At 36.1% G+C, this 144,179-nt stretch overlaps 1 protein-coding gene, 1 long non-coding RNA gene and 1 pseudogene across 2 annotated transcripts; 2 read left to right on the top strand and 1 right to left on the bottom strand.

The window, feature by feature from the left end:
* Window positions 1–21,803: 21,803 nt before the first annotated feature.
* Window positions 21,804–60,467, bottom strand: LOC142537716 (phosphoglycerate kinase, cytosolic-like; annotated as a pseudogene).
* An 11,175-nt stretch (window positions 60,468–71,642) lies between these two features.
* On the top strand, window positions 71,643–91,524 carry LOC142532392 (ATP-dependent zinc metalloprotease FTSH 12, chloroplastic). Its single transcript, XM_075638704.1, has 19 exons — window positions 71,643–72,167; window positions 72,280–72,464; window positions 73,301–73,527; window positions 74,613–74,890; window positions 75,252–75,329; window positions 75,404–75,646; window positions 75,722–75,862; window positions 75,988–76,155; window positions 77,427–77,539; window positions 86,636–86,852; window positions 87,067–87,138; window positions 88,273–88,392; window positions 88,479–88,595; window positions 88,674–88,850; window positions 88,975–89,094; window positions 89,203–89,277; window positions 89,961–90,068; window positions 90,312–90,392; window positions 91,123–91,524. Exons 1-19 carry the CDS (start codon window positions 71,754–71,756, stop codon window positions 91,198–91,200), a joined length of 3,012 nt encoding a protein of 1,003 aa, XP_075494819.1. The 5' UTR covers window positions 71,643–71,753; the 3' UTR covers window positions 91,201–91,524.
* Window positions 91,525–142,189: 50,665 nt separating this feature from the next.
* LOC142537938 (uncharacterized) lies at window positions 142,190–142,936 on the top strand. The gene is made up of 2 exons (XR_012818608.1): window positions 142,190–142,406; window positions 142,560–142,936. It is a non-coding gene; the product is annotated as an uncharacterized LOC142537938 (long non-coding RNA).
* The last annotated feature ends 1,243 nt before the right edge of the window (window positions 142,937–144,179 follow it).

Raw genomic sequence — 144,179 nt, forward strand, 5'->3', positions numbered from 1 at the left:
ATCTCATCGAAAAAGATCCCATGGCTCTGTGGAAAGGATTGAAAGAAATATTTGAACATATAAGGGAAGTTATACTTCCGACCGCCCGTGATGAATGGAATATGTTAAGATTCCTAGATTTTAAGAAAGTCAGTGATTATAATTCAGCGATGTATCAATAATCTCGCAGCTAAAATTTTGTGGACATGAGGTTACAGAATCGGAAATGATTGAAAAAACATTTTCCACGTTTCACGCATCAAATATAACTTTACAGCAACAATATAGAGTGCGTGGATTTGCGAGATATTCTGAACTCATCGCCTGTCTTCTTGTGGCGGAAAAGAACAACGAGCTATTAATGAGAAATCATCAGTCCCGACCCACTGGATCAACAGCATTTCCAGAAGTAAATGCTGTGAGTAAAAATGAATTTAAACCTGGAAACCAAAATCAAATCAAGAGACAAGGTTTTGGTCGAGGTCGAGGTCGAGGTCGTGGTCGTGGACGTGGACGTGGAAGTGGTCGTGGTCGTGGTCGTGGCCGTGGTTTTGAAAACAATCGAGATAGTTATTATTATAACTCATCTCAAAAGGACGTCACGAACCACCCACAGAAAAAGCATCATGAGAACATGAGTGTTAATGAAAATCACTCGAAAAGATTTGAAAGTTCTTGTTTCAGATGCGGCACTCCAGGACATTGGTCTCGTATTTGTCGAGCCCCTGAGCACCTTTGCAAGCTCTATAAAGAATCGATAAAGGGGAAAGAAAAAGAGACCAACTTCACTGAACGCAGTGACCGTTTGAGTTATTCAACTTATTTTGATGCTGCTGATTTTATGAATGATTTCTCTGGAAATGATCAATATGTTGGTGGGATAGAAATGAACAATATTGATGCTACAGATTTTCTCAATGATTTCTCTGAAAATGAACAATATAATGGTAGAATATAAATGTACAATAATTTTTTTTATGTATTCATATAATAATGTTTTATTGTACAATTATGATATGTGTTATATTTACATATGTATTGTCAGTAATTTTATTTCATTGCATATTTTTTTTGAAGTTCAAATATGGAAAATGCTATGAGAAAAGCTGAAGTTTGCATACCCGATAGTGGTACAACGCACACTATCCTCCGAGATAAAAGATATTTCTTGGAACTAAAACCAACAAAAACAACGGTGAATACAATATCAGGTCCTGTAGACTTGATTAAAGGATGTGGTAAAGCACAATTTTTGTTACCTAATGGTACAAAATTTTTGATCAATGATGCTTTATATTCACCACAATCGAAAAGAAATTTGTTGAGTTTTAATGATATATATTCCCATGGTTATGATACTCAAACAATGAATGAAGGGAATGGGAAGTATATGTGTCTTATCACATATAAATCAGGAAAGAAATATGTGATTGAAAAACTACCAAGGCTCCCTACTGGATTGCATTATACACATATAAGTCACATTGAATCAAACATGGTAGTTGATAATTCTTCAATATTAACCAATTGGCATGATCGATTAGGACATCCTGGTTCAACAATGATGCGAAGAATTATAGAAAATACACATGGTTATCCGATGAAAGACCAGAAGATCTTTCAGAATAATAAGTTTCAATGTCTTTGTTCTCTTGGAAAACTTATTATAAGATCATCACCAGCCAAAATCCAAACTGAATCACCAATGTTTCTTGAACGTATTCAGGGTGATATTTATGGACCAATCCATCCACCATGTGGACCATTCAGATACTTTATGGTATTGATTGATGCCTCCAGCAGATGGTCACATGTATGTTTATTGTCAACTCGAAATGTTGCATTTGCAAGATTACTTGCTCAAATAATAAAATTGAGGAATCAATTTCCCGATTATATAATCAAGAAAATTAGACTTGATAATGCTGGTGAATTTACTTCCCAAACTTTCAATAATTATTGTATGTCTATGGGAATCATTGTTGAGCATCATGTTGCTCATGTACATACACAGAATGGATTGGCTGAATCATTGATTAAACGTCTGCAAATGATTGCTAGACCAATGATTATGAAAACAAAGCTCCCTATTTCTATATGGGGACATGCTTCTTCATTAATTCGCATCAGACCAAGTGCATATCATAAATACTCCCCATTGCAGCTTGCATTTGGTAAAGAACCAGACATTTCTCATCTGAAAATTTTTGGATGTATGGTGTATGTGCCTATTGCACCACCGCAACGAAAGAAAATGGGACCTCAAAGAAAGGTTGGAATTTATATCGGTTATGATAGTACATCAATCATTCGATATCTTGAACCTCAGACAGGCGACGTGTTCACAGCACGTTTTGCTGATTGTCATTTTAATGAGAAAATCTTCCCAATGTTAGGGGGAGAACAGAAACATACCTAAAAAGAAATTACATGGTATGTATCATCATTGTTACATCTGGATCCAAGAACAAAACAATGTGAAAAAGATGTACAGCAAATTGTGCACTTGCAAAGAATAGCAAATCAAATACCAGATGTATTTGCAGACACAAAAGGGGTAACTAAATCATATATACATGCTGCAAATTCCCCTGCTTGAATTGAAATTCCGAATAAACAAATTGAAGATACTCATGATGTCATTAAACGCCTGAAGCGTGGAAGGCCAGTCGGTTCCAAGGATAAAAATCCTCGAAAAAGAAAATTCATAGAGAAACACGATGATCACAAAATAAAGAATGATGTTTCTGAAGAAACACATGATGATCACAAAATAGAGAATGGTGTTCCTGAAGAAACACATGATGATGAAAATGTTCTGTCAGAATCACAAACTGACGAGAATCATTAAATCTCTATCAATTATATTAATACTGGAAAAATGTGGAACCGAAAAGATATAGAAGAAATTGATGATATATTTTCTTATAATGTGGCAATCGACATCATAAATGATAATAAAGATCATGAACCAAAATCTTTTGATGAATGTAAAAATTGGCAGGATTGGATAAAATGGAAAGAAGCCATCCAGGTTGAATTGGATTCGCTAAATAAACGTAATGTTTTTTGGACCTATAGTCCTTACACCTGAAAGTGTAAAACCTGTTGGATACAAATGGGTTTTTATTCGAAAGCGAAATGAGAAAAATGAAATAGTGAGATATAAAGCTCGACTTGTTGCACAAGGTTTTTCTCAAAGGCCTGGAATTGATTATGAATAAACGTATTCTCCCGTGATGGATGCAATTACGTTTCGGTATTTGATTAGCTTGGCGGTATCTGAAAATTTAGAAATGCGTCTTATGGATGTTGTTACAGCTTACTTATATGGATCACTTGATAGTAATATATATATGAAAATTCCTGAAGGATTTAAGATGCCTGAAGCACAAAGTTCAAAACCCAGGGAATGTTATTCTGTGAAATTACAAAGATCATTATATGGGTTAAAGCAATCAGGTCGAATGTGGTATAATCGACTAAGTGATCACTTGATGAAAAAGGATATGTAAATAATTCAATATGCCCTTGTGTTTTCATTAAGAAAACAACATCCGGATGCGTAATTATTGCTGTATATGTTGATGATTTAAACATCATTGGAACGAATAAGGAAATTCAAGAAGTTGTGTCATACTTGAAGGAAGAATTTGAAATGAAGGATCTTGGAAAAACCAAGTATTGTCTGGGTTTACAAATTGAACAAAAAGAATGTGGAATGTTTGTTCACCAGACAAATTATACAGAAAAGATCCTTAAACGTTTTAATATGGATAAATCAAATCTTTTAAGTACTCCAATGGTTGTTAGATCATTAAACATAGAAAAGGATTCATTCCGTCCATGTGAAGATGATGAAAATATTCTTGGTCCAGAAGTACCATATCTAAGTGCTATCGGTGCCCTTATGTATCTTACAAATTGTACAAGGCCTGATATATCTTTTGTCGTAAATTTGTTGGCAAGATTTAGCACATATCCAACAAAGAGACACTGGAACGGAATAAACAGATATTCCGTTATCTACGAGGAACGACAGACTTGGGACTTTTGTATTCAAAAGATGCTAATCCAAGTATAATTGGTTATGCCGATGCTGGATACTTATCTGATCCACACAAGGCACGTTCCCAAACTGGATATGTATTTACTCATGGAGGCACTGCAATTTCTTGGCGTTCACAGAAACAAACACTTGTAACAACTTCATCAAATCATACCGAGATTATTGCACTACATGAAGCAAGCCGTGAATGTGTGTGGTTAAAATCAATGAGCCAACATATCCAAATCTCATGTGGATTATCATTCGACGAGAAGCCTGTGATACTATATGAAGATAATGCTGCATGTGTTGCTCAAATGAAATAGGGATACATAAAAAGCGACAGAACTAAACATATTCCTCCTAAGTTCTTCGCATTCACTAAGGAGCTAGAGAAGAATAAATGTATTGATGTTCGTCACATTCAATCGAGTGAAAACTCATCAGATCTCTTCACAAAGGCACTTCCTACGTCAATATTCAGAAAGCACATATATAATATTGGGATGCGCAATCTACGAAATTTGTGAAGAATTGTTCGTGTCAACATGAGGGGGAGTTTACGTGACTGCACTCTTTTCCCTTACTATGGTTTTTATCCCAATGAGTTTTTCCTAGTAAGGTTTTTAACGAGGCAGTACAAAATCACGTAATGAAGACATCATCGTATCATGATCATCATCACAAGAGGGAGTGTTGAAAATATGAAAAATATTTGTGTTGAAAATTATAATGTTGAATGTGGAAAATTAGGTAAAATTAGGTGTTGAATATTGAAAATTAGTGTGTGATGATGTATGTAATGATGAAATTATTTTTGGATTGTTTTCCAAAGAAATCCTATAAATAGGTCTTCATTTGTAAAGATCTGATACAATTGAGTAGAGAGAAAAATATTATAAAGTGTGTAGTTTGGTAAATTTTGAGAGTTTGAGATTTTTACTTTTTACCATAAATTTTTACTTTTTCACAACATTATTGATTTTTTTCCATTCTCCAAAACGTCTTTGTAGCATGAATATTAATTAATGTTTAATAACAACGAATCCATTGGATCTTATAGATCAGATATGAATCATGTGTATGGTTAACTTTTCTTTTCTACTTCCAAAAGTCTTTTTCTTGAACCTACAAGTTGAATTGGTGAATTTCTTCATGTCTTCGTGTACTTTAATAATCTAAATATCTGCATGCAATTAGTTTATTAACTATATCGAGTTGATTCTTTATCTCGTATGTTTACGACTCAAATTTTCTTTCGTTGGTTTCTTTAATTTTGATTGTTTTCAAGCAGTATTCATGGAAATATATACATTGTTTGACATGCATTATTTATTTATTTGTGAGAATTTTAGATTCGAATGACGCAGCATGATTCTTATTCTTTATGCAGGGAAAATGGGTCGGCGATCAGGTTTGGTTTGATTCGGTTTGGTTGACGTGAAGCCATTAAATTAAAATCCAGTAAATTGTATTATGATTCTTTTGTTGGCTTATTTACAAGAATAAATTATTAAACAGATTGTGTGCTTTGGATTGGATATATTAAAATGTTCTCTCGAGTTGTCCAATTTATTGTTTCTTTTTTTCTAAATCTTGATTATTTCAATTATAAAAGATCTGTTCGGTTTAACGAAACATCGATTCGGTAATAATCTTCAACTTCGATACAAACTTGATATCATTCACACTATTTATCAACTTCATTGCTAATTTGAGATGAATAAGTAGCTAGTGGTCAAAGATTTGAGAATTCAAAATTTACTCTCAGTGTAGCGTAGTCATAGCAGCTTCATTAAGCCTCGATAACTGAGAAATGACTTAATTTTCCAAATAATTGGAAAAAAAAAAAAAAGCACTCAACCCAAATAATTTTCCAATAAAATTTTATAGTTCCAGAAAAAAAGCACTCAACCCACTTGCCTATTTTATCTCAACCCTTCAAAAACAAAAAATTCATGACCTAAAAACCTTTATATTTAATTAAATTAACTTATCATGGCTACATAATTCGAATTGAAAGTTTGCAATACTAACAAGTTGGAAAACTATAAGTTTTGGTGATGTGATGCTAATTAAAAATATCTAAAATCAGCAAACAAGTAAAATTCAGAAGACCTTTCGCGATTATCTCAGAAGACGCCTTTATGGGTCTACCGATTTCAGTTTGGGGAGTCGTCATTGAATTTTGACTTAATATAAATTAGTCCTACTGAATCTTGATGTCAGTTAAACTTTGAGCCTTTTCATATATGGACAAAAATTTTCATCAGCAAATCATATGATTCAGATAATGTTTTGGTCATAAAGAACAAATTAATTATAATCGTTTTACATCATCATCTCAGACATCATCAGTATGACCAAATTAAAAGCGTTCAAGTCTGAACGTTGCAATCTCTCTCTATAAAGCCAATTCGAGACCCAAAATCTCCTCTACACATTCTATAAACTACAAACCTAATTTATTCGAGATTCACAAGAGATATCAAGCTCTATTCATATTTGAAAACACTCACATAAAGTTTATATCTGATCTATTTTGAGGATCATATGTGCTGAGCTTTCTCCTCACAAGTGTACCAAATCATTACTAATTTTAGTATGACTATTTGTAACTGAGAGAAAGAGTTTTTCTAGGCAGATTGTTTAAGTTGTGCTTTAATTGTATACTAAAAATGTCAGTAAAACAATTGATAACTCTTGTTGAGGTAGATAGTCATAATTTTTGTAATTATCAGTGAATTATTCTGAAAACAAAAATGAGACACATAGAAGGGTTTTGTCCTTCGAACTTCCATAAAAAATTCTTATGTGTTATTAATTTTCTTCATTTCAGTTATCTACGGGTCAAGTCTACTGATTTTGAGAAGTTTTGTTTCACCAAGTTCATTTGAAATTTTTTCGCACTGATTATTCAAGTTGTCTGTTGTACTTAGAATATCGTGATTGGATCTTAACTGCTAACACTAGTTTAGATCGGTTAAGCTCAACAAAAGAAAAACATTTGATATATTTATTCACCTTCTTTAAACATATCCACGGATAGTAACACAACACCACTTATGTCTCAATCCTCTAGAGAATATCAAATAACTACTTTTGTTTTTTAAGAAGTATTTAGAAGAAATAGCAAATGCATCACATAAAAATATCATTTTAAAAAATGATGCTCTGTCGCATTTTAGAAACTTTATTATGTGAAATAATATTTTGTTGTGCTTAAATGAACAGTGATTTTTAGAATGCACAAAATTCTATTGATATTTTCCCATTTGTATGTATAGACATATTAAACATCTGAAGTTTGTTGTATCAGATATGAATATGTTGTGGTGAAATAATTATCATTGTTATGAGTCAATCAAAATGTGGCGTTTGGAGTGTTATACGGTTTAAAATATTAGAGTTGTACCGTTATCACTAGCTATAACTTTTGGTAAAATGACAAGCATTCAGTCCTAAAATCGGTATCAAAACCAAGATCATTAATTTGTTCGTGGATTGAAACGAGTGCAATTACTGGAAATATGATTGTTATGGTGCAATAATTGTCCCTACTAGGAGAGTGATAGAACCATAACATTTGAGCTGTTGTACGATTTAAAAATATTGGAGTTACATTGATCGAACCGTCACTACAACAAAAATGACCTTTTGTAACATGCAAATAGTCTTTGTTGAAAGTCGTTGGTATTGACAGTGTGCAATGCACACAGTAGAAAAGCACATCTACAACCCGCATTGCACGTCACAGATGTAGCATCGAGGCACGCACTGAACACTATGGATAATAGCATCACAACGCCCAATGCGTCTTGTGGATAATAAAATCAGTAGCGTATGCTTGTAAGCCATTAAAAAATTATTAACAGCAAATTTTGCACGCCGCGGAAAAGATAATACAACACACAATATTCATCATAGATACCCTTGTATGATTCCAATGTAACAAAAATTTAATCAACTAAATAGATAAATTAAAATGAAGGAATAAACAAAAAATTTCCAATTTCATTAACGAAAACCAAAAAAATCAGATCTTTACAAAAAAATTTGAGTTGAATTTTAACATTAATCCACACGCAAAGTTAATAAAAATCGTTTTTTCATCACATCAACACAATATAAGGTCTCAAGTTCATATAGCATCGTTTACTATTGTTACCGCTACTGTTATCGTCTACTCTATCTAAAGTAACATTGTTTCATGAAGAAGCATCCGTGTTCGGTTGCTCTATTAGCTTGGTTTCCCAACGTTTTTCGATCATCCCACGTTCTATTCCGCTCCAACCCCAGCTATTTTTATCAAATTGGTTGTTTTTCATCCGACATTTAATGCTTTGGCTCAAATTCTGCTGCTGAAAAAAATAAATAAGATAATCAAAACGTAATACACTTCCATATAACTGAAAAAATTTCAATACGCATTGGTATTGGAACGATAATAAAAACAGAATCTCACAACGACATCCATAAAAAGTCTAAAACTCCCTTTGTACATCACATATTCATAGTAAAATACACAATAAATTATTTTAAACAATTATGATTGAAAGGTACCTCGCGATAAAACATGAATCAACATCAAGTCTTATTCAACGAGTCATATAAAAAAAATTAAAAAACTAACCGAACAAACAATAGCAATAGGAAGTTGCTGCCAAAAAAGAGAGAACTAAACAATCAAGATCACGAGCCATCCAATCAAAACCAATCAGACATTTCTTCTTCCACGAGGCATTGAATCATCAAAACAAATTACAAAACACCAACCAAACAAGTAAGAGCAGTAGAAAGCTACTGTAAAAAAATGAAAGAAAAGAAAACCGGACAACCAAGAACACGAGTCATCCTAGCAAGCTGCTATAAAAAAAATCAACAACCAAGAGGACGAGCCGTTCAATCAAAACGAATTAGAAAAGCATTAATCGAACAAGTAAACCCAACATTAAGTTGCGCTAAAAATAAAAAAATCGAGCAACAAAGACCAACATCAGGTGATGGAAAAAACCAATGGACACCAAAGAACACCAATCGAAGAAGCAAAAACAAATAGGAAGCCGTTGTCAGAGAAAGAAACCATGTAAAGCCAACTCTAGTTTACATTTTTACGGATCGTGGATTGTGATCAACTTTGTCACATCATGAAAAGTCCCCTCAACCTATATGTGCAATCACAAACTTTATCAAAATATAATTACTCGCAGGATAAATATTGTAGGACCGAGTGCTTGCCGGTTTACTAAAATGTATAGCTAGTGGTAATGGTGCGACTCAAATATTTTAAACTACATAACAACCTAAGAGTCATGGTTCGATCGCTCTACCCAACAGGAACTATAATTGTACATCAACAATCTCCATCTCAATAATTGCACTCCTTGTAACCAATATGAATCGAATTCATGACATTGTCTCTGATACCAATTATAGGACCGAGCGTTTGCTGTTTTACCAAAAATTATAGCTAGTGGTAATATAGCAACTCAAATCTTTTTAATTGCATACCATCTCAAGCGTCGTTTGATTATTCTACCCAGCTACAACAATCATTGTACCTCGACAAATATAATTGCAAAAGTCATCGGTATTGATTAATCTTCTTTGGTTTCTAAACTCTTTCAAGTTGAACATGGAAGCACGAACAAAAATGATCAATTTGAATAAAAAAAAGGTCTGGAAGATTGAACAAGATGTTAAATTTTTTTCTAGCCCAGAAATCATCGATAAAAACGGTCAAATTAGAAACATGATCATCTGGTGGGCAAAAGATCCCGTTTGTGAATTTCCTGCAACAACCAAAGGCATTAGGAGAGAGCCAAACTAGAAAATCATGAAGCCATGAAGTTGTAGGTTTAACCCTGAAAGAGAAAAAAATAATCATCAAGTTCAAATAAATTGACAAAATGATCATACTTGGGGAGAAAATATTCAGCCTCTAAGACCTAAAGATATGAGTCTCTAGATAGAACGATTTGCTGTTCTAAACCAGGTTCAATTCTCATAAATAACAAAAAACTAGTAAAACAAAAAACTAGTAAGGATTCATATTGTAGTTATCCCACATCGGTTGGATAAAATACCTGGCAGTTGTATATATGGTCTTGGACAATTCTCCCCCCTTGAGCTAGCTTTTGGGGTTGAGTTAGGTCCAAGTTCCAATCTTAACATGTGACTATTGTCACTGGAATGGTCACACCAAGGAATTCTGTTACAAACTTGTTGGATATCCTCCGGGTCACAAACTGTACAAAGCTAACAACAATAGGAGGGGGCAGAATGGAATAGCCTAAAAGGATATTCCTAGAAATTAGAAGCCGTATGCAAACTTGACTGATGTTGCACTAGTAGAGACTTCGCCCATGGCTAATACAGAAGTCACCAGTACTCCCACTGCTTCAATCTTCACATCAGCTCAGTATGCCGATATCTTAAAGATGCTGGAAACACACAAGGTTCAATCTCCGGCTGAACCAGCTGTGAACATGGCAGGTATACCTGCTAATTCGAATCTTCCATCCCAATGGATAATTGATAGTGGTGCAAATGCACATATGGTTGATGATTCTAGTTTATTGCGCAACTCTGAATCTATAGTGACTTCTCCTAGGTCTGTAAGATTGCCAAATGGTAGCAAGGCTTCTGTCAGTAGGATAGGATCTGTTTTACTCACTGATTCCATCACACTAGACCACGTATTGCACATGCCAGATTTCAATTTCAACCTACTTTCAATATCCAAGTTTACCAAGGACCACAATTGTTTTTGTTACACTTTACCCCCACTTTTGTTTGTTTCAGGACCTCAAGACTGGGAGATTAACGAGGATTGGTAAAGAATTCAATGGACTTTATCAACTTGATACAAGATTTTTTTCCGGCTCAAATCACAGCCTAGTACCTTTTATTCCATTTCTTGATTCTGTTTGTAATAATTCTGTTCGTAATAATGGTTCAATGGTCAATGTTTCTGGTGAAAATTTTCTTTGGCATAAACGCTTAGGACACATGTCTATCTCTAGAATGCAATTGCTGCCATTTATGCAGAAATCTGTAAGTCTGCCTTATTGTTCCATTTGTCCCATGTCTAAGCAAACGAGACTTAAATTTCCTTCAATGAGTTCATCTAAATCTTCTTGTTGTTTTGAGTTGATTCATGTTGATGTCTGGGGTCCCTTCCGTACTCCCACACATAACGGTGAGAAATACTTTCTTACAATAGTGGATGATTTTTCCAAAGCAACTTGGGTTTACCTCATGCATTTTAAAGTTGAAGTGCTGCAAAATCTTAAAGTTTTTTTTCAGATGGTCCATACTCAATTCTCTGCCACCATAAAAATCATCCGAACGGACAATGCAGGTGATTTCTTCAAAATTGAATGCACCTTGTTGTTCAAACTTTAGGCATGATACATCAAAGTTCATGTCCATACACTCCACAACAAAATGGAGTTGTTGAACGCAAACATAGGCACATACTTGATATAGCCCGAGCCCTGCGTTTTCAATCCTCATTACCATTGTGATTCTGGGGAGAGTGTGTCTTGACATCTTGTTATCTCATTAACCGTACCCCTAGTCCATTGATTCAGAATAAGACACCATATGAGATCTTGTGCCATAAAACTCCATCCTTTGATCATACTCGTGTCTTTGGTTGTCTATGTTATGCCACATCTTTAACTCTTTGAGATAAGTTCTCTGCTCGAGCAAATTGTTGCGTATTCTTGGGTTATTCTAGCACTCAAAAAGGGTAAAAGGTTATGAATCTTGATACTGGAAAGTTTTTTGTTTCAAGAGACGTTGTTTTCCATGAAAATATTTTTCTCTTCGCCACTCCATATCCATTCTTACCTATATTTCCTTCCGATGCTGCTTCTAAACCTTATTCAATTACATCAGATTTTGTTGGGGACACCTTTCCTGCTTATTCTGATCCTACTGTTCAACCAGCCCCAACTCTTGTTCCTCATACTGACCATACAATTTCCCAGCCACAAAGAAGGTCCTTGCGTGTCCCACACCTCCTATTTGGACCAAGGACTATTCTTGTCCTACATTATCTCACAGTAATTTAGCCACCTCTAAATATCCCCTCAACCGTTATCTTTCTTATTCTAAATTTTCCCAACCTTATCAGAAATTTTTGGCATGTGTTTCCTCTGACAGAGAGCCTAGTTCTTATCATGAGGCCATCTTGGACACTAGGTGGAAGGCAGCCATGGATTTAGAACTAGCAGCCTTAGAGTCAAATCACACTTGGGAATTGGTTCAGTTGCCGGTTGGGAAGAAGTCTATTGGTTGTAGGTGGGTGTATAAGATTAAGCGACATCCAGATGGAACTATTGATCGTTTTAAGGCTCGTCTTGTAACAAAGGGACTCAGTCGGGAACAACATTCTTATCTATTGTCCAGGATTGGTGTCTTAAACCTACACCAATCTTGAAGGGGAGTGTTGATAGAAATAAGGTACACAAAACACGCTTTTAGTAAAACACATTTTTCCCATTTTTAGTTTAGTATAAATAGTTCATTTTCTTCCTCTTAATACCGTAATTTTGTAGCTCATCTTCTTACTGTAAGCTGAGTAATGAAGCTTCCCCATTTTCTGAGTAAAGTTCTTGTGAGTCTTTACGTGGTATCAGAGCTCATGTTTCTTTGTTATGTGTTGGACTGCCCATAGTTGGGTCACTCGTTCTGTCCATAATTGGGTCATTTGTAAACTTCACGCTCCAGATGCTCATTCCTGGGCGTGAAGAGGGTGTGTAGTTATCCCCATCGGCTGGATAAAATACCTAGAAGTTGTATATATGGTTTTGGACAATTCTCCCCCCTTGAGCTAGCTTTAAGGGTTGAGTTAGGTCCAAGTTCCAATCTTAACACGTATAACCCAACTACTTTTTTAACAAATTAAAAATAGACACCGATAAGAAATTTGATTCTTCTTTAGAATTGGAAGGGGTTGAACAGAGTAACAAATTCGATCAAGTTTGAACTAAAGCGTCCCACATACCAATCTAGAAACTTCTGTCCTAACCAGTATAAGTCAATAGAAGATCCTTGTTTAATAAAATTTTCAAGCATACGCAAGCAAAATGTTAAATTATGAAGGAACCTACATTTTCTGGTGCTCTCAATCCCCATAACGAACTTGCTATTGATTTTCAAGGGACCCTGAACATGTTTGATAAAAAGAAGTTGATAACAATACAAAGCAAAATGAAATAAAAAGATACACACACTGTGAAGTATATTATTTCCAAGTGAATTAAGTTTATTCATGGAAAATAGACTAGCAAAAGATTGTTTACCATTGTTCTTAGTAGCTTTAGCCCGAGAACAAACATTCAAGTTCGAACCAACATCATTCTGGCCAAGCAATAGATCAGCGCCATTGTTCAAATCATTATCTTTCTGGCCCATTTCAGTAGAAATGTGCTCGCGAACTCCAAAACTAGACCCAGCAAATTTTCCACTCATTGCGGCAATTCAACAAACATCTGTCATGCGAGAAATAGACTGTGCACGTTTACACCTAATTCCGGACGAATCTCAGCCCCAGGATGAAATCTATACTGCCAAACAAACTCTAAAATTTGTAGTGACTCCGTTTTTATTTAATGAAGAAATGCAATGGTTTTGACAAAAATTTAAGGCCCGTGCTAAGATCGAATTTCTTTAATTTTTATTTCTAAAGTTTTTTTTATCAAAATGAATTTGTGAATTATTTATTTTTCCAAAAGTCATAAATTTAAGGAATATGTGTTATATTATTGGAACAATATTGATGAGTTTATGAGGATACATATCATTTTTTATATATAAATACCGATATTTTTTTTTAAAGACGAGAAGTATAATGTCACTACGAATGTAAACAAATAATTCTAAAAATACTCCACAATCAATAATAGGAGCCATTCGAGTAAAAAACGAGAATTTTCTCTTTCTTTTTTTGTATGTATATGCATGCGTATACGTATATGTATATGTATATGTGGTGGTGGTTATATAACAAATATAATAAAATATTAACAAAGCACATAAACAAAAATTTGTGTGAGACGCTCTTACGGGTCGTATTTTGTGAGACGGATATCTTATTTGGGTCATCCATGAAAAAGTATTACTTTTTATGCTAAGAATATTACTTTTTATTGTGAATATATCGGTAGGGCTGACCCGTCTCACAGATAAATATTCGTGAGATCGTCTCACAAGAGACATACTCAAGCACATATTGAAACGCTATAAAAAAAAAAAACAATATTTGTGCGCCATCATTTATACGAAGTTATTAATAGCGCATGCATAGACACATGCCGTAAAAAGTAATATGTGTAGTGTATTTTTAACATACATCGTCATTTCTCTAAGGCATAATAATATTAACTGTTTACATGGGTGCACACCATAAAAAGTAATATCTGCAACATGCTTTTAATTCGCGCTGCTGATTCCACGCTGCGAAGTCATTTATGTTGTAGTATGTTATGCTTTGGCCACTCTAAATTTTAAAAGATTGAAGTTTCACCGTTACAATTAAATTTAGATTTTGTTAAAATGACTAACGTTCAGTCATACACACACAGTTGCGAAATATATGATATGTAACCAAGATTTTTTTCTTAATTTTCCTAAATCCATAGCAAAGTTTGATTTTCATCTCAAAAAACCATTTTTATTCCCAAAAATAAAATAAATATCACTTCCTTAGGTTTACTTTTTCACCCAAAACCGAACTTCTATCAATTTCTACACTTTCAACACATAATTGTTATTCCAAAAATTTAAGATTTTGGTCAAAATGAGAGAGTTGATTCTTCAGGCCTTCCATCACTTGGGCCATCAAAGCAAGTCCCATCCCAATAGAGGACGCTTTTTGAGCCTATCCGAGGAAGATTTCATCCTACCTTATGGGGTATTGCCCCATGAAAAGATCAAAGACCCAGATTTATACACACATACATGGAATCCACCAATTTCTTTAAAACCAATTGCCCAAATCCTGTGGGGGCAGGTAGTGTCGAACCTTCCCTTATGGGATTGGAAAACTGAGGGAATCTGATGATGCTCCCCAATCATCAACTCACAATCAGTCATCCCCCACACTACTGCAAAATTGTATGCTACAATTAGGTGTGTTGGATTAGATTATAGATAAAAATTCAAATCAAATCATATTTTATAGATTTTATAAAATTTCAACTTAAACCGAACTATGAAATATTTATAACTAAACCAACTCAAATTATGAATTTAGGTTTGGTTCGTTTGAACTGATTTGGATGCATAATTTAAGTTTTAAGTTTCATAGTGAATTAGAGCATGAAATATTGTAATTTTGAAAAAATAACAGTTTAGTTTTACAATTTTGTTCAATTTCTGAATGTCCCTAAATATAAGGTCATTTAATAATCGTTTACACACTGATCTTCGACTTTATTTCGCAATATTAGTAAAAAAAAAAAAGTTTATTTCAATCTTAGTAGCATAATCTTTCATTCATGTCAATACAATTTTAAAAAAATAAAAAAATTATCAAATTTGCCAATTTTTTGGCATCAAATCGAGAAGATCGTGTCTTAAGGTCAAATCAAAACTCGCGACGTTTAATTTAGAAGTAAGACACTTGCATTTTGAGGTTTTTTTATAATTAATTTAATTTATAAAAAATATTTCAAAATTAATTTAAAAAAAAATTCAAAAATACTTCAATCCGTGCTTACCAAGCACGGACGCTCCAACGTGGAGCCAGTGAAACACAGACTCTGTATATTTTTTTACTTTCTCATTTTTCGATTATTAGTGGCCTTCCATTTCCTCAAGCTTTCACGTGAACTCTGGAGTTCTGAATTTTCACGTGAACGCTGAAGTTCTGAATTTTCACGTGAACTGAAGTTCTGAATTTTCACGTCAAGTAAAATAATTCAAATTTAAATAGTCTTCAACATTGTTGGTATATATAATTGATGATAACTTCGACGAATGAGATATCAATTTCATCTTAATTTTTCTCTCAAATTTCATTGGCAAAATGTCTAACATCGATGTATTCATATATTTTGGTGGTCATGTAGTTATCGATAATGGATCGGTTGAATATAGCATTCCATTTGTTAGACCAATACGAGTATTACGATCTATTAATTTGTTGGAGTTGGTTAAAGTTGTGCATAAAATGTTAGAAATCGATCCAACGAATTTTTCTATGAAGTTGTCAACAAAATATTCATTCATGGAGATATCATCTTGGCATGAAATTCGAGTCAATCTCGTTGATGATGATGTTTTATTTATAATGCAATGTGACAATATGCATGTGTAACATTTATACCTGAAAGCAAATTTAATTGAGCATCATGTTAGATTTGATGATCCTGAATCCTACGTTCCACATGCATCCGATTCATGTTTCAATAACCAACCTGGTATTTCTACATATGGTGGTTTCCAGGATCAATAATCTTATGATCCACAGGTTATTGAAGGACTCGGTACTATAAATTTCGATGATGTAAGTGGGTCTTGGGATCAATATATCAATGTCTCGTCGGAACAAAATCATGCTCCATATTGGCCGAATCCAACATTAGATATCAGTGCTCGTTGTCTGGATCTGGCCACTAATGATGATATTTGGAGGACTGATTCTGAACCCGATATGTCATATAGCTTGTCTGAAGAAGAAGAAGTGAATGATGATGATGAAGTGAATACTTTTACAAATCCTAATGAGAGGACATCATCTCGACAACAACCTCGTGCCACATTACAGAGGCAGACCGTACCATTTCTTTCAAACACTTCTGAATTGCCATCATTTTTCAATAATTTTTTTGGGGAAGAGCCTCTTGATTCTGTCGATGTACCTTCTGGAGTGCAAACAAGCTATTACAATCCGGATAGAGGTGAATTATGTGTTAATATGTTATTTAAAGATAAGAATGATTTTATTGCATCTGTGAAGGATTATCTAGTCAGAGTGGTCAGGCGTGAGTACCGTGTCGTGGATATCACACACATTTTGTGGAAGTTACGGTGCAAAAATAATTCTTCTACGGTCGTTTGTCGATGGGGACTTCGCGCTTTTTTGAAGGCCAAAACTGGTTATTGGAAAATAACAAAATATGACGAACCTCACACATGTATATCTACCTCTGTTGGTATAGACCATAAGAATTTGAACAGTGATATGATGGCACATACGCTATTGGGAGTTGTTCGTTGTGATCCTTCGTACGAGATTAAGTATATCATCGAAAATGTGAAAGATAAATATGGATATCAAATCTCGTACACGAATGTATGGCGAAGTTTGAAACGTGCTATGAAAATTTCTTATGGTACATGGGAGAGCTCCGTTCAGTTACTTCCAAAATATATGTGTGCTTTGTCCAAATATAATCCGGGCACAGTTGTGGAGTGGAAGTATCTCAGAGCCAACACTGAAATGAGTAAGATACTAAACTATGTTTTTTGGGCATTCAAGTCGTGTGTTGATTGGTTTCGGCATTGTCGGAAAATAATTAGTGTCAATGGTACACACTTGTATACCAAATACAAGCACAAAATATTGGTCGGTGTCACTCTGGATGAGAACAATCAGGTTCTACCGCTAGCATTTGCTATTGTGGATGAAGAAACAAAAGATTCTTGGAAATGGTTCTTGGAGAACCAAGGCAGACATGTTGTTCATGGTGAAAATGATGTGTGTCTTATTTCTGATAGGCATAAGGGCATCGTGCGCGCAACTGAAGATCTACTTTATTTTCAACCTCCTTACGGTGTGCATCGTTTTTGTTTGAGACATGTTTGTTCAAACTTTGACGCTAAATTCAAAGACGTGCATTTGAAAGCTTTATGCTGGGTGGCAGGCAGGCAGGTACACAAAATCAAATTTGTAAGTTTGAAGCAATAATGGAGACAATGAAACAAAAAAACATTTTGGCGCACCGATATTTGGCTGGAATTGCGAAAGAAAAATGTAGTTTGGCTCATGACGGTGGTTGGCGTCGTGGGGTGATGACAACCAATATGTCGGAGTGTTTAAATAGTGTGTTGAAGGGTGCTCGTAGACTTCCTATATCTGCCATAGTACACTTGACACTTCTGAGGTGCGTACAATATTTCATTGAACGTGTGACAAGAGGTAGTCGTATGGTTCAGGACAATCAGCTGTGGTCAGATTATGCATGTCGGAAGTATGAGAAATGAGCGAGAAAATCAAGTGAACATCGTGTTGCCAAATATGATGTACGTGAGCAAACTGCTTCGGTTGCAACTGTTGGAAGACCAAGTCGTGGCCAACATATGCAGGTGGTGAAGTTATCAACGAGTAATTGTTCATATGGTAAATGGACGATTTTTGGTATCCCATGTTTCCATGCTATTCGCACCGCTAAGTGGCACTCCTTAGATCCGACAACACTTGTGCAGTCATGGTATAACATAGCTGATATAACACTTGTGCAGTTATGGATTAATTGTTATTATTACCAACATGATTGTATCTCGTGTAGCAAACACCATATTATCAGCCCAAGACATGCACCACCCGCGGGTACTTAGTTTCTAAGTTTTATTTAATCTCGTCCACAAATTCAAAGCCTTTCCAGGTTTTATTCGGTATGGCTTGTTGTTTTGAAGATCGATTTACCATACCTGTCGGGAACATAGAGGCATCACAATCTTAAAAGTCAGCGGTGCAAAAATTAATTTTCAAGAAAGTCTGGAACATACAATAAGAAAAACACACCAAAAACTATATGGAACTAGTTTTTCTCCCTTTTTAAAAAATTATATAGTACCCAAATGAAGCAATGGTGGACGATTAACCTAAATAGGTGTGTTAGGAGATTTTCACATTCAACGAGTTTCTTCATCATATCCCATACAAGTTTCCCAACATCTCCACAATTGGCCCTGTAAAAATCGTACTCGATTTTGAGTTATGTACTAAATGTAGAGAACTCAAAAAATCCAGTTTCTTCTTAAAAATTATTATTTCAACCGCCAAGAAAATGAGAAATGGCAAAAAGATACTTCTTGGGTAATATTTTGAGCTTCTCGAAAATATGGTTGGGAGATATTACCAAAGATAAGTAAAATGAAAAAGGTTGAAATGCAAGGAAGGAGAAAGAAAGAGGCTATTTTGGCACCGCACCGATTTTAGACAACAATATATTTTGTACTTGTATAACACCACCTTTTATCTATGCTATATACAACTATTGTGGCATTTAGTTGTCTGACTTTGTGACATTGATTATTTTTTAAAAACATACCTTATTCATTTATATAAGTATATATTATGTTTCATATGATTTATTCATAACTGTAATATCTAATTTACTTTAAAATTTCAAATATTATCGGTACAAATCACATATTTAGTATAATTACATTATCATTATTCAAATAATAATTAAAAAATATTAAATTTTATGATTCATGATCATGATTTATATATATAGTAGTAATTATTTTACATGCGTGTAGATTGTTTGTTAGTATTCAATAGAAAATTTATAACTTAGATTATAATAAAATGTTTCAAAAAATGCACTCATGAACTTTTACTTGTTTTTCATATGTGATTCACTTTCATTGATCGAGTACCAATTTTTTAGTACGATTATATCCATTCGCATATGTATATCCACGACCATACCAATTTTTTTATTTCTAAATAAAAAAATGTTTCCAACTCTATAATTTTCATGCGAAACTTGAAATTTAAAATTATAGAAATTGATACTATCAAATACCATCAAGAAGTTCAAAGTTTGATTCATTTAATTAATTAACATTAGCATCCTTATTATATATAATGGTGATGCTGAAAATAATAAGTTTACCAAAAACAGGTGGATCCAAATGATCAGTCAATCTAGATAGACAACCAATCCGAGTAGACGATTGTCACTTCAACAACTCATAAGAAGCAATTTTTGTGGCTTGTGACGTATCACAAACCAATATTAGAGGTGCCGGATGTTACCTGACGAGAACCCTCCGATGATAGAGCTAGCGATCATCCGAAGAAGTTCTCCCACTAAAACAAGAGAACTTGGACTTATTTTTCAGATGTGCTTGCATGGGTCTATTAATAGAATTCTTAGTGAACAAGAAATTTGGAGCGTCTGTTTTGGGCCTAATGACTTAATCCACAAATAACTAAACGGAAAGAAGACCCAACTTAATTCATGAAGGGAATTAAAAATTCTCAATCGATTTATTTGATCCAACGTCGATTGTGCTGTAAAATACCATATCGAATGTAATCTGTTCAACTATTACTGAGAGCACTCACAACCAAAATGTTAAATAGACATTATAATGTCCATTTAACACCTCTCTCCATTGTGAGTGGACATTACAATTCTCACTCACAAACGCCCCTCTTTTTTTTTTGGTGGGAACGCGCCACAAAACGCGTGGGGCGGGCCCCATGCGTTTTTTATTAATGTTTTTTTATTTTTTTCACGCGGGCCCCACGCGTATTTGAAATATTTTTTAAAAATTATCTTTGGACAAATTCTGAGCTACGTGACACTCAAGTTCATCACCAACTTCGTGCAGACTTAGTTGAGCATATTTGAGGGCAATACAACAACAATCCGTGAATTAGTATTTCATATGTTATTTTTAATTTTATCAAAGTGTGATTTATTTCTAAGTTATTGTTTCATTTCCATTTCATAATTATATTGTAACCTTAAATAAATTGTGCTCACATCTTGTTTAAATTCTTCTTCGGTCGTGGTATTTCTTTCGAACATCTACTTTATTTAATAAATATATTTGAAAAACATTAATATTATTTTTTAAAATTAATAAAATTATTTTATTAAAAAGTAAGATTATTTTAAAAATTAAAATAATGATTTAAATATGTAAAATATATTTAAAACATGTTTATTTAATATGAAAAAATTTAAGATGATTGAATGGACTGTGAGACCCATAAATAATGAGTTGTAATGTTAAAAGGAATGTGGTTAAAATAAATATGTTGTTATAATGAGTATGTGACAGTGGATCTCACGATTTTTGATGGGTTGGTGAGTGTTATAACATCAACCCATTGCGGATGCTCTAATGGTGTTTCTTATAGAATATTTTAGCGGGTTTTCTTTTCTTTTTTTTAGTTGGTCTATTTACATCTAATTACTTTCATGAATATTTTATTGTTCAATATATATTATTTTTAAAGGAAAAACAATAACTCGTACAGACATATCCTGAGATTTCGGCCCAACTTAAACAGAATCCTGCAAAATCAAGACTTGTGCATGATCTACTGTAAATAGCCTTCCAGTAGTTAGTATAAAAGAAAGGCCTGTATTGCTTCTTGAACATTGCAGCATAATTCAGTCTCTGTTCCTCTCTAATTTTTCTTCTCTTCTTCGTCTACAATTTCTGGATCAGATCGGCCATCTCGAGTATGGAAGAATCGAGGATTGAAGACTCGTATCATCTTACAATTACGTTTGGGGACTTGGCTTAAAATCCTCGTTTCAAGATAATAATTATACTCTTTTTTTAGTATTGTTATTGTGGAGATATTAGGATTGATTTTTAGCCGTTCTCCGAACGTATTTGTGTCATGATATTTATATTCAAGAATGACGAAATACATCTGGTCTTATTTCATGTATCAGGTATGTGCGTGTGGTTTATTTTCTACTGATTCTGCAGTTTCTTGAGGGTGAAATTATGATTTTTGTGAGAAAAGCATTTCTTTTTTCCAATAAATCTTGTGTGACTTTTATTCAAACCGATCTTGGGAGATTTTTGAGGCTGGATTTACATATGGAATTCGGGAGTTTTTTGTACTTCTGTACCTAAGGACATCTCCAACCTCTGCGTCAAAATGGCGTGAACCCCCTGCACCAAAATGGCGTGGAAGTGCAAGCCATTTTGGCACAGAGGCCTTCTTCAATGGGAGCTGCGCCATTTTCAAAACAGCGCAGCTCCAATTCCCTCTGCGTCACATTTGACGCATAGGGAAGATCTACGCCAATTTGGCGCAAAATTGTTTTTTTTTTTAATTTTTTTTATAAATATGTATATTAAGAATTATAAATATTATTTATATAACAATATGATATTATTATTATATTAATTTAATAATTAGATATATTTAAATAATATTTATTTTATTATTTTAATAATTAGATATTTAAATAATTAAATTAATCATTTTTAATATTATCACAATTATTAAAAATATAATATTAAATATATCCAATATAAAATGTAATTATAATTATATCACTAAATTTATAACTTATAAAAAAATAATAAATAAAAAAAATATTCCGAGAATATTCTTTTTTAGAGTAAGATTTGATGTAGATGAGTTGGAGATGAATATTGAATTTGGTGCAGAAACTATACTATTTTAGAGTAAAGTTTTTTAAAAATAGAGTTTTGGGTTGGAGATGGCCTAAATATTTGTTTAACAATGATGTCCAATTTGTGATTTATTTTCTCCCCTCGAAATTTTATTTTCTTGAATTGAAGAAAAACAAACAAAAATTCTTGAGCATCGAATGATTTATTGTACAATCTCTCGGATTGAGTACTATAAATTATATGGTTGAAATTAATTCCATAATTTTACATGTTGATATTGGTCGAGTTGATCCCAGTCGACCAAGAATTTTGAGTTTTTCTTCTTTGTTTGTTTTTTTAAAATGATTTTTTTAAGCTTTCTTGATTTTGATATCATAGTTTTATTTATTTTTATTAATTAGTGAATTTCAGTTTGGATAACAATAAAAAAGTAATTTTTTAAAACGAGAATCGGATAGGAAAAACTGGGCAATGGCCCGGTTGGTTGGCGTGGAAACGATTAAAGTTGCGTGAAATATATTAGATTGCGATCCGATGCTTTTTCCTTGTCCGACTATTTCTTTTTTTTGCCCGATCGAATGCAAAAGGTGGAAATGAACTTATAGAAACCCGATGTTATGCAATTATTATACTAGAGCACTATTTGAATTACATAGAATCTTTCTTGGCCACTCACATAGATTGGTATTAATGCTCTAGGAAATACAAAATCAGAGTTTAGACTTTTCAGATGGTGGTTGATCCTGTATATGAAGAAAATAAAGCTTGAACAAAGACTTTCAAAATAATATTTTCATTAAGGGTGAGAAAAAATATCTAATTTTCGGTATACTGAGATTATCGTATCGAAAAAGTATTGAATTTATAGAATTTTTGGTATACCGACGATTTCAGTATGGTGCTATAATGATACCGAATTTTTCGATATGATAACGATATGAAATTTGAAATTTCGATATATACTGGAATACCGAAATACAGAAATAATATATAAAAATTAAAAATTATATAATATTTTTAAACAATAAATTTATAAACTTTTAAAAATATACAATAACTTAAGATTCTTGTCGGCACTATTAGTTATACATAGGGATCATGGGACGATACTGTTAGATGCTTTTATCATGATCTGATAGGTGGAACCAAACTTGAGTTCTGATGTTCTTTATAAAGTGGTTCATGAAAAAAATGAGCCTGAATAAGAACAAATGTCGTTCTGAATCACATGAAGTTATGAATCCATGGCTAGCAGTATCCATGAATCATTGTAAATAACACAAGTATTGGATTTTGTGTTCCTGTTGAGATAATCAAACTCAATGAGTTAAATTTGGCGGTTGTATTTTGATGGGGATCAAACAGAATGCTTATAAAAGAATTTATAAGTTGATTCTATCTAATGGAAGTTGTAAAAGTTATCTTAACTGCTATTTAAGTGAGAATAGTGAAAGTGCCTGTTTTAGTGAATGAGTTCACAAAACTGGCACAAAACTGGCAGCTGACAAAAATAGATCAGTGGAAAATTGACCTCGGAAATTTTCATTTGTCGTTATGTGAATGAGATTTGTACCCTCAATACATCGGCTCTGTCAGAGTTATAATATATTCACAATTATTCATTTAGTAAATTTAAAATATAATAATTAAATAACAAATTAGTAGTAATGACTACTAAATGCAAAATTCCGGAAGAGGCTAAAATGGAATAATTAAATAAAAGTTATTTAATATAAAGCATTGATATATTGTATTATTAAAAGTTGATAATAATTTAATGATGACTGATATTTTTAAATTGGAAAATACACATGATAGTTTATGAATAATGAAATTACAGTATCTTGACTCAAGAAAAGTCTTGATTAGATCATAAATTAAAATTTATAAACATTTTATTAAAGTTTATAGTGAAATAACATAATTTTCTACACTAGTGTTTTTTCACCAAAAATTATCTTCCTCTCTCATCTCATATGGTCGAACTTGTTCCTCCACAAGTGTCGCCACATTGCCGCCGGAATTTTGAAATTCTAACGATCAACTCTCGGCTCTAATTCATTTAGATCTTTAGTTTGATCTATGCGAGAAATTCAATTTCTGATTGTAGAACTGATTCAGGAGATTGAATAAGGTGGTTGATTTCAGTAGATCGCTCGTATGGATTTACAAGATGGACCAACTCTACTAATCCAGGACTAATTTGATGTTCAGCGTTCATAAAAACACAGGTAAATCAAATTTAAACAACATGTGAATGATTTAAATCATATGACATTCAAGAGAGTTTTGATTGTCAAAATATAAAATTTTAAACTTTCGCTGCTCTTTGAACGTGAGAAAACTGTACATCAATGCCAAGCTGGCACCTTCACCAGTGGTGATATGGCTCATCTTGTCTGCAAGACCAACCATCTCGATAACAACAACAAATTTGCCTCCTCCTATGATTGTGTCACCCATTTGCCACTAAGTTACGCCAATTTCTTAGCTGAAACCTGAAAGAGAATATCACAAATGCTCATTTTCAGCACCAACCTCATGTAATAAATGCAGCGAATATATGGAAAAATGAAGAGATAGACTATAATGTGATTAGTAATTCCAAAAATACCTCAGCTTCAGCTGCAAACTTCTCAAACTTGAACTCATCCATTGGTTCGTTCTCAATTATGGTCTTGGTAGTCTCTTATGCTTCGCCGAATGATTTGATGCTATCGGGTCCAATATCTAAACCCATCCATCAGGAATTTCATATTTGTAAGGAAATATTGTTCGACAGATATGTGTAAATACATCAACAACAGTATAAATTGTAAATTTGTGTTTTATAAGATTTAAGTGTTGTGTCAAGTGTTACCAAATTTAAGACAACATGCATGTGAATATTATATTTTATAACACAAATTGACTTTAAATAAATAGATGGACAAGATTAAATTTGCACAAGTATAAATACTTGTGTGCGGTGCCTCAGGGCAAAAATTAATCATTAGTAAACCAAATCGTTTACACAAAAACCAATAACTAGTGATTAAAACTAAAAACAATTTGCTCAACACATTGAGAAAATAAAAGCTTTCTAAAACAACCAACAATAATAAAACATAATTAAGAAAGCCAAACGTGATCCCGAAAAGCACGATCGACTAAATACGATCTTCAGCCAATATCATTACGGATGTTGTCTGTAGATGTTTGCAACATTCAAGGCAACACGGCGATCACCACTCTTCCGATCAGCAACGGCTTCGTGAATTTTTTGCTCTTGAAAACTCCACTACGTGTATGTATGTATGATTGAAAGGAAGAGCCACTTTCCAATGTCCTTGATCTCTTAGATATATCATTTATCTCCACAAAGAAACCTATTTCATAAGGAAAGTAAGAGTTTAATTAAAAATAAACTCTATTCAACCATTGATATCATATTTCATTAAATCATTATCATAAATATCATATCTAGAATATATTTGCACTATTATCTCTCTATCTAGTAAGGCAAAATCTCATAAGATATTATATAAAATCAAATCAACAAGTAAAAGATAATATTATGAGGAATTATTTAAAATAAAGAATTATATCAATTAAATTTAGAAATATTATTTCCCTTCAATCTCCCTTTTTTTGTCTTTCTGGACAAAATGAGATAAAACTCATTTATCCTTGTTTAGCTCAAGACATCTCCCCCTGAGTTAGAGAATTTTTCTCCCCCTGTATAAAGCAAAGTTAGCATGAGTGTTGTTAGTAGTGTTGGCAACACTTGGGATAACACCTCCATCGATTTCATTAACAGTGCATAAAGCAATTACATCAAAGCAGGAAACCTAAACAGAGACAGCAAAAACTTCAACATTAAAACAAGAAAACATAAAGTAAAAGCTTAATTTTCATCCCCTTCATATGTCTCCTCTTCTTCATCTGTTTCTTTGGTCCCAGATGGACCAGCAGCTGTTTGATCTGTTTGATCATCACCATCTCCCCTTTTTTGTCCTGAAAAGACTCCTACCTCCAAAAGTAGCCTGTTGTTGGCCACAAGATCCTCATAATTGCAATGTCTGCCTTAGCCTGAAGGATCTTGGCAAGGGCATGATCAATTTGGACTTGAATTTCAGCTACTGTGAACTTCACAAATCTATCTGCCAGTGGGAATGTGGTGAAGCCTTGGGGAATTCCAGAAACAGGAGGTGCTGTAGGAGGCTCAGACCAGGGAAGATCAACCTTTCGATTGCCTTTGAAAAGTGCAGGAGCAATCTTCAACAATTCATTGACATCAGAGAGTTGCTCGTCAATGTTCCGAATGAATCCCTGAGTGGTAATAAACCCATATATGAGCGAAGGAAAAGGGAGCTTGGAAGATTTCATTCCTCTTGCAGCATATTATAGGACTGTCTTGAAGACCAGTCTGAAGTTGAGTGTGCACGTTCCAATAACAAATAATGTCAGGGCTTGAAACTTAGTCACCACCGTGGAATTGGAAGATGGTGTCCAGTTTCTGATCGCAACTTTGTGGAGTACAAAGTAAAGAGAAGTCAATGTTGCAGCCGAAACTCGCTCATGATGTGTAGGAAAATGTTGAATTAGGCCTCCAGTCAACAGAGAGATGACTTCATTAAAATCTGGTAGTGGACCATCATCAATCTCGGGTGTGCCATAATAGGCATTTATACATGTGGGATTGAAGTCATACACTCTGTTGCGGACAAAAACGCGACCAAATTTGACAGATCGTTCATCACTTACTCTAGGAGAGAGGTTAGTGTAGAACTCAAGCACAGATTTTCGGCAAAATGGGAGGACGACTGACACAGTAGAGAACAGTACCTTTCGATTTCAGAAATTGCACCAGATTGTTTCGAAGGAATGCTTCCATGTCAACATTTCGCTCCTCAATAAAGTCTCAGTTGGTATAAAGGGCCACTGTGAGACAGCTTGATCGCTGTAGAAGATTGTAGTGAATGCCTTGTCGAGGTCATAATCACTAAGCTCTGTGTTGTCCGAAATGTCATCAACATCCGGCACAACACAAGTTATCATCAGATGAGGAGTCAGATTCTTCTTCTAGGACGTCATGTGTGGATCGTGCAGTGCCTTCAGTTTTCAGATTATGTCCTCATCGTAGGATCAGATTGGTCAGTAGTATTTGGAGCAACAGTGTCAGGATTACCATCAGATTCTTCGGAAGCAACAGAGAGACAGTAGGAATTTTGGCCTATTGGCTCTTCAAGTTGGCCATAAATTTGGCCAACGTGATTTCCTCCTCTGTAGATGGAGAGGGCTCGTGTGGAGGAATAGGGGATGCGTCCTTGTCAGATTCAGTGGCTTCACTAGAAGATGTATTACTGTTGGTAGGTGAAGAGGTCTTCTTGCGAGCTACGAACTCGTAATCAGCATCTTCAGAGGTATTTTTGGGGTCAGCTAGTGACGGAACATTTGATGGTTCCCCTTTATAGCGAAATCTTTTGTTTGGAGTGAGGTCCGAATTGTATCCCCTCATTCTATTGGATCGTCGAACTGGAGCAGAGGATGGAACCGCGCGTCTATAAGCATCCCAATCCCATGGGGGGTTTTCAACATCCCGAATATTTCCTGGTTCGCCTAGGTAGAATAGTCTCCGGTGGTTCAGGTTGCGCAATCACTGGTATCAACTCCATGGATGGTGCGACAGTAGGCGATTCCGTCGATGTTGTGCCAGATGTTACGGGAGTCGGTGTAGGATCAGCCTGATACCCCATTTCACTCCTTATATCGTGAGGATCATAACCACGCCTTGCCATTGAATCAAAGTAGATTGCAAGTGACGAGAGAAATCAGAAATATTGCAGAGCGATGAGAGAAATATCAAAGAAAGAAAATCATGAAATCTTGTTGGATAAGTTCTGCGAATGAGAAGTGAAACGTTGTGAAGCAAAGTGATAAGTATGACAGCATAGAGCAACGGTAAAAAAAATAATCACACTCGATTCGATCCAACAGTAAAAAGATAACGGACATATTTGAATCATAACTTCTTTCCAAAATTACTAAGATAATTTTGCCCAATATCTTTTCAAAATATGTTCCAAAATTAAAGCCCACATCGAAATTAACTCCACTAAAACATCAGAAACTTCACAGATTCGAGTTTTCGTAGAATTTTGATTTTCATCGAATTTTCTTTGTTGAAAAACTAACGTCCTCATGACACATCAATATCCACAATGTTATGTTTATGCATGACCTATTTATGCCTAATAACAGAATGTGACAGAATTAGAAACATAAAAGCAAATATGAGATATGTTTACAAACTGAAATGTTGTCACATATGTTGGCAACATCTTCTGACAGCACGCACAATTCCAGAGAACAATTTTAATTTTCTTCACACTCAATGACTTAACAACTTTTTGAACCTAGAGGTGGCAGCTTCCACACTAGAAGAACAGTCTTCATTGGACTCCTCTAGGTAGCTTTTTTTCATTTTCTTCTATTTCTGTGTTAATTATAGAAGGGGTAGCTCCCACACTAAAAACACAGCCTTCATTGGGCTACTTTAGGTAGATTTTTCCATCTTTGCTTCTAACACAGACCCAAAATTATTATTTTCAATGTTTCTTGGGTTATTTGTCACATTGGTTAGAGCCAAGTTACCATTCATCAAACCTTTTGCGACTAAGTTCACATGTTTAGGTGTGAGGAATTTAAAATATAACAAGGAATTGTAAGTGCATCAGAAAACTATGCTACACAGTTTCAACACAACATATCACAATATTAATATAATGCAGAATGCCTAAATCCTAAAAATGCACATGCATATTAGGTGTTGTCCTAGATGTCGTAACATCTGGGACAACATCAATGACTGATCAGGCAGAACACATGCTAAGAGATTTCCTAAGATTGGAAAATCTCTCAAAATCTAATGCTTTTGTGAATATGTCAGCCAGTTGATTATTTGTACCAACAAATTCAATTCGAACCAATCTTTTTTCTACTAGATCTCGAATAAAGTGATATATAATATCAATGTGTTTAGTTCGATAGTGTTGTACTGGATTTTTTGATATGTTGATTGCACTAGAATTATCATATTATACAACTAAAGCTTCACTCTTAAGACCATAATCTTCTATCATTTGGTTCATCCACACGAGTTGAGAACAACAACTTCCAGCTGCCACATATTCAGATTCAGCAGTTGAAAGTGAAACATAATTTTGCTTCCTACTATGCCACGAGATCAAATTATTTCCAAGATAAAAACAACCTCTAGATGTACTTTTTCTATCATCTAGGTCACCAGCACAATCAGCGTCAGAAAATCCTAACAAATTATAATCGGTTTCATGTGTGTACCATAATCCTAAGTCAGTGGTTTCGGAAACATATCGTAGGATTCGTTTTACGGGTTTTAAATGAGTAATCTTAGGATTGGCTTGATATCTAGCACACATGCATATACTAAACATTATGTCAGGGCAGCTAGCAGTCAAGTACAAAAGGCTTCCTATGATGCTGCGATATAAGGTGTTGTCAACATTTTCGGCAACATCATCTTTGGATAATTTTTCACTCGATCCCATAGGTGTCTTCATGTGCTTGGTGTTCTCATTAGCAGATTTCTTTACCAAATTTTTAGCATACTTACTTTGACACAAAAAGATGTCATCATGCATTTGTTTGATTTGCAAGTCAAGAAAAAAACTTAGCTCACCAACCATGCTCATTTCAAATGTAGATGACATGCACTCAACAAAATTATCAGCATGCTTTAGAGATGAGGAACCAAAGATTATATCATCAACATAGACTTGACAAATAAGGATATCACCTTCGGATTTCTGAATAAAAAGAGTGTTGTCTACCTCACCTCGTTCGAAGCCAATTTCAAGAAGATATTCTGTTAGTCTATCATACCACGCACGTGGTGCTTGCTTCAAACCATAAAGTGCCTTCTTCAATTTGTAGACATGACCCAAATGGTGTGGATCCTCAAAACCCTTAGGTTGTCTAACATACACTTCTTCATATAAAATTCCATTTAAAAATGCACTTTTTAACATCCATTTGACAAAGTTTGATTTTCATGTAGCAAGCAATGACAAGTAGTAGTCTGACTGACTCAATACGGGCAACCCCCTCAGGAGGTGGAACCAAGTGCCACACATCATTTCGAACAAATTGCTCAAGCTCCTCATGCATTGCATTAACCCAAAATTCATCTTTTAACGCCTCATCACCATTCTTAGGTTCGAAATTGGATAGAAAACATGAAAATCTAACATGTGAGTATGTAGAGCTCATGCATATAAGCCCAGCCATCATGCGATAATCTATTTTCTCCTTCTGTTGAGTTTGGACATCTTCGCGCATATTTTCAATTATTTGAGATGATTGATGGTCTTTTTGAATTTTACTTGGAATATTTTGTCCATCATCTACTGCGTCATCATCAATGTTCGTTTCGTCCTCAGATACAGTGACTTCAGTGTCACGTGTTGTGCTAGATGTTGCAACATCTGGGGCAACACCCGAAGATTCCAGTGAGTTTGGAATTTCTAGAAGCTCTTCCACATCATCTTTAGATGTTTTCTTTTTGAGATCTGCACAATAATAAAAAACAACATTAATGGATTCCATAATAGTCTTAGTTCTTAAATTAAACATGCGATAAGCTCGACTATTAGTAGCATATCCCAAAAACAAACACTTATCACTCTTTGAATTAAACTTTGCAAGTTGATCCATATCATTCAAAGTGTAACAAACACAACCAAAAATATGAAAGTATTTCAGATTAGGCTTCTTTCCCATGATTATTTCATAAGAAGTCATGGTTGAACCACTTCTCAAATACACCATATTCGAAATATGGCACGCTGTATTGAGGGCTTCAGCCAAAAAATGCTTTGAAATATTATTTGAAGCCAGCATCACCCTTGCCATTTCGTGCAAAGTCATGTTCTTACGTTCGGCAATGCCATTTTGTTGTGGGGTTTTTTGGTGCTGAATATTCATGTGAAATTCCTTTCCTGTCACAAAAAGATGAGAATGAAGAGTTTTCAAATTCCTTGCCATGATCAGTCCTGATCCTTCTCACCTTCAAATTATGGAAGATTGTGATTCTTGTGACTAACTGTTTAAACACATTGAACGTGTCTGATTTCTCTCTAATGAAACTAACCCATGAAAAACATGAGAAATCATCAACACATACAAAAGAATACTTCTTACCTCCAAAGCTTTCGACTTCCATAGGACCCATAAGATCCATGTGTAGTAAATCCAGACAACGTGTTGTCCCAGATGTTGGCAACAATGGGTGTGACACGCGAGTCTGTTTTTCTTTTTGACAATTTCAGCAGACATATGGTATTCCAGATGAAAGATTATGCATACATCGTACTGCATTGTACTTACTCAAATTTTTCAAGGTTTTGAAATTTGCATGACCGAGTTTTTTGATGCCAAAGGTGGAGTTCAGTGATTTTCGCATGTTTGCATGAAAGTTCTTCACCTATATGGTAGCAATTGTATGAAGATCTTGTTCCTGTCATAATGCACATGTTAGTTTCATCAAAAACTTCACAAGTATGTTTATCAAACTTGACAAGCAAATTATCATCACACAATTGGCTTATGCTTATCAAATTGAATTTAATCCTTCAACATGAAGCACATTGTGGAGCTTTGGTAGTCCTTCAACATTCAAAGTACCATTTCCAACAAGTTTTCCTTTAGCTCCCCTCCATAGGTTACTCTACCACATTTTTGTTAACATAATCGATGAGATATTCTCGTGATCCTGTCATATGGCATGATCTTCCACTATCAAAGTACCAATGACCTGCAGTGTTAGTTTTTAAAGAAGTATAGACAACATTACAGTGAGTTTTTACCTTTGGTATCCAAATTTGTCTTATTGTAGGTCGATGGTGGGAGTTGTTGAGGGAAGTGTTGGACAACATTCGGGGCAACATCCGACTCGTCATTTGATTCATGCGGTCATCCCTGAATTTAAAACAGTAGGGCCTGATAAGTTCAGGTTTAAAATAGTAATGGCATACATACCTGCGTTTTCTTTTCCTAGGAACGGGTGCAACAGGTTGTCTTTTTGGTGGCGTGCTTTTCATCGACTTGGATTTTGATTGTGAGGATGGATCTGCTTTTCCTTACACAAAGACTGGTTGATTTTGAAGATTCACCTATTTCGTACACACGGTCTTTGAAACCTAAGCCTTTCTTGTCATCTCTTCCCATCAAAAATATGGATTCAAGCTTGCATGTGCTTGAATTGTACTTGGATAAAGTCACAGTTGTCTTTTGAAGCTCATCATTGGTCTTGCCAAGTTCTAAGTCTTTTTTAGTTAAAATTACTTCAAGTTTGGCAACTACGGCTTTTAGATCGGCGTTCTTCTTCATAAGGGTTGAGTTCAGCTTTTTTCTTTTGGACCAATCTTCAAACAACTCCTCATAAAGCTTTTGCATACTCTCAAGAGTGATTTCTTTACTAACAGCTTCCACATCATCTTCACTGAAGTTTCCAGAAGACGTGGATTTTAAGCATATTGGTTTTGAGTACGTGTTGCGTCCAGGAGTCGCAACACCTAAAGGATTCACTTGTAGCCAGAGTTTTTCTGTCAATAGTGCAGTCAAGGAGGTGTGATTGTCGTCATCTTTGGATTTCTCATCCTCATCAGATTCATCATCGCTTAGAGAAGCATTGTAGCCTTTGTTTTTTCGTAACCTGTTAGCACATTCATTGGCATAATGACCAAAGCCATTGCATTCTCTACACTGCACCGAATTATACTTCTTTGAATTAAATTGTCCCTTGCCTTCATTCATTGGTTGAAATTGTTTCTTGGCAAGAAATCTTTGTGGCCATTCAGGCGCCGGAAGACTTGGAAATTTCGATGGTTGTCCAGCTTTCTTATCTCTGATTCTTTTCGAATAATCCCCAAATTTCTTTGTGATATAGGCGATGGAATCCTCAAAAAGATCAGATTCATTAACTTCTTGGGATATTTGAAGAAGATCATTATAAGAGTCATTTGAGACCTGGAATGCAATTGTCTTCCCCTTGTCCTTCTTCTGCATGTCCATGTTCATTTTGAAGGTGCGAAGTGAACTGACAAGATCTTCCAAAGCCATCTGAGTCGTGTCCTTAGCCTCATCTATTGCACAAATTTTTAGGTTGAATCTTTCGGGTAGAAAACGGAGGACTTTGCTATCTAGACGCTCATTGGAGATAGGGTCTCCAAAACTGAACGCCTCATTAGCAATTTCCCATAGGCGATGATCATAGTCCAGTATATTTTCAGATTCTTCCATCCTCATCATCTCAAATTTGGAATTGAGCATCGTCAATCTGGTTCGTCGCACACTTTCAGAACCTTCACTGTGTCTTTGGAGAGTATCACATGCACTCTTAGCAGAAGTACAGTTTGTGATCAAACTGAACATGTTCATGTCGATCGAAGTAAATATAGCATTTAGGGCCTTTGAGTTGTAGTTCGAATTTTGCACTTCATCAGCAGTCCAGTCAGTTTCAGGTTTTGGCCAGTTGTCACCATCTTGATCTATCATGATTGGTGAAGTCCATCCATAGATGACACGCTGCCATGCCCGTTCATCTATGGATTTTATGTAACATCTGATTTTGACTTTCCATAAACTGTAGTTGGTTCCATCTAGGACTGGTGGTCAAAGTGATGCATTTGCAAGTGATGTATCCATTTAAATATTTCTGTCAAACAAAACAAAAAAAAAAAAAACAGAATCAACACTTAGTATATCAAGAGTAGGCTTTGATACCACTTGTAAGGAAATATTTTTCGACAGATATGTGTAAATATATCAATAAAAATATAAATTGTAAATTTGTGTTTTATCAGATTTAAATGTTGTGTCAAACGTTATCACATTTAAGACAACATGCATCGGAATATTATATTTTGTAACACAAATTGATTTTAAATAAATAGATGGACAAGATTAAACTAATACTTGTGCGGTGCCTCAGGGCAAAAATTAATCACTAGAAAACCAAATCGTTTACACAAAAATCAATCACTAGTGATTAAGACTAAAAAAAATTTCCTCAACACGTTGAGAAAATCAAAGCTTTTTAAAACATACCAACAATAATAAAACATAAGTAAGAAAGCCAAACGTGATCCCGAAAAGCACGATCGACTAAATACGATTTTCAGCCAACATCGTTACGGATGTTGTCTGTAGATGTTTGATACATTCAAGGCAACACAGCGATCACCACTTTTCCGATCAGCAACGACTTCGTGAATTTTTTGCTCTTGAAAACTCCAGTACGTGTATGTATGTATGATCGAAAGGAAGAGTCGCTTTCCAATGTCCTTGATCTCTTTGATATATCATTTATCTCCACAAAGAAACCTATTTCATAAGAAAAGTAAGAGTTTAATTAGAAATAAACTCTATTTAATCATTAATACCATATCTCATTAAATCATTATCATAAATATCATATCTAGAATATATTTACATAATTATCTCTCTATCTAGAAAGGCAAAATCTCATAAAATATTATATAAAGTCAAATCAACAAGGAAAAGATCATATTAGGGAATTATTTAAAATAAGGAATTATATCAATTAAATTTAGAAATATTAATTCCCTTCAATATTCTTGAAAAAATAATGGAAAAAAATACAAATCAATCTGAGTATGTTGCAATAAAAATATTGATGAATCATAGCGACGAAATTGGAGTTTCAAATTTCAAGAATGCATAAAGCAAAAAATCAGGGTAACTCAAACAAGTTCTAAAGAAAAAATGGATGTCTACTACAACAGAGTGAAAAAATTGTGTACCTTGCTGTTAGAATCAGCATCAAACTTTTCAGCAACAACTACATCAGAAGGTAGCAAGAGAGAAATACCTTTCTCCATGAGTGAAATTGCGAGATCAAGCTAATCCTCCTCCACAAGTGAGGACCCTACAGCAAGACCTTGGGCTTTCTAGAATGTAAAGATCATTCCCCCACCAAGAAAGAGAAGGTTTACTTTCTCGAGGAGCGACTCTATAGCACCAATTTTAGTGGATACATTTTAGCCTCCGACAATAGCAGGAAATGGCTTCTTGGGGTTGGACACAACACCAACTAAATGGTCAAGCTCCTGAAAAATAAAGTTAAGTGGCAAAGGTTTTATGGGTGACCAACTTATTAAATAATGCAACTAGGAGTAAAACCAAAGTTTTGAGACAAGGAACCGAATCATGCAGTAATTTAATCTCCAAGAAAGGAAAATAATGGTTAAAGTTCATAAAAAATTATTTTAACAGGCATTCCATAGGTGCACATGTTTGTTATAACTTCTCCATCTGTTAATCAAGATGTGGTGAAATTACTTGTTCAGTTAATATACAAAATAATTTAGTGACGCAGACAAGCCAAAACTGAAATGATTACAAAACTTATGCATGAGGAATCATGCAACATAAAGCTTCAAGTACTTGGTGAAACGACCCTCACTTTTTAATTTTGAAATTCTACTAAATTTTTTTCCATTAATTCAAAAATCACCATTTATAAATAACTTAATATTTTCATAAATCAAAATAATTTAACAATTTAAATCTCAAGTGCATAAAATCCCTAAAAATCGTCAATTACCAAAATTTGACTTCTGCCTTTAACATGATCAAAATTAACTTTAAAATAAAGCATAAAATCTCTAATAAAATCCTTAACAAAATCTTTTAAGGATAACTTATGTTTCAGTACCCATTTCTTTTCAACTTTGGTTCCAGTACCCAGTTTTCCAAAATACCCCTCAATCCTATATTTTAATAATTGATTTTTCTTTTTAAATTTAAAGGCCCATCATGCTTCCGTAAAATAAATTAAATCTTTTACCTCTTTGACCAGAGTGCCACCGGGTTATATCCACCGTATTTTACGAACTGCTCCTCGCAGTCCAACCACACGATCGCAACCGATGGTTATTGACGCAGATTTTTCAGCAGCACTTGGCACAACCCTAATTCGTTTCCTACCTTAGGGTGTACAATAAAAGATAAAATTTTGAAAATAATACATGAGAGGGGCTAGAGCAAAGATTTTCTTTATTCAAACACAAACATTTATTATTACATTGAAACCTCCTGTAGAGGAGGAAAAACTTGTTTAGCTACTTATAGTATCCGAACTTGAAAAACACATAAACTAGAAAGAGAAAATATTACAACTTATTTTTGAAAGAAGTTGAGGAAATGTTCGATGATCCCAACTTCATTCTTCCTTCCTTATTTATAGAAGGCTTCTTCGGATTTGAAATTCGGATTTCAAATCTTGATAAGTCTTTACAGCTTGCCTCTAAACCTTTTAATGGTTGAGTGGTCCATTGAGATAGTCCCTCCACTTTCTTGAAATGTCTTTTTCTAAATTATTAGTCTAGAAATCAACTTCTCTTCTTCTTTTATCGCTCCGCATATCCAGTAGAGATGAGCCTGTAAGATATCTGCTGAAATCTTATTTCCTGAATTTTTAAAATGTTGAATAACCATCTAAGAGCTTCCAGCTGATCTCTGTTTTTCTTGATTCTTCTTTTCGAAACTTTTAAATATGTAAAATACATTTTTAAGTTTCGTTCTGGTGTGATTTACTGGTTCCCCTTCGTTCTTATTTATAGATATGATTGGATCCAGTTTTCCTTGTCCATTTATCAAATTTCCTTTATCTTTAAAGATAATAAATCTAATTGTCCCTTGTCTTTTTCCACCGATTATTGGTGCTCCATCTTTTTGTTAGTGGGCTGGTCACTTGTCCATCTTAGCTTTGTCGGTGAATCTTTATTTTTCTATGTCCCTGGGGAAAACGTGCCTGTGGTCTTTCCCCACTTGTACTGGTTTCGGTAAAGTGTTTCCAATCAGATCTCGGTTTGAATCCTTTACCAAACTCCGGCTCTTTCTGGTTCTGGAATTCTTGACAGATGTTCTCCGACCATCTTCCTACATGTGCCATATTACATAATTTTCGACGAGTTTCTTTACTTGCCGGCTGCTTTCTATTCCACAGAAGATTTATTTTCTTTTCGAACAGATCTTCTGCAAAGCTTTTTGTTTTTCCTGTCATTGTATTTAACAAGAAAGATCCATTTACAGAATTCTAATAGAATTTAAATGGATACTTGACTTTGTCCATGTCTGTTAGACAGAACCAAACTCCCCATGCTCTCCTGGTAGATATGTCATCTTCGTTGAATGAAGAGACCAGGGGTGTTTCATTTGTAGGAAGATCTTTGATGAATCTCTGGACACTCATGTTTGGTCTCCTTAGCTTGATAAAATGAAAGGCTTCGTGTGAGCCTTTCCCTGCTGGTTCTTGTGCTGTACTGAAAAAATATAGCTCCAAAATATCTCCTCTGGACAAATGATCATTGTTTGTCCAATTTTCATGTACTTGCTTCCTGTATCCATTTTGGTAAGGCTGAAATCTCTGGGAAGCTAGGTGAGGTAGTAGAAACTGAGGCAAGAGCCCCAAATTCATACTAGGTTTTAACCTCCTTGGGATATGAATTTTGTTTCATCCATACCGTAGGATATTTTCCTGCAACATCAACTCAAATCATGGCTGGGTTGATGCCAATTCTTGTATTTAATTTCTCTCAATTCTGTTGGTAAACCTGAAATGGAGAAATTGTAGTTTTATTAGTACCAACCTTTGTTTTGCCCCTGTCAGTATTGGGTCTAAGGTTGATCTCTCCCTCTTCAATCCCCGAGGTAAAGGGTTGACTTGAAGACTCGAGAATAAAATCTGGAGTTCCAATTTTTGTTTTGGACGACTCATCAGAAGATGATCCCGTCTTAACACTTGTGCTAGGGGTAATTGAATCCCCTGCTCCAGGTATAGAGTCATGTACTCGAAAACTCTCCATACGGGAAACCAATGGCTTCTCGATGCCTTGGAGGATAGGCCTTTGTGTTACAGACCATAACTGAGTATATGCCTGTAAACATCATGTAATTCGGTCAGAGACAATTCTCTTATCCGATTGTTGAAGCCTTCCCGCAATTTCTGCGTTCAGTGCTAACTTGTTGAACTCAGGTTTGAAGCATTTCAAGGTGTTCCCTCAAATGCCTCTGCATCTTGATGATAGCATCTATTTCAATGATGTCCATCTCTTGTTAAAAAATCTGCAAGAATATTTTCATGAGATTTAATAATAATTATATCAAAAATATAATTTTGACATAAAGCTTGCCATCTTAATAATCTTGCCTTCTCAGGTTTAGATTCAATTATATTCCTTAAGAAAGCTTTAACCTGTGTGTTATCAACTTTCAAAGTGAATTTTTTTGCAAGTAAAAATAATGGTCATTTTTCAAAAGCCCTTTTTACTGCATAAAATTCCTTCTCGTTGATATGCCATCTGATGGCTTCTGCATTTGAGAATAAACCACTACAATATCTGCATGGTTGTTCTCCGTCGGGTGTGAGCTTAGTAATAACTACTGTCCACCAATGATCACTGACATCTATGTATAATACCAGATCATCCTCATCTTGAGGAATCGACATTTTTGGAAGATTCTTACAAATCTCCTTTAAATAGACAAGTCCTTCTGTGTGTTCTTTTGTCCATATAAATCTTGCATCTTTCTTTAATAATGGACTAAACACCTTCCTGTGCTTTTGCTAGGGTTTTTATAAACATCCCAGCAAAATTAACAACTCCCAGAAAACTTTGAAGTTGTTTATTTTCTTTTAACTAGTTTAGAAAATTTTGCACTTTTTCTACAATATGATCTTGCAAAATTATTCCAGGCTCATCGATTTTTATTCCTAGAAATTCGATCCTTCTTGTGGTAATGACTGCTTTTCTTTTCAGATAAAACTAATCCTTTCTTTTTTGTAAACATTAGAGAAAATTTCTAAATGTTTGACATGTTCTTCCATATTTTTAGATGCTATTAAAACATCATCAATATAGACAAAAATAAATTTAAAATAATCTTTAAAAAGATTATTCATCTTTCTTTGGAATATCTGGGGTGAATTAGCCAATCTCATTGGTAATACCTCCCAAATATAATGTCCTTGGGGTGTGGAGAAAGTTGTGAATTTCTTGTTTTATTCCTGCATCCGAATTTGATAAAATCCAGATTTACAGTCGAACTTAGAGAATATCTTGGCGTTGCGTATGCAACTAATCAAGTGTTCTCTACTAGGTATAAAATACCCATCAAATTCCAGAATCTTATTAATTTCTTGATAATTAATAACCAATCTGGGTTTACCTCGTTTTATCTCACCATGATTTCTTACCAGAAAACCCTGGACTGCTATATGGTGACATTCCTGCTTTGATTAGACCAAGGTCCAAATGGTCCTTGATTATAATCTGCATATCCCTTTGATCAATGATATTCATTGGGATAGGTCTGCAACATACAAATTATACTCTTTGCCTTCCTTAATTTTAAGGCAAGCTTTGAGTTGATTTCTGTCCCACCATGCCAAGGCATCTTCATTGTAATTTTCTTTGATCCTCTTCTTAACATCTTCCAAAGATACCTTAGATTCAAAATCTACTTCATTCTTATGTAGAGTTATCTTAAGGCATTCTATATCTTCTGGTTGGAGTTCTTTATCTGCTCTTAACTAGAGCATTGTTTCTCCAAATCGTCTAGAATCCTTCATTTTTGGGTTCAGAAGTTTTTCGTCATCACCACGCTTGCTGCGAAACTGGATCGAAAATTTTCTGTAAAATGCCTCTCGTAGTCTCTGGACTATGATTTTTTTGTGATCACAGGATGTTGTGAACACTAATCGTCTAGTCTCATTTTCTTGAGTATAGGACTTAAAACATTTATAGGAAATTATTTCCTAACAATATGTCAGCTTCCTGTATCATGAAAATAAATTGGTGGTGTTTTTACCTTGTACCGAGGTGTTTGTCCAGCACCGCCAATCATGATTTCAGTCATCTTAATCCCTTTACATAAGATTAAGATTCTTCCGGAAAAATCTCTTCCAGCAATATTTGGTAATTCTTCTTCCAAATTATTTGGAAAAACTCCTCGTTTTGCTGTACAGATTCCAGCACCTGAATCAATATAGGCAGCAAAATATGCTACCTTATATTGTTCATATAACATTCCTATTGGAATGTATATGGAGAATGGGCTTGTGGTCATTGGATTTTCCACATTTTATCTTCGGCCATAAACTCAATTCCATACTCTAGACGTTTCCAAGGTTTATGTTCATCGAGAAACTCTAGTCCAAGAATCAGTCGATCTGATTATTTCCCTGGAATTCCTTGAATATGAACTTCCAATTCTCCGATATTAATCAGTCCTTGGTAAGTTCCTATCATAGGTTGTTCCAAATAGTATATTGTATTATAAGAAAATTGATTCATTTGCTTCGTAATATCAAATACTATTTCTACTTCCTTCCACCATTCTGGGCATCTAAGTCTTCCTATTGTAGAGAAACTTTTTAGCTCCTTTTGGGTTTCTTCGACAGACATTTTTTTCCCCACCTGTAACTTGTAATTCTATCTCCTATGAAAAGATAGTCTTCTTGATTCCAATCTAAGACTTTGATTCCTTTGTAGAATCGGTTTGTCTTGTATTTGGATATCTGTTTCCTGTATTAAAAGAAACTTAACTCTTTCTGGATAAATTGCCTGGGCAACTTTTCCAAATATCTCAGGTATTTCAATAAACTCATTTCTAATAAAAAATTCTAAATGATGTGTATTAGATAGAGCATACGAAATCTGATAGGTAATAGAATATGGTCTATCACCCTCTTTCATTAGCCTTTTTTCCTTGAAATTTTGGTGCAATGTCAAGGCTCGGTTAAAATCTCGATATGCCAGGTTATAGGCTATTCTGGATACATTACTCCTACAATCTTACCTGCACAGAGATTTCATGAGATAGTTCCCAGTACTGAATCTTGAAGGTTCCCCATTCTTTTATCGCATATAGCAATATCGATGGGTGAATCTATTCCTTCTATGAAAGTAGCTTTTATCATAATCTGGATTGCTCCGATATGAATTCAGGACATAGTCTTGTGCTACTTCTATCTTGAATTTTTGTAATTCCTCCTTAATTTCTTCAGAAGGAATTAACTGCATCTCCATTCTATTTCCCTGTAAGTTCAATCGGGATTGACATTTCCCTCCTAGAAACTTTATAGATTAGATGATGCTTTCTGTTTCTTAGGCCAAGACTTTCCTAAGAACTTTTCTACATGTCCTGCAGAGAATCCTTGATATCTCTGTAGACTAAGATTTTCTCTCATAATCCTTTGGACCATGTTATGAGATATTGTTGTCTGGCTAAAGAAGCCAGACAAATCTTCATGTGTTTCGTGTCGAAACACTTCTTCCTCAGTCAGATTCCGATTCTGTTCCATCAGATTCTCCCTGACGTAAAACTTCTTCTTCTTCATATATACTTTCATTTGAGGCAATATCCTTGAATCGGTATACCAGAATAAGATCTTGGTAATAAACTATTTCTTCAATATCCGGGGTTGAATCGAAGCATTTAATACCTCTTTTTTCATTTTATGGACAGTTGGTCGAGATATGACCTCTTGCTCCACAAGTCTAGCAATTACAATCCTTGAAACTTTTATTAGCCCTGAGTATGAGCTCTTCTGAAAGTTTTCTTCGCAGGTGTTCTTCCTGTACTTCGAGATGTACTCGATGCTTGAGATTATATCCTACTTCTTAACGGTCCACTTCTTTGTCCAGATTTGTAAGATCTGGCTTTCTGTCTAGACAAAACAGTTCTTGGATTCCAAGAACTTCTTCCACTTCGAACATAAGGATGAGTCCTAAAATTTTTCCTCTTATGCTTCTGTGGTTTGCTTCCAATAATTGTTGGAAGATCATTTTCCTTACAACATAAAGGAGTACGTTTGTTTATACCCCTTAAACGTTTGTAATTCTTTTGTAATGCTGTCAAATGGCACCATTCTGCCAATTTTCCTTTGAGGAAAGAGGCTCTTCTTGCCAATGTATCTGGATTTCCAGGTACATATCTCTTATGAGCATTTCTCTCCAGGGACTGGGCATTTTTGCGAAAAAAAGCTGCATTGCTATATCTTCTTCGACTCCTGAATTTCATCTATATTTAGTGAATAACATAATGTATTCATCGACCAAACATATGTCATGTAATTCAAGATTATACAGAGCTTGAGTATATTTCTTCCTCTTCTCTGTATCTTGACTATTAAAATAGTCTACCCCTATAAATTGTACTTTAAGTAGGGTAGTCATTTTTTCAGCTATCTCGCTCAGAGATTCTCCGGCCAGGACTGACTCTTTCATTTCTAATGAAGTCATGTCCCAAGCAATTTTCATTGATCCCATAAGACTCATTTCTAAAATTTTAATGAATCCTTCTTTGTTGAGATCAAGTGTTCCTGCTGCGATTCTCGTAGCAGATGTCCAGTCATCTATGAGATCTTCTCTGTTTTTGAAATCTAATACATCAAGGTTAAGCATAACCCCGTAAGGATGTATAGGATCTAACACAAGTTTTTCCATAGGGTGTTTGGTGCAAGGGAATTTGACTTCTCCTTGTCCTTGTTTCCGCTGGGTATGATCCTCCACCAGTATGGAAATCAAATTGAGATTTTCTCATGTTTACATTCTGAGATCCCACACTTTCCCTTGGTGGTTCCTGAGAAGATGACCAGGTGATAGCAGGTGGTTCACCTCCTGCTGTGTTCATCTTCAGATCTACAACTTTGATATTTGTGAAAGATTTCGCAAGCTCTTGTAGATCCTCCAGTCCAATCCTTTCTAAAGTTGTCATCAAATTAATTTCTTTTATGAGACAGATTTAATTAGATTGATCATCTTTTCTTCTTCAGTCAAAGGTTTTGACACCACTCTGGCCTTCCCTTATTGGTGTAACAAAGGTTCAGTACCAAATGATGGTGGTAACCATCATCATGAAGTTCTTTTACTAGAACTTGGTTGTTGTTCTAGTTTCTGAATTATTGTTTGAATATCTTTAACATTCCAAGAATTTCTTCTTGGTTTTTAAGGATATTTTCAACTCGTTGAGGTACAAAGTATAGCATAATACCATAATTTGTTACCATTTTCTGGATTTCCCTAAGATCCGAGGAGAGCTTAGAGGAATCTGGTACTATCTCCAGAAACTTATTTGCTTGAATCAAGAAACTTATTTGCTTGAATCATAAGTTTACCTGAGGGTGTTGTAGCGTCCCTTTCTGCTCCTGATATCTAACAATAGTTAGATGCTCTTGTATATATTCCAAAATATTAGAATAATTCTTGTAAATTACTTTTCTCGAACATAAGTTCGGAATCATAATTTTTCGAAATTCTCCTCCTCAAACATTTTAGTTTCTTTATAATAATAAATCATGTGTTTAAAATAAATTAAACTTAGGCTCTGATACCATTTTTGGGAGCGTGTAGATCAATTAAATCAAATAGAGAATAAGGGTAATTTTGGCATTTTTAAAGAATTTTTCTCTCTCCAGGTACTAAAACCAAATTTCTTTTACTTTATGTACTGAATTCCAATTAACCCATCTTTTAAACTTTGCATGTCAATCTAGTGCGGAAATAAATATCCCTAGGGAATCTACTGTCGTAATCGATCCACTCAAGCGTCAGCGCCTCCCTCAATATCATCATCACCTGCAGTATTCAAATCTAGTGAGTCTAATGACTCAACATGTTCTAAATATCCCGATTTTGACTTTTTCTTACTTTTATTGACTCTAAACCATCCCAATTATTTATTTAAGCTTAAATTTAATTTTTTTATATTTTTATTTGACGTAAATTTGAGGATTTCGATTTAATTCTTTAATTATTAATTCGTGAAACGTTTTATTCCCGAATTAATTCAAACTTTAATATTTTCTTTCCAAATTTTAAATATAGACTTTTATTACCTAAAATACCCTTGTGAACCATGAATCGACCCCCCGTGGACCATGGTTCGACCCCTTAATCATTAAACTTCATATTTCGAACCATAAGCTAACTCCCTTGAGCCATCTCTCGATTTTTCTTGGACCACGGCCGAGCCACCTCAAGCCATCCCCTGCCCAGACCTCATATGGACCCTACTGAACCCTCTTGAACCAGAACCGAGCCCCAGCCGGCCAGCCCAAGCCAGAAGCCGCCTGCACAAGCCACAAGCCGCGGAGTTCTCCTAGTTTCCCTAGGACTCCTTCTCGAACTAGGACCCTTATTACTACTTATCCATCGATGACACCTGACCCTAGCCAACCCTGGACCTGTCTCAGCCCCAACCAAGCCAGCCCCGAGCCCCCTGGACCATGCTGCATCCTCCTGCACCAGCAACAGCCGCGCAAGTCCCTCCCTTATGGCCTAGGATTCCTTACTCGTCTAGGACTCTTCACTCGAGCCACCACCGTGCCCAAGCCCTCTTGACCATCCCTGGACTGACCTCAGAACTAACCTAGATCAGCCTTGAGCCTCTAATCCTCGCACGAAGCAGCGTGAACCAGCCCCACGTACATATGCATGTGCACACGGCTGTAGGGTTCGCGGCTCCTATTCCCTTGTGCATCCAAGAGTCTAGCCATTCTAGGACTCTCCTTATACTCCAGACACCACCATAACAGAGCCCTGATCAAACCTGGTGAGGCCCCTGGTCTAGCCGCCCCGCCCGCCCCCCAGTCGATCACTATGCCCCGTGAAAACCCTAGCAACCCTAGGTCCATATTCCCTTGTCCATGCATGGTTCCAGCCCTTATTTTTTACCCAAACGTCTTTGTTCTCGTCCCTTAATCATACTCTAATGGCAACGTGTCCTTGGGAATCATAACGTATTTCAACCACGCGTAAAATCATCAAAACTTTGGGAATAATCGTCAAACATTTAGAAAAATTGAACTCATATATTTTTCATGTAAAAACACATAAAAGATGCATAATATGGATTGAATGATGCATAAAAGGGTTTAGAAAACGTGCCTTTACATTTAAAACGCTTGAATACACGATCGTTGGCGAGGGACACAAAAAGGGACGAATGGACGACGAAGAACCCTAGCTTTTCCTCCTTGAATTTTTCAAAAATTATTTAGTGAGTGTTGTGTGTGCTGGTGTCGGCTGGTTTAAGCTTCAAAATACCTAGGTTTTTAATTTTTATATATTTAAGTTGCATGATAATGGGCTTAGGTTTTGGACCTTAATTCAAGTATTGGAGCAATTGAGCCTACTCAAGTTAGTTAAATTGAGCTCAATAACTATTTAGTTGAAAAATAAAAGTTTGTAAAATTTAGTTTTCAAAAATAATGCATTTCATATTTTAAAAGTCCTTTATTTTTTCAAAACCGGCTTCCCAGGTAAAATCGAACTTGTCTCATAAAATAATTTAAACTCTATTATTTTTAGAAAAATCTATTGATTTTTTTATCATATTAATAAGCCTTGAAATATTTAATGAAAAATATTTATTTTGTCTTGCTCGTCCCCGGTCTCCTTTCCCCAGCCTATTATTGAATATTCGGGTAAAATCCTTCAATTTCATGAAATCATGCCATATAATCCTTTAATCATGCAATCATATCCTTAATCATGTAATGTGCATCAATTAAGAATTTAAAACTAACTAAATAAAACAATTATATAATTTAATTCATTTGCATGCATGTGGTTTACGTAGGATGATTTTGGATGTTACTCTTTGGTTACTCTATCTGTCGAAGCATGAGCTCTATGGCAGTTCCAAATGCATCGTTCACAGACAAGTCAGCTAGGGATGCAAGTGTTTTTGCAAATTCAGGATCATTCTTCTCCCTTTCTTTGTAAAATCTAACATTCTCCAGCAGGATACTACCTCACGCAGGCAGGGATGAAGCTAAAAAATGAATTTAGGGGGACAAAAAATATAATAAAATTTTTGGAGGGACAAGTGCAAATTTTAAGAAGAGAAGAATGAGTAAAATAATTACATCTAGCATCTTACTCTATAAAAAAAATCGAGGGGAGACGACACCTAAAGCCTCTCTTTGACTTCATTACTGCCCTCATGCAAAGAAAGCCACCAATTTCTCAACATATTCACCAATATAGTCATTAGCCATCTTGACCTAATCATATAAAAAAAGATATCAGATGAGGCATGAAAAGTTTAGAGTAGGTACCCAGAGAGCCAACTTGTGGCTTGATTTTTATTGAATTTTATTTCAAAAAAATCTTTATTTTAATAATATTTTATTGGTTTATCCAATTATGACTATTTACTATATATGTGTACTAATAAAAGCTGCATATATAAAGTTCTTGAATATGTTCTAAATACCTTGAGGTCAACAAGCCTGGTGTACCATGAAATTCATTAAAAAGTATACTATCTATTCTAAACAAGTTCCTAGTCAATTCAGCCACCTAAAACAAGGATAAATGTCGCTCGAGCTTGAGACTAGCATCTATGATATAAACGTCACGTTCCATTGGTAAGAACATGGAGATGTAAATTCATAGAGATGAGTGATCATTTGATGAGGTATCGAACAACCCTCCCTCAGACTGTCCAAGTGTTATCACTTATTGAGTGGAATAGTCCGCAATTAAGGTTATACACAATTAGTCATTTGACCTGGGACAACATGGAGACTCTGCGTACTAGCATGCACTTTGATCCGTTTACCGACTCTATTGAGGGTTATCAGGTGGTGAGGTTGGATGTAGCTTTCAAAATACGTACGAACCAATACATTATATTAAGGGGTTCACCGCTAGCCTACGGGTGAAGATATTATGAGTGATTTGATGAGTTAATAGTTTAAGGATCTCTTACCAGAGTAAGACATGTGCATTTTGGAAAGGTTTTTATTTAGTTGCACACACCATGTCACTATTATTACTCAAAGATATAACACATCGTTATCGAATTCATTTACAACTCTCGATATATCAATGATTGCAATTTCGATCGAGACATATGAGTTGAAAATATCGTATTGTCTGCTAACCACAACTTACTGATTCTTGAAGACACATCAGTGATACATAAAATATTATAGGGTGATGCCACAAGAAGCCATTACCATGATATGATGGGTGCAATCAAAATTGAGTTCTGACGTTCTTGATCAATGGGTTGATGAAAAAGAATGTTGGAAATTAGGGTAAGTCCGAATAAGAACAAATTTTGTTATTACTCATATACATGTCAAAACGGGCTGACGGGGCGGGCCAGCCCGCCACCCGCTGCAACCCACCATTAGGCGGGGCGAGGCGGGGCGGGGCGGGCCTCTGAATGGCCAATCCAGCCCAACCCACCTTGGGCCGCGGGTTAGGCGGGCCAACCCGCTTATTACTTTTTTTAAAAAAAATACTAAACAATATTAAAATAAACATAGAAGAAAAATATATTTCAGTCAAATAGTTTCATAAAAAACTTAAAAACATTGAAATAAAACATTGAAAGCATACAACAATCAATATAATCCATAAAAAAATAAAGTGCTTATTCTAATTCACACAAGATTTCATTGTACACATGTACTAAAAAATAACTAAATCTTTTTTAGTATGCACTTTCTCCAGTTTCTTAAGGGTTTGTTATCACAAGAAAACAAAAATTAACGATCTTAAGGGTTTGTCCGCACAAGGCACCTAGCTCTTACCATCCACATTTTCTTAAAAAGTGAGAAACATTGGAAGATAACAGAAAGTCGAGGAAACAGACGGTTGTAAATTTCAAAAAATATTATGTGTTCAACAATACACATAATTACTTTATTTAGTATATTATTTCGATAATTCTGGATTAGTTCGAGTTAAATATTTAAAAAAGGGAGGAGACTGGAGAGTATAACATTTTCAAAAAAAAATTGAAGCATAGAGATTTTACCAGAGTGATTAAGTTAGACACATAAGAAAAAATAAGGAAGAAATAGGAATTTTTATATAAAATTTAAAAATATAAAACTCTACCATAATTTGGCGGGCCAACCCGCAACCCAAACGGGCTCAGACCGTTTGGCCTGCCTCCAAACGAACTGCTATTTTATCAACCCAACCCGCTCAATTTTTATGGCGGGGCGGGCCGGTCCGACGGGCCTGACCCAATTTGACAAGCCTAATTACTCATATGAAGTTGTGAAACCACGACTAAATGTATCTCTGAATCATTGAGGGTCACACAAGTATTGAATTTTGTGTTCCCGTTGAGATAGTCGAATACAAGGAGTTGAATTTGACGAGTGTAGTTTGATGGAGATCAACCAGATTGCATATAAATGAATTCATAAATTGATTCTATGTAATGTAAGTTGTGGAAGTTCCGTTAACTGCTAATTAAGTGGGTAAAGTGGAACTGTCTGTTTTAATGAATAAGTTAACCAAACCGACAGCTGTAAAAAATGGATCAGTGGAAAATTTTGGCCTTCACAATTTTCGTTTTCATTATGTGAACAAGATTTGTACAATCAACATATCGACATTGTCTGATCGTTGATTGTGGTTATAATAAGTTCATAATTATTTATTTAGTGGATTTAGAATATATTAATTAAATAATAAATTAATAATAGTAACTACTAAGTATAAGATCAACCTGAAATATTTTAGAAAAGTCTAAAATTAATTAATTGACTAATAATTAATTAAGCAATTAAATATATACACACACACACACACACATATATATATATATCATGCAATAGCTGATTATACATAGTATTTTCAAGAGTGGAAAAATATCATATGAGAGTTTTTAACAATTACATAATACTAATTTAATGAGAATCCTGGTGGAATGAGAATATTATGTTTATTAAATACAATTGACATAACAAGAATATCATACACGTTTTTTTCACCAAATTTTGTCCACCAAAATTTTATAAAACACAACAAGATCCCATCTCTCCCTCACTTGAAATTTTCGGCCACAACCCGTGGATGAAGCACATGGCCGAGCCACCACCGCGATACCACCTCCTTGCCACCGTAGCGCCGCCGTGCCCCTCCGGAATTATGCAATTTCCGATGATTGATCTTCGCGATGCAAATTTCGTATGGGTCTCTAATGTGTTGGTCCCACGTGCGGAATTTGAGATAATAAAACCCGAAAATAAAGAATAAACTGGACACCGAGATTTACGTGGAAAACCTTAAAATTATCAGGGTAAAAACCACAGGACAAGATGAAAAGAATTCCACTATAATATTTTGTGGTGTACAACTCACTCACTGTGTTTCCAAAGAGAACACACACTCTCTTAATACAGGAGAACAAAACACATCACAAATATTATATAACTAAGCACTCAAATGCTTGTAAGATGAGAGAAAACTCGAAAAAGGGATGATTTGAAATGAAGGAATGAGGCACCTATTTATAGTAGAATTTCGAGGTGTGAAACTGCGTATAAAACGCGTTCCGTCTGCAATTTTCAAAACCTCTCATCTTTTCAAAAAATGCATGTTTATTCATTGCACCTCAATGATTGCCCACCACTTGCACCAATCAATTGCCGACATTTCTCCCACTTGGAGATTTGATTGAGAATCAAACATATCTCCACACAACCTTTCAATCTTGTCATTCTCTGCTGTTTACGTTTCCGCTAGGCCACTTGAGGATCTACACCACTCAAACTTATCTGTGTTCACTGGCTTGGTCAGAAAATCAGCTATGTTATTTTTGGTATGGATCTTCTGTATATCCACACTTCCTTCTTCTACTACTTCTCGAACAAAGTGAAATTGAACTCCAATGTGTTTCGTCCTGGAATGAAAGGCTGGATTCCTTGCGATGTGCAAGGCACTCTGACTGCCACAAAACAAAGGAACATTCTCTTGTTTGTGTCTGATCTCCTCCAATAACCTTTTAATCCATATTGCTTCCTTGCAAGCTTAAGTAGCTGTCATGTATGTTGCCTCTGTTGTAGATAACGCCACAATTGTTTGCAGTTTTGAAACCCAGCTTACTGCTCCTCCTGCAAGTGTAAACACATAACCAGTAGTAGATTTTCCTCTTATCAGGATCACCTGCATAATCTGAATCGACATAGCCCGTGAGTGTAAAATCTGATCCTCCATAACATAATACAGCATTTGAGGTACCCTTAATGTATCTAAGGATCCTCTTAGCAGTGCTCCAATGCTCTCGTCCAAGGATTCGCCATATACCGACTAACTGCTCCCACTGCTTGAGCAATGTCCGGTCTTGTACATATCATGGCGAACATCAAACTTCCCACTGCTGATGCATATGGTACTCGAGACATCTATATCCTTTCTGCTTCACTGCTAGGACACATCTCAGAGGATAACTTGAAGTTAACAGGAAGAGGGGTCGAAATTGGTGTACTATCTTGCATGTTGAAGCGTTGCAAGACTTTCTTCAAATAATTTTTCTGGGAAAGTCAAATCTTTCTGTTACTTCTGTCTCGGTGAACTTGCATCCCTATAATCTTGTTTGCTGGTCCCATGTCCTTCATATCAATTCCCTAGCCAACTGTGCATTCAATCCTTGGACCTGATCTTTGTTGGGGCCTGCTACCAACATGTCGTCCACATACAACAGCAAAATGATATAATCATCACCAGACCTCTTGAGATATGTACAAGGGTCTGCACTCAATCTGTTGTATCCAAGTCTCATGATATATGAATCAAATCTCTTGTACCAACACCTCGGTACCTGTTTGAGACCGTACAGAGATTTCTTCAACCTGCAAACCAAGTTCTCTTTGCATTTTTCTGCTAAGCCTTCTGGCTGAGGCATATAGATTTCTTCTTCAAGTTCTCCATGAAGAAACGCCGTTTTCACATCTAGTTGTTCTAGATGTAGGTCAAACACCGCACAAAATTCCAACACCACTCTGATTGTTGTAAGCCGAACCACAGGAGAAAATATCTCATTGAAGTTAATGCCTTCTTTCTGAGCATATAATTTTACCACCAATCTAGCACGATACCGCTCCACTTCGTTATTGCCATCACGCTTGATCTTATAGACCAATCTGTTTCCAATGGCTTTCCTCCCTCGTGATAGTGTAACAAGATACCATGTTTTATTCTTGTCCAATGCCTCCAATTCTTCTTGCATTGCTATCATCCACAAGGATACATCCGAGCCTTGAGTAGCCTCGTGGAAACTCGATGGCTCACCATCTTCTGATAACAGACAATATGCAATATTGCTTTCAGTGACATAATCTGAAAGCCAACCTGGTGGTCTTCTGTCTCGAGTTGACTGCCTCACATTGGAAACTTCAGACTCAACATATCCTTGTTCTTCGTGCTCTGGTACTGCTTCACAAGAAACTTGACATTCGTCCGTCTTATTTTCCACCTGAAAAATAGTAGTTTCTGAATTCGGTGTGCCTTTATCCCCTTTACTTTATCTTCCTTGAAGATAACATCCCTGCTGATGACAAGCTTGTGGAGTAGGATCCCACAAGCGAATCCCATTTACTCCATCAGCATAACTCAAGAAGATTTTCTGGATTTCGAATCCAACTTCGATCTTTCTTGCTCATTGTACAGAACATACACAGGACTTCCAAACGTATGCAAATGAGAATAATCTGTTTGCTTCCCGGTCCACATATCCATTGGAGTCTTCAGATCAATCGCTACTGAAGGAGAACATGATAATATAACAAGTGGTTTTGACTGCCTCCGCCCAAAATGACTTGTCTAGGCCCGCAGTCCTCAACATGACTCTTGTTCTGTCCAACAAGATTCATGTTCATCCGCTCTGCCACTCCATTCTGTTGAGGTGTGTAATTCATCGTGAATTGTCTTTTGATGCCTTCATGTTGAGAATATGCATCGAATTCGTCACTGGTGTATTCTTCTCCATTGTCAGTCCTCAGACACTTAATTTTCTTTTCTGAATCAAGTTCAACCCGCGCTTTGAATTCTTTGAAGATCTGGAAAACATCTGATTTCTTCTTGATCGGATACACCCAACATCTCCTAGAGAAATCATCAATGAACGAGAAAAATTATCTCGCTCCTCCTAGGGATACAACCGGTGCTTGCCAAACATCCGAATGAATCAGCTCCAATATGCTTTTGCTCCTGGCAGTAGAAATGCCAAACTTTAATCTGTGTTGTTTAATGGTAACACAGTGCTCACAAAAGGTAGTGACACTTTTGTAAGTCCCGGCAGCAGCTTCCGTTCTGAGAGAATTTTCAACCCCCGTTCTGACATATGCCCGAGCTTTCTATGCCATAACACTGTTAATTCTTCTCCTGAACCAATTGATGCAACAGCTAGTTCTGCCTCTTTGTGTGTTTCTCCCAAAAGTACATACAGATTTGTAGTAACTTTTTCCGCCTTCATAACCACAAGCGCTCCATTCACAAATTTCATGATCCCGTTCTCGATACGGGTTTTACACCCGATGTCATCCGATTGCCCCAAGGACAAAAGATTCTTCCTCAGTCCTTTGACATGTTGTACCTCATGTATGGTGCGAATGGTGCCATCAAACATTTTAATTTTGATAATACCGACCCCAGCTATTTTCAAGGCATGATCATTTTCCATCAATACAGATCCTCCTGAGACTGGTTCATAATGATCAAACCATTCTCTCCGAGACGTCATGTGCCACGTCGCTCCTTAATCCATAATCCATGTGTCACAAAATTTGTGCCTGCCTTCTGCAACAGTTGCTGCTTCGCGGAATAATATTTCTTCACTGCCTGAAGTACTGGTCACATTTTCTTGAGAACTTTTATCGATACTCGTACACTCTTTCTTGAAGTGCTCTTTACCGCCACATTTAAAGCATTAAATATTTTTCTTCTTACTTCTCGACTTTGATCTACCTCGCCTTTGGCTCCCACTGGAGTCACGATCCATAAATCTTACTCTTATCATCGGTAAAGCCTCTGATTGCTTCGATGTTACCAACATATCTTCCTTATTCTTTTGCCGGCTTTCTTCTCCGAGAACAGCAGTTAAGACATCGTCGAATCTTAGAAAGCCCATAAGAATATTGTTGGTAATGTTGATGATAAGTTGATCATATGAATCTGGTAGACTTTGAAGTAGAAGCTCCGCACGTTCATTTCCCCTATTTTATGTCCCATGGAAGTGAGTTGGGCAAATAGAGTATTTAATGTGTTAATATGGTCGGTCATCAATGAGGATTCTACCATACGAAGAGTATAAAGCCTTCTCTTTAGTAAAATCATGTTGTGTAGTGACTTGACCTCGTACATCTTTGTCAGAGTATCCCGGATAACTTTGGCTGTTTATCTCAAAGATACTTGACAATACTTCATCTGCAATAGCCAAGTGTATATTGACAACAACATTATCATTCATCTCATTCCACTTTTCATCGTCCGTAATTTTCACCAGTCTATCTCCAATAACCGCCAAGCAATTCTCCTTTCTCAAAACTGCTTGTATATTTATTTTCCACAGCATAAAATTGCTTCCGTTGAACTTTGTTATCTCGTACTTGCCCGCCATTATGTCTACAATAATTTTGTAGACTGGAGAAAATAATCCCGCCTTAATAAAAAAATTTCAAAAAATCTTTTCTAATGTGGAAAATCAGTCTAGGCTGCAACCACAGAGCATACTCAAAATTTTAAGAAATTTTAAACCAAGGCTCTGATACCACTTGTTGGTCCCACGTGCGGAATTTGAGATAATAAAACCCGAAAATAAAGAAGAAACTGGACACCGAGATTTACGTGGAAAACCCTAAAAATTATTAGGGTAAAAACCACGGACAAGATGAAAAGAATTCCACTATAATATTTTGTGGTGTACAACTCACTCACTGTGTTTTCAAAGAGAACACACACTCTCTTAATACAGGAGAACAAAACACCTCACAAATATTATAGAACTAAGCACTCAAATGCTTATTAGATGAAAGAAAACTTGAAAAAGATATGATTTGAAATGAAGGACTGAGGCACCTATTTATAGTAGAATTTTGAGGTGTGAAACCGCGTATAAAACGCGTTCCGTCTGCAATTTTCAAAACGCGTCATCTTTTCAACAAATGCATGCTTATTCATTGCACCTCAATGATTGCCCACCACTTGCACCAATCAATTGCCGACATAATGCAATCTACACGGGGAACAAACTATTTGATCATGTACCTTATTAGAAGGTTGAAGAACGCTCGTAGAACGTCGGAACTGCACTAAGAAAAATCAATCGACTTTCATAGATCACTTACTAAATGAGAGGATAATATGACTTTTGACCATATCCAAGAAAGTACTTGATGGTGGGGACGGCGGCTCTGATTTTGGTGTCATATGTTACATTCAAGTTATCATTCAACGGAATGTTCAAATCTACCCGAGCAAACACTTTCTTCGTTTTTAGATCGGCTTTCTTCAATGATCCACACTTTTCTTTGTCATCATTTCTTATCCAATGTATCGAATCCTAATCAAACATACAAAAACAAAAACAACAAATCAACCACAAAAACAAATCAAAATATCGAATCATGTCCTTCCTTACATGCATGAAATGTAGAAGTTAAAGAGGCAAGTGAGCTCACAATAATGGTGTCGATGAAAAGATCGAGATATCACAATGAGCTTGTGAATGTGAGTGTAATTTCAACTGACTAGATCGTGAAAATCTAGACCGATAAAAATGGATAGTATTTTGTTTTTATTTGCTGAAAGGGCATGTCGTTTAAAAGTTTGTGATCGTGGGTCCGTGGTCCGTTTTGTTTAGATTAACATAGATAAAATAAAAACAAAATACTATTGTGGCCGTGGGCCCATCTTGTATTTTTAAAATATTCCAAATATTTCGGGGAAATTTAGGAGAATAAAAGTGGTCAAACTTATTTTTGAAAAATAACATTTCTATAAGTACATTTGAATGTTTTAAATACCCATGAAAGAGTATTTTTTCAAATGTTTGACCAATAATATTTTGTTAACTACCCTGAATTGAGACGTCTCGATTTTTATAATTTATTTAAAATATTAAAATTGGAAAATAATCCTAAATCACATCACATTATGTGGTATGATACCAATTTTTTTAGAACCAATTTTTTTAGAACACGTTGAACGCACCTCATATTTAGTTATTTTATAATCATATTTATGTATATGTAATGATTTATGAGCTATTAATAAATAAGAGATAACTAATTATGTAAAATGAAAAAAATGAAGAAATATTGCTCCATTCAACAAGTTCAATATTACACTTCTAACAATTTCTGTCATAATAATTGTATTTCATAGCAATTAATGAGAATTAAACTCGTAATCTTGGCTCGATTACAAATTATTAGGACCAAACGCTTACCAACATGCCAAAAATTATACATGATGGTAATGGTATGTTCGGTTAAGTATGTATGAATGAGAGTAGTACTGAGATAAGTGACATCTTGGGAAGTTCTCGTGTGTCAAGCTGCTGATGTTGCGCTAGCTTGATCTGTTTGGCTAGATAGATAGTAAAAGGGTGACGCCAGATCTTAATAGTAATGTTGTCTCTGTTGGAGCTAGAACCGACATCAGAGAAAGGGTAAGAATGATCTCTAAAAGATACGAGATAACACCAATAGATAGACATGCACCTCCCTGGAGTCAATGGCCTAATAGCCTGACCCTTTAACACCCAAGTAGGTGGACTTTGTGCTACTACAAGTATAAGAAAATAAATTTATACATTGGATAACAACTATAGCTTTTATCCTAGTGATAAATGCTTGATATTAATAATTGGTATCAGAGAGAGGTATTAAGTTCAAGTATCCCAAAAAACATATTTATATACCTCTTAGGGGGAGAGAATAATACATAGATGAGTGACCTCCTGAGAAGTTATCGTGCGTTAAGCTGCTTGCATTACGCCGCTTGATCTGATTTGCTAAATGAGCTGTAAAAGAATGAGGTCAATTCTTAATGGGTAATATTGTTTCCACTAAGGATAGTGCCGATAGTACGGAAATGGTAAGACTGATATCTAAGGGATATGAGACATCACCATCCGATAAACATGCACATCTCCGGACTCATTGACCTAACAGTTTGGCCCATTAACTGTTGGGACATCGTATTCTAGCACCCAAGACGCAGCGGAAGTTTAAAATATTTTGTTCTAGGGCGTCGTGTGTTCAAATCATTTATAGGGTGTTTAGGATTTATACATTTGCGTTCTTAACGCTTGGACTCCAAACTATTCCGATTTTTACGCGGAGATAGCCCTTCTTGTAAATCCCTACGAACGGCTCTTCTCCTTGGATCGTCTAATTGGGTCCACGATCAGACAATGAATTCCTTGTTTGGATTGCACTAGAAATTCCAAACAATTATTACGTTGAGATTATAATATCCGAATTTCCGAAAGACGGAGAAGGTACGATGATTAGAAGAAAAACCAAAAGGCCAACAATTTTATTTATTTTTTTTTCTCTTGGTGGCCGAGGGTTTGTTTCTTGGGAGGAGAGATTTTGCTTTTTTCTTTGTGAGCAAAACTAGGGTTCGTATTATGAGTCCTAGTGGTGTATATATAGAGTGAGACTCCTAATCCTCCCTCTCCCACAAGGACTCTAATAACTTCATTATATTAAAACTCTCATATAATTAATATATAATGTATTTATTAACTTTTAATAATACATGATATAATAAAACCATATACACATATTTTATATCACCATATAAAATATATATGTACATTAATTAAATTAAATAACCATTATTTAATTTATAAATTAACTCCTTAGTTAATTTAATTCTAGACACCTCTAGAACATATATGAGAATTTGTGCATCTTAGTAGTCATCACTACTAGCACAATCATTTAATTAGTAAATTCCAAATTCACATAAAAAATGATTCCGAACTCATTATAACCCCGATCGACGATCCGAAAGTGCCGATGTACCAAGGATACAAATCTTGTTCATATAATGAAAATTGAAAATTTCGAAGATCAAAATTTTCATTTACCAAATTTAGAACTTACCATATATGGCAGTTATCATATTTGGCAGCTGTTAGTTTTAGTGAACTCCTTTACAAAACAGGCAGTTCCACTCTCCTTTCTTATTTAGCAATCATGCCAACTTCCATTTCTTCCATCCTATTGAATAAGTTTATAAACTCCTTTATAAGCTTCCTGTTTGATCTCCATCAAACTATAGTCGTCAAATTCCAACTCCTTGAAATTTGACTATCTCAACCTGAACAGAGAATCTGATACTTGTGTGACCCTCAAAGGTTCAGGGATGCAGCTAGCCGTGGGTTCACATCTCCATGTGATTCAGAATAACATTTATTCGTATTCGGGTTTACCCTAGTTAACCCCATTCTTTAGATCAACTCCTTGATCAAGAATGTCAGAACTCATTTCTGATTGCACCCATCGGATCATGGTAAGAGCGTCTAGTAGCATCGCCCCATGATCCCCTATGTTTCACTGATAGTGCCTGCAAGAACCTTTAGTCATTGTTAGCGTACAGTACGGTCCCTTCAACACATATATCCCGATCGAATCTACAACCATTGGTATATCGAGAGTTGCATATAAATTCGATAACGATGTGATTTATCTTTGAGTACTAATAGTGGCATGGCATGTGCAACTAGGAAAACACCTTTCCCTAAAGCACATTTCTTGCTCTGGCCAGAGACTCCTTGCATTATTAACTCATCATATCACATAGGATATCTTCACCCCTAGGCGAACGGTGAATCCCCGACTATAATGCATTTGCTCTTACGTATTTCGAAACTACACCTAACCTCGCCACCTTATGACCCTCGATGGAGTCGGTAACGGATCAAAGTGAATGCTAGTACGTATAGCCCCTACATTGTCCCGGGTCAAAGGACTAATGGTGTACAACCATAACTGCGGACTATTCCACTCGATAAGTGGGAATCACTTGGACAATCCGAGGGAGGGTTGTTCAGTGCATCATCATATGATCACCCATCTGTGTGGATGGACATCTCCATTCCATTGCCAATGAAACATGGCGTTTACACCACAGATGCTAGTCTCAAGCTCGAGCAACCTTTATCCTTGTTTTAGGCGGCTGAATCGACTAGGAACCTGTTTAGAATATACGGTACGCTTCCTAATGAGTTTCATGATCTTACGTTGAGACGCAGACCTCATGGTACCTATTGTATATTCAAGGACTTTATCTATGCAGCTTGCATGGGTATACAGATAAAGTATAATGCCATAATCGAATAAAATCGTAAAATATTATTAAAATAAAGATTATTTTACATTAGAGTCAATAAATCCCAAGCCACAAGTTGGCTTGCCGGGCACCTACTCTAACAATCTCCCACTTGCCCTATAGCCAACTACCCATAGATTTTAGACCCATTGCTTCGCGATGCTTCTCAAACAATGGTCCTGGCAGGGGCTTTGTCAGTGGATCAACAACGTTATCTGCGGAGGCGACTCTCTCTACCGAAATGTCTCCTCTTCCCACAATCTCCCGGATTATGTGGAACTTCCTCAGTATATGTTTGGATGGCTGATGAGACCTCGGTTCCTTCGCTTGCGCTACGGCACCGGTGTTGTCACAGTAGACCGGGACTGGATCAACTGTTTGAGAAATGACACCCAACTCTTGGATGAAATTCCTCATCCAAACACCCTTCTTTGCTGCAGCAGATGCAGCTATATATTCGACCTCAGTGGTTGAATCCGCTGTGGTGTCTTGCTTGGAACTCTTCCAAGAGACAGCACCACCATTGAGCTTGAATACAAATCCAGAGGTTGATTTCGAATCATCTATATCTGATTGGAAGCTAGAATCAGTGTAGTCTTCCAATTTTAGTTCTCAACTCCCATATACCAAGAACAAATTCTTAGTTCTTCTTGAGTACTTAAGAATGTCCTTCACTGCTTTCCAATGCAGTGGACCGAGATTCGACTGATATCGGCTTGCAGCACTCAGTGCATATGCAATATCAGGTCAAGTAGATATCATACCATACATAATACTGCCTATGGCAGACGCATATGGAATGCGGCTCATGGTTTCCATCTCTTCATCAGTCTTAGGGCACATAGACGTGGATAGATTCACACCATGAGACATTGGGAGATATCCTCTCTTGGACTCCTCCATAGAGAATCTCCTCAGTATGGTATCGATATATGTGGATTGAGTGAGCCCTAGCATTCTCTTTGATCTATCCCTATAGATCTGTATTCCTAATACATATGATGCTTCACCCATATCGTTCATGGAGAACTTACCAGCTAACCATACTTTAGTTGACTGCAACATCCCTACATCATTCCCAATGAGTAGTATGTCATCAACATAAAGTACTAAGAATGTCACTGCACTCCCACTAACCTTCTTGTATACACAAGGTTCCTCAGGATTTTTGGCAAAATCAAACTCTTTGATAGTGTTGTCAAATCTGAGGTTTCAGCTCCTTGATGCATGTTTGAGTCCATAAATGGATCTCTGGAGTTTGCATACTTTATGCTCACTTCCTACTGATGTGAATCCTTCAGGTTGAGACATGTAAATCTCTTCCTTAATATCCCCATTAAGGAACGCTGTTTTCACATCTATCTGCCATCATAGTCATACCATGCTGCTATGGCTAGCAGTATCCTAATGGACTTGAACATTGCGACTGGAGAAAAGGTTTCCTCATAGTCAATACCTTGCCTTTGAGTATATCATTTTGCTACCAATCTAGCTTTGAAGGTCACCACCTTCCCATCCGCTCCAAGTTTTCTATTGTAAATCCATTTGCTTCCTATGGGAACAATTCCCTCAGGTGGACCTACTAAGGACCATACTTGGTTCGAATACATGGAGTTCATCTCGGACTGCATGGCTTCAAGCCATTTAGATGAATCGGCATCAGACAATGCTTCTTTGAAATTTCTATGATCACATCCAGGAATGGGCTCACATTGGCCCTCTTCAAGAAGCATGCTCAACCTATTAGGCGGCCTTGAGATTCTTTCGGATCTTTTAAGAGCTTGTGTTTCTTTGATTGGCTGTTGAGGTGTGGGTTCTGCTACTTGTGTAGTAGGTGGTTCTCGAATCTCATCGAGTTCTATCATCTTGCCTTTTCTATCCAATAGAAACTCCTTCTCTAAGAAGGTGGCATTTCTTGAAACAAACCCTTTTGTTTCACTAGGATAAATAGAAGTAGTATCCAACAGAGTTGCTTGGATATCCCACAAATTATCACAAATTGGCTCTACTATCCAATTTGTCTCCCACTGCCTGCTTCACGTAAGCAAGGCATCCCCATATTCTTAGATAAGAATATTTGGGCGGTTTTCCCATCCATATCTCATATGGTGTTTTATCCACTGCCTTTGTATGGACTTGATTCAACAACCTTGCCGCTGTTTCCATATCCCCAAAGGGATGGCGGCAACTCAATGAATCCCATCATAGATCGAACCATGTCCATCTCGTCCGATTACAACGTTCTGACACACCATACAACTAGGGTGTGGCAAGTGGAGTCCACTGTGAGAGAATCCTATTCTCGTTAAGGTAGTCTTGAAATTCGGTACTCAAGTATTCTCCAACTCGATCTAATCGTAGTGTTTTAATACTTTTTCCTTATTGTTTCTCTACTTCTGCTTTGAATTCTTTGAACTTTTCAAAGACTTTAGACTTGTATTTTATTAAATACACATACCCAAACCTCGAATGGTCATCGGTAAAGTAATGAAGTAGAAATGGCCAAATCTCGTGCTAACAATTAGCGGGCCACACACATCTGTATGGATCAAATCCAACAGATCATGTGTACGTTCCACTTTCCCTAGGAAAGGGGCCTTGGTCATTTTTCCTTTCAGACAGGACTCACACGTCTCTAGAGAGTTTATGTCTGACGAGTCAACCATGCCCTCTCCCACTAGCTTGTGCATCCTTCTTTGGGAAATATGTCCTAGCCTAACGTGCCACAAATGTGTTTGGTTTAGACTATCTTGTTTTCTTTTGGTTGTCGTTGAAATCGTGTTAACTTGGACATTCACTTATCATTGCCAAAACATTTCTGGCCCAGATAATTTCATATGTCCAGGCTTCTAGCAGTGAAACATACATGTTCTAAATTATCGGGCTTTGTCAAATTTCAGGCCCACCACCTTATCATTAGGCCCAATTATACTTACACCATGATCATGGGCAAGAGCCCCATCTTGAATGCGTGTAGTCATGTGTTCCTTGAAAGTGGTGTGCATCATTATGCGAGTTCATGCACTATGCAACTTTTGCATGTGTATTTGAATGTCAACAGCATTCAAAATTTTCTCAAACTGTCTCTACAGTTCATTTGACATAGAAGCAAGCATATTACACTTTAGCTTGCATCCTATGGTCCTACCATCTTGCATGCTTTGTCAGTTCAGCAAGACTGACATTAGTGTATATGCTATTTTCTCCGAATTTAGAGCAATTTTCCCAGCCAATCTTGAAAATTAGTGTTCGGTTAGCTTGTTTTAATGATAGAAATAGATTACGTGATGAAATCGTAAATATACTGATATGGAAACAGAATAAACGTTACCGACTATTTTAAAATATTTTGTAAGACGTAAAATATGGACTTTTGTTTTTACAAATTGCCTCCCACTATTTTGACATTCTCACCACCCTCTGATGAAAAACGGGAAATCCAATTTCTTTAGTGAATACGCAAGGCCCAATTGCGAAATTATGATCCCGAATAATATCAGCCAATCATAACTTCCAAAAAGTAGAGCCCAATTGCAACCCCTTGCAACCCTTACGTAATTTTGCCTCAGGTTTGAGGAGGGTCCAATAATATGATCATCTTTCTCTTCACGTGTCGAGCCCGGCCCATCAATGTTGAACCTTAATGGACGGTCGCCATGAGATCCCCCAATAATATGAGCCGAAGTCATGGGAGTTCCACGTAGTTCACATCAAATATGTCAGTGGAAGTCACAGCTTTCCGGCGTCCAGGCCTCCCCAATAATATGAGCTAGACACTGACCGCGGGTAGCGTTCATCATGCAACCACCGTTGATGGAAGGCAAGGAATTATTAAACTTTCTTTTAATTATCCTTTTAATGGGCTTGATTTAAATTTTGGATCTCATCCAAAATGAGGGATTTTAATTTTAAAAATTTGTCTCATCATTAATTTTAAAACTCGTGCCATGATTGTTTGTATGATTGCCGGATTCATGCAACTCTTGTTATTATATAATAACGCACATACTGATTATTTATAATATATCACATACATCATAAATAATAATAAAGGATGATCGATAACCGATAGCTAATTGATCCGTACGAGCCACATACGGATCCATGTCCATAATCTAGGGAAATGCATGGATGCAAATACAACTATTACATAAGCTTCCATAATTTACATGTCTTCGATCTTCAAAACTCCTTTCGAGGATCTCGGGCTCATCGTCTTCAAATCTTGATCTCCCACTAAATCTAATATTTACATTAAATTTCCATGGCACATTGGGATACAAATTTCAGGGGTGAGAACGGGCCATAAACCAAGCCCACTTTATAATTATCAAATAATTAAAAATTACAACATGTAAAAACCTAACATACACCTAGCAAATTGGTCATGGCTCTCGATCATCCTTTTAACATATAATATCATATATTATATAAATCGGATAATATCACATATTATTAATAAATCGTGTATCTCGTAAATTATCACTAACCGCCATAATTATCAAATTAAATAAACACTTTTATTTAATTTCAAATAATTAAATTTCTTGTAAAAAAAATTTTACCATAAATAATTAAAATCATATTTCAATTATTTATTTTGTAAGAATTTAATTTTATCAAAATTGTTGCAGGGGTAAAATCGTCCATATTTCAAAAATATCAATTTAACCCAAAATCTTGAAAAAATTAAAAATCATCCCCTCAGCCTGGCGCGGTGCCCGAGACGTTCTCGGGCACCTGCCCGCGCTGCCCGCCCGCTGCCAGATCCAATCGGGCGCTGGCGGGCACGCTGCCGCGCGCACAGGCAGGGCGGCCGCCGCCCGCAGGCGTGCGCATGGCGCGCAGGCTGTGCACGCGCGCAGCGCCGCGCGAACGCTGCGCGCCTGCCGCGCGCTGCGCGGGGCCCACCGCACGCGTGGGCAGACCAAATTTTTTTTTTTTTAAAATATTGATTTTTCAAAAATAAATTTTAGGGGCATTTTCAAAAAATTCTTAAGCGGTTAGAAATAATATACTCAACACAATTTAATTTAAAACACACGATTAAGAAAAAACGGCTCTGATACCACTGTTGGGACATCGTATTCTCGCACCCAAGACGCAACGGAAGTTTAAAATATTTTGTTCTTGGGCGTCGTGTGTTCAAATCATTCATAGGATGTTTAGAATTTATACCTTTGCGTTCTTAACGCTTGGACTTCAAACTATTCCGATTTTTACGCGGAGATAGCCCTTCTTGTAAATCCCTACGAACGGCTCTTCTCTTTGGATCGTCTAATTGGGTCCACGATCAGACAATGAATTCCTTGTTTGGATTGCACTAGAAATTCCAAACAATTATTGCGTTGAGATTATAATCTCCGAATTTCCAAAAGACGGAGAAGGTACGACGATTGGAAGAAAAACCAAAAGGCCAACAATTTTATTTATTTTTTTTCTCTTGGTGGCCGAGGGTTTGTTTCTTGGGAGGAGAGATTTTGCTTTTTTCTTTGTGAGCAAAACTAGGGTTCGTATTATGAGTCCTAGTGGTGTATATATAGAATGAGACTCCTAATCCTCCCTCTCCCACAAGGACTCTAATAACTTCATTATATTAAAACTCTCATATAATTAATATATAATGTATTTATTAACTTTTAATAATACATGATATAATAAAACCATATACACATATTTTATATCACCATATAAAATATATATGTACATTAATTAAATTAAATAACCATTATTTAATTTATAAATTAACTCCTTAGTTAATTTAATTCTAGACACCTCTAGAACATATATGAGAATTTGTGCATCTTAGTAGTCATCACTACTAGCACAATCATTTAATTAGTAAATTCCAAATTCACATAAAAAATGATTCTGAACTCATTATAACCCCGATCGACGATCCGAAAGCGCCGATGTACCAAGGATACAAATCTTGTTCATATAATGAAAATTGAAAATTTCGAAGATCAAAATTTTCATTTACCAAATTTAGAACTTACCATATATGGCAGTTATCAAATTTGGCAGCTGTCAGTTTTAGTGAACTCCTTCACAAAGCATTCACAAAACAAACAGTTCAACTCTCCTTCCTTATCTAGCAATCATGCAAACTTTCCATTTCTTCCATCCTATGGAATCAGCTCATAAACTCCTTTACAAGCTTCTTGTTTGATCTCCATCAAACTATAGTCGCCAAATTCCAACTTCTTCAAATTTGACTATCTCAACGGGAACACAGAATCCGATACTTGTGTGACCCTCAATGGTTCAGGGATACAGCTAGTCGTGGGTTCACATCTCCATGTGATTCAGAATAACATTTATTCGTATTCGGGTTTACCCTAGTTAACCCCATTCTTTACATCAACTCCTTGATCAAGAATGTCAGAACTCATTTCTGATTGCACACATCGGATCATGGTAAGAGCGTCTAGTAGCATCGTCCCATGATCCCCTAGGTATCACTGATAGTACCTGCAAGAACCTTTAGTCATGGTTAGCGTACAGTACGGTCCCTTCAACACATATATCCCGATTGAATCTACAATCATTGGTATATCGAGAGTTGCATATAAATTCGATAACGATGTGATTTATCTTTGAGTACTAATAGTGGCATGGCATGTGCAACTAGGAAAACACCTTTCCCTAAAGCACATTTCTTGCTCTGGCCAGAGACTCCTTGCACTATTAACTCATCATATCACATAGGATATCTTCACCCGTAGGCGAACGGTGAATCCCTGACTACAATGCATTTGCTCCTACGTATTTCGAAACTACACCCAACCTCGCCACCTGATTACCCTCGATGGTGTCGGTAAACGGATCAAAGTGCATGCTAGTACGTATAGCCCCTACATTGTCCCGGGTCAAAGGACTAATGGTGTACAACCATAACTGCGAACTATTTCACTCGATAAGTGGGAACCACTTGGACAATCCGAGGGAGGGTTGTTCAGTGCATCATCATATGATCACCCATCTGTGTGAATGGACATCTCAATGCCCTTGCCAATGAAACATGGCGTTTACACCACAGATGCTAGTCTCAAGCTCGAGCGACCTTTATCCTTGTTTTAGGCGGCTGAATCGACTAGGAACCTGTTTAGAATATACGGTACGCTTCTTAATGATTTTCATGATCTTACGTTGAGACGTAGACCTCATGGTATCTATTATATATTCAAGGACTTTATCTATGCAGCTTGCATGGGTATACAGATAAAGTATAATGTCATAATCGAATAAAATCGTAAAATATTATTAAAATAAAGATTGTTTTACATTAGAGTCAAAAAAGCCCAAGCCACAAGTTGGCTTGTCGGGCACCTACCCTAACATTTACACCCATGTAGGTGAAATCTGAGCTACCACAAATATAAGAAAATAAAGTTGTGTCTTAGCTAACAACTATATTTTTTGGTCTAGTCATAAATGTTTGATCCTACAACTCAAACATTTTAAAAAGTACACTGTAGATGTGCCACATTTCGATTTTCTACCCAACAAATACAATTATTGTATACATCAATTTGTTTTCAAATTATAATCACTTTTGTACAATTTTGGCCCAATTTAATTCTTTTTAGCTCAAGTGAGACTTTGTATTTTGTATATCTCTCATATTGATTAATCTGTCTTCCATAGGCACATATATCAATCTCACGTGTTAATTATTTTTATTTTGCTTAATTTTGATTGCTTTATCTTAAATAAGATATTTTTTTATTGAAGAAACTACATTTGATCTATTATTGTAGTTTAATAACTGTTTTTTTTTAAATATTTTTTAACTATAAAGCGTCTAACAATTCGTAACTGCTCAAAATCGTAAAAACAATTTTATTCGAAAAACTACAATTTTAAAAATCTTTCCAACCCATCTGCACATGACAAATTTGTGAAAAGCCGACCAAAAACCTCACCGATATCACCTTTCTTAATAATTGAATTTGATGAAATTTTAAAGTAATGACAAATATTTATTTGGTAGGATTTAATAATTAAAAGCCAAACATATTAATCAAATATAAATTTTAATTTCATTGAATTGAATTCGTATTCAAAACAATAAATTTTGTCGAATTTATTTGTATTTTATTGATTCAATTGGTTAGTTTGAGTATGTTGTTAAAACTTATAAAATAATGGAATTTCGGATAATTTAATTACGAAAACTATATTAAAAATTATTACACAATCAATTAATTCAGATCCAAATTCAGAACATTTTAAAAACTAGATCTGAATCCAAAAATTTAGTAGACTTGAAAATTTCGTCAAATATGTGAATAAAACATAGTTTTCTATTTCGATCAATCAATAAAAAAATTCCCATGATTCAACATGAGCGTGACTTTGATACCACTTGTTGGAGATTTAATAAAAATAAATCTATAAACCACTTGATTAAATCCATATATCACAACACGCCAGGAATTCATGTCGAATTTGTTAGAGTAGGTGCAAGGCAAGCCAACTTGTGGCTCCAGCTTCATTGTCTCTGATGTAAAACAATCTTTATTTAATAATATTTTATGATTTTATTCGATTATGACATTATACTTTATCTGTATACCCATGCAAGCTGCATAGATAAAATCCTTGAATATACAATAGGTACCATGAGGTCTGCATCACAACGTAAGATCTGGAACTCATTAGTAAGTGTACCGTATATTCTAAACATGTTTTTAGTCAAATCAGCAGCCTAAAACAAGGATAAATGTCGCTCGAGTTTGAGACTAGCATCTGTGATATAAACGCCAAGTTTCATTGGCAAGGGCATAAAGATGGACGTCCATTCACACAGATATGTGATCATATGATGATGCAGTGAACAACCCTCCCACTGACTGTCAAGTGGTTCTCACTTATCGAGTGGAATAGTCCGCAGTTATGGTTGTACACCATTAGTTCTTTGATCCGACACAATGTAAGGGATATACGTACTAGCATGCACTTTGATCCATTTACCGACTCTATCGAGGGTCATCAGGTGGCGAGATTGGATGTAGTTTGGAAATACGTAGGAGAAAATGCATTGTAGTTGGGGATTAGAGATGACGACTTTCCCCACGAGTTTGGGGCCCCACGGGTAAAACCCGAAACTGGGGATGGGGATCCCCGATTTTTTCGGGTTCGGGTTCGGGTTCGGGGATTTTTTTGTAGTTCGGGGCGGGTATGAGATTATTATCCCCATCCCCGAATCCGTCCCGAAAATAATATCAATAATAATATAATAGTATTATTAGTATCAATAATATAATAATAATAATATTTTTTAAAATATTAATAATATTATTATTATTATTAATATTGAGGTTCGAGTTTAACCAAGAAATAATAAATTCATGTTGTAGCGCTTCAACCTGCTTAGCCGAGTGATGGCGTTTAAAGCATTTATGGGTGATTTTTTTATGAATTTATGTTTCTAAGGTGGACCTCGGTAAAATCCTCTATTTTGAACAATTTCTTTCATTCCAAAAATATTCATTGAAAAAAGTGCTAAATTATTAACCAAACTAATTTCATGGCTCTGATACCATCTGAGGCTTGGAATAAAATTGAATCTGATACGTGGCGTTATTTTACCAAATTTTTCCTTAGTTGCTTTCACACATGGAGGATATTGGTTTCCAGTCTATATAATATTTTCAACTCAAACTGAGCTAAGAAAAGGAGATATTTAAATTCCAGAATAATAATGAATAATATATAATAATAAGTTTTGATTTGAGAAAATCTCTGAATCCGTCATCGTCTTGCCATAATAATATTTTTGAAACGGGGATGTGAAGTTGATCTCCAAAGTTTCGGGTTTGGGGATTCCCCGAACCCGAAAAAACAGAGATCGGAACAGGTATGGGGATGAGGATGGAATTCGGGGACGGGGATGGGGATGACAAACCCGCCCCCGCCCCCGCCCCCGCCCCATTGTCATCCCTATTGGGGATTCTCCGTTTTCCTACATGTAAATATATTTTATGCGGTCTCATGAGTCAATAGTACAAGGAATCTTTGGCCTGATTAAGACATTTGTAGTTTGAAAATGTATTTCCTAAGTTGCGCATACCATGACACTATTACTCAAAGATAAATCACTTTGTTATCGAATTCATATGCAACTCTCGATATACCAATTGTTGCAGATTCGATCGGGAAATATGTGTTGAAGGGACCGTACTGTACACTAACCATTACTAAGTGTTCTTGCAGGCACTATCAGTGATACTTAGGGGATCATGGGACGATGCTACTAGACGCTCTTACCAAAATCCGATGGATGCAATCAGAAATGAGTTCTGACATTCTTGATCAAGGTGTTGATGAAAATAACAGCGCTAACTAGGGTAAACCCGAATAAGAATAAATGTTATTTTGAATCACATGGAGATGTGAACCCACAACTAGCTGTATCCCTGAATCATTGAGGGTCACACAAGTATCGGATTGTTCCCGTTGAGATAGTCAAATTTCAAGGAGTTGGAATTTGACGACTATAGTTTGATGGAGATCAAACATGAAGCTTATAAATGAGTTTATGAACTGATTCCATTAGATAGAACAAATGGAAGTTGAAATGATTGCTAAATAAGGAATGAGAGTGAAACTGCCTGTTATGTGAAGGAGTTCACTAAAACTGGCAGCTGCCAAATATGGTAAATTCTAAATTTGGTAAGTAAAACTTTCGATGTTCGAAATTTTCGATTTTCATTATATGAACAAGATTTACATCATTGGTACATCGGCGCTCTTGGATCGTCGATTGAGGTTATAATGAGTTCAGAATCATTTTTAGTGAATTTAAAATTTACTAATTAAATGATTGTGCTAGTAGTAGTGACTACTAACATGCACAAATTCTCATAAATATTCTAGAGAGTCTAGAATTGAATTAACCAAATAGTTAGTTTATAAATTAAATAATTGTTATTTAATTTAATATACATATACATGTATATATTTTATGCGGTGATATAATAATATCATATGTGTATATGATATTATTATATCATGTATTATTAAAGGTTAAAAATACATTGTATATTAATTATATGAGACTTTAAATATAATAAAATTATTAGAGTCCTTGTGGGAGAGCGACTCCTAATTAGATTAGAAGTCTCACTCTATATATACATCACTAGAACTCATAATACATGACCAATTTTTGCGCATAAAATGCACAAAATTCTCCTCCCTCCTAGCCAAGAAAAATCACGGCCACCTTGAAGAAAATTGAGAAAATTTTCGGCTAAGTACCTTTTTCCAGCGCCGCGCTGTCGACGCTGCACCGTCTCCGAATTTTGAAAATTCGGAGTACGTAATCTCAACGCATAAATCGCTTGCGATTTCTAGTGCAATCCAAGCGAGGAAGACAGTCTTCGATCGTAGACTCAATTAGGCGATCAAAGGAAGAAGAGCCGTTCGTAGGGAATTACAAGAAGGACTATATCCGCCTAAACACCGGTATAGTTTGGAGTCCAGCGTTAAGAACGCAAATGTATAATTCTAAACGCCCTATGAATGTTTCTAAACACAAGACGCCTAAGAATAAAAATTTTAAACTTCCGCTGCGTCTTGGGTGCGAGAACACGATACACCAATAGAATTATCAGAAAATATAATAACAGTAAACACGTACTAGAATCCATTGATTGATCTGGCGTTGTAGTTATGGATCTTTCCAAGACAACATATAATATATAACCTTATTCTTACCTTAGAAGGGAGAAAGAGAAATATCTAGAATATGTGTGATGTATATATTCTACGTTTTTCATTGTGTCTCGAGGACCATAATTGTGAGGCCCGGGGCCGAAGAGGGCGGGGGGTGATCGCCGGTGCCATCAGTTGCACGGACAATGAGCGGCTCCTGGCAGGCTTCTAGGTGGAGGGAACATGAATGAACCGACCCACACGGGAATGAGAGGGATTCCGAGACTTTTCAATGTAATGGACTGTACAATTGAAGAGGGCTTAAAAGATTTGATTTGTACTACTCATATCATGAAGGTGCATCTTCTTTTCGGTAGCTCATTACATAAGAACTCAAAGTTAAGCGTGCTTGACTTGGGGCAATTTTTGGATGAGTGACCTCCTGGGAAGTTTCCCAGGGTGCGTGTGAGTGAGGACATAAGCACGCTGGAAAGACTCGTCTTGATACAGTGATGGCATTCGTCGAATCTGGGACGTTACAATAACATTATATAATCTTAGCAGTTTTTGACCTATAATAGAAGACTTAAATGAGTAGGAATTCTACACATAAGGTTGACCATATCAATTTATTTAATAATTTAGAAATCCATAATAAATTAAATCACCTTATTGAGTTCTTTATTAAATAGCTTATTTACGTACACTTAAATAAATTATGTAAGTCCACATATATAATTCCAACAGTGACTACATAGTTTATAAGTTCAACGTGCTTTCATTTTATTTTAAAAGAGAAACATAGAAATATCATTAACAATGAAATATATCAAAAATTACATGCGATCAAGGAAAATTGAATCCAAGATCTCAAAATCCTATCTGGGTTGTGATTTTTTTGTCAAAATATGTGCAACGTGATTAGCAGCATCATGGGAACAGCTTGTGCTAGCCATCACATCCAATAGCTTGGAGAGTCTCCAAATTTTAGCAACCATCGAAACTTCTTCAGTAGAGAAAAATGTGAGAATAGAACTATTGTTAATGATTTTATCTTAATGATCAGTTGATTAGAAGGACATCATTGAACGACAACAATCGAATCGCATATGATTCTTGTAGTAAATTTTCCATGAATACATCGAGCTATGGCTAAAAGATTAATTCCGTCCGCATCGAGTCCCACCACACCCGCAGCATCCCTCATTTATGCTAGGCTAGACTAGAATATAGTTGGAGAACAGGTGGTCGTGTCACAACTGGAGGGGAGGAAATCTTTTTTTTTTTTTTAATTAAGAATGACGGGGTGAAATTGTATTTCTGAAAAGTTCAGGGACGACAGTCAATGTGATTGCAATTTATTCAATTTTCAGATAATGCAATGAAATGAACTCCAGGAAAGATACCCATTAGAATAGTTCCGACTTCGCCTCCGGCGGAGACCACGGCGCCAAGTTCAACATCTCCAATCTTCAAATTTCAATGTCATGAAATCAATAATGGAATTGACAAACATCCAATTCAAACCAAACCCACTTCGCTTTTATCCAGAAAATCTCTTTCTCCTCCGAAGAATAAGCATTCGGGCATCGCCTTATCGCTGTTACAGGTCGAAAATTTCCCGCCAAAAGGGTATTAAAATTTCAGCTTCTTCGTCGGGCACTAATGCGAGTGAGCCCGAGGGCTTCTCTTGGCTGCAGTTTTCGCAGTCCATTGGGCGTGGTTCTCAAAGGTTTTTTCAGAAATTTGGCGAGTCAGTCAAGAAAGAAACTGGCTTGAGTATTGAAGATGCTAAGGTAAGCGTTAATGAGATGACATACCGGTTCCAGGTTCAGTTTGAACGATTTAACTCCGAAGTGCTGCCGCAGTTCATCGATTGGAATAAGTGGGATTATTGGAAGGTGGTGTAGCTGTTGATGCCATTGTTTTTTTTTTTTTAACAATTAATTCCATAAAAAATATTATTCTTGGATTTTTTAATCGTGAATGATCGTATCGGTTTGTTGTTGTCAGGATATAAAAAATTGGGAACCGAAAAGAGTTGGTGTTTTGGTATTATACATTTTTGTCGTGGTTTTATCTTGTCGAGGAGCATACAGTATGATCCGAGCTCCTATTGTCCAGCGTGAAAGAAAAGAATTGGCAGAGGCATACATGGAGGCGTTAATTCCCGAGCCTACTCCTACTAACGTGAGGCAGTAAGTTATTTTCTCATCCATTATTTGGTAGTTCAAATCTTAAATGTACGTGTGTTGAGTAGAATATGAAGTAATTGGTAAAACTCTCAATATGTACTGTTTTTACATGGTAACTATTTTTTTTGTTACCAGTGTGCTTAAATTTGTGGGTCGAATTCTATAGCTAAAACTTCAAAAGTAGAAACGATCAAAAACTCCTCAGTTGGATCACTTTAGTTTTTAGTATTCCAGACCTACTTTTCCATTTTAAGTGAAACAATCTCATGTTTAATGAGTTTCAGAAGTTCTCAAGATGATTATCTCAAAATTGTACTCATTTCAAGGGCTTACGATAATTGATCCATCTATGCAATGTTGCTTGTGTCATAATCAATATGCTGCAACCTTTCCAAATTGATCCTGTTGGTTTTGTGTCGTATAAATTTCATGCGTATCATTAGGGTAGCTTGATATAAGGCAACTGAATTTCCTTTTTTTTTTTTGGTTTAAGACGTGTGTTGAATTCTAGTATGTTCATGTTCAGCTCCACTCCCCATCAGAAGACGTTAGGGGATATGAGCTACCAATTGGATAAATGGTCTCAAATGATTTAGAGCATCTATACAAATGGGTCATGTTTGCTATGATCCTCCTTTGAGATTAAGTTTTTTACTGATACTAAAATATATTGATGCTATCTGGTATGAGCTTATGTTTCATGACTTCAAAATGCATTGAGATGTCAGTAAACTTACAATTGCCTTTGTTTGCTGTCTTAATGTTGAAATACTTAGCCTGGTTTCTGATGAAGCCCTAACATCTTATATCGCTCTATTTTATATGTTTCCTACTTATAGATTCAAAAAAGGCTTGTGGAGGAAGACAACTCCCAAAGGTCTCAAACTTAAAAAGTTTGTCGAAGCCCCTGATGGGACACTTGTTCATGACAGTTCTTTTGTCGGGGAAGATGCATGGGAAGATGACACCGAAAAGGCCCTAGACAATGTAAAAGAAATAATAGACAAGGACATAAAATTGAATGAAGAGGATAAGAAGTTTGTGAAAGAAGGTTTAGGTTTATCAGGTTCGTTTTTTTCTTGATATGCAGCTGGCTAAAAAAGTTATCCTTGCGTTTGTCCTCCCTTCTCTGTTTGAAATGCTTTTCACAAAGTTAGCCATCCATTTATACATCTTATTGAGGAGAGGAAAGCAGGCTTTTTATCTGCTGGGCACTATCAACACAAATAGATTCTTTGCATGGAAGATTTGACGACAGAAATTTTTACGCATTTATTGACACCAAGTTTCCCACTTATTTTATCTGAGGAAAAAATAACTTAGATGTAATTGGATTTATTGGAGTTGCTTGGTAATTTCACTTTCTTTAGAAGGAAAGGATCTGGAAAAGTTGATATTTATACTCCGTGTAATGCAAAGTTCTGTTTGTTCAATTGGAAAACCACTGAGCCACTCGAACAGTTGTCCGGTGTAATTTGTTGCCACAAATGTTATGAGGAAGTTTTTCTCTAAATACTATTTCACCTGCACAAAGCACTAACATGCTATTTGTTTACGTAAAAGAAAGTTCGGCTATCTATCCACTACTGATTTATGTAGTGAGAGAGGAAAGTAGAAAGACAAGAAATTAAATATTTTTTTATTTGTTCAAGCATAATAGTGCGTACAATAAATGAATAGGAAAACTAGAGACCAAATCTAGGGCTAATATTAGAACCATAAATTTAAATAAATCAGAATTTCCATTACTTTCCAAATTTATGGTGGTTTTCTGATTCATTCTAATCGAATGACCAGAAGCCAGAAGGTATCTGAATAAATCAGAATTCCTCCTGCTGGTCGAGTTTCGCAGTAAGACCAGAGTAAATCAGAGTTTCTCCAACTTCCCTGATTTATGGTAATATCCTAATTGATTCAAATCAATTGACAGAAAATCGTTAACAATCCCTTGAATATAGACAATTTACTTCTGTTTTGTTTTATTTTTCATGCATATTTTTTTGAATGTGTCCGTAATTTGTGTTCTTATTGAATTATTAGCTTTAATTGCAAACTATACGATGTGCTATGGGATTCTGAATTCATAACAAGAAAAAAGTTTATATACATTTATTTATCTAATCAGGCGCTTTTAACAGATTTCTTCGACAGTTGTGAAACAGGATTCAGGAGGAACATGGCGTGATAGACTTACAGCATGGAAAGAAATTCTTCAGAAGGAGAAGCTATCAGAACAACTCGATTCATTGAATTCCAAGTATGTTGTGGAATTTGACATGAAAGAGGTTGAGAATAGCCTCCGCAAGGATGTCGTTGAGATGGCCAGCAATGCAAATGGAGCAAGGGCATTGTGGATCTCCAAAAGATGGTGGCGCTATCGTCCAAAACTTCCTTACACCTATTTCCTTCAAAAACTTGATTCTTCCGAGGTAAAAAAATGTGTTAATATTCACGCCTGCTTAGTCTGAATATTTAACTCCCGCTAATCCTAATTTGTGTAGGGCTAATTTGATCTTGGATTTGTCCCTTTTATAGTTTTCTCATCCATTTTGTGCCAATATTTACTGCAAAAGTTCAAATTGAAATCTCCGTTGCCAAGATACTTATTGTATTCTGTATAACTACAGTAAATGGGTTTTTCAACATTTGTTATGGACCTTATGGTGCACTCTTGCTAAAACCAATAGTAGAGGAAATAGAAATTTTCTAAAATTATATTTAAGTGATAATCTGGTTTGTGCAAGATTCTCAAATAGCATGTTGCCCGTGTAATTAAAGTGTTTTTGTCAGGTTGCTGCAGTTGTCTTTACTGAGGATCTTAAGAGACTTTATGTGACCATGAAAGAAGGATTCCCTCTGGAATATATTGTGAGTCCAATAATCTAGCTGTGTGCTAACAGTTGTTTTTCTTCACGGGCTGACATCTGCTGTTACCTGCCTAGGTTGATATTCCACTCGATCCATTCCTCTTTGAGGCAATATTAGGTTCTGGAGTTGAAGCAGATCTTCTTCAGAAGAAGCAAATACATTATTTTTTGAAAGTTGTATTTGCCCTCTTGCCGGGAATACTGATCTTATGGTTCATAAAGGAAGCTTTAATGCTGCTTCATATTACTACAAACCGTTTTCTTTATAAGAAATATAACCAGCTTTTTGATATGGCATATGCTGATAACTTCATTCTGGTAAGTTCTGTTGTTTCTTTGAGCTTGTGTCGCTCTAGATTTTTTTCTCTTGAATTATTTTGATTTCCCACTCAGCCAGTTGGTGAAGTTGGTGAAGCAAAATCAATGTACAAGGATGTAGTACTAGGAGGAGATGTCTGGGATCTTCTTGATGAGTTGATGATCTATATGGGAAACCCCATGCAGTATTATGAAAAGAATGTGAAGTTTGTACGGGTACGCTAGATTGTTATAAACATTAAAGAAATAACCTATCCTAAATTTTCTTTAAAAGAATGTTTTTTTACATGAAACGGTCATAAAAGAATGTTTTCTTCTCCATCTTATTATGCACATTTCAGGGTGTCCTTCTGTCGGGACCCCCAGGGACAGGCAAAACCCTCTTTGCTAGGACACTAGCAAAAGAGAGCGGGTTGCCTTTTGTTTTTGCTTCCGGTGCAGAATTCACAGATAGTGAGAAAAGTGGTGCTGCAAGAATTAATGAATTGTTCTCAATCGCGAGGAGAAATGTAAGAGTACTCCCTTTTAGCTGTGCATGCTGATTCTTCTTAGTGGAGGATAAAGATTTGAAGGTGCTGGAAACTTAACGAAATTATTAATGGACATTAAAATTTTTTTTGGGAGTATTTGAGATCATGGTTTGGATATCCAGATGGATTAATATTAGGAAGGTGCAGGTGGTGTTAGGTTTTATTGTCGGTTGTTTCGGAATATATTTTTTGGAAATGTGTTTTTGGACATTGCTTTGGAAAATATGATCTATGTTTTTTTTGAAGAATACGATACATGTCTTGATTTTACTTCTGAAGATATTTTTGAACGGTAAATATGTCATGTAAAAATGTAATGATTTATCTAATTTTTTATTAGTATGCTTTGTAAAAAAGATAATAAACAATGTATTTGGATTACAACATAATATAATAGTAGAGTATTTATGGAGAATGACGAAAGTTGAGTTAAAAATAATAATCACAGTCGGAGATGCGAAATGCATAAAAATATGTTTTTCGGAAAAAATGTAAAGATGTTTCTGTTTGGTTTTATTTTTGGAGATGGAAAATATTTCCAGAAGAATAAAACTGAAGAAATCCTATGCTTTTCGTAAACAAATAGGCGTTCCTTCTAAAAAAATTGGTTTAAAAGAGCAAATACGTTGTGTACTAGTTATTGAGAAATCACAAAGGGATTGACATGAAACTTTTTTACTGGTTTTTTATATGCAGCACTAACAACTTATTTTAGGTTAGCCAATGCATCTGGGGCTCATAAACACTACAAGTGTTTGGTTTATATAAAAGTAGGGATTATGTCTGTCTTCGAGACATTGAAGAGCGAAAGTAGGGAATCAATGAAACTTGGAAAACCAACGCTGAAATAGTTTGTGAAATCTGCATACAGTTCCTCAAGTTAAGGAATTTGTTTCCTTTTAAAATTTTCCAACCAATCCTCTCTCCATTCTCTCAAACAGGAGCAACAAATGACCAGGAATAGGAAAAATTTAACATGGTTCTGTGATGCATTATGATTTTACATTTAACTATATTCCATATTTACTCACAGAATCAATCATCATCATTAATTTTCCTCATCTAGAAATGATCATAGCCTTTGTGAACATGTGACGCAAAGAAACTCAGTCTGTGGGGGGTGAATTGTAAGAACGTGTGCTTGCATGCGTACATACAAGTGTATTATACTTATGTGGTTATGTTTGCATCCAAACATTTATGGATCTTGTTAGCTTTTGAAGAAATATATCCATGGTGTCTTTTTCCAGGCTCCTGCTTTTGTATTTGTGGACGAGATAGATGCTATTGCTGGAAGGCATGCCAGAAAGGATCCACGTAGGAGAGCAACATTCGAAGCATTGCTTGCACAGCTGGATGGAGAGTAAGAATTTTTTTTAAAATCTAATATTTTTCATGTCAGTGCTGAGGATATGAGTTTCATTGCATGGTTAAATGCATAGTTATTTGGGGCACAAGGCGCACTAAAGCGCTAGGGTGCCTTGGGGCCTGAGGCGCGAGGCGAAGCGCACGCTTTATCGAAGTAAAGCGCATTTGACACAAATTTTAAAATTCAACATATATAAATTATTTTATACTATTTAAATTAAATACTTTTCACAAAAATAACAAATAATATAAATAAAAATCAATTAACAGATAATGTAGCATAATTCATAACAAAAAACAAACTCCAATCATCTAAAATTCATTATTAAGTTGTAAGTGCATGATAGTATATTTAGACGTAGAGACTAGAGAAAGGCCGCTGCAGTGCTGCACGCAAGACGTAAGACGCAGATGACAGAACCAGAAAAAATTTGAGAATTGAGACGTAGAGACTAGAGAAAGGCCGCTGCAGTGCTGCACGCAAAGTCGCTTACACAGAGAGAAATTGAGAGGTCGCTAGGGAGAAAAATGGACACATGCAGGGCTTTTTAAAACATAAAATAGGGATTTTGTTTGTAATTGGGCTTTAAAACTTATTGGGCTTTAATTATATGTATAGAATCGTATCATAAATGGCTTTATTGGTACAGGCGCACAAGCGCGCGCCTTTCAGCAGAGGCGCGCCTAAGGCGCACGCTTGATTAATGTGTTGCGCCTGGGTGATAGGTGCGCCTGGCTGCGCCTGTCGCCTAGGCGCAGCCAGGCGCTCGCCTTTTATAACTATGGTTAAATGCCTTTATTTGTCTTGGGATTGGTAATTAATTCCCATGCCATTTTTGGATTACCGAAAATGACTATCCTGGTGTGATAAAAGAATTGGGAAGTCCGATTCTAAATTACGTTGTTGGATATACTTCAGATCTGTGCTTCTGACAAATATGGTTCCAAATGTTACTTTGCTGCCTGGTTTTCCTCAAAGCCCGTAGCAAAAATTATTTGCCAAATTTTCTCAGAAAGAAGATAGCAAAACACAGTTCGTTTTCTGTCTTATATGGCCATTCATTGTACTTTGATTTATCTTGTTCTGCTATGTAGATTCTCTAGCATGCCCTTGGCCAGCTAGGTGAGTAGTGGTTGATGAGATGAAAAGAAAGTACACAATTAGGGGTGAAAAGAAATTGATTAGACATTGCTGGATTGAAAATTTGACATGAAAATTAAAACAATTGAAGTGAATACAAAATTTTTGGAAATATTTTGTATATTCACTTTGGAAGTGTTGTGCGCTGCTGTGTGCCTGGAACAGAAGGATGCTGGTTAAACATTGTAATCCAACCAGTACATTAGCATTGTGCATAACTTGTGCCTGCAACATACATCCTGATGTTATTGCAAAACATTGCTGTTTCATATGACCTTTTTAGGCCCCACTGCTCGGTCACCAATTACCCATGCCTCCTACAATATCATGGAGTAGGCATCACTGCTCAGTCACCTATTAGCCTTTTCCTCATATCAATTTATGGATTACCATGTGTAGTTTTGGAAAGGAAAGACATGAGGAATTCGTTTGATTAAGCATAAACTTTACAATGTATTGATAAATGATCTAATCAAAAGCTAATCTAAATAAATTTTAAAAACAAATTATAGATAAACTTCTATGTACCCTTACTCTAGATAACAATCCTGTTATTTCAATTTCATCACATCTTGTGGATTATAAAGTTGATCATGCCCCAACTTGGAACGCAATTATTCAAAGATAGGCCGAAAGCAGCAATCTGCAATTGTGTAGGAACGTATCTAACGTCAATGATTATTTTTCCAATATTCACACTTGTGAAATGACGATCCATCTCAACGTGTTTGGTTCGATCATGGAAAACTAGATTTTTGGATATACTAATGGCAGTCTGATTATCACACATAAGTTCCATTGGTCCACGATCTTCCATCTTTAATTCATCGAGTAATTTCTCGAATCACATACCCTCACACATTCCATTAGCCAAAGCTCTAAATTTAGCTTCAGCACTGCTGCGAGCAACCACCGGTTGCTTCTTGCTCCGCGAAGTTACAATGTTTCCCCACATGAATGTACAACACCCGAAGGTGGAGCGCATATCTATAGGGGATCTTGTTTAGTTAGCATCACTCTAGACTTAGACATCTCTGGTTGTTGTTTTTCTGAATATTAATCCTTCCCTGGAGTCTTTTTTAGATACCTCAACACTCGGTAAGCCGCCGCTATTTGTTCTTCAGTTGAATTGTTCATGAACTGATAACATCAGTTACAACAAATCCCATATTTGGTCATGTGTGAAAAATATATAAGCTTGCCAACTAGTCTGTGGTATATTCTTTTGTCAACTGGTGACTCTTCTTTTCACTCCGATCTTGATATTTGGGTCCATAGGGGTATCCATTGGCTTACACCCCAACATACCAGTTTTCTTTAGGAGGTCTAATCGTTGCAAATTCGAGATACTAGGAGATGATCTTGGCTGCTACCTCCATCCCATTCCCGAAAAATACCTAAGGTGCCCGAGGTCCTTCATTTCAAATTTCTTGGAAAGTATAGGTTTCACATAAGCCTTTTCTTCTTCGTGATTTCTTTTAATGACAATATCATCCACAGACAATGAGAACCGTGATCTTGCCCAATCCAGAGTCTTTCACAAATAACATACAGATTGGCATTGTGTGTAACTGTCTCCCTTCAAGACATTGGTGAATCGATAGAACTGGGAACCGGGCTCTGGGAGTTTTTTTGAGCCCATAGATTGACTTCTTCAATTTGCAAACCTTCTTTGTTGTTGCTTCAGATTCAAAACTGGGTGGAATGTCCATATATACTTCCTCAAGATCTCCATCAAGAAAAGTATTTTTGACGTCAAGTTGGTATAAAGGCTAGTCTAGATTTGCTGCAACTGATAAGAGGACTCATACTGTGTTAAATCTGGCACTAGAGCGAAGGTCTCTTGATAATCAATTACATATGATTGTGTGTATCCTTTGGCGCTACCAAATATGTTTTTAAGTCTTTCAATGCTTCCGTCTGACTTGTGTTTGATCATAAAGATCAATTTGCTTCCAATTGTATTCTAACATAATATAAAAAGTCTCAACTTACTAGTCATCAAAACCGGTGCATAAAGAAAATAAGAGCAAATAGTTTAAAACATGCATATAAAATCTCGTAAGCTACAAGTTCCTCGGGTTTGCACTGTCGCTAGTTCGAGCCTGCTCACTGGTCACCGCCTCCCGTCTCCTCAACTACATCATCTGCATCGATCAAGTCTAGGGAGCCTAATGACTCAGCATGCATAAATCATGAATAACAAGTAATACGTAATAAAAATTCATGCAATTTAAACATAGCTCGTACATAACATAAAGTAAGCATAAATATGTATCACGCGACTTTCTTCCATAAACATTTTCATAAAATCATATTTTCATACTCGTCATAATAATCATATTTGTAATTCATTTTACATAGAGTTCTGTTCAGTGCAAGTGGCCCATAACATAAATCGTTTGATCAAACAAAACTATAGTACTGGACCGGCAGGGATCACCACAGCCCTTGGACTGGATGTCCACTCCCTAGCATAACATAATTCCTCCAAAGAGGTTGGAGAGGTATCCAGAAACGTTCTTCGGCTTTCAAACCCGTAACATAATTTGGCCACAAGACAAATCACATACCTCAAAAATAATTATTTTACACGTTATACACACTTATGATCATCGTGAACCTCGTTGGATTTTTCCCAGACATGCTGCCATAACTTCCTGAAATAAATACCCAAAACAGCCCCTAAAGTGCATTTGGGTACATACAACTCCCGATTTAAATATAACCACTTAGGACATACCAATCGACTCGGGACTAGACCCATACATAAAATACATCATAATCTACTGCCTAAGGCCCTAGACCATCACCGAACCCCATACCATGTACCACGAACCATATAGACACAAGCTGTCGAAAGAGTGACACTATGACACTTATGCGTTCTGTACGAATTTCTATCGATTCCAACTCGAACCAAGCACGAGACTCGACGCTTAGACACCACTTAAGACCCTGGTTCAGCCCTTTCCAGCCCATAACACCAGCACAGCCCTTAAACCTACCAAACCCGTTAGCCCTACATCGCGAGCCCCTCACGTGCGTTCACGACCATTACGAGTCCAGCCCTTATGCTAGCCAAACAGACCCTAACCGACCCATACCAGGCCTACCCCGGGACCCTAAGACTCTGCCTAGACCCTAGGCACGAGCCCTGTTCCAGCCTACAACCAAAACCTGACGCCCAAGCCGCGGCCGTGCCCTTATGCGTATCCATGCGCTCTATTCGTTTTCTGCTGCACCAGCAGCCTTTTGCCCCATGCCGGACCGTCTAATAACATCTTATCAGACCCTATAACGTAACCATATGTTGCAGCAAGCCATAAGATCGGTCCAGCGAAGACGGCGTTTAAAAACTTGAGAAAACGAAGGAGTTCATGCATATTATATATCAAACGATTTTTAATAACGTTCTAGCGTTCATAAAATCGAACCAACAAGTTTTTATGTATAATTTGTATCAAAATACAGTATATAAGATGTTGATGCATAGAAGAAAGGTTTAGACATGTCTTTGCATTAAAAACGCACGATATATCGAAAACGAACGTGAGGAAGAACGGAGGCCGAACGGACACGGTTTGCTGTGTTTGATGGCTTGAAAAGTGACTAAATTTATCAAGGATGGTAGTGTGATGATCGTGTAAGCTTGCTGATTGAAGAAACAATCGAAACTCCAAGCCCTAGGTGATGAAATTTTCGGCCAAGAGCTAGTTTGTGATTTTTTCTGTTTGTGTGTATGTCGTGTGTTGTGTAGATTCTAGGGCTAGGACTCTTTTATATTTTGCTTAGAATATTATTAGGTGTTTAGGTTAATTAATCAAGCATTTAAATTACTAATTAAGCCCTCCCACTTTCTACAATTTGTATATTTAAGAGTCCTAAAAATCCTAAATTCTATCCTTAATTTAAATACTATCTAATTTAATTAACTAAGTCATAAAAAAATAATTATTAAAATATTATATTTCACGTGGACGTATTTAAATTCTTTGCTTTCGAAATTTGCTAATTAAAATGCATAACGTCTCCATTTCACTTGATAAATTAAATTTAGCCCTCAAATGCTAATATTGAATATTTTTCTAATATACTTAATTTCTTGACTTAAAATAAAATAAAAATATAACTTTGAATTTTAACTCTTTATTCGTCTCCAGTTTCCTTCCCCGGTTCGGCATTGAATATTCGTTTGAAAACTAAAACTCGAGAAAACATTTAATTTGCATAAGAACAAAATAAATAGGTATGTATTTAAAATAATTTAACACGTAGCATTCATTATTTAGATTATTAATTAAATTAATAAATTATTTCAATCATACATGGGGTTTACGTGTGCTAGTTTTTGGGCATTACAGAGTAACAAAGGAAGATGCACTTAATGGCTCTTGGTTCAAGTTTGCCACGGTTGTGTGAATGGATATGGACAAAAGATGAACATCCAAAGGCAAAGACTTTGAGTGGTGGGATATTATGAAGCCGATGAGTGTTAGGGGAAAACTCGAGAAGAGCCTGGATTGGAGTTTTGTGGTTAAGGACATGAGAAGGTATTCTATTGATGAGATTGGTTGTTGTAAGAATAGCATCACCTTACGGTGTGTTTGGATGCTTAAAATTTTGGATTTGGATTTGGAAGTAGAATTGGATTTGGAAATTCATGGATTTAGAATTCGATCGTATGTTTTGTTTGAAATTTAAAAATTCTATTTAGAATTCATTTCTTGTTTGGAAAAAAACAAGATTTGAATTTGGAAATTTAAAATTTTACTAAAATAATCTTAATTATCTTTGACAAAAATCAAGATTTAAAACATATTATTGACATTATTTAAAAACTGAAAAATTAAAATTAATTTTATCATATATTTTCCTATATCATTTCAATTATATATTTGTGTTATACACATTACATAAACTCTTATATAATTAATTAACTAATCTTAACCAACACAAAATGACTTATTAAAATAAAATAATCGAATTTAAATTCTAAGAAATAAATTATTTCAAAATTAAATATTCAACGACATCCTAATTTTATAAATAGAAAAATAAATTATTATCGAATAAATATACTAAAATAAAAAATAAATAAATTTGCCATTTAATCCAACCATTACACATATAAAGATGGCAGAAGGATAATAATTGAAAAATTTTGTTATGGATATTTTTTAGTTTTATTCAAATCCAAATCCTATCAAATCTGACCAGTTTTGAGAATATTTGTTTATATACAATGAAATCCACTCAAATCCCGTCAAATCCATTAAAATCCAATTTTATTTTTAAAATCCCACTAATGGTTAAAACCAGGATTTACAAATCCAAATCTCTCCAAATCCCTCCAAATCAATGCTTCCAAAATCAAGCGTCGATTTTTCTTTTCAGAAACCCGATTATGTTGAGGTGTGTAAACACAAGAGCTTTGGTGTACAATACACTGATTTTGCAAATAAACCCCATGATTGAATTGAAGTAATCACATGCACGGTCAGTTCTTAAAACTTGAATCTTGCTGGAAAATTGTGTTTGGATCATGGCGTGGAATCGTTTAGACATCTGGAAAGTTTCGATTTAAATTTCATTAGGAAAACCCATGACAATCGTGTATGATCATCGACAAATAGTAAAAACCAGTGGGTTCCACTTATATTTTTGACGTTAGAGAGTCCCAGGTATCACTATCTATGCATGAGAGAAAAAGGTGCAGATGGCTTGTAACGACGTGATGCGAAAGTGGCACGAGTGTGCTTTCCCAATTGGCAAATATCACAATGTATAGAAGCCAAACTTTTATTGTTGAATAACGAATGAAATAGTCTTGTAAGATACAAGAAATTTCGGTGTCCTAATCAATAATACCATAACAAAATTTCACTATCTTGATTAGAATTCAAAGTCGAGACAGAACATGACAAAAAAATGAGGGGAACTGGTGGTTTGGCTTCTCTGGGGAAGATCCACTTTCAGGAGATATAGCCCCCCGCGCACAACTCAACACTGCCAATCGTCTTCCCCAATTCGAAATCCTGGAAAATATATGAACCAACAAGGAATTTAGCTAGTATTTGAGGTCATTTGTGAGTTTACTCACTGAAAGAAGGTTACAACTAAGGTCAGGTATGAATAAAATAGTTGAATGCAAATTTCTGGAGTTGCACATATCAATCCATCACCGGCTACCTTGGAGCAAGATCCATTGGCAATTCCGACGGCATGAGAATCAATACATGGTGTGAACGATTGAAATAAAGTCAAGTTTTCAGTCATGTAGTCCGAGGCACCCGAGTCAACCATCCATGAGGTAGATAAAACACGCTGTGAAAGCAAAGCATGAGGGATTGTACCTTGATGCGCCACATTACCATAATTATAAGTGAAGGATTGGGGGACGGGCTGGTTTATCCAAACAGCTTTTTAAGGATCTCAAGTTGCTCTTTAGTGAAAGGTTGCTGGTCCGTAGTGTGATTTTCTGTTGATGCAGTGTTGGCTCTCCTTTCATGGGCTAGTTTCCGGGTTTCCCATGGATTTTGCAACAGGTGTCGAGCATGTGATTGGGTCTTTTGCACTTTTTTCTCCATGGACGACCATTTTTCATTTTTCCATGGAAGGCTGTCGGCTTAAAATTGTTCAGCATCCTGGGATCAGTGTTCGTTGATAAATGAGTAGCGAGAGCCGATCCATTAGTAGAAGAAATAGCAGACGGAGGACCAAACATCTCACTTTTGCGGCTCTCCTCATGGCGAACTTATGAAAAACGGTGCACAGACTCGTCAATTGAAAAAACGGTGCACAAACTCGTCAATCGTTTTGTGCCCAATATACGATCCCGTTCTTCATCTAGTGTGTTGTTGAGGCCTGATAAAAATTTGAAGATGCTATTTTTTTCAACAATTGCCCGATAGTGACGATCGTCGTCTAGGCATTTCCATTCATGAACCTCGAAAGGTCCAATCATTGCCAGTGTCGTGTAAGTGTAGTGAAATACACAGTGACAGTGGACTCCCCCTGGTGAATGTCCTTAAGAATGCTTTCTGTCGAAAAAGAATAAGAAAACACGGAGAGGAAACTATTGTTTCTTACAGTTATTGATAAATATGGGTAATAGACATTTTTACGGATTGCGGCCGTTGAAGGAAGCTTTTTTCCATTGAGTTTGTAGCAAGTGCTTGGGATGGGCGAATGGTTTGTGACCATTAATGTGATGGACACAAACTGGTAATCTGCTTTTGAGGGTTTGGATGGAGAAGCCATGCCGTATTTGGTCATGGATTAATAGCTCTCTTATACCATGAAGTTTTGGAACGGAAAGACATGAGGAAATCGTTACTATCTATCCTAACTACTGGATAATAATCCTGTTATTTCAATTTCATCACCATCTTAACATCATTCAGTATGATCGACCACACCACTTTTTTCACATGCTTCAGCATTTCCTGACCACTGACCGAATCAACTGCTTGAAGTTATGATGTAATAAAATTGTTTTCCATCGTAATCAAGGAGTCAAGTTTGTTTGTTTCTTTGTTTTTCGCCTTTTTTATTCTCCTTTGTGAAATTTTCTTCGAGGAGAAAGAATCTAGTCGCGGAACCAGCCTTTGTTTAATCAATTGTATATGAATATTTATTATTGATATTAAAATGAGGTACTTGAATTTGGAAATGGTGTCTTCTCCTCATACAAGATTTTGTTCTGTTTTACACACTTGCAAATGGTGACTAATTTAGAGGACCAACGTCTAGTTGGTTGAATGGCTTGCATTAAGTATTAAGTGATCTACGTAGCATTCATCAACTTGTTCTAAATTTAGAACAGAAGCACTGTACTCATTTTCAGCATTTTCTCATTGTGTCACTTACATTTTCTTGATTTATGTCAGTAGTGAGTACTCATTTAGTTTTGCTTTCTGTAACTCACAGATAAATTACTGTTTGCAGGAGAGAAAAAACTGGTGTTGATAGATACTCGCTTAGGCAAGCTGTCATATTCATATGTGCTACTAATAGACCTGATGAACTAGACCTAGAATTTGTTCGCCCTGGACGCATTGACAGGCGTGTATATATTGGATTACCTGATGCAAAGCAAAGAGTACAAATCTTTGGTGTTCATAGTACTGGGAAGGAACTTGCTGAGGATGTTGACTTTGAAAAGGTTCATTGGTTTCACGCAGTCTTTTATTTTTCACATTTTAAATATGTTGGTGAGTTTAGGTTTTGGATTGTGAGAGAAAACTTTTACCGAATTACTGGTTTCTTGGAAGGATTCTTACTAAAGCCTACTTCTCTCTGGTAGGTTGGAGAAGCCCTTCTAGTGATGCTATAACTTAACACTTGCCTTTTTGTTGTTCTTTCCCCCACCCCTATAGGTAGTCTTCCGTACTGTTGGATATTCTGGTGCAGATATTAGAAATCTTGTCAATGAAGCAGGAATAATGTCTGTAAGTTCTATGCACTTAATATTTAACTTTTTTATGACAATATCCACTGGCTTACAGCATGTTTGTCTGGTTTTTTCTGATTTCCCGAGGCATAGGAGCTTGTAGAAGTAAATTCCATTAATGAACTGCTGCGCTTTATTATTATTATCTTTTGTCTCTTGGGAGAACATCATCCATCTGATAAAAAAAGCATAATGGAGTCCCTGCCTTTGCATTATAGTTGGCCATGATATCCCAAAATTTAGAAAGATGACACACCTATTATTTTATTGGAAGAAATTTTCCCAAGAATCATCCCTAAAACCAACTTACAGCTCCTGTTCTAATCCTTTTTCCGTGGAAAAAGTTAAAACCATCTTTGGTCAAAGTTTTTGTTCGACCTTCCCCGTATCCAAGTTTTTGCTTCGATTCACTTAGTGTTTCTGTTTGTTCATCCCAGCTCTGTTCAGGTCTCTCCTTCATGTTGGAATTTCTCCTGTTTTAATTATATAGCAGCTCCCCTCTTTCTGTTTGATAATTTTCTTTCTATTCCTTCCAGCCAATAGATGGCGCGCATAGTGACATTTTACTGCCTATCGACTTCTATTTTGGTGAACTTGTTAAAATTTGCGATTTTGAAGAGTCCTAGATTCCCTCTTTAGTTAAAATTTCATCTCATACTCAAATCTTCAATGTTAGAAGGAAGTGGACTTTGATATGCCATACTGTTTAACAAAAGGTTTGTTGAAAACGCTTGGTCCCAAAATCTTGTGCTTGTGGACCCAACACCCCTCACATGTAAGCTGGGTATGAAAGAATATGTGAGGAATTAACAGACAAGATGTATACGTGCAATTTTATCGGGCATTAAGCAACGAAGACCTTAACTGACTCTTGAACAAACTTAATGAAATATATGGGGTTTAGTGCATTTGCGGTTTTGAACATATACTTTTGACTTTGGTACCATGTTGAATCCAATTTATCACAAAAACTTGAGCTTGTGGTATGTGGCACATCAATAGTTTTATAATTTCACATGGATGTCATAACTTTTGACCCTTGTTGAAAGCTTCTGTTTTGGACTTCCACACCTGGTATGCTCTTCGTCCTTCTTGACGGTCTACTCTTTGATAATAAATGGTGGCTGAACAGGTCAGAAAAGGGCATTCTAAAATCTACCAGCAAGATATTATAGATGTGTTGGACAAGCAACTTCTCGAGGGGATGGGTGTGCTTCTCACTGAGGAAGAGCAGCAGAAATGTGAACAAAGTGTATGGTTTCTTTTGTGGCACTTACTAAGGTTGTGGATAGCATGTAAATGATCATACTCGTGATGTTTTTCTCAACATTTTCATAGGTTTCTTTAGAGAAGAAAAGGCTTTTGGCAGTGCATGAAGCTGGTCACGTAGTCTTAGCACACTTATTCCCACGATTTGATTGGCATGCATTTTCTCAGCTTTTGCCTGGTGGCAAGGTATAGCATAGTGTCGATAAAGATTTTGTTCCGTTGAATGAATCCTGAATGGCCTTCATCTGTTGTCTAATTGAGCAGGAAACTGCTGTGTCTGTTTTTTATCCTCGAGAAGACGTGGTAAATCAAGGTTATACAACCTTTGGTTACTTGCAAATGCAAATGGTGGTTGCTCATGGAGGGCGTTGTGCCGAGCGCATTGCATTTGGTGATGACATTACTGATGGAGGAAGGGATGATCTGGAGAAAATTACGAAGGTAACATAAAGTCATAAACACATGTAGTCTCACATTTAATTTGGACATGGATGCCGGCTCCCTGAGAGTAATTCTGACCAAGTGTACAATTGTTGAGAATTCTTCTGACTTAATTCTGTGGCAGATTGCTAGAGAAATGGTAATAAGCCCCAGAAATCCTAGGTTGGGGCTCACTGCTTTGACGAAAAGAATTGGGATGGTCGATCTACCAGATAACCCAGATGGTGAGATAATAAGATACAAGGTAACTTTACATGATTATAGTTTAAACATAAGATATGGTTTGTAACTGTTTTGTTTCAACTTCTGCACTCAAACAAATAATCTCTCTTTTGTTTGCTTTTGATGTCAGTGGGATGATCCTCATGTTATTCCTGCAAATATGACACTTGAAGTTTCTGAACTTTTTACACGGGAGTTGGCTAGGGTAATTTTAATTTACCATGCTATTGCCTTTTCTGCTAAATGTATAATCTTGTTGCTTGGCATGTATGTCATACTAATTTCCTTTTGAACCCATGCTTTCCAAGTTAATCACAAAATGATTCAAATAAGTATGGGCATGAAGTTAGGCGACTACTAAATTCCACTTAGGCGATGGGAGACCGTGGCAAATATGAAATTCACCGAGGAAGAGGGAGACCGAAGAGGATTTGGTTAACAACGATAAAATTCATTTACATATAAATGATGATAAAGTAGGAGATAGCACAATGGTGTAGGAGGATCCGTATATCTGACCCCATCTAGTGGGATAAAAGTTTGATTTTTGTATTGAATTTCACTTTCATCCCAAAAAATTCAATATTTACTTCCAACCATAAGCTAGTGATATGAAAAGAACAATATGCTAATGAATTTAAAAGATTATTTGGTATGAAAAAAATTATGTGAATTACCTAGAATCAATAATTAAGACTGATACCAGAAAAATCAGTATGGACAATAATGGTAAAATTGAAAGATTAAATTATTATATGATCCAATGTTAAACATAAAACAAACAGAATGAGATTAAAGGCTTTTTTTTGTAGTTCTCTTGTTTCTTCTTGTTGATTTTTTTTCCTTATGTAGCTTTATTGACGTTATGAATTTCATTACTGAAAATAGTACATTGACGAGACTGAAGAACTTGCTATGAAGGGACTGAGAGACAACAAACACATTTTAGACGTGATTGCAGAGGAACTATTAGAACATTCAAGGATAACTGGATTGGTAATGTACATTTTTCATATTCTCATTGTGCATGATACTCACAAAAATAAACAATCAAACAAAATCAGTTCCATCTAGGCTGTTACCTAGCAAAATTATAAATTGTAAACATTTCTGACAAATGGGCAAAAATATTTACTCAAAATTCAAACATATACCATTGCTTAAACCATAAATATTCTTCCCCTATGTTGTTGAGTTAGCTGTCATCTGGTAATTTTTTAATGGGAAATTGCTTTCCAGGAAGTAGAAGAACTAATGAGAGGTTTGTCGCCAATTATGTTTGAAGATTTTGTTAAACCTTACCAGATTGACTTGGGAGAGGTATTGTGGTTCCGTTATTATTTCTTGATATTGTAGGGTTCTGAAAACGTTAATACTTCTATAGATGGTCTTCAATACAACCATTGCTTTGCATGTATGGAGAAAAAAGGTTTCCTTGAATTTATTTCTAGCTTCAAGATCTTGTTCTTGACTTGATGAGGTGTGGCTTATGAAAATACCTAATAATTAGTCTGTTTCTGTTGGGAAGTGAGTAATCTGTTAGTAAAATGTTAGTTTGCTGGGAGCAACACGGGTTTTTGTTGTTTTGTATGGCTATCTATATGACATATGGCCTATGGGCTGCTTATTGTCTGAGTGATTGGAGTTGGACAATTACTATAACCTATATATACGACCTTTTAGTCCTACAATCCATTTCAAAGTGTCCTATGTTCGATGTTCATTAATTGCAAGTTAGTTTAGAGGGTGATTGATGAGGTAAGAATCGTCACCGCTATCTTGTATATGTGACAAAATGATAAAACAAATAATTCAATCTACTCTGCAATTTAAAATATTTGATAGCTACTGTCACCAATATTTAAAACTTTTGGTATAGAAACAAATATTTTATCCTAACAAAATCTCTAGCTTTCACAGGGCACATAAAATACAAAAGCTTCAACTAGGTAGTCTTGCTAGTTTCGTCAAATGCATTTTTCTCTTGCATATGGTTTCTTGTGATAAATTATATTCCTTATTTCAGAAATCGTTATCCTTTAATCAACAGGATGGGCCAATTTCTCACAACGACCGCCTCCGTTATCAACCTCTTGATATCTATCCTGCACCAATGCACAGATGTTGAACTTTGTGGGGGAAAGGAAAACAATTTTTGGGTGGAGTCAGATCTGCTTTTTTTTTTTAACCCCAGATCTGCGTTTTGGTGAAAAGCTAATCAAGGACCAATTAGTCCCGGTAGCTGCAAGAAATTGACAATGGCACGGGCTGCGCGGCATGGCAGAGACTTAAGGTTGCCTGGTAGACGGATCACAGAATTTAACAGCACTTCGACACTTTCTTGTGCACTAATTGCTTATTTTATTTGGATCTTGCCGTATGACCGTGGGTGAATAATCCAAGTCTAAGTAAAATTATTTCTTCATTATTTCAATAAAATTTCTTTGAGATCCATATGTTTACAACAAAATGGAGCTACTAAACATTTGTAATGACATAAATACATAGTTACATGCATCTGAAAGCATGTCAAACAAAGATCAATTTCTTGATGACAAGATGAGTATTGTGACACATTTGCTTGTTGGGGAAGTTCTATCTGCGATGCTGATTTCATTGAATACAGATGGGACTTGTGAGAATAATTTATGGAGTTTATTGATTAGCTAGTCTAAAGTTTGCTAGTAGGAAGCCCGGTGGGGTAGCACGACTTCTTTTCTTCACAGCTCGATAAAGCTGTTTAACGGTTCTTTTGAGAGATGGCGTGGTTTGCTCAACCACAGTCCTCCATCAACGGGCACCGTCCTTCCATTGAAGTACTTGCTTGTGCATTTGTTAAAAAGTCAGTAGATAGATAAATATATTGGTGTGTGATCCTAGCAAGTGCACAATGTCAAGTTTGATGTTTGATGAGTAAAGTATCGTTCCAACGAGAAGTGAAATATTTAAAAATATATAAGTACTGTAATTAAAATAATCTTAATTTTATCTAGAAATTGAAAGATGAGATTTATATTGTAAAGTAAAATTGCAACAATTGAATGAATTATTAACAAGATTAATAATGGGGAAATCATTTATATCCCAAAATTTCTCAGCTTATTGGCCAACAATTTCCAATATTTCCTACTTAATTTTCCAAGTGACAAGTAGAAACTTATTATTTAATATCGATTCCAATATTCTTATTGAACATCAAATATCAAGCAACATAACCAACATAATAATTCTTATAATGACTTCAATGAAGTTTTATACTTTCTGAACTCTATAAACACTAATAATATATTTCTTATATGACATCTTCAAAACAAATATAAAAATACAATTTGTGATCAGTTAATTGAATGCAATCATTTTAGGGAAACACAAATAAACTAAACAAAAAATACGTGTAATGATTTTTATGCATTTATTGCATGCAATCTATTGTAAGTTCTAGAAATTTCGAACTACGTAACCCGACTGCATGCAATATAGGGTTTTATTTAAAATATGTGTTTAATGATTTTTATGCATTTATTGCATGGATAATTGTGTATTTCATGGTTTCTTTAAAGTTTCATGCTTTAGGGTTTTAGGTTGCATTTCGCGCTCGAACGGAGACTGGAGATATTCAGGAAAAATGTTTTTATTAAATAATTATTTTTACTATTTAATATATGGTGTATTTAAGTATGATTTTTGAAAATGGGCCTTGGTGGGGTATTTTTACTCGTCAGGCTATTTAATGACTCGCATGACTTTTGAGGGTGCGGACGATATTTTCAAAAACGTACCAAAACGAAATATTTTTAGCGAATGTGTTTGTGCTTGATGAGTTTATTTTTGTACTCAATGGGCCCAAAACCTTTTTTATATTCATTTAATTTTTAATTAGAGCTCATTTATGCATGAATTTTTTACTTAAACCCTACTCCATCAAACCCTAACCCTAAACCTATCACACAGCCGCCCCCTCCCTCTCATTCAGCAGTATCCTCTCGGCCAATACCAGCAGCCACTTCGAACTCTTCAAGAATCACTACAAGAAAATTCAGAATCAACAACACACATACGACAACGGTTTTAACTAAAACCGTTGTTAAAAAACTTTTAACAACGGTTTTAGTTGTAGATAATTTTTTAAGCAAAAGACAACGATTTTTATAAAACCGTTGTCTTTTGGGGGTCAAAGACAACGGTTTTTAGGGTCAATAACAACGGTTCTGTAAAACCGTTGTCTTTGAACGTTTATGACAACGATTTCATGAATCGTTGTCTATTAGCGTGTTTTTTTGCACAATCGACAACGGTTTTAGAAAACCGTTGTCGATTAGCGTGTGCTTATAGTAAAAGACAACGTTATTTAGCGACGGGTTTCCTAAAACCGTCGCTAATGTTAGCGACTGTTTTATTTTTATCGGTGCTTATTTCAAATTAGCGACGGTTATATTGAAACCGTCGCTAAATATTTTACATATCATGTAAAACCGTCGCTAATTTGATATTAGCGACGGTTTAAAATTTACCGTTGCTAAACTTAGTGACGGTTGATCTCAAACCGTTGCTAATATTTGCGACGGTTTTAATCTAACCGTCGCAAACTCAAAAATGAATCCCGCCTAAACTTCCCTCCATTTTCTTCCATTCACTTCAAATTAGCGACTGTTACATTTAAACCGTCGCTAATTTCAAATTAGCGACAGTTACGTTTGAACTGTCGCTAAAGTTAGCAACAGTGTCATGTACAACCGTCGCTAATTTGATATTAGCGACGGTTTTAAGAATACTGTCGCTAACATTAGCGACGGTTTAGCTTAAACCGTTGCTAACATTCGCGATAGTCCTAAGCCATCCGTCGCAAATTCAAAAATTCGATCCCACCTCAACTTCCCTCCATTTTCTTCCACCACTCTCTATAAATACCTGCAAATTCGCTTCATTTTCTTCCATTCACTTCACAACACTTAAAATTTTCTCACTTACACGATTTTACAACTTCACAACACTTAAAATTTTTATCTCTTACACGATTTTACCACTTCACAACATTTAAAACTTTTATCTCTTACACAATTTTTTTACCACTTCAAAACAATTAAAATTTTTATCTCTTACACGATTTTATCACTTCACGACACTTAAATTTTTTTATCTCTTACACGATTGTACCAATTCAAAACACAGATTTATTAAATTCTTAAAGTTTTTTTTATTTTACCTAAAAAATTAGCGACGGAATGCATAAACCGTCGCTAATTAGAGACGATTTTGCACATGAATACCGTCGCTACATTTAGCAACGGTTTGTACTAAACTGTCGCTAAATTTAGCGACGGTGTAAAGAACAGTCGCTAATTAGCGACAGTTGATATATGCTGTTGTTAAAACCGTCGCAAATTGTAGCTACGACAACGGTTTTTCATTTGCTGTGGCTACGACAACGGTGAAAAACCGTTGTGTTTGAGCGGACCATTTAACAACACTGACTTTAACAACAGTTTTAAAATGGCTACGACAACGGTTTTTAACAAAAACCGTTGTCGTATGGCATTTTTCTTGTAGTGAATTTTCAAAGAAAACCATCCCTCGCCTCCCCGGTGCACGTTCTACGCCAGTGTCTTCAAGTTTTTGAGCGTTTGAATAAAAAGGCACGCCTGATTCTTTTCTTTTCTTGTCTTCCACACCATATTACATGTTTTTGATGGTTTATGCATGACATGTTGTTGGTTTGATATTTTACACAAATTTGAATGCATGTACATTAAAGAACCAAATTTTTGTATCATGTTTTAACCCACTTTTTGTTCTCGGTTCGAAGGAGCTGCCAGACTTTAGGGTTCCAGCATGTTTTACAACAGTTTGGGAGTGATTTGAGGTGTTAGAAACAAGGTTGGATGGGATGGTGAAGGAGCCGATCGAGGGTTATGTTTCTTGGGCACATTAGGGTTCGAACGGTGTGTATGGGTTCACGGCTGTTTGCAGGCCTACTCTAGGCCGTGGTTCAGACCAAGGAAGGTCTGAGTCGTGGTCTTAGGTGGTCGGCGCACAGTTGGCAGTGGTCCTTGGACAAGTTGCTAGCCTGGGATTCACCAGGTTCACGTTTTTAGGGTGTTGGTCACACGGCTGCATGTGTGGGGCTACAATTCGTGGTTAATTGAGTTTAGTAGGGTCTGGTCTTAGTCCTATGTAGGGTGTTGGTCACACGGCTGCATGCATGGGGCTACAAGTCGTGGTTAATTGAGTTCAGTAGGGTCTGGTCTTAGTCATATGTGGGCTGGTTGGTAGCTAGGGTTTTCGAGAGCATTTGTTGGAAAATTCAGTAAGCTGCAGCAGGGTATTGGGGACCTTAGGTGGCTCGTATTAGGGGATTTCAGGTACGAGTTTATGGTATTAAGCCATGTTTTATGTTTGGAAAGATTTGGTTGAATTTCAGGTTAATTCGGATTAAAACTGAGACCCCGGTCCAAGTTATAAAACGAATTATAGAAGTTCATGCAAGGGCTCGAGTTTACGTCAAGAAATGCTTATTATTATGTTTTGAGGTGTTTTAAGGAGTTAGGTAGGCTTCGGGTCGAAATTTTGACGTCCATGGTAAAATGGTCAATTAGGGTTTCAAGGGGAAAAATGGTCATTTTGCACGCAGGTCGAGTTTTAGTCCTGACAGCGCCCTAAACACAATTTTGACATGTTTTAAATGTTTATGTTAACATGTATATAATATTTTATGAAATTATGAAAAATACGTTGCATGCTTGATTTAAAGAAAAATTTACGTATACACATGATTTTTATAAATGATGAAAATGATGACACGTTTCGAAGGAAGGGAGTTGGTTGTGACTAATATGTATATGTATACGATGAGTTGTAAGGCCAAGGCTCAGTAGATGGGCAATATTGTCGTTGATGTCCCCGTCGTCGGGTACCACTGTTAATCGTAGATGGATTCATCGAATAAAGGTGATACGATAGAACTGATACGAAAGTTACAACTAATGAACGAAATTGACATAAAAGAGATGAACACGTATATGATGATATGTTAAGACATGCTTGACGCGTACGCTTTATTATGTTTATGTTTACGCTTTAAAGATCATGAAATGTATTTTTATTACGGCTTTTTTCACTGTTGCCTGCTATGTATATGTACTTGATATAATATTTCAGGTGTGTTGAGTCTTTAGACTCACTAGGTGTGAATGATGCAGGTGAGCCTACTGATCAGGAGATTGGAGGTGCCGAAGACTGAGTAGGCAGAGTTGGTTGTGCGCATGCGATCCCGAGGACCGTATTTTCCACACCTCGTGTTTTTGAGATGAAGTGATTTTTGGATATATTTTTACTATATCCTTTTATTATGTTGATGCTTGACAGGATTTTCACATGTGTGTCGTATTTGAATTATTTTAAAACGTAAGACTAGGGTTGATGATTTGTCTATTTTTCATTGCAGTGTTTTTACTGATATATGGATACTTTTATTTTTAAAATATGAAATTCTCAACGTTTATCACATGCAAGCTTAAAGATGTATATTTTCGAAAATGAGTTTACAAAAATAAAATAAAAATTCTAGTAGTATTTTAAGTAGTAGATGTATCAGTTGGTATCAGAGCATGGTCCTATGTTGGGTTGTGTCACCGCCAGCTTTTGCAGCTCAGTCTTCAAGACTCAAGTCTGTAAGTTTGTATGATTTTAAATGTTTTAAATGATTTAATGATATCACCTACATGTTCATACGATACATGTTTTACAGCGATTTACAATACATGTTTAGCTACTTTCCTGATTTAAGGATTAAATATTTTGAAAAACTAGATTAAATTGCATGATAAGTTACGTTTAGAATTTGGACTATATTCAGATATCATGTCTACCAGATGTGCCCCTAGGACTAACCGTCGAAATGATATTTCTGGAGGCGATAGAGGCCTTCCACCACCACTACCACCGCTAGGAGATGCCACTACCCAAGTCTTGGAGGGTATTGCTAGACTTATGGAGCAGACACAACAGGCTCCTAGACCCCAGACTGACATCTATGAGCAGTTCAGATGGATCAACCCGAAGGAGTTTGGGGTACCATTGACCCTTTTGTGCCGGAGGGTTGGATTTGATCCTTGGAGCTACAATTTCAGTATTTGCAGATGAGGGATGACGATCGGGTCAGGTGCACCACTTACATGCTGAGAGATGACGCGTCGCGTTGGTGGGAGGGAGCCGCTCATGGGGTGGATTTAGCTACTCTCACTTGGAGCCATTTGAAAGAGATCTTCTTCAACAAATATTTTCCAGCTGATGTCAGGGGTCGCTCGACGAGGGAGTTCATGAGTCTCCGACAGAGGGACTCGTCTGTGGCAGAATTTATCAGGAAGTTCGATAGGGGCTGTCACTTTCTGCCCCTTATTACGAGAGATGCCGCTCAGAAGTTGAGTCTTTTCATGGATGGTTTGAGACCCACTTTGCACTGGGATGTTATGCTGATGAGACCAACGAGCTATGATGAGGCTGCTGCTTGTTCTTTTCAGGCGGAAAAGGCCTTGAGGGACATTGAGGTGGAGATGCAGCGGAAGAGACATCAGACCCAGTCTAGTTCGCAGCCGCAAAAAAATCAGTTCACAGGGCCACCGAGGCATGAGGGGAAGCAGAAGCCCCAGGGACAGTTTAAGAGGCCTGGATAGCAGTGGTCACCAAAGGCACCATGGGCTCCCAAGCAGGAGGACAGACAGCCGTGCAAGCAGTGCAACCGGTTCTACTTCGGCAAATGTATGTGGGGGACCTTCAAGTGTTTCATATGTGAGCAGAAGGGTCACAAGGCGGCAGATTGCCCTAAGAACAAGGGCCCCACTACTGGCAGGGCGTATGTGATGCACGCAGAGGAGGCTGAGGCGGAGCCAGACTCTTCACTGATCACCGGTAACCTTTATGCTTAAGAATTTTAATTTACTGCCTTGATTGCATGGGTTATATGTTTGTTGTGGGAGTTATTTTGGGATTGAGAACCTAGAATAAATTAGGTTGCATGTTCTAAATAATTGGACTTAAGGATTGAATTGATTAAGGGTTTTAAGAGCCTTATTGCAATAACCGAAAGTATTGGAACCTAATTGCAAAATCGAAATTTTAAGGGCTACTTTTGAATTTTTTCGAATTTTTGGGCTCAAATTATTAATTTTCGAGAATTTTATGGTTTAATTGTGCTAAATTCGAAATTTTTGGGAAAAAATTAAATTTTCGAAAATTGTAGGGCCAATGATTGGTAAAGAATTCGAAACTTTAAGGGTCAAATTGTAATTTTTCGAAAATTTTGAGGTAAAGAAATTCGAAATTTTTTATTGGGTGCTAGAAGTAAATCAGTAATTTTTCAAGGATTTTGGGATAATTGCCGGTAGAAAATTTATTAAGTTTCAACGCGATCAGATTTGATGGTATGTTTTGTCGCATGAAAGATATATATTTCAGGTGTAGCCACGTATGCATTGCTAGACTCCGGAGCTACACATTCGTTTATATCAGAATATTTTGTCAAGCGACTAGGAATCATATCAGAGGCGATGGATTTGGGTTTCAGAGTATCGATTCCATCCGGAGATCAGATGTTTCCTCACAGATAGTGAAGAGATTGGAGCTTCTGTTATAGGAGAATGCAGTGCAGACAGATTTGATTGTGCTACCATTGCTGGAATTCGACATCATCTTGGGTATGGACTGGCTTTCTTCGAACAAAGCTGTCATACATTTTCGACGGAGGTCAGTATCTGTCCAACCACCGAGCGGTAAGCCATTTGTATTTGAGGTAGCTAGACACCAATAGATGCCGCACATCATTTCTTGCATCTGTGCAAGAAAGCTCATGAGGAGGGGCTGCCAGACATTTTTGGCCAATATTGTGACAGTGACCGAGCCAGTCAGTCAGAGGCTAGAGGAGGTCGAAGTGGTAAGGGATTTCCCCAGTGTTTTCACCGACGACATTTCAGGCATTCCACCAGACAGAGAGATGGACTTTTCTATCGAGCTTATGCTAGGTACCGTGCCTATTTCAAAGACGCCCTATCGTCTAGCACCTGCAGAGATGAAGGAACTGAAAGATCAGATACACGATTTGCTAGATAAGGGTTTCATTCGCCCTAGCTTCTCCCTGGGGCGCACTGGTACTGCTTGTTAAGGAGAAAGATGGCAGCATGCGGCTCTGCGTTGATTACGAGAACTGAATAGAGTCGCGGTCAAGAACAAGTATCCACTGCTCAGGATCGAGGATCTATTTAATCCTCTTCAGGTAGCATCTGTATTCTTGAAAATATATCTCCGATCAGGATACCACCAGCTGAAAGTGAGAGAGTCTGACGTGCATAAGACAACATTCAGGACGCGTTATGGGCACTATGAGTTTATGGTAATGCCCTTCGATTTGACGAACGCGCCAGCGATCTTCATGGATTTCATGAATAACGTGTTTCAACCGTATTTGGATCAGTTCGTCATAATTTTCATAGATGACATCCCGATCTATTTGAAGAGCAGGGAGGAGCACAGTCAGCATCTGAGGACCATACTGCAGACTATACAAGACAGACAGATGTATGCCAAGTTTAGTAAGTGCGAGTTCTGGCCAGACAGAGTGGCATTTTGGGCCACATTGTATCCCGAGATGGAGTGGAGATCGATTCCAGCAAGGTTGAGGTAGTCCGAGATTGGCCAGTGTCTATGAGTGTGACAGAGATCCGTAGCTTCTAGGGATTAGGTGGATACTACCAAAAGTTCATTCAGAATTTTCTTATATTGCGGTGCCTATGACCGCCCTGACGAAGAAGAATGCCAAATTCATCTGGGGACCGGAGTGCCAGGAGATTTTTGACAGGTTGAAGCAGGCGTTGACCACAACACCAGTTCTAGCTATGCCATCAGGGTAAGGAGAGTTTGTGGTTTATACAAATAACTCGAAGCTCGACTTGGGTGCATTTATGATGCAGCATGACAAAGTTATAGTCTACGCCTCCAGACAGCTGAAGGTCCATGTGAAGAACTATCCGACTCATGATCTAGAGCTAGAAGCAGTTGTTTTCGCCCTAAAGATTTGGAGGCATTATCTGTATGGGGAGATATGCAAGATTTTCATTGGTCACAAGAGCCTGAAGTGCTTCTTCACACAGAAAAAGCTGAACATGAGACATCGGAGGTGGCTAGAGCTAGTGAATGATTATAACTGTGACATTAGCTACCATCAAGGTAAGGCTAATGTAGTTGCTGATGCCCTGATCAGGAAGAATGCAGTGATCGCACATTTGTAAGTAAAGAGACCGTTGCAGGTAGAGTTCCAGAGGTTTGAGCTTGCAGTTTTTGCCAGGGGCGATGCCCCTAGTCTTTTTACCTTGACAGTACAGTCGACATTGAGGGACAAGATCCGAGCAGGGCATGCTTTTGACAAGCAGTTACAGAATTGGAGACAGAGGGATGAGGCTAAGTTTCGGAGGTTGTGTACAGTTGTGGACGGCATAGTCAGATATCGTGACGGACTGTGGGTTCCTAGCAGTGATTCCCTGAGAGTAGATATCTTGAGTGAAGCCAACAGCACCCCGTACTCCATCCATCCAGGGAGTACGGAGATGTATAAGGATCTTCAGTCTCTTTATTGGTGGCTGGGCATGAAGCGGGATATTCTGCGTTTCGTCTCCGAGTGTTTGACGTGCCAGCAGGTCAAGGCAGAGCATCAGAGACCTGCATGGAAGCTGGGACCACTCATTATCCACGAGTGGAAATGGGAAAACATTACCATGGACTTTTTGACAGGGCTTCCGAGGATGACTGGAGGATATAATGCCATTTGGGTGATAGTTGATCGGCTCACTAAATCAGCACACTTTTACCGATCAGGAAGACTTTCACCATAACTCAGTACATAGAGCTGTACATCAGAGAGATAGTCAGACTACATGGGATTCCAGTGTCCATAGTATCAGACAGGGATCCGAGGTTCACGTCTGTATTTTGAAAGAGTCTACATCGGACATTAGGTACTAAGCTACTATTCAGTACTGCCTTCAATCCTCAGGCCGACGGACAGTCAGAGAGGGTAATTCAGATTTTGGAGGACCTACTCAGAGCTTGTATGATTGACTTCTAGAGCAGCTGGGAGCCGAAGTTACCTCTAGTGGAGTTCACGTGCAACAATAGCTATCAGGAATCTATCGGTATGGCTCCATACGAGGCACTGTATGGGGGGAAGTGTAGGTCACTAGTTTATTGGGATGAGGTAGGAGAGAGAGCAGAGTTGGGACCGAATTTGTTAGACAGACTGCAGAGTTAGCGATCAAGATCCGAGACATGATGAAAACCACACAAAGCTGATAGAAGAGCTATACAGACCAACGGCGTAGGGATCTTGAGTTTGCAGTAGGGATCATGTATTCGTGAAAGTCGCATAGATGACGGGTGTGATGAGATTTGGGAAGAAGGGAAAACTCAGTCCTAGATTCAAAGGACCGTTCGAGATCTTGGAGAGAGTTCGGACGCTCGCATACAGAGTTGCATTACCGCTGAATCTGGCGGGTGCGGAAGTACATGTCGAATCCTTCGCATGTGCTGAACTATGAGCCACTTCAGCTGACACGAAACCTGTATTTTGAGGAGAGACCCACTCATATTTTGGATAGGCAGGAGAGGAGACTCCGGAACAAGGTGATCCACATGGTCAAAGTCTAGTGGCTGAATCACTCCATGGAGGAGGCTACTTGGGAGATGAAGACCAAGATGAGGAGTCACTACATGGAATTATTCGGTATGTTTTAAATTTTGAGGACGAAATTTTGTTGGAGGGGGGAGGATAGAATTGTGAGGTCTAGGAAATTCGAACTACGTAACCCGACTGCATGCAAACTAGGGTTTTATTTAAAATATGTGTTTAATGATTTTTATGCATTTATTGCATGAGTATGGATAAGTGTGTATTTCATGGTTACTATAAAGTTTCACGCTTTAAGGTTTTAAGTTGCATTTCGCCCTCGAACGAGGAACGGAGACCAGAGATATTCGGGAAAAATGTTTTTATTGAATAATTATTTTTAGTTATTTAATATATGGTGTATTTAAGGATGATTTTTGGAAATGGGCCTTGATGGGGTATTTTTACTCGTCGAGTTATATTTTTAGCCGGTACGCAAATTTTAATGATTCGAAATATTTTTTGAGGGTGCGGGTAATTTTTCAAAGACGTATCAAAACGAAATATTTTTCAGAAGTTTGTTTGGGATTGATAGGTTTATTTTAGTGCTTAGTGGACACAAAAACCTTTTTAAATTCATTTAATTTTTAATTAGAGCCCATTTATGCATTAATTTTCTACTTAAACCCTACCCCATCAAACCTTAACCCTAAACCTATCACACGGCCACCCCCTCCCTCTCATTCAGCAGCATTCTCTCGGCCAATTCCAGCAGCCACTTCGAACTCTTCAAGAATTTTCAAAGAAAACCATCCTTCGCCTCCTCGGTCTTCAAGTTTTTGAGCGTTTGAATGCAAAGGCACGCCCGATTCTTTTCTCGTCTTCCCCACCATATTACACATTTTTGATTGTTTATGCATGACATGTTGGTTTGATATTTTACACGAATTTGGTTTCATGTACATGAAAGAACAAAAATTTTATCATGCTTTAACCTTTTTTGTTCTCGGTTCGAAGGAGCTGCCAGACTTGAGGGTTCCAGCATGTTTTATAGCAGGTTGGGATTGATTTGAGGTTTTAGAAACAAGGCTGGATGGGATGGTGAAGGAGCCGATCGAGGGTTATGGTTCTTGGGCACGTTAGGGTTCGAACAGTGTGTATTGGTTCACGACTGTGTGCAAGCCTACTCCAGGCCGTGGTTCAGACCAAGGAAGGTCTGAGTCATGGTCTTAGGTGGTCGGCGCACAGTTGGCAGTGGTCCTTGGACAGGTCACTAGCCTAGGATTAGTCGGGTTCAGGTTTTTATGGTGTTGGTCGCACGGATGCATGCGTGGGGCTGCAAGTTGTGGTTATTTGAGTCCAGTAGGGTCTGGTCTTAGTCCTATGTGTGCTGGTTTGGGTCTGGTCGGGACTGGTGATTGAGCTAGGGTCGCGAGTTGGTAGCTAGGTTTTCCGAGAGCATTTGTTGGAAAATTCAGTAAGCTGCAGCAGGGTATTGGGGACCTCAGGTGGCTCGTATTAGAGGATTTTAGGTATGGGTTTATGGTATTAAGCCATGTTTTATGTTCGGAAAGATTTGGTTGAGTTTCAGGTTCATTCAGATTAAAACCGAGTCCCTGGTCCAAGTTTTAAAACGAATTATAGAAGTTAATGCACGGGCTCGAGTTTACATATAAGAAATGCTTATTATTATGTTTTGAGGTGTTTTAAGGAGTTTGGTAGGCTTTGGGTTGAAATTTTGAGGTCCATGGTTAAATGGTTAATTAGGGTTTCCAGGGATAAAATGATCATTTTGCACCAGGGTCGAGTTTTAGTCCCGGCAGCACCCTAAACATGATTTTGACAAGTTTAAAATTTTTACCTTATCATTTATATGACTTTTTATGAAATTATGAAAAATACGTTGCATGCTTGATTTAAAGGTAAATTTACGTCTACACATGGTTTTTATAAGTGATGAAAATGATGACACGTTTTGAAGGAATGGAGTTGGTCGTGACTAATATGTATATCTATACGATGAGCTATAAGGCCAAGGCTCATTGGATGGGTAATACTATCGCTGATATCCTCGCCGTCGGGTACCACGGTTATATATAGATGGATCCATCGAATAGAGCTGATACGATAGAGCTGTTACGAAAGTCAAAACTAATGAATTGAATTCAAATAAAAGAAATGAAGACGTATATGATGATATGTTGAGACATGCTTGACGCGTACGCTTTATTATATTTACGTTTATGCTTTAAAGATCTTGACATGTATTTTTATTACGGTACTTTTCACTGTTGTCTGTTGTGTATATGTACTTGCTATAACGTTTCAAGTGTGTTGAGTCTTTAGACCCAATAGATGTGAATGATGCAGGTGAGTCTACTGATCAGGAGATTGGAGGTGTCGAAGACTGTGTAGGAAGAGTTGGTTGAGCGTATGCAAACTCGATGACCATATTTTTCGCACATCATGTTTTTGAGATGGAGTGATTTTTGGATATTTTTATAATGTTGGAACTTTTCAAGTTCGTAATCTTAATTTTTATAACAAAACTTGTTATTTTGTATTACTAATGTTTTACCTTAGTGTGCAGAAGCTATGATCAGTTACAAGCTGTTTACATCGCAAACTGAAGACCCAACTGATCGCACAAACTGAATCAGGCGAACTGATACGTCAAATGAGTAGTTCAGTTGATTGTCCAGTTGATAGATGGTTCAGCAGGAGAACCTCAGAAGCCCGGCCAGCCGAAAGAGTGTTCAACTGATGAAGAAAAACAGCTGATCAGTTCAAATGAACGAGAGTGAAATCAGTTCAACTGACGAGTTAACTGATTTCACCAGCCCAACTGAAGATCAGTTCATCTGACTAGTTTGGAGCGTCAGTTAAGAATCTTTCACTTGTAGATGAAGACAAACTCATTCAGTGGATTCCAGCGATACACAAAGTTACAAAGCAACTGTCCAGTCAAAGGACAATAATGAACGTTGCATCAGAGCATTAAATACAAAAGTTTCAGAAGAGCAGTCAAAAGTCGAGATACAGAGTCCAAGGAACGATTCAAGATGCAACGGGTACAATAATTGAGTCTCACTGTACGATCAGTTTCCCGTCTATATAAAGAGTAGATTAGTGAAGACGAAAGACATAGAACAAAAAGAGACACAAGAGCAACAATGCAAACACCAGTGAGAGTGTGGTAAAAAGAAAAAGAACGCTTATTGCATATTAGCTTTGAGAAGAAATCAGCCCAGAGGGGACTATTCTCAGTTATATCAGGTTAGTTTAGAAGCTTATTTCCTTCAGTATGTGAGAACATCCTTGTTCAGTTCTTACACACGAACACACTCACCACCACCCAAATACAGTCTTGCACAAAGACGTTAAACTTGTGTATATAGTCTTTCTCACATAGACGTTAAAAAAGTGTTGGCTGGAAGGTACTGCCTTCAGTCTAGACTAGGAGTTCAGTTAAGCAGTGGGTAAGTCCTAAGCTGGGTGGATTTGTACAAGTAGTTGTATAAATTAAAGTTTTCTAGTGGATTCTACCCGAGGTGGTAGAAGGGGTGACGTAGGAGCAGTTGAAGTCTTCGAACATCCATAAACATATCTTGTGTATTTAACTGATTAACTGTTGTTTTCAAACTGACTTGATTAGTTAGAGCATCCGTCAGTTCAGTTCTTGCCATAACTGAACTGATATTTGTGACAATTGATCCCCTGCTTTTCAATTATTCAGTTTACATAAGTTCAAATGTTTTCTAATTTAACAATCTTCTTCACAAAGGATTACTTCGAGTTTCTTCCGCTTGATTTTTAACCAAACTCGATTTAATTAATCGGTGTTAACATTCTTATAACACGAGCTATTGCAGCTCATTGGAGAATATTGTGTTTGGAATTCCTTCAAAAGCACCAACACATGATCCTTGAATTGGTATCAAAGCTAGCTGTTCTAAGAAGAACATTTGAAGAAAACTGTGTTTTAAATGTTACTTTAAAATAGTGTTAAAAGCTATTTAAAAGTATTTCATACAATTTTCAAAACTATTTGAAAATTTTTATCTATCACTCATTGCGAAGGTTTGAGAGGATTGGCTCTGCGACTAATATTGTCGCCACTTCTCTCGACTCCTAGCTTTAGGGCTTTAATCAACCTGCAGGGTCCTGAGCTTCATCTTTCAAGATGCACGGCTAAATTGTTTGATGAAAAAGATTTCAGTTGCAAGCCTTCCAGGTCAGCTGTTCTTCAGACAAAACTCATCTATGTTGGGATGTTGTTGATTAAATCACCAGCTGTATTCCGCTTGAGCATAGTTTGAGTCTGCTCGACCAGTTAGCTAGGAAAGAGATCAAGTTCAAGAAAATTAGCTCGTTTCTCTAGCAAATTGAACTTACGACTGGTGCAGCAAGCAGTCAAGGCAACTAGTTGTTGGTATATCCAGTTCTGTCACACATAAACCGACTGATATCTGATGTTGTTTAAAATATACTATTGTAGTATCAATTTTCCTTTCAACTGTTGTATGTACTCAAATGTAAAAATACAAGGAAATTTATTTGATTAAATAAACATCATCTTTATCCAGCTGTGTTTCGTTGTGACTGAATGGATATTTCCAGATTTCTTGTCTACGTTGCTTGAATGATTATAACCTCTGAATGAATGCTTAGATAATTACTTCTCAAATACGAGATTTTATTCAGTTTTTGAGGGGGATTTTTTCTTGTACTCTCAAACTGTAAAATTGTTTTTCAATCAGTTTTTAAAATTCAGTTGTTAAGGAGGAGCTTTCTTTTCTTCAACTGAAGGTGTTCTCTTAACTCTGTTTTTCAAAGAGGTTTTCAATTCAGTTTTTGAGGGAGAGTTTTTCTTTTATTCTCAATCCTTAAATTGTTTTTCAAAATCGTCTTTAATTCAGTTATTGAGGAAGAGATTTTAACGATGTTTAAACGGGACTAACCCTTGAAATCAATATATTTTTCTTAACTGCTCAAGTTTTGTGATCATAAAAAAGGGGGAGATTGTTGGAACTTTTCAAGTTCACAATCTTAAATTTGATGTTAACAAAACTTGTTATTTTGTGTTACTAATGTTTTACCTTAGTGTGCAGAAGCTAGGATCAGTTACGAGCTGTTTACATCGCAAACTGAAGACCCAACTGATCGCACAAAATGAATCAGGCGAACCGATACGTCAAATGAGTAGTTCAGTTGATTGTCCAGTTGATAGGTGGTTCAGCAGGAGAACCTCAGAAGCCCGGCCAGCCGAAGGAGTGTTCAACTGATGAAGAAACCCAGCTGATCAGTTCAACTGAACGAGAGTGAAATCAGTTCAACTGGCGAGTCAATTGATTTCACCAGCCCTAACTGAAGATCGGTTCAGCTGACTAGTTTGGAGCGTCGGTTAAGAATCTTTCATTTGTAGATGAAGACAAACTCATTCAACAGATTCCAGCTATACACAAAGGTACAAAGCAATTGTCCAGTCAAAGAAAAATAATGAACGTTGCATCAGAGCATTAAAGACAAACGTTTCAGAAGGGACAGTCAAAAAGTCGAGACACAGAGTCCAAGGAACGAATTCAAGATGCAACGGATACAATTATTGAGTCTTACTGTACGATCAGTTTCCCCCTATATAAAGAAGAGATCAGTGAAGACGAAAGAAAGAACAAAAAGATACACAAGAGAAACAATGCAAACACCAGTGAGAGTGTGGTAAAAAAGAAAGGACACGCTTATTGCATATTAGCTTTCAGAAGCAATCAGCCCAGAGGAAACTATTCTCAGTTATATCAGCTTAGTTTAGAAGCTTATTCCCTCAGTGTGTGAGAATATCTTTGTTCGGTTCTTTCACACGAACACACTCACCACCACCCAAATACAGTCTTGTACAAAGACGTTAAATTTGTGTATGTAGTCTTTCTCACATAGAAGTTAAAGAAGTATTGGCTGGAAGGTGCTGCATTCAGTCTAGACTAGGAGTTCAGTTAGGCAGTGGGTAAGTTCTAAGATGGGTGAGTTTGTACAAGGAGTTGTATAAATCAAAGTTTTCTAGTGGATCCTACCCGAGGTGGTAGAAGGGGTGACGTAGGAGCAGTTGAAGTCTCCGAAAATCCATAAAAATATCTTGTGTATTTAACTGATTAACTACTGTTCTCAAACTGACTTGATCAGTTAGAGCATCCGTCAGTTCAGTTCTTGCCATAACTGAACTGATATATGTGACAACTGATCCCCTGTTTTTTAGTTATTCAGTTTACGTAAGTTAAAATTTTTTCTAATTTAACAGTCTTTTTCACGAAGGATTACTTCGAGTTTCTTCTGCTTGGTTTTTAACCAAACTCGATTTAATTAATCGGTGTTAACATTCTTAGAACACGAGCTATTGTAGCTCATTGGAGAATATTGTGTTTGAAATACCTTCAAATGCACCAGCACACGATCCTTTATATACTATATCCTTTTATTATGTTGATGTTTGACACGATTTTAACACGTGTCATATTTGCATTATTTTAAATCATAAGACTGGGGTTGATGATTTGTCTATTTTTAACTGCAATATTTTTACTGATAGATGAATACATTTATTTTTAAAATATGAAATCTTCATCGTTTATCGCATGCAAGCTTGAAGATATATATTTTCGAAATGATTTTACAAAAAAAAAATTCTAGTAGTAATTCAAGTAGTAGACGTCTCATGTTTAATCATTACTAGTCTCGACGATTAAATATCCAATTTTCTCAAATCAAGTGTACGCCACAACAAACTCAAAAGCTCATGAGTGTGTGATTTTTCATCTAACCGACCCAATACTAAGATGGTTTCACACAACTTGCTCATTTCACAGATTCGTGAACCTCTCAACTCAAATTTCAAACCACAAGCTTCCAAAATAAATGTCTACTCACACAAATAAAAGTATTTTCCGGGTGAACATTTGGTTCAATAGATATTCAATAAAAGTGTCTCAAAGTGTAATTTGATGTCATGAGGTGTGTGTGTAAATGATAAAATTCATACTTATTGACGGTGCCTCTCGAGTGTCAATAGGCTTAACTCTTGCAACCCTTATCCACAAGTATATTTGATAAATATGACTTGGTCAGTATGTCTTTTAATCTTGTAACGTTAGATTTTTTGGCTTTTGGATACAAATAACGGATATGAATGCAAAGCAATGAAATAAAATTATCTTTTTGCACACTCCTTTTTCAGATTTCTACTTCCCTTTGAATTTGTACTTCATCAACCTTTTTTTTCCAGACTCCTTGGAGATTCTCGAATTTTTCGTACATAAGTGCTTCTTCCCTTGAGGGTAGGAAATGATTTCACATGGGGTCAACCACGTGCTTGTGCGTGTGCAATTCGTTTTCCATAAACTCAAATGAGGTGACTAGGGGTAAATTGAAGTTATTTGGTGGCTTCAAAGACTCAAAACGATTAAAAAATTTGCATAAATTATGAGAACCCAAATTTTTGAGCCCGTAATTAATTAAATATAGACATGTATAAAATCTATTTTCGAGTTATAATAAATTCAAAAATATAAATAATACATGGAATTCAAAATCCAGTGTAAGATACACAATAAATAAGGATGGATATCAAAATTTGGAAGGAAATATTACATAAAAGGTAGATTTTCTCAACAAGGAAGCATATCAATAATTATGGAAGAATTATCTCGAAATTTATGGAAGGAGCATCTCCAAATTATGGAAAAAATCAATCGAATTATGGTAGGATTTTCATCTCACCCCTACAAATAGGAGAAACTCTCATTCATAAATTCACACCTCAATTTTCGAGTTTTCTCTCTATATTTTCGAAATTTACTCTCCAAAAATTCTGCACGAGTCATCAAAATTCTATCAAACTTCAGAAATTCGTTTCTCACGCTCGGGTGCCTGGAATCCGATCTCCACTGTTCAGAATATGCTTCGATATGTTTCGAATTACATATCCAAACTTCGGCCAAATCCAACGGTTAGTTTTTTGTTTATAGTGCTTCTCAAGAAAACTACTCAGATTTTAGGCTGGAACAACATACCTATGGTTTTCGTCCATAAGCAAGTCAAAACAACATCCAAACCCGATCTTCACCGTTCATAATTTATTTAACGTACTTTTCAACGTACTGTCCAGGTTTGAGCCCGATCCAACGGTGCAATAAGGCGCAAGGAATTTTTCAAGACGGCTGATTTTCCGTGGATGTGTTGCTGCGTTTTCAAAGTGTCGCTTGGTTGATTCTTCTATTATTCTCGAATTCATCACGTTTCTTCCAGGTCTAAGGTAAGCAGACTTGTTTTAAATCCTAAATTTCGGTTATGTGTCTTGTTTTTCGAAAAAATTCGTTCGAGGACCATCGTTCTGTTTCTAAGTTTTTTTGTGCGATTTTGGTACGTTTACATGTTGGCACTGTGATGATTCACTGAAAATATATGGGAATCCCAACATATGGCTCTTCTCGGTGGGATAGAACCGTTTTATGGCCTCGTCCCCTTAGAAGATAAAAAATTAGGGACTGATATCAGTAAACCATAGAAGGTCGAAAAATCGCAGTGCTGTTATGATATGAATATGATGATATGTTATGGAAAAGCATGATATGTTTATGTGTCATTTTCGAAAATTGTGTAAATATTTTTATGTTGTGCTCGAACGGCCCTTGCTTACTGAGTGACGACCATATCACTCACCCCTTACTCTACCCTGCCCTACCTAGACAAATCAGAAGAATAAATAGAGAAAGAAGAATCGGAAACCAGTTTTTGGATTGATAGTGAAATCATGAAGAATTTTAATTAAGAATAATTTCTTGTGAGTTTTTAATTCAAGTTATAAACGCTTCCCAGATTTTTATCGTTTTCAGAGTTACTATTGTAAAGACGATTCCATTTTATGGCATTTATGATATAAACTGGTTTTGATTTATACTGTACTACAAGGCTTGTTGTTTAGCAATTATGTGATTTTTGAATGACGCCGATATCGACTAACCCCGGTCTTGGGGTGTGACAATTAAGTGGTATCAGAGCCGCCAGGTTCATGATCCAGTTGGGAAGAAAAAATCGGTCAGACTTTGGCAAAGCGACGATACAGTCTCCTCCGAAACGGCCCATCGAGTAATATTCACAACTTTGTTGTGAGGCATAGTTCGAAAACGTGAAAATCCTTCGTTTAGACCTCTGAACTCGCGTTTTTGCTATTTTAGGAAAGTTTCATAGAACTCATAACTTTTCGTAGGAAATTCAGAATTTAATTTCGTCGACTGTTCTAGAATCCTCTCGACATATTCTTTCTATCCATGGGTCAATGTCCAAACTTTCTATTTTTGAAAAATTTCTCGAAAAATCCCGTTCAACGTGTTTTTTGAACTAATTGTCGAAATTTCATGGAATTATATTATGAGGACAATTAGTATTTATATTTATTTTGGGAATATTCTATCAGAGATAAGTTGACTTAAGCTTCTAATTTAAGAAAAAAATTGACTCGAGGATGATGACTTATTTATGCAAAATAATATGAAAAAAGTTGATATAAGAATTATATTATAAGTTTTGGGTATTCTACTATAGAAGTTGATTTTGTATCAACAGTTAACTGTGTGGGCATTAAGATTGGGTTATTAGGAATGCAAAGCGCTATCTTTAAATATATAGGATCTTGAAATATTTTGTATAAAATGAATGCGAGAAATAATATCCTCAGGTTAAGTAATTTATATTATTTTGGGATAACAAGTAGGCTACGAACTTACGTAAATAAAATAATTTATGAGGTTTTGATGGGTGTCAAGGAAAGTATAGTACAATAATTTTTGACTGTTATGATACTAAGAATGATTCAAGAGAATGACATTCAATGAACTCCTTTAGTGTTAGAGTGTGATAGACTCATAGTCTTGATGAAAGTAAGATTTAGTAAAAGAATAATTATTTGAGGTAACGACTAGGTTATAATTTTCGGGATTTAATCTATAGATCGATATTGAGTTAAGTTTCAATATTCTATATGGGTTTTAATTTTTGAGACAGTAATCAGGATAATTTCAAGATAGAATAAAATCAGTATCAGTTCGCATATATTTAGTGCTGACTTGATTCAATCTCACTTCGGTAGATTTCGACGCCATCTTAGGGATGAACTGAATACTAAGAGCCATGCAATAGTAGATTGTCGGAAGTAAGAATATCAAACTCTGAACCCCGAACCAGGAAGAAATCAGGTACCATGACAATGCCAAGGAACAGAAATACATTTTTTCTGTTTCCCAGACTTGGAAAGCCATAATATCGGGCGAAGAAAATTTACCTAGCAAGGGTTAACAAAGTGCAAGAAATAGATGAGCTGAAGTTGGAAGATATTCTAGTAATATAAAAATTTTCGGACGTTTTTCCAGCAAAGCTTATTGGAATGGTCTCGGACCGTGAAGTAGATTTCGAGATAAATTCGGTACTTGATGATGCACCAATCTCCAATGCACTGTACCGAATGGCTCCAGATGAACTCAAGGAGCTAAAAGAACAATTCTAAGAGTTGTTAGACAAAAAGCATATTATGTCAAGTGCATCTCATTCGGGAGCTCCAGTCTTATTTGTAAAGAATAATTATGAAAGTATGAGATTGTGTATAGAAAACAGAAAACTCTATAAGATCACAATCAAGAATAAATATCTTCTTCCAATAATAGACGGTCTTTTCGATCAACGTAAATGAGCTACAGTCTTCTCCAAGCTTGACCTAAGAACATGCTATCATCGGCTAAAGGTCAGAGCAGAAGACACACCAATGTCAACATTCAGAATAAAGTCATGTAAGAACGAAATCAGGAGTATCAGTGGATCTAGATTAGCCGAGACAAAAAAAATGCAACCGAAATTAGAAGCTTCTTTGGATTAGCAGGCTATTAGCGAAAATACGTCGAGGACTTCTCTTCAGCAGTCGTATCAGTGACGAGACTCACACAAAAGAACTATGAATTCAACTGAAGAGAAAGATGTGAAAAGAGCTTTCAAACATTAAAGAAGAAGTTAGCATTTACACCAATGTTGGTATTATCTATTGAGGACAAGGATTTTACCATCTACAGCGAAGCATCAAAGGAAGATTTCAGAGGTGTACTCATGCAAGACAGACGAGTCAACTGAAGCCGCATGAGCAAAACTACCATACTCACGATCTCGAGTTGGCAGCAGTGATCTTTTCTTTGAAAATTTGGAGACACTATCTATACGATGTCAAGTGTGAAATATTCACTCATTGGTCACCAAGTCTCAAATATTTGTTCATTCAAAAAGAATTAAAAATGAGACAAAGACGGTGGATAGAGTTAATCAAGGACAATAACTTGACAATAAACTACCACGCCAGCAAGGCAAATAAGGTAGCCGATGCTTTGATTCAAACATGGATAAGATAACATAACATCACCCTCCGTGCAACCATGCCTTCGAGAAGTAGTCAAGTTAAATAAGAGTCGAGACATGACACTAGAGTAGTTCAAAGAACAAGTCAAGGAAATAAAGTCGTCAGATTTTCAAGTGGACCCAGACGGAATCCTAGGGATGAGAGGACGATTATGTGTGCCAGACATCAACAATCTTTAATAAGAAGTGATGTAAGAGGCACATAAGTCAATATTCCCGATCCACCCAGGTAGTACAAAGATGTATAGGGATTTGAAAGTAAGTTTATAGTGAAGCATAATGAAAAGAGATGTCACCGAGTTTATATCTAAGTGACAAATATGCCAACAAGTAAAGTGTCGTTCATCACTGTGCAGGAAAGAAATAGAGGAGGCAGTCATAACTAGGCTAGAACTAATCCAAGAGACAATGTAAAAGTGACCATCATCAAAGACAGACTCAAGGCTGCATAAGACCAGCAAAAGAGTTAGTCTGATCTTAAAAGGAGACCAACGGAATTCACATTGTGTGAAAAAGCTTATATAAGGGTCTCACCAATGACAAAATCATTAAATTCAGTAAAGCTGAAAAAGTGAAACTTCGGTACGTATGAATATTTGAAATTTTGGAGAGATTGACACATTGGCTTACAGAATAGCATTGCCACCAGATATGTGTAGAATCCACAATGTATTTCACAAGTACAAATTAAGAAATACATCCCGAACATAAGCCATGTTATGTGAATTGAACTGCTCATGATCAAAGGTAACATGGGGGAAGAGCTGAAATATGAAGATGCCTATATTCATATTGTGGACACCAAGGACCAATTATTGAGACGACGTATAATTCCTTACGTCAAGGTACAATGGTCAAAACATATAGAACGAGAAAACTACTTGGGAGTTTGAAGAGAAAATGCGCTAGCAATATCCCTACCTTTTCGAAAGTCAAGCCGACTCAGGTTTCGAGGACGAAACTTCTAATAAGGAGGGAGAGATGTGAGAACCCAAATTTTTGAGCCCGTAATTAATTAAATATAGACATGTATAAGAATTTATTTTCGAGTTATAATAAATTCAAAATTATAAATAATAAATGGAATTCAAAATCCAGTGTAAGATACATGATAAATAAGGCTGGATATCCAAATTTGGAAGGAATAATTATATACAAGGTAGATTTTCTCAACAAGGAAGCATAACAATATTTATGGAAGGATTATCTCGAAATTTATGTAAGGAGCATCTCCAAATTATGGAAAGAAATCAATTGAATTATGGTAAGATTTTTATCTCACCCCTATAAATAGGAGAAGCTCTCATTCATAAATTCACACCTCAATTTTCGAGTTTTCTCTCTATATTTTCGAAATTTACTCTCCAAAAATTCTGCACGAGTCATCAAAATTCTATCAAACTTCAGAAATTCGTTTCTCACGCTCGGGTGCCCGGAATCCGATCTCCACCGTTCAGAATATGCTTGTTTCGAATAACATATCCAAACTTCGACCAAATCCAACGGTTAGTTTTTTGTTTATAGCCTTCTCAAGAAAACTGCTCAGATTTTAGGCCGAAACAACATACCTACTGTTTTTCGTACATAAGCAAGTCAAAACGATATCCAAACCCGATCCCACCGTTCATAATTTAGTTGACCTACTTTTGAACGTACTGTCCAAGTTTGAGCTCGATCCAACGGTGCAATAAGGCGTAAGGGATTTTTCAAAACGGCTGATTTTCCGTGGATGTGTTGCTGCGTTTTCAAAGTGTCGCTTGGTTGATTCTTCTATTATTCTCGAATTCTTCACGTTTCTTCCAGGTCTAAGGTAAGCAGGACTTGTTTTAAATCCTAATTTCGGTTATGTGTCTTGTTTTTCGAAAAAATTCGTTCGAGGACCATCGTTCTGTTTCTAAGTTTTTTTTGTGCGATTTTGGTACGTTTACGTGTTGGCACTGTGATGATTCACTGAAAATATATGGGAATCCCAACATATGGCCCTTCACGGTGGGATAGAACCGTTTTATGGCCTCGTCCCTTAGAGGATAAAAAATTAGGGACTGATATCAGTAAACCATAGAAGGTCGAAAAATCGCAGTGCTGTTATGATATGAATATGATGATATGTTATGGAAAAGCATGATATGTTTGTGTCATTTTCGAAAATTGTGTAAATATTTTTATGTTGTGCTTGAACGGACCTCGCTTACTGAGTGACGACCATATCACTCACCCTTTACTCTACCCTACCCTAGACAAATCAGAAGAAGAAATAGAGAAAGAAGAATCGGAAACCAGTTTTTGGACTGATAGTGGAATCGTGAAGAATTTTAATTAAGAATATGTTCTTGTGAGTTTTTAATTCAAGTTATAAATGCTTCCCCAGATTTTTATCGTTTTCAAAGTTACTATTGTAAAGACGATTCCATTTTATGGCATTTATGATATAAACTAGTTTTGGTTTATACTGTACTACGAGGCTTGTTGTTTAGCAATTATGTGATTGTTGAATAACGTCGGTGTCGACTAACCCCGGTCTCGGGGCGTGACATAAATCATATTATCCGTATTTTGTCTAGAAGAATGGTAGAACAAGTTTTAGACTACTATCAATTCACAAATCAACTCATATAGACTGATCAAGGGTATCTTAACAAGTGAATGATTTTCTAGAAAAAATAAATCAATAATTTAAACGCATCTCATTCTTTTTTCCAAATAGGTTAACAAGGGCTGCAAAAGATGTAATATAAGCAATAAAGTAGGCCTTAACAATTTCAATAATCGCCTAATTATTTATGTACTTGCAAACATCTATCTCAGTGTCAAGTTAAAATTACAAGAGTTTTAGCATTCAATCATCTATTCCATATCACAAAGTTTACGTAAATGTTCTCTCAGCATAAGGAGTATCAATGACCATGGAAATAGTGTCTGAATTGGTGTAACCTAAAAAACTTTTGTAAATACACAGACTCAAGTACTTGGTTTAAACGATTTTCTCACAACACTTTCTATTTTCATTAACGACCAAAAAATTAATTCTCTCACAACTTTGACACAACTAGAAAATTTAAAAATATTAATATTATTATTATAACTAAACACATTGAACGAAAATAAGACATGATACTAAAGTAAGACACAAAAAGCAAGAATATAAGCAAACCCAACCATCTCTGTCAACAACAACCAACCACGTCATAACAATTCAAAGAATCATCATAATCATTATCATCATAACACATTCTCACTAGCTGCGGGGTCTGTTACATGGATGTTAGTTCTCCAAAATGAACGTTTTTTCCACGTGTCATCTCTTAAACCAAGATTTAGGATATCTTTCTTAACTACTTTTATTCATGTTTTCAATGACATACCATCCTTTTACTCCTTCCATTAACCTGCCAATATATAGATATGTCAGATTGGAGCAGTATTTGTTCTCCTCTTCATATTACCAAACTATGTTTAACGTCTATCCCTAATCTTATCTTTTATGAGGACTACACCTAAATAGTTCGTAATTTTTTCATTCCTAATTCAATCATTGCGCGGTTTGAAACACATCCATTTTAACATACGCATCTCTGCTACCGTCATCTTATGCATATGTAGTCATGTAGTGGCTCAAAACTCCGAGCCATAAAGCATAGTTGGTTGAACAGTAGTCTTATAAAATTTTCATTTCGATCTAACATGTTGTAAACGGCGGAAAAATTTAAGAAAAATCCACATAGACAACGTGAAAATGATTTGGAGGCTAGAATTTAAATAGTGAATTAATTTACTTTCAAATTAATAGTTTTAACATATTTTTTATTTAACAATGATTTTTCAGGCGTGATGTGATGACTTTGAGATGGTTTATGGAGGAATATGCTCGGACACGAAAGAAATTTAATTTTCATAAATTTAAAAGGAAATTCTTGAAGTAAACCGGCTCTTAAATTTTTTTGAGAGAGGAAAAATATTTATTAAAAGGAGTGTACATATATATATATATATTATTTAAACTTTGACATTTTTATTTAAAACTTGCTAGTTTATTTTTGTAAGGCGAGTTTAGCACATTAAATAATTTACCAAGACACACTTTTATTAAATTAATTAGCAACTTTAAAACCTGAAACAAAAATAACAAACAAATTAAAGAAGAATCCAAAACCCTCATCCCACACTCACGTTAATAAGCTGAAAAAGAGAGGGGATGCGCCTAGGATTCTCTGGTAGAGCTCGAAATTTCCTAGACAAGTTTCAGTCGTGCTCGAGGCATTTTTGCAACCACCGGGGTCATCTACGAACAATCTTCGATCGAAAACGAGGAAAATTTTAACCATTCGTTTGACGTATCGATGGAATCGTATTATTTCTTTGATTGTTTCGTGTTTGGTTAAAGATCAATGCAATTTACGAGTTTTCAAAGCTAGTTAATTCAGTTTCGTTGACGTATCAATGATTATATATTACGTCTTTGATTGTCCCGTGTTTATATTAAAAGTTCGATACAATATTGTGGAGGAATCGGTGATTTGTTTTCTTGGATTTATACGAGATTTTAATGTGTGATGATAGTCTAAGCGGTTGAGAACTTTGATCGATGGAGTGCTTATGTTCTACTTAGATATTTTTATATATATGTGTGTGCATGGAAATTATATATATATATATATATATATATATATATATATATATTTGTGTGCGTGTGTGGGTATGTGTTCTGGGCATGTGAAGGTGGAAGTGATTCACGAAGGTTGTGTAGATGGAGCAGGGGGCTGGGTGTTTGTTGCAATTTTGGCTACCGTGAGTATACAGTGTCAAGTTTTAATATATTAGTAAGGAAAAGTATCGTTCTCACAAGAGATATGTATTTATAATGTATATTAAGTATCGTAATTAAAATAGTTTTTATTAAGAAGATTCAATCACTTCTTCCTTCTTTTGTTGACAGTTAAATAAATAAATAAATTACAATACGAACACACATATAAATGAATTCAACGAGAGAATGAATCTAGATATGCTATTTTACTTGGTCTCCAATATATTTAATTGTTATTGGTTCTTGTACAACTAAAACCAATCCGTTCATTAACCGAACACTAAGTTAACTATCGTCATTTCCCAAGTTATGAATAAAATTGTATTGTCTCACTGATTTTTAATATTCATATTCAAAATCTATCAATAAACCATATATACAATCGATGTTCCTACCATGATTCCACTGGGATTATATGTCTTCCGAACAATATAAAGAGCCATCGATGCTTTTTTTACGATCCTAACTCCAATCCCCTCTCCTGAGTGATAGATATCAATTATATAGTCAATCGAATTATGACCAGTAATTCAAAAGCATAAGAACAAGTAAATATAAATAAACGACAAGATATTAGTGCACATAACTCAATAATTCAAACACAACGTTTCAACAAAACTACGTTGATCTCTTGACAAGGGCTTTAGTTCATAATGAAATACGGTTCAAAACAAAACATGTTTTTTGACAATAAGGGAAAGAAGTTGATTTGCGTCTCTATCTCCAGAATATATTTTCTTCGATCTTCATCATCGTTGTCCAGCTCTTTCTCTTGTATTCTCTCAGATTTTTCATGTGTAGGGCTCCTCATCATTCTGCCAATCTAGGGCTTCAGCCCTTTTATAGTTGCGAAGTCCACAAAGATAAAGTCATGTATGCCGCGTCGTGCATGGGTACGTGCCCTCCTTGCGCCGGTGAGCATGTGTTCATGTTTCGCAAAGCCACATATGCGCGTGGGTGCGCGTCGATTCCGTGCAGCTGTGCACCATCTTCTCTTATGTGCTCCCAAGCTTCATGTGTGCGCAGATGCACGCTTATAATGCTAGTGCGCATGTGACATCTACCTCCATTCTTATTTCCTTTCATCAACTCCTTTCATCAACTCCATATACTCCTTCAAATTCGAGTCCAATCGCCCCATTACGCACGTATCGCCATGATTCCTGTCATGACACTACAAAAAACTACGAATGCATAATTATGCACAAAACTAACATAATTCATATCAATTTCTAGGCTAATTTAATTGCAAAAGTTTCGCTTATTAAATCTTCTCAAACTTGAACTTTTGTTAGTCCCGAGCAAAACAATCATAAACTAGACTCAACAACAATCTAGACAACAATGAAATAAGTATGTATGTTGTGGAATATAGGATCAAAGCTAGCCTCATAGATCAGGTATTCATGGTACTTAAGCCAAACACATGCCACAATACTCGAAGTTCAAACGCGTGTGTGATTTGCCAATCTCATCTATCCACACCAATACCAAGAAAAATCCATGTACTTCGTTTCATTTCGTACAACTCTGGACCCCTTGTACTTCAGTTTCAAAATCACCATAATCGAAAGACGTATTCACCAATCACACATCAAAAGTTCTTATGGGTTCTCACATAGCTTAATATGTATTCAAGAAAAGTTTTCCAACGTGTGATCCAGTGTCATGAAATGTGTGAGTGGACATGATCATCTTCTATATTTTTCGAATATGTTTTTCAAGTGTCCATAGGCTCAACTTTAGCGACTCTTCTCCACTATTATATTGGATACATGTGAATTGCTTAATAGGTCTTTTAAGCTTATAACGTCAGGCACGGCTCACGACTACAATAAAGAGAGAATTCAAGAATGAGAGAAAATAAGCAATACTTCATATTTCAATTCTCTTCTTTTATTGAATTATCATCTTTTACCCCAATTTTTTTTTTTATTTCATCCATCCAACAACACCATTAATTGTATATCTTTTGTAACAAAATTATTATTCTTTTTTTTCCTGTGTCATAGTTCTTAATTCAGCACAATAAAGACTTATTTCTCTCTGTTTCAGGTAGGATTTAGTGTATAGGCAAAAATTCTGATAGTTGATGAGGATTTTAGAAATAATATGAATGAGGATTCTCGTGGGCACACTCTGTTCGATTTTCATTAAGCTCAAGCAGGGACATTAGGGGTTAAAATGATAGGGTAGGCTTGAATGGCTTAAACAATCCAAAAATCACCTAAATCATCTTTGAGTCACATAATATCCATATTTCACGTCAAAGAGTTCTAAACCAAGTTGTAGACAACTCTCAATTCAACAATCAATGCACATAGTCAAATCATGTGTATTGTCTCGAATGTATGGCTTTATGAGTTATTCGACTAGAAAAATACGCTATCTTATTATCATTTAGGCTCAAAGGGCTGGAAATTGATAAAATAGTAAAAGAAAATGGGCCCAAAATAATTCAAAATGATTGTGTAGATCATATCTGTGTTGGTAAACACACATCTCAACGTCAATTGATTATCATGCAAGTTTTAGAATCCATTCATCTATTCCATGTGACAAATGACATAGACATTCTCTTAGCATCAGGTGTGTCAACAATAATGGCAGTAATGCATAGAAATGTGAACTTGTAAGCAAATGTATGCATGCATAATGATTCAAAACATTGGATTCGATTCAATTTCTCGCATATTCTCATCATCGGCTGACTATACTTGATTTCCACAACTTGCCATTATAGACACTATTTTTTTAAACGAAAAGATCGATTAACTAGCAAAAATCAATGATGCTTTGATTTGTTCCCCAAACTTATAGTATGCATTGTCATCGATGTATAAACTAAAAAGGGCAGAACAACACATACCTCACACAATGAGTGTCGAAACTCATTGCTCAAATCCTCTTCATTGGCATCTTTAGCATCATCGTACATGTGCTAGGGTGGTGGGACATCCTGTGGTGGGTATTGGGGCAGCCAAGCTAGTGGTGGAAGGAATTCCACATCCTCAGCACCGATTGGTGGAAATCGCAAGCCAAGCACCGATGTAAAGTCCATCTTATAGGACATAAAAGTATTTGTCGTGTGTCGGTGCTCTGCTAGCTCATGGCGCTGAGATCTCATGTCCTTCTCAATTCTGGACATCATGTCTGCCAAAGTCATCATTTAACTGGTGGCGGAGGTGGTCCACGATGCTATCTTGCTCGTAGGACAATTTCTATCAATTCCCCAATCACAATCTCTTGAACTAACACATACCTAGGGGTAGACACGTTTATTCTCATTTCCTTGATAATCAGTCGAGTCAGAGTGTCTTCGTAAGTACCTCAGGCCTCTTCATTCCAAAATTCAATTGCATCATAGGCATGAGATGAGGAGACACCGCCCTTCGATTTCTTTCTTGGAGGCATGATATCACAACAATAATGCTCAACAATACAATTGAAAATTAGATCTAGGTGTCTACACCTTCCAAGAACACTATCAACCCGTAAATACAGCAAAAAACAAAGAAGCAAAAAGGAAGGTATTTTCACCGTAGAAATTGCGATTTATTGGAAAGATGAAGTAGATCTGAAAAATTGCTTGCCGGAGAAAGATTTTGACTGCTTGGAAAGGGCGATGTGCAATGGTCTGTGGGTTGGCAGACGGTGAGTCATTGGTCAGTGGTTGGCATATGGCAAGTCGGGTGTGGTGTGGCCGCCGGTGAGTGAGAGGAGAGAAAAGGGAGTGTCTATCGTGTTCCCAAAAAACGCAGATCTGAACTTTAATAGAGGTATACATACAATATCAAGCTATTCTCGTGCAGGCGTGAGCCTATTTATGTGTTTTGTTGGTAAGCCATCATGCGTGGGTGCACGTAGATATTGCGCATGGGCGCTTACTTTTGTATTGTACTGCTGAGCCATCACTCGTGGTGCGCGTAGGTATAGCTCAGGGGAGCGCTAGTTTCTGCACTGTGACCAAGTTGTTTCTGTACGGTTGTGTACCGATAACACACAGGTGCGCGGTGTCTTCTGACCTCAGACTCTTTCTTTTACACCTACAAAAATCATGAAAAATAATTGAATGAGTCATCTAGAAACATACATTAAACCAAATTTAACTGAAGCGAAAAATTAACTAAAATTTAAGAAAACGTTTTGGGTTACATCTCACACAGCGCTATTTTATAGTAATCTGCTTTACTTTTATTCTTTTCTCAATTTTCTTAAGCAAGTGGGATGTTGTTCATGTTCCTCACTTCATTCCCAAAGTAATGTTTCACTCGCTGGCCATTAACTTTGAATGTTCGTCCATCACTGCATTTGAGCTCAACCGATCCATACAGTTGCACCATCTTCACTTTTAAAAGGCCCGAACATCTCGACTTCAACTTACCAGGGAATAGTATGAGGTGGAAATTGAATAACAATACTTGCTAACCCAGCTCGAAGGCTCTTCTCAGAATATGCTTGTCATTCTATTTCTTTGTTTTCTCCTAATAAATCTTCTCATTTTCGTAAGCAACATTCCCGAATTCATCCATTCATTTAGTTGTAGCAATGGTTGTTCACCTGCAGACTTTATATCGAAATTTAATTTCTTGACGGTCCAAAAGGCTCGATGCTCCAACTATAGTGGCAGGTGACACACTTTACCAAATACTAACCAATAGGGAGACATACCGACAAGTGTCTTGTACGTCGTCCTATAGGCCCATAATGTATCATCTAGCTTGATTTCCCAATCCTTCTAGTTTTTCTTCAAAGTTTTCTCCAATATTTTCTTGATCTCCAGGTTGGATATCTCTTTATGCCCATTTGTTTGTGGATGGTACGCAAATGCCGTTGTTGTTTTTCTTGATCCTCCAAAGTGGCCACCGTAGGGTGTAGAGTGACACTGTTTGAGGATTTCATGCGATTCTTCCTCAGCTACACATCTTCTGATTACTTGGTCGTCACATCTCTTGAACACGAATGGTTCATCCCACAGATAAAATCTAGCATCATGGAGAAACTTTTTCCTTTGGTGATGGATCAGATCTGGATGCAAAACACAACAAAGCAAAAATTTAGCAATATCTGCAAACTATGGAAGTTTAGATTTACCTCGAATGTTTGTTCATCAGGAAAAGTCTCTTTGATGCACTCTTCTTTTCTCTTGTCTTCTAAATCCAACCTCGATAGATGGTCAACCACTTGATTTTCACACCCTTTTTTGTCCTGGATCTCAAAGTCAAACTCTTGAGTAGCAGTATCCACCTTAGCAACCTCGGTTTTGCGTCTTTCTTGGCAAACACGTAGAGAATTGATGCATGTTCAGTACACACAATTACCTTAGTGCCAATGAGATATGTTCTGAATTTGTCAAACACAAACACCATTGAAAGAATTTCCTTTTTATTGCTCTCACAGCAAAGTCACTGGCATCCCACATCATCTTGAAGGGATCCTTCCAATCAGGTACTGCCATAACAGGTGCATAAATCAGTGGTTCATTGATCTTGTCGAAAGCCTACAAGAAAATCATCAAAAATATAGGTTGAATGTTTTTCTAGAAAATTTCACAAGTTCGTAATTTTAGAAGAATCCTTAATAAATCTATGATAAAACTCGGCATGTCCCAGAAAACTCCTTGTTCCCTTTATATTCTTCGGTGGTGGGAGCTTTTCAATAGCAACCACTTTGGCTCTATCAACTTCCAATCCATTCGACAAAAATTTATAAACTAAAACGATGCTTTTTTGAACCATAAAATAACATTTTTCCCAGTTGAAAACTACGTTCTTTTATTGACATCTTTGCAAAATAAGGGAAATGTTATGTACACAATGATCGAAAGATGAGCCAATTATCGAGAAGTCATCCATGAAGACTTCCATAATTTCTTCAACCATATCAGCAAAGATGGCCATAATGCACCTCTGAAAAGTAGCAGGTGCATTGCAAAGTCCAAAAGACATCCTCCTAAAGGCAAAGGTTCCATAAAGATAAATGAAGGTCGTGTTATCTTGATCCTCCAGCGCGATTGCAATATTATTATATCCTGAATAACCATCTAAAAAAAGTGATGATGATATCCCAAAACTATATCCGGCATTTTATCACCAAAAGGGAGTGGAAAGTGATCTTTACTAGTGGCCTTATTTTACTTCTTATAGTCTATATATACATGCCAACCAGTGACAGTACGAGTAGAAATTCACTCATTTTTTCATTCTTTATTACGATCATCCTTTCTTTCTTAGGCACTACTTGCACATGTGAAACCCAACTATAATCAGAAATGACATATATCACACCAGCATTCAAAATTTCAACACTTCACCTTTTACTGCTTCTTTCCTCGCCAGGTTTAACATTTTTGATGGAGAACATAAGAAGTATATGAATCCTCCATCAAAATCTTCTGCATTAAAATAGTGGGACTAATTCTCTTGATATTAGAAATCGACCATCCTAGTATATTTTTAAATTCTCTCAACACTCTTAATAGTTTATTTTTTTCTTGCAAAGTAAGAGAAGATGAGAAAATTACCAGGTACATACCTTTTTAGCTTAAAAATGCACAGAACAAGTGTTCAGATAAATCCTTGAGTTTATGAGTGACTTGTGCTACCTCATTAATTTTACTTTCGGCAGGTATTTTTTTCATGTCAACCATTTTTTCCTTTGACAAATTTTCTCTCCGAGTTCCAAATCATCATCATCATCTGCAATTAGTGTCGAGCCAACTAGACATCTCTCTAAAATATCTTCACCTACGGCTTTTCTTGCGCAATCTACAGAAAGACAAGTATCAATAATATCAATGCAATTACATGTGCTTACCTCTTGGATCCTCTAATGGCATAGTAGATGTTGAATATTACAGCTTCTCCACCAACTCTCGGGGTGAGTTCTCCTTTGTGTACGACGATCAATGCTCTCCCAGTGGCTAGAAACAGTAACCCAAAAATCAAAGGTGCATCTTAATAATCCTCCATGCCTAGTATAACCAAATCAACGGAAAATATATATTTTTCCACCTTTACTAACACATCCTCCACTATCCTTCGTGGATACGTTAGAGACCTATCTTCCAACTGTAGAGTGATGGTGGTAGGATTCACTTCCCCAAGTTCCAAATCACTATAAATAGAAAAAGGCATTAAATTTAAACTTGCGCCTAAATCGCATAGTGCTCTATTTATATGAGATATACCAACTACACAAGGAATATTGAAACTCCCTGAATCTTTAAGTTTTTGTGGTAGCTTCTTCTAGAGAATTACAATGCATTCTTATGTCAGCTTCACAATCTAAACTCCTGTAGTTTCATTTTTTTATATCACATCCTTGATAAATTTAGCATAGTTGGACATTTTCTTCAAAGCATCGGCTAATGGGATGTTAATGTGGATTTTTTTTTCTTGAATATTTCGAGGAATTTCGCAACTGATCATCTAAAACCTCTTTTTGAACCTCTATGGGTACGGTAAATTGGTCTTTGATAAATGTTGTTATTCAAGTATGCTCTTGTGATAATCATCCATCGCCTTTTCATTTCCTTGACCCTCTCCACTACGTCTACAACCTCCTCGTTTACATTATCTGTCTCTGGTGCGTGTTTTCTTGATTGCTCGCAAGTGCACGACGTCAAGTTATAATAAAATGTAATTTTGAGTACAAGTGTCGATCCCACGAGGAATGTATTTCTAAACTTATATTAGTGCTTGTAATTGAAATAGTCTCGACTTTATTTATAATAATCAATTGACAGATTTGTTTGCACCAATAACTAGATTGGAAATAAGTTTAATTATAGTACCAAATAGTAGTAAACAACAATGGAATAAAAGATCTAGAGGTCCGATTTCACGCAACTATCCACCATGTGTTATTTTGTGTAGCTATATTATAAATGTCCTTCTTATTCATTAGCCAAGAATTCTATAATTATCTACTCCCTCTCCCGAGTGCTAAGTAGATACTAATTATCTAACAAAAGATTGTAACGTCCCCGTCAACAATCTATAATTAAATAACACAATAAGCAATAACTTCTTTTAATGGCTTCAATAGCAATATATGTTCTCCCGAACTATATAAATACCATCGATGTATTTTTCCCTTTCTTGTTTATAAATTCCCTTTTCCAAGTGATAAATTATAAACATAAGAATCATTCAAGATATGGCCAGTAAAATTAAAGCATTAAGATTGAAAAAATACAAATGAACAATAAGGAAAACTTATATAGCATAATTCATAAATCCCAACACATGGTTTCTAGTTTTGTTCCATCATTCCTCTAGAAATAAAAATTAGTTCATAATAATAAAAACAACACAACAAAACATGGTTTTAAAACAAGACATATCAAATGAAAAATAAAAGAAAGAAGACTTAGAACAAGATGTTGAAGTGCTGATTCCGTCCCCGGATTTGTGCAAAAGAATTCTCAAGAACTTGATGAACTTGATCTTCAATCTTTCTTCAGCAGCCTCCACTCCTTCCTTAGCTCTCCAATCCCCTAGATGGTAAGTAAAAGATGCCTTTTTATAGTCCAGACAAGCTTCCCCACGCAGCACACCATTTTCATAGACTTTTATTCGAAGTCCACAAAGTTACAGATTTTTCGGACTCTGTTTTGCGAAGGACCGCGGGTGCGCTACAACACAGACCGCGGGTGCGGTGTTGTTTCGGGGAAACTTACATTTTCGAACTACGAAGACCGCGGGTGCGCTTGAAATGTTACCGCGGGTGCGGTGTGCTTTCGGCAGAAATTTCTGAAATTGATCTTCATAACCACGGGTGCGCTGCAATGTAGACCGCGGGTGCGCTGCAATGTAGACCGCGGGTGCGCTGGAGCTTCGGCCATTTTTTATCTTTTGCACTTTCCAATTCAACACTTTACTACTTCCAAACTCTCATTCTAAGCTTCCAAACTACAACAACAAAAACAACAACAATCACATAAAACCTGCTCAAAAATCACAAAATTCCAAGTTAAAAACAAGTAATAAAAGTACAATAAATTGCACTTATCAGTCTCATGTGGAATCCTAGCTACAATTTCCTTGCCGCTTCTTAATGTGACAGTTTTGCACGACTCCCTGAGGTTCACTTCTATATTACTTGGAAAATAGCCCCTATTTTGATCATTTAAATCATTTGCAAGCTGGCCTTTATGCATCTCCATGAACATCATCATGGCGCTCACAGTTTCCCATATGTGTCTCAATGTTGTGGAGACAAGATTCAATTTTTTCCATTCTTTTACTTAATTAAGCAACAAACGTCCCAGCTAAATCTTCCAAGGAGGGTTTTCTTTCAATCTTTTGATTGTTGAACCTCAGAGGAGGATTCAACAAATTCTTGATGTTTTCATGATAAAAATTTTCATGGTTAGAAAAACCAAGATGATATTTATTAGGGATAGGGTTACCTCGATAGACTTTATATCTATGGTTGTTGTTAATGTATTGTGCTTATTCCATGCCATGCTCTTCTTCTTTGGCCACAGTTGCGATTTCATAGTAGATTGGCCACCTTGTTCATTGCTGCTATCTGTGTGGTTAGAGTAGATACTTGGGCAGTGTTGCGTTAAACGTGCATGATAGAGTAGTACTAGGATGGGTGACCTTCTAGGGAAGCTCTCATACATCAAGCTACTGACATTGCATCACTTGATCTGGTTAGCTAGGTGGGCCGTAAAAGAGTGACACGAGATCTTAATAGGTAATAATGTCCCTGCGGAGGACAGGGATGACGATAGGGAAATGGTAAGAATGATTTCTAAGGGATATGATAGAGTACCAGCAGATAGACATATACCTTCCCAGATTCATGGGTCTAACAACCCAACCCATTAGCACCCAAGTAGGCCACAAGTATAAGGAAATAAAGTCGCATCTTTGCTTTTGGGCTAGTGGTAAGCTGCTTGATCCTAACATGTAGTGAGCAATGTGATTGGATCCCTAGCGTATGGTCCAGCCATCTTTTTCGCTCCAGATCTCTCACTAGGCCACTAGTAACTGTTGATGGTCATCTACTCAAGAAGGTCATATGCTTGGTCATGAAATTTAGCAAAAATCCTGCCATCGGCAGCTGCATCAATAGTTGTTCTTGTTTGGCCATTCAACCTATTATAAAATAACTTGATCTGCACCCAATCTTTGAAGCCATGATTTTGGCATTTTCTTCGTAGTTCTTTATAATTCTCCCAGGCTTCATAAAGCTGTTCAAATCCATTCTGCCTGAAGGTGCTGATCTCAATATTCAATTGAGCAGACTTAGCAAGCGGAAAATATTTTGCAAGAAATTTGTTAGCCAAGTCATGCCATGTGGCGATGCTTCCCATGGGCATCGGTTGAAGTCAACCCCTTGCGTGATCCCTGTTAGAAAATGATAAAAATGCAGTCTAATAATATCATCATAAATATTATTGATCTTTTTAGTGCACGTAATCTCTAAGAATGCCTGCAAATGAAGATGTTGATAGGCTCTTGCTGCTCCCCCAAACTGATCTTGTTGAACCATGTTGATCAATGCTAACTTTAGCTCGAAATTTTTGGCATTGATAGTTCCACGTGCTAAGCCATAGTAATTGTGCCGATCATTGGTCTAAAGTGATATCTAATACACACTACAGGGGGCGGATTTGCGTTCTATTTGCTCTCAACCATGTGTTTCACCTCTTCTTGTCTTACTTTTCTCAAAGCTTTAGCTCTCTTTTCAATATAAGATCAAAAAGCAACGAATCGAGACTTTGGATTTTTTACGTAACTTACAAATCAGAGGATAAACAATAAATAAAAAATTCTAAATTAATTCAAGATTAACTAGTAACAAAATTAGAATAAAAATTAAATAAATATTCCCAGACAACTACACCAAAAACTTGTTGCAATTTTTCCTACCGCAAGTATACGATGTCAATTTTTAGTATATGAGTAAGTAAAAGTATCGTCCTCATAGGGAGCATGTATTTAAAGTGTATATTAAGTATCGAAATTAAAATAGTCTTAACTTTATTGAGAAGATTCAATCAAGTATTCTTTTGTTGACAGCTAAATAAATAAATGAATCACAACGCGAACACACATGTAAATGAATTCAATGAGAGAATCTAGAGATACAATTTCATTTTGTTTCTACTATATTTAATTGTTATTGGTTCTTGTACAACTAAAACCAATTCGTTCATTAATCGAGAATACTAAGTTAACTATCCCCATTTCCCAAGTGATGAATAGAATTGTATTGTCTATCACTGATTTTAATATTTCTATTCAAAATCTAACAATAAACCATATAAGCAATCGATGTCCCTGCCACGATTCCACTGGGATTATAAGTCTTCCGAACCATATAAAGACTCGTCGATGCGTTTATTATGATCCTAACTCCAATACCCTCTCCTGAATGACAGATATTAATTATATAATAGATTGAATTATGGCCAGTAATTCAAAGGCGTATGAACAAGTAAACGCAAATAAACGACAAGATATTAGTGCACATAACTCAATAATTCAAAAATAATGTTTTGACCTAGCTACGTCGATCTCTAAACAAGGGCTTTAGTTCATAACGAAAAAAGGTTTAAAACAAAAAAAAAATTGCCAATAAACTCATAGACAAATAACAAGATGAAGAGGAGAAGAAGGGAAAGAAGTCGAGTCGCGTATGCGTCTCCAGAATATATGTTCTTCAATCTATGATCTTCGTCCTCGGAATCCCGCACCTTCTCTCATGTTCTCTCATATTTTTATTGTTTAGGGATCCTCCTCTCTCACCCAATCTAGGGTTGCGGCCCTTTAATATTCACAAAGTTCGCAAATTAAAGATTGAGTTAGTCTAGGTAGTTTATATTGCTCCTGATAAATGCCTCGTCACGTGCGGCTGCACTCCCACCTTGTGCGGGTGGGAGTGTGTTCCAGTTTCGTGAGGTCACATAGGCACGCGGTGCACACCCATTCCTCGCGGTTGCACACCAGCTTCTGTTATGTGCTTCTAAGATTCATGCATGCACGGCTACGCGCATTATCGTGCTGATGGGCTTGTGAATCTTTCTCCATTCTTCTTTCCTTTCATCAACTCCATATACTCCTTCTAGTTTGTGTCCAATCAACCCATTATGCACATATCACCATAGTTCCTATCATGACACTAAAAAACTACCACAAATGCGTAATTATGCTCAAAACCAACATAATTCATATCAATTTCTAGGCTAATTTAATTGCAAAAGTTGCACTTATCAGTGTTCGAAGGAGGGATGAGTGCTCATCTGCTGGTCGACAGGGTAGAGAGGTTTGGGGCTCGAATTTCCTTGTACGAGGGGCACACGTATTCTACACACCACCCATGTGTGTGCAGTTTGCCCATTACCCCGAGCCAATCTTTTTACAGTGTGCGACCATCTTCGCGGCATGCTGGCTGCTGCAATTTTTTAAAAAAAATAAATGTAGTAAACATTATGGGAACCTTAAAAGAATTAAAGATTTTTTTAAGAAATTTTTTTTTTGAGGGCTGTTGGTTGGTGGTCACTGTAACGCCCGAAAAACCAACCCACGTAAATCACATGCATGCAAACAAATTAAATTGCATAATTGTTTTATTTAATTGATTTGAAATGCTTACTTGATACATATTATATGATTAAATGATTATATGTCATGATTTCATGAAATTGAAAGATTTTACTCGGATATTCGATAATAGGCTGGGAAAGGAGACCGAGGGTGACCGAGACAAAATAAATAAATATTTTCAAGGATTCTTAATATGATTAAAAATGATTAAATTTTTATAAAAATGATATAGTTCGAATTATTTTACGAGACGAGCTCGATTTTACTCGGGAAGTTGGTTTTGGGCAGACAAGGGACTTTTAAAATATCAAATGCATTATTTTTGAAAACTGATTTTTATAAACTTTTATTTTTTAATTAAATAAGTGTTATTGGGCTCAATTTAACTATGTTGAGTAGGCCCAATTACTCATAAACTTAAGACCTAAAACCAAACCTCATTATCATGCAAATTTAAAACTATAAAATAGAAACCTAGGCTTCTAAACATCATATCAGCCGATTTTTACACACACAAAATTTCAAAAAATTGGAGGAGAGGAAAAAACAAGGGTTCTTTGTCGCTGTTCGTTCTTCTTCTCGCCCCACACCAACGATTGAATATTCGAACGTTTTAAACGCAAAGGCAAGTTACTAAACCTTTTTGACGCATCATTCAAACCATAATATGCATGTTTTGTTTATTGTTGCATGAAAAATATCGACGCTCGATTATTATTACGATAGAACGATTATTTTCAAAGTTTTGACGATTTTATACTTGTTTTTTAAACGTTATGATTTCTAAGGGTTAGGCTGCCAACTTGTGATGATTTATGGATGGAACGTGGACGATTTAGGATGGAAACGAGACTTGGAAAGGGAAGAAATGCCTAGGGTTTCGCTTGACCACCATGAGCATGATGGCTCAGCTTGGGCTGGTGCGACGCGTGGCTCGGCGGGGGTGGGCTAGGTGGTCGTACTGGACGTGGTCAAGGGTTGGGAAGAGTCCCTGCAGGGCTAGGACTCTCGTTCATGGGCTGGGGAGAAATCCAAGCGACTTGGGACTCCTCCCCCATGCACGCGTAAGATGGATACAGCCAAGGGGGATCGCGGCTAGGGCACGGTGGTTTAGGCTTGGTCCAGCAGGGTCTAGGGAGGATTTCTAGTAGTCGGGTCAGGGCCTGGTGCAACCATGGGCCATGGTGGCTCGAGTAAGAGGGAACCCGCAACTTTGGAGAAATAAGGGACTAGGGTGCGCTTGCGGCTGGCCTTGTGGCATGGGGCTGGTACACTGAGTTAGGCCAAGTCAGTGAGGGTCGAGAGGGTCTGGGCTTGGTTGTGGCTTGAGTCAAAGAGTCCTTGTCTCGCCAAACTCCTAGGACCGCCACAGCTCTTGTTCTCATGTGCAGGAGGCTGTGGCGTTGGCTAGGGGCTGGTTAGATGGGCTAGGCGTGGTCAGTAGGGTCCCTAGGAGGTCTGGTCAAGGGATGGATTGAGGTGGCTCTGCCATGGTCCAAAAAAAAACGCATGATGGCTCGAAGGTAATAGCTTGGGTTCGAATTATGGTTAGGAATAAGAAAAATGATCGAGCCATGGTCCACGGGGGTCGGTTCATGGTTCACGAGGGTATTTTAGGTAATAAAAGTCTATGTTGAAAATTTGTGAAGTAATATTAAAGTTTGAATTTATTCGGAATTAAAACGCTTTACGAATTCTTAATAAACAAATTAAATCAAAAGCTCGAATTCAAGCTAAATAAAAATATCAAAAATTAAATTTAAGCTTAAATAATTAAGGGATGGTCTATAGTCAATGAAAATAAGAAAATGTCAAAATCGAGAATTTTAAAGTCCAAGGGCAAAACGACCATTTTACATCGGGGTAGTACGAAAAGGGTTGACAGCGACCCGAAGTATCATAACGCATGATAAACAATATAAAATGATGATTTTGATGAAAATATGATATTTTATTATTTTTGGTAAAGTTGTGCAATTGTTACTGTTAAAATGCTATTTTTGGAAAGTCATGATATTTTATGCTTTAAAAAGGAAAAAGGGAAAAAATGTTTTGAGGGATGTAAATTGATTGTGATAAAAGGATAGAGGATTTTAAGAAGGAACGTTGAACTTACAATTTTATGATAATGTCGTGAGAGAAAAGACCCAGATGAGTCTGTTTACGGGAAAAGGTCCCAGAAAAAATATATGGGGGATCTTGAAAGTATTTTGTTGTGTAGGCTTATTTTTACAAATAATAAGGTAACAACAAATTTCAATTTTAGGCCGCATGCATTCATGGAATATATTATTTGATTATAGATTCTTAATAAATTGTGGCGAAGATATGACTTATTACGGGCTCTGAGCGTCGGCTTTCAGGTCGGTGTTGCTTTGCCACCATTACGGGCTCTGGGCGTCCGCCTTTGGGTCAAAGCTGTTTTACAACCATTACTGGCTCTAGGTGTCGATCTTCGGGTCGGTGCTGCTTTGCCACCATTACATGATTTGGGCATTGGCCTTAATGTCGGTGTGGCTCTTCCAAACCTGAATCCTTATGCTTGATCAAACGACTATAACTGTTGCCTGGAGGAAATTTCAGAATCACATTTCATGAAATTATTTTTGAGTATTTTTATTTGAGCATATGATACTAAGAAAGTTTTAAAGAAAAATGTTGATTGTTTGACTAGTATGTTGGTTTATAAAAATATGAGGGGTTGAAAAAAAAATATTTTTATATGTTAAAGTATGATGAAAAATGTTTAATGCTAGTCTTATTTTATTATATGATACTTGTTATTTTCGGAAGGACTTGTTGGGCCTCTAGTACCACTAGTTTTCATTGATGCAGGTGGGGATGACTGAGTTGGTGCTGGCTGGTGATGATGGGTTGTTCAGGGTAGAACGTACTTATCTGAGTCATTATATTCTAGTATTTTTGTTTTAAATATATTTGACTTTATGAATTTTTAAATTTTGAAATATTGTTTTAAGTGAAAGGCTATTTTGGTATGTGATGTAAATGTCAGATGGTTAACTTTTTGAGGATCTTTTTATTATTATTTGAGATGACGACTATGAATTATTTTATTTTATGGTTTAGAAGATTATTTTTATGTTAAAGATTTCTGATTTTTATTTGCAAGTTTTACTTAGCATTGTTCAAAAAAAAAATTATGTGTATTGTTTTTAATGGGGAAAAAAATCAGAACGGTTCACATGCATCCTTCTATCGCATAAGACTCCTTATGTTATCCTCCATTTCGTCCACCTGGTTTAATCATATGATCTATATCCTCTCTAATGTCACCAGAATTTTGGACAATAGATCATATATAGCGAAATGTTTCACACTTTCGCACATCACGACCGTAAATCTCAATTGGGCTACCAATTCATTTAGGCTCAGGACTAAAGTTACTAGTTAAATAGTACGGTTTTTAGCAACTAATTCTAAAACATTTATTCTCAAGAGCACCAAGACTTTATTTTTTATTTAAACATTCTTTATTTTCACCTATCAGGACAGTATCATTTGCAAAGAACATACACCAATGTACCTCATCTTGAATATGTCCCGTCGACTCATCCATAACCAAAGAGAAGAGGTAGGGGCTTAAAGACAATCTTTTGTGAAGTCATACTGCCACAAGAAATTCAGATGACACCCTTCCAACAGACCTAACACTAGTTACGACACCTTCACACTTATCTTTAATAATCTCGATGTAGCATTGAGTTACATGCTTCCTTCTAAGTACCGACCAGATTAATTATCTAGGCAATGTATCATTGGCTTTCTCTAAGTCAATAAATACCATATGCAGGCTCTTCTGTTATTATCTATATTTCTCTATCATTTATTTAATCAAAAATATATATTCCATTCTAGACATAACCGACATAAAACCAAATTGGTTCTCTGATACACTAGTGATACTCCTAAGTCTCCGCTCTATCACTTGCTCCCATAGCTTTATCATATGACTCATAATCTTAATCACTCTATAGTTTGGATCAGTTCTATTTATCTCCTTTATTATTATAAATTTGTATTATAATACTATTTCTCTAAGATTCTGGAATTTTCCTAGTATCTAGAATCCTATTAAAGAACCTAGTTAGCCATTAGATCCCAACTTCACCTAGACACTTCCATACCTCAACTGATATCTCATCTGGTCCAATTGCCTTCCTCAGTTTCATCCTCTTCAGTGCCTCTTTTACTTCCTTAGCTCTAGCTCTATAATGGAACAATAGATGTCTTACTTTTTGCATCTCATGTCTACCCACACTAACTCCTCCATATTTGTCCCATTGAGTAAGTTCTTAAGTAATCCCTTCACTATCTAGGATATTTTAATCTTGCATTAAAACTCTACTTCTTAATACTTGATACACCTGACATGTTCAAGTATTTAGCCTATCATACAAATTATTATAAGCATTTTTCTTAGTATCTCATAATGCTCTAATACTGAGTTTCTTGACTTTTTATACATCTCATATGATCCTTAATCTCTAGCTTCTTTTCAGTTCTTTAACCTTATTTTTTCCCTATTGTCTTGTTGCACCTCATTGTTCCACCATCATGTCTCCTTCTCGTATCGTCCCTTCCTTTTAGCCTCTCCAAACACTTCCCTCGCCCCACTCCTTATATGGTTAGCCATGAGTTCAAATTACTCAGAGGTATCGGTATTATCCTTACGCCTTACATCATCACATCCTTAGAAGAATTCATACCCCAACAGCCAATCGAAGAAGTACACGCTCCTAGGAGATCTGAAAGAGTCTCAAGGCCACATAAGAGGATGATCATGCTTCTCGAAGAGGGTCCTGATAAGCTCATTCCTGGATGTGATCCAAAAAACTTCAAAGAAGTAATATCTGATGCCGAATCATCAAAAAAACTTGAAGCCATGCAGTCTGAGATGGACTTCATGTATTCCAACCAAGTATGTCCTTAGTATATACACGTGATGGAATAATTATTATATGCAAATAGATTTACAAAAAGAAGCTTGGGTTGGATGAGAAGGTGGTGTCCTTCAAAGATAGATTGATAGCAAAAAGAAATACTCAAAGTCAAGGAATTGACTATGGGGAAACGTTTTGTAAAGTAGCAATATTCAAGTCCATAAGAATTCTGATAGTCATAGCGGCATGACATTAAATGAAATATAGTAAATAAATGTGAAGACAATGTTCCGTAATGGTGATATTAAGGAATATATTTATATCTCTCACCCTGAAAGATTCATATCAATAGGAAGTGAACATAATTTATACAAATTTAAGATATCAATTTATGGCCTCAAACAGGTATATAGGAGTTGGAACCTTATATTTGATAACACAATCAAGGAGTTTGCTTTCGTTAAAATTGATATAAATCTTGTGTATACAAGAAGGTTAGTGAGAGTGCAGTGAAATTCCTAGTACTTAATATTGATGACATTCTACTAATTGAGAATGATGTATGAATATTTCAATCAACTGAAGTATGACTAGCAAGTAAATTATCCATGAAGGATATGAAAGAAGCATCATATGTATTAGGAATACATATCTATAAAGATAGATCAAAGAAGATACTAGGGCTCACTCATTCCACTTATATCGATATCATACTAAAAAGATACTTTATGGAGGAGTCTAAGAGATGATATCGATCAATGTATTATGGTGTGACTCTATCAAGTCTATGTGCCCTAAGACTAATAAGGAAACAAAAACATTGACTTGCATTCCTTATGTATATGCAATTGGTAATATTATGTATGGTAAGATATTTACTCGACCTGATATTACTTTTGAACTGAGTGTTGCAAGTAAATATCAGCCGAACCCCGGTCCATTGCATTGGAAAGCGGTGAAAGATATTCTCAAGTACTTGAGAAGGACTAAGAATCTTTTGTCTTTGCACAAGCAAAGGAACCGAGCTCTCATCAGCTATCCAACCATATATTGAGAAAATTCTACATAATTTGAGAGATTGTGGGAAGATGAGACATATCAGTAGAGAGATTCATCTCTGCGGATAAGGTTGTTAATCCATTTATGAAGTAAGGGCATATAGATTTCCATTCATACAGATGAGTTATCATGGTCTGGATCACTGAACAACCCTTAACTTTCCGAGTGATTATCATTTATCGAGTGTAATAGTCTGCGATTATGGTTGTGCACCATTAGTCCATAGACCAAAGACAACATGGAGGCTCCAGGTACTAGCGTTACACTTTGACTCTTTTACCGACTCCAAGAGGGTCACAAGGTGGCGAGATTGAGTGTAGTCTCAAAATAGGTAGGATCCAATGCATTGTAGTCAAGGATTCACCACTCACCTATGGGTGTAGATATCCTATTTGATCCAACGAGTTAATAGTGCAAGGATTCAATGACCAGAATAAAATATTGCTTTAGAGAAGGTGATTCTCTAGTTTCACATCCGATGCCACTATTATTGCTCGAAGAGATATATATCTTATCAAATTCATTTGCAACTCTCGATATACCAATGATTGTAAATTCGATAAGGATCTATGAGTGGACGTACCACACTATACGCTAACCATAATCTATTGGTTCGTGTAGGCACTATCAGTGATACCTAGAAGATTATGGAGCGATGATACTAAATGGTCTTACCATGATCGATGGGTGCTACCAGGCTTGAGTTCTTATATTATTTTGTTCAAATGGTTGATATACAGAATGGGACAAACAAAGGAAGTTAGCTTGACTTGATAACACATGAATTGAGTTCTTACATTATTGTGTCCGATTGTTAGAAATTGTGGAAGTTAACTTGACTGTTAATTAAGTAAGAAGAATGAAACAGTCAAATTTAATGAAATAGTTCACAAAATAGATAGCTGCTAAAATTGAATCAGTGAAAAATTTTGTCTTTAGAAATTTTCGTTTTTCATTATATGAACGAGATTTATACTCTCGATACATCGGTACTATCTGATCGTCGATCTGAGTTATAATGATTTCACAATTATTTAATTAGTACATTTAGAATATGCTTATTAAATAATAATTGACTAATAGTGATTATCATAGAAGATTCTCATGGAATATTTTAAAAACTCTAGAATTAATTAAACAATTAATTAAATAATGATTATTTAATTATTCTATATCATGTGTTATCAAGATATGATATTTATTTAATTATATATTTAATTTTCAAGAGTGGAAATTACGACATGAGAATTTCAAATAATTAAAATTATAGAATCCTGATTAGTATTGATTTTCTCGTCTCTCTCTTCTTCCAAAAATCGTCCAACCACTTGGAGAACAACCACAATCGGCCTATCACCTTCCACCATCACGCCGTCGTGCTCGTCGCCCCAATCCGTCGCAACGCCACCGTGCACTCGTCATCTTCCGGTGATCATCTCAACGCAAATCTCGTTTAGTTTTCTAGTACAAATTAAACGAGGAACGTCATCTTCCAATCGTGGACCTAATTCGGAGAATCGAAAAAGGCGTTTAATCCAGTTGATCGTTCGTAGGGATATACAAGAAGAGTTATTATATCCTACACGTCGAGATATTTGGAGCCAACATTTAGAACGCAAAGGTAAATTAAACTAAGCACCCTATGAATGTTTAATTGAATCATACGACGTCCAAGAGAGTTTTGATTGTCACAACACAAAAAATTTAAACTTCTGCTGCTTTTTAGGTGCGAGAAACGATACATCAACGTTCAACGAAATTCGGGTTACGAGCTCATGTTAATTGGTTTATTATATACCCGTTTCTTGAAATTCAACAAATACTAGGGTGGCTATAGCTTAATTTACTAGCTTTTGATTTACATGGTATTGTTTAATGTTTTGTAGAGAAGAGCTCGGGACGAGTCGTCGACGATCTTTGTGCGAGTATCGTTGTTCGAATGTCTTGCACGAGTAATTTCAACTGCAACATGACATGCCTGCACTTAGGGTTCATGACGGGGACTTGTGAGTTTCAAGGGCCTCTGCCTCGACGTTGTGTCTGTAGAAAGCCTTGTTAAGCAATAAGCATACATATTATCATGTTTAAGCACTAGGCGACTAGAAAATTGAAAAATGAAAAATGAATATTTTATGATTGTGTTCAATAAAAATTAGAGTTCGAATTGGATTTTGATCCTTTGTTTTTAAGTCCTATAATGAGCTTTATTGAGGGAAAACTCGAGGGTTGACTCTTTCACACCTCATCCAAATGAAGTATATCTTACAAGATCTTAGAATTATATTTTCAAACTTTACAAGCCGTTCGGGGCTGTAAAATAAAATAAAAATAGCCTTCAATTCAATATTAACATTTTCAAAATTTATTATGTGACAGAATTTCTCCATTAATCACTACTCTCTCTCTCTCTCTCTCTATTCATTTTTAACCATTCGTCCAAAGATGAGAGGACTGACCACTGCTTCGAAGGGCGAATCATTCAAGTCTGGTGATCACGAATCTAATGAATACACACACAGATATATTATATGAAATTAATCTTCTCTCTTTTTGACGAAAATTAATTGTATTCTTGTTACATTTATTATATTTGATAATGTTATATTTTAATTTGAACCGTGTAGGGCAGTATCGAAAACTATATAGATTTTATTTTGAAAATAAATTTTTTCCGTATTTCTAGTTGATTTTATTTGATTTTCTCAATATATTCTTTGTCACGCTCCAAGATCAGGGTTAGTCGAAACCGGCGTTATTCAACAATAACATAATTGCTAAACAACATAAATCAAAACCAGTTTATATCATAAATATCATACAAATATAATCGTCTTTACAATAGTAACTCTGAAAACGATAAACATATGTAGAAGCGTTTATAACTTGAATTAAAAACTTACAAGAACATATTCTAAATTAAAATCCTTCATGCGTCCACCGTCATCCCCAAAACTGGTGTCCGATTCTTCTTCTCTATTTCTTCTTGTGATTTATCTAAGGAGGGTAGAGTAAAGGGTGAGTGATATGGTCGTCACTCAGCAAGTGGGGGTCGTTCGAGCATAACATAACAAAATACATAAAAATTCGAAATACATACCATGCATAACATGACTCATACCATATGCATACCATTGACTAGACACTGAGATTCATTTACTTTCTATGGTTTACTGATATCAGTCCCTATTTTTACTCTTTTAAGGGGCGAGAATATATGGCGGTTACATCCCCACCACTGTAAGGGTCCATATCATATATTTGGGATTTCCTCCTATATCAAGTTCAATTCTCACAGTGTCAACAAATACATCATGCGACAATCGTAACCAGAAGAGGGTAGAAGAAAATTTGCACTCGGCCGAATTTTCGAAAACAAAAATTATACATAATCGAAATTAAATTTAAAACAAGCCCACTTACCTAAGAACTGCAAGAAAATATGAAGAATTCAAAACGATAGAAAAATCATGCAACTGACACTTCGAAAACGCAGGAGTACATCGCTCGAAAAATCAGCCATCTTGAAAAATTATTTTCGCCTTATTGAACCGTTGGATCGAGCTTAAACTTTTACAGTACGTTCAAAAGTACTCAAATAAATTATGAACGTGAAGATCGGGTTCGGAAGTCGTTTTATCCTGTTTATGGATGAAAAACCATAGGTATGCTGTTCTCGTTTAGAATATGAGCAGTTTTCTTGCAAAGACTATTAACAAAGAACTAACCGTTGAATTTGGCCGAATTTTGGATGTGTTATTTGAAACATATTGAGGCATATTCTGAACGGTGAAGATCGAATTCTGGGTACTTTCAGTGAGATAAACGAATTTCTGAACTTTGGACATGATTTTGATGACTCGTGCAGAATTTTTGAGAGGAAATTTAGAAAATTGGAGAGGAAACTCGAAAATTTCAGTGTAAATTCTGAATGAGAGCTTCTCCTATTTATAGAGGGATGGCTACTATCTTGATCGTGTCTTATCCTCGCGTTTGAACTTTCGAATCAAAACTTTAAATCTAGAATAATTATCATTTTTTATCCATGATACTGGATAATTTTAAAATCTATATATTTATTCCTTTGATATATTTTCGAAATATTCTCTTGTCCAAGCTTGCAAAATTTCGAATTTTGTGTGTAATTTCCAATATTTGGTAGATCTTTTATTTTCCAGTACAATTAAATATTCGCTCTTAAATCCCAAAAATGTCCTTTAGTAATTTCGAACTTAAAGGTCATTTTTTTCTCCAAAAATAGGACTTTTGATTTTTCCTAAAATCTGGTAGGCAAACTTTTAAATTTTCCATGCGCGCATTTTTTTTATCGTGTAGATTTTTCACTATCTTTACTATTTCGAAAATCCTACATTAAATACTCCAAGTTTCGAAATGTAGGGATTATGTTATCCTTTTGCTTGATCTTTATCCAGGTATATCAATATCATATCAAATTTTAGATCTCTATCTGGTATATTCTTTTCAACTTTGAATTTATATCTCAAAATTTACCTGCTTATATCCAAAAATTTCTTATTTAATTTCTTAGATCATGATCTATTTATTTATCTCAAATTAAAAATATATACACAATATTATCTTAAATTTCGAGCTCCAAAAATATTGTACACGATATAATTGTCCACACAACTTTAGATAAACTTGCAAATCTTACATCTTAAATAAAATAATAAGATACATACCCAAAGATTTAATAATCCTAGTATACTTAAATTTTAAAAAATATTATCAAGATTACAAAATCTTGGATTTTACATTCTTCTAACTTGGATATGACACAAAAAAATTCATGAGATCGTCTCATTGATTAATTTGCGATATGGATCTCTAACCCGACCCTCCATGAAAAATATTAATTTTTGTGTTATAAATATTAGTTTTCACTCGAAATATAGATAGATTGACTTGTCTCACGGTTATTAATATGTAAAACTCTCTCACAAAAGACCAACACGAAACATGATTATCGTTCATTTAATTAATATCTCAAAAGCTGGATCGGCTTCTTTGCTTACTAATATAATGCGAGACGTGTCATCCGCATTATAAGTCCAGTGCACATTTTTGGCTTTTTATCACTTTCATTTCTTGTGGTTGTTACATTTACAATAAAAATCAATCAGGGCCGGCCCTTTCCAAGGGCAAACTGGGCCCATGTCCAGGGCCCCATTTTGATGGGGGCCCCAAATTTTTTTAATATATATATATATATATATAATAGTATTGGGACCCAAATAATTACTTTAATTATATTATATATATAATAAGACCTAAATATGATAAAAAAATTATAACAGCAGCATTTTCAATACTCAAATCGTAAGACTCAAATCGTAAGACTCAAATTTTTGGTTTACCTAAATATGATGGGGGCCCCAAATTTTTGGTTTACTTTGATTTTGCTATTCAATTTTTTTAATATACATTTGAATTTCGAATCAATACAAGAGGACCATATTATAAGTTTCGCCCAAAACCTCTTTTTTCTTAGGACCGCCCCTGAAACCAATATAATATTCTTTGTCAGTGAAAATACTTTTCCAAAAGAGAAGAACTGTCGTTAAAAAAACATTTTTTTTTCGAATGCATTCCATGTAATACGGGGTTTTAAACTTTTTTTGAAAAAGAAAAATAACAAAAGCAGGGCTTTGGCTTACGAGGGAACTAATCATCTAATTGGAAGTTGGGAGATGGGTATTCTAGATGACAACGTGTTGGGTTGCATGTTTTTTCTGGGACATCTGTCGCAAAGTTGCCCAAATGCCATTATAAATATGTAAATGGAGAGCCACTATATATATGATGCGATCCATTAATGTCACTGCACCACCCGAATTATCATGGATGTTAAATGGTTTTCTTTCTTTACGGTTCTTGTGCTGTTACTCTTCGCATCTCGTAAGTCACACTGTTTATATATATATATTCGATCCTTAGTTGAGCCAATGGTAGAAGAAATGATACTCTGATATATTTAAATATAATAATCAGTACTTTTGTCTTAATTTCAGTGTATATATAGTATTAAATTAGAATGACTGATGTGTGCAGAAGAGTCGGCAGTACTGGTGGAAGCGAGGACATGTGAGTCTCAGAGCCATGGGTTCAGAGGGCGATGCTTAAGCGACCACAATTGCGGGCTGGTGTGCAGAAACGAGGGCTTTTCTAATGGCTGGTGCCGAGGCTTCCGCCAGCGCTGCTTCTGCACAAGGCCCTGTTGAGCATGGAAAATTGATATTGATCACCTTCGATCCTCTTGACTTTGTTTATTTGTACGCATGATAATATATATATATATATATGTGTGTCTGTGTTATGGCCACATCTAGTGGTCTGACTTGTCAGTTATATGTGTTGAAGAATAAGCCTGGTGTACTTGAACCCTGCGTGTCTTCCTTAATGATACACTTTATCATATTCTGTGTTTACTGTGGATTGATTCACTTCATTATATCGTATAATGTTGTTAAGTTTCTTCCTAATAGATCATATATTTGGTGTTTTGTCCGATTTTTTTTTATTATTTCAAAATTACGGTTTAATTTCTCACAATTTTTTCACAGTTTTGGTATGAAATTTGTTCAAAATTGTAGCCTAGTCTTTCATTAATTTTCATATTATTAATTTAAATATAGTAATATATCATAATAAAAATTATTATATTTTAATTATTTAATAAAATAATATTAACATGTTAATAAAATAATATTAACATGTTTTTTTGACAGAAAAACTTGTAATTTTATTCAAAACGAAGTAAGATCGTCGATTATAAGTTTTACTGACCAAACAGGATACTCTCCACAAATCCACACGAAAGGTGAGGGAAAAGAAATAGCAAAAGAGGCTAACGAGTGCGCAATACTATTTGCGGTGCGCAAGACATGTTCTAATTTTAAATGGGCATGCATGAGTTGCCAATAAATTCCTAATCTTTGTTGCAAAGGCTCCAGTGTATCCAAAGTCCTCTGCTGGACCAGTGACTGCTTGCACTGCCATCAGAGAATCCGATGTAATCTGGTTTATCCTCAAATTTTGAGTCTGAGTCATTTGAAATCCTTCCTCAATTGCAATAAGTTCAGCGGTTACTATAGATGGCGGTTTAGTAATTTGTTTCCCAAAAGCTATCAATGTCCGGCCCTCGTAATAATATTAACATGTTATTATTATAGTTATAATTTTGTTTTTGGAATAATAATAATTTTAGCTACAGATATAAATATTTATTATTTTTATTCATAAATTTTTTAATTATTAATTTATTTTATTAATTACCTAGTATATAATCTATTTTTTAGATATGGTAAAATTAATAAAGATAATTTTTAATTTAAAGATGTTCAAATAAAATCTTAGAAAATAAATTGGGGTAAGTTTATTTATTTTTTTTAAAAGCCCATGACAGCTTATCGAACAAATTTTTGGAGTTCATAAGCTTTCAAATTTGGTTTGAACAACTTATAATTAATCAGAAATTTCATATTAGTTGAATAGGTCTCTTGTGAGACGGTCTCACGAATCTTTATCTGTGAGACGTGTTAACTCTACTGATATTCACAATAAAAAGTAATATTCTTAGCATAAAAAGTAATATTTTTTCATGGATAACCCGTATAAGAGACGTTTCACAAAATACGACTCGTGAGAACGTCTCACATAAATTTTTGTCAC

Source organism: Primulina tabacum, chromosome 2, assembly GCF_025594145.1.
Source record: "Primulina tabacum isolate GXHZ01 chromosome 2, ASM2559414v2, whole genome shotgun sequence".
Classification (NCBI taxonomy): Eukaryota; Viridiplantae; Streptophyta; class Magnoliopsida; order Lamiales; family Gesneriaceae; genus Primulina; species Primulina tabacum.

Excerpts from the sequence above, each read along its gene's own strand:
- LOC142532392 (XM_075638704.1), top strand. The coding sequence starts at position 71,754 with ATGAAATCAATAATGGAATTGACAAACATCCAATTCAAACCAAACCCA. Across the intron at positions 72,168-72,279 it reads ATAAGTGGGATTATTGGAAG|GATATAAAAAATTGGGAACC; the intron begins GTGGTGTAGCTG and ends TGTTGTTGTCAG. Across the intron at positions 90,069-90,311 it reads ATTCAAGGATAACTGGATTG|GAAGTAGAAGAACTAATGAG; the intron begins GTAATGTACATT and ends ATTGCTTTCCAG.